The sequence below is a fragment of the Ictidomys tridecemlineatus genome, chromosome 7, assembly GCF_052094955.1.
Source record: "Ictidomys tridecemlineatus isolate mIctTri1 chromosome 7, mIctTri1.hap1, whole genome shotgun sequence".
NCBI lineage: Eukaryota > Metazoa > Chordata > Mammalia > Rodentia > Sciuridae > Ictidomys > Ictidomys tridecemlineatus.
The window spans coordinates 40,531,317-40,656,199 of NC_135483.1; the positions used below are offsets into that span (position 1 = coordinate 40,531,317).

General features: G+C 39.9%; 1 protein-coding gene, 1 non-coding gene and 2 pseudogenes across 3 annotated transcripts; 1 reads left to right on the forward strand and 3 right to left on the reverse strand.

The window, feature by feature from the left end:
* Nucleotides 1-12,915: 12,915 nt before the first annotated feature.
* On the reverse strand, nucleotides 12,916-13,024 carry LOC120883793 (U6 spliceosomal RNA). The gene has a single exon (XR_005725990.1). It is a non-coding gene; the product is annotated as a U6 spliceosomal RNA (small nuclear RNA).
* A 19,393-nt stretch (nucleotides 13,025-32,417) lies between these two features.
* Gem (GTP binding protein overexpressed in skeletal muscle) lies at nucleotides 32,418-99,881 on the forward strand. Of its 2 annotated transcripts, none has more exons than XM_078016912.1 (5): nucleotides 32,418-32,473; nucleotides 88,135-88,474; nucleotides 94,735-94,811; nucleotides 95,559-95,763; nucleotides 98,530-99,881. In XM_078016912.1, the coding sequence occupies exons 2-5, from the start codon at nucleotides 88,144-88,146 to the stop codon at nucleotides 98,805-98,807; spliced, it is 891 nt and encodes a 296-aa protein (XP_077873038.1). In that variant the 5' UTR covers nucleotides 32,418-32,473; nucleotides 88,135-88,143; the 3' UTR covers nucleotides 98,808-99,881. The 2 variants fall into 2 exon arrangements, with proteins under 2 accessions (XP_077873038.1, XP_005328712.1); XM_005328655.4 differs by lacking the exon at nucleotides 32,418-32,473 and adding an exon at nucleotides 86,548-86,760.
* Nucleotides 33,289-34,137, reverse strand: LOC101968739 (small ribosomal subunit protein eS1 pseudogene; annotated as a pseudogene).
* Nucleotides 34,335-41,355, reverse strand: LOC106144981 (eukaryotic translation initiation factor 1-like; annotated as a pseudogene).
* Nucleotides 99,882-124,883: the final 25,002 nt, after the last annotated feature.

A 124,883-nucleotide genomic window follows, 5' to 3' on the forward strand; every position in this document is an offset into this window, starting at 1 on the left:
TGTAGATTCCAACAGCAACTCTTTATTCCTGAACTCCCACCGGCACTCTACACGCACATTCTGGGAAAATCCATACCCTCCACCGGGCTCTGCATACCAAATACTCTCTGAATCCCGAGAGAACTCAACGGGAACTCAAGGAGTGGGCACCTGGGAGACAGCAGGATATGCCCTATTCCCAGCAGGATCCACCCCAAACCCGAAGCCGCCCAAATCCCTGAGCAAGGTCACCTTTCATGCAATGTCACTGCAAATGACCAGGGTCCAAGGCAAGCCCATTTCCACAATGGAGAGTCCTCCCTGTAAGCAACATTGGGTAGGCTGACAAGGAAATTGCCATGCATCATTCCTACTTGGCTATGGCTCTCAGCAAACAAGAAAGTACTAATTACCAATGCTGAATGAATTTTATGATTTCCAGGTAAGGCTTCCAAATGTCTCAGTCCCTGTCTACTTGAGGTACATGTAGTCATGTGAGACAGACTGGGTGTGAACAGCCTTAGTTAGTGGGAGCCATTAGCCCTTGGCTTCTTTTAGCTCTGTCTCATGCTAAGGTTGGGGAATAAACATGGAGGTCAAAATATCCCTTTTATAACAGCTTATCTGGTGGACCTGGCTTCATATCTGTTACCCAATAGTGTTTGTTAATACTAAACTCTGAGCTGGGCACAGTGGCACATGCTTGTAATCCCAGTGGCTGGGGAGGCTGAGGCAGGAGGATTGCAAGTTCAAAGCTAGCCTCAGTAAAAGCGAGGCACTAATCAACTCAGTGAGACCCTGTTTCTAAATAAAATACAAAATAGGGTTAGGGATGTGGCTCAGTGGTCAAGTGCCCCTGAGTTCAATCCCTGTGTACCTACCCACCAAAAAAAAAAAAAAAAAAAAAGAAAGAAAGAAAAAGCCAAAACCTAAATTCTGCCAATGAGGAAATATTACCTGGGTAACATAGGAGGCAGTGGGGAGATTCTGAACCTCCTATAAGAAGCCTAATTCCCAGGAAGAAGGAGGTGGAGATATTTCCTTTTTGTTTGTTTATTTGAAAATTTGCATAACATGAAATTTAATTTATTGAGATGAAATTCATATGATATAAAATTAATAATTTTAAAGTGAACAATTCAGTGGGATTTAGTCATTCACAGTGTTATAAATCCATCACCACTATTTTATTCCAGAATATTTTCATTGTCCCTAAAAAGAAATATACCTATAAGCATTTTGCTTCAAGAGCTCAGACGAATCATTATCATTGTGGTCGCTCTCATTTTCTGTGTAAAGCAGTCACAAGGGAAGGAGGATGACTGTGTAGGTGAGGGTCACTGGCATTATGGAGGGTAGCCTGATTTACCTCAGTGGTAGATATTAATCACATTTAAGAAATACCTTCATAGTGGGCTGGGATTTTAGCTCAGAGGTAGAGTGCTCACCTAGCATGCATGAGGCACTGGGTTTGATTCTCAGCACCACATAAAAATAAAATAAAGTTATTGTGTCCACCTACAACTAAGAAAAAAAAAGAAAAGAAATACCTTCATAGTAACCTCTAGACTGGTGTTTGAGCAAATAACTGGGTACCATAACTCAGCCAATTTGACACAAAATTAACATACACTGTTTATTTTGTTTACCATATTTATTTTATTTTTAGTTATTAGCCACTATGTAGTATTCACCATGTGCTAGGGACTTTCCTGAGTGATTTACAAGTATTAATGTGGGCCCTTTGTATGTGCATGAATACAAATCTTAGTATATAAATATAAATCATGACTTGTTAGATTGGTTCCCCAAATCTTTGTTTCTATTTGTTTACCTTCTATTAAAATTTTTTAAAAATTTTTCTTTTGTTGGTTTATTCTCTTTCACCCAGATCAGGCATATTTCTTTTTTTTTTTCGGCTCTGAGAATTGAACTCTGGGTCACTTAACCACTAAGCTACATCTACACTCTTTTTATTTTGAGACAGTCTCTTGGGATCCTCCTGCCTCAGCCTTCTGAGTCACCAGGATTATAGAGTACACGACCACCCCCAGCCTTCTGTTGATTTTTAACTTTATCACCTTATCCTTTTACTGGAACTTATTCCTCTGGGTATCCCTCCAGTGGATTTTTCCTGGCCTGAGCCCTTTGCCCCCAGTGTTTCTGGACTTCTTGCTTCTGTTCTCTGGCTATGATGGTAAGAGAATTCAAAATATAGGGGCTTAAAAATGAGATAGAAGTTGACTTCTCAGGTAAAAAACTCTTAGCTCATCTTTCTCAGTCCTTATTATGAGGCTTTCCACCTTGTTGCCCAGCACTTACGCCTGCATTTTAGTTAACAGAAAAGAGAACGACAAACCTTCCCCTTAAGGGCTCATCCTCAAAATTGCAAACCACACTTTTACTCTATGCCTGTTAGTTGTTTTGGATAACTTTACCAATTAGATATCACTTCTCCTAAGGGATGTGGTGAGTAAAGGAACAAAGGAGGCCAGGAGTTATACGAATGAAACTCTCTGCACTGGAAGAACCATATCCTCTCATAATGGATAGTGGGCAGAATCCTAATAAGTATCAATACATGTAGAATTATTCCCTAGGCAACTGGGGATGGTGGGGAGTATGGTCCACCATAACTTTTGGAAAAATTATTTACTAAAGAGCTTTGCAAAGGAGGCTGGTATACATGTAGATTGAAGTTTTTGTTCTTTCTTTTTGGCACTGTAGAATTTATTTTCAAGTTTTAGACTGAGTGTTATCATTTATATGACTTATTTAATCCCATAATGAGAGTAGCAGTAATGCTAATAGCCTGTGACTTACAGTAGCACTTTGGAAATGTTAACACGGTAATGATGTTTCCTACTGTAAGCAATAACCATCGCAATAGGGTGTCACATTAACCTTAATTCTCTGAATCCTGTTTGTATTTTAAAATTCAATCACTGGCAAAGCAGACACTGTCAACTTTATTAGATGGAGCCAGATGCTGTAATCTTGCTCCCTTTATTCATTCAGACCCTCTGCCATCAGAGGAAATTATCAAGAAGGAGCCTTGTATTTCATCAGGAGGTCTCGTTAAACACCATCAAGATGGAAATATAGCCAAATTTCCCTCCAGAGTTGGCCTGGGAAATCAGTTTCTAACTCAGGGGCCAGCAAACAAGGTGGTACTGAGGCCGCTATGAATGATGCTCTGTTCTTCATTCCTGAGCTTACTCCAAAGCCAAGCTAAGTTCAGTCAGCTTACAGGTTATACCATGGTCCAAAGGCCATGGGGAAGACCCATAGCTCTGGCAGCCAAGGGCATCCCAGCTGGCATGAGGAACTTAGTGTATCCCTTTGAGCAGCTACTGTCTTGCTCAGGCCCAACATTTCTGAAAGTATGCCAGTTTAAGAAAACAAGAAGGTGTTGAATGGTGTGGGACCAAAGCCCCTGTTCAGATCCTAGCTCATGCACTAATTCACAAGAACAAGCTATGGGCCACTCTCAAACTCTGGTTCAATCCTGAGACACCTAGGGGTGTCTGTAGAAAGCCATTTGACAAATGATCAGGGTGATGGACACATGGGACCTAATACTGGAGAATCTTTTAAGTACTTGTTACTTGTTAATTTTGCTTTTAACTACCAATAGAAAAAAAATATTAACTCCCCACCACTCAACCAAACTTCATTCTTCCCCCACTCAGAGTGTAAATTGAAGGTCCAATAATGGCTGTAGTCCTGACATGGTCTGACCTCATCTCCTTCTCATTCCATTCCCATTCTCCTCCTTGCTGTTCCTTAAATGCCAAACACACTTCTGCCTCAGTTTCTGTCCTGGTGTCCTGGGGCCTGGCACATAGGGAGTAGATGCTCAACAACTTGTAGGGGGAATTGAATTGGAATAAAGAGTGACCAGTGGTGTCTCACCTTTGATGAAAACAAGGAGGAATGTGGGATAGGGGAAGGCCATGCATGAGTACTCTTCCTAGGGAAGATATTAGAAGTAGCTTTTGGGGATGGTTACATAAATTGTCATGTTGTCTCTACAGACAAAATTCTTAGGTGTATAGTTATGTCCTTAAAAGGCAATCAGAAAGACTGGGGTTCAGGCTCAGTGGTAGAGCACTTGCCTCGCATGCATAAGGCACTGGGATCGATCCTCAGCACCACATAAAAATAAATAAAATAAAGATATTGTGTCAATCTACAACTGAAATAATATTTAAAAAAAAAAGGCATTCAGGAAAAAACTATGAGGCTCAGCAGTGGATCAGTGCTGACACCAAAGAGCACTGCTGTTCATTCATTTTCTCTTCACTTTGTCCTAACATTAACTGTGCAGAACTAGAGCCTTAAAAACATAATAAGCAATAAAGGAAACTCTGGTGTCTCTATACCAAGAGGTTATAGGTCAATTGAGGGGATTGAGGTCAATTGCCAGAACTTCTAACACTTGCGAATGACCTATGACCTTTTATAAAACTCTAGTCCCTATAATGAAGTTAGTTGGGTACACAAATCCTGTAAATTCCCTCTCTAGTCTTGGAAATCACTTGGTTCCTATATTTAGTTTCCATGTAATAATTTAATTTCTGAAACGTGGAAAAGTCTGTAGAGATGCTTGCATTGCAAACACAGGAACAATTAATGTGTGATTTAACATTTGATGAGACAGCAGGTCCAGAATGATAACTTGCTCAAATAGAAAGGGCAATCATGGGAGTGACCAATTAATGGAGTGAGAATCTATTATGGGATAATGTTTTCAAGGTACCTGTGTGAGATTATTATTGATGTACAAACACTTCACCCCCTCTCTCTGTAAGTAAAGTGGACTTTCTTTGCCATTGCTAGTCTTCCAAACTCCTGAATCTACAAATCTTTAGCAATAAGGCTAGATGAGAAATTCACAGTGTACTGTCTTACACTGCATGGATACTTGTCAGTGAGATATTAGAGAAATCAGTACCAATCAATCTCAAAGAGGATTTATGATTTTGGCCTAGACCTTAACCTAGACGAGGAATCATTCTTACTAATTGCACTGGGAGTGACCCTCTGGTTATTCTCCACCATGAACACATTCTGTGATGTCAATTGACAGAAACAAGTAATAGACAATTGCTTTATTTCCCTAAAGCTCAGCAAAAGTAGAATATTTCAGAACTGAGACAGAAATCTCTTGTACTTAACTTTTTATAAGAAATGGTACCGGGCTGGGGATGTGGCTCAAGCGGTAGCATGCTCGCCTGGCATGTGTGCGGCCCAGGTTCGATCCTCAGCACCACATACCAACAAAGATGTTGTATTTGCCGAGAACTAAAAAATAAATATTAAAAATTCTCTCTCTCTAAAATAAATAAATAAATAAAAAAGAAATGGTACCATGAAAACACCACTTTTGCCAGTCACACTTCAGCAAACTTGTAATCCCAGTGACTTGGGAGTCTGCGGCAGGAGTGTTGCAGGTTCAAGGCCAGACTCAGCAACTTAGTGAGGCCCTAAGCAACTAAGTAAGATGCTGTCTGAAAAGAAAAAAATTAAAAGGGCTGTGGTTGTTGCTCATTGGTAAAATTCCCTAAGTTGTTACTAATCCTAAGTGCCAAAAACAAAAACAAAAAAAAAAAAAAAAGGGAAAAAGAAAAATAAATACCACTTTTGTCATCCAATGGGAAGAAAATTGTTAGCTGTTGTAGGGACATCCAGTAGATCTGCTGATTTGTATAGTTCTGGGCTTATAAAGGACATCACTTTTTAACTAATTTGTTACTTTTTATTAGTGCATTACAGTTATACATAGTTGTGGGGCTCATTTTGACATATTCACAAATGTATATAAGTCCCAGTATGCTCCCTTCCCTCTTTTCCTCCTTTCCTCATCCCCTCCATATACGCTATTTGTCTTCCTTCTGATTATTTATTTATTTATTTTGATACTGGGGATTAAACCCCAGAGTGGTTTACTACTGAGCCACATTTTTTTAAATTAAAAAAATTTTTTTTTTTTTGGAGACAAGATTTGGCTAAGTCGCTTAGGGCCTCGTTAAACGGCTGAGGCTGATTTTGAACTTATGATCTTCTGCTTCAGCCATCTGAGTAGCTGGGATTACAGGTCTATGTCACTGTGCCTGCCTAATGATTTATTTTTAATTGGCGCATTATAGTTATGCATAAAAGTGTGATTCATGGTGATGTATTCCCACATGCACATAATATATTTTGGCCAATTTCATTGCACAGTTCCTCCCATTTTCTTTTCTTCCTCCCTCCCACTTGAGCCCTTTTTTCTACTCTTCTGTTCTCCCTTCCATATTCATAAGATCTTCTTTATTAAAAATAAATTCCTTATTTCTCTCTAGTTTTTACATATGAGAAGAAATGTTCAACCTTGAATTTCTGAGTCCGGTTTATTTCACTCAGAATGATGTTCTCCAGTTCCATTAATTTACACATTTCATTCTTTATGGCTGAGTAAAACTCTAGTGTGTGTGTGTGTACAGGATTGCCCTTATATACATACATATAAATCACATTTTCTTTATCCATTCTTCTATTGATGGACATCTAGGCTGGTTCCATAACTTGACTAATGTGAATTGTGCTGCTGTGAATATTATTGTGCATGTATCACTATAGTATGTTGTGAGTTCTTTTGGATAAATATCAAGGAGTGGGATAGTTGTTTATATGGAGGGTTCATTCCTAGTCTTTTGAGGAATCTTCATCCTGTTTTCCAAAGCTGTGCTAGTTTGCAGTTCCACCAACAATGCATGAGTTTACCTTCCTCCCAACATCCTCACCCATATTTATTATTTGTATTCTTGATGTCTGTCATTCTAACTGGAGTGAGATGAAATCTCAGTGTAATTTTGATTTGTATTTCCCTTATTGCTAAGGGTGTTGGACACGTTTTCATCTATCTGTTGGCCTTTTGCATTTCTACTTTTGAAAAATGTCTGTTTAGTTCATTTGCCCATTTATTGGTTGGGTTATTTGGTGTGTGTGTGTGTGTGTATGAATTTTTTTGGTTCCTTAAATATTCTGAATATTAATGTCAGAAGAGTAGCTGAAAAGTGATATTTGCAGCAATTTTGTATTCATCCCAAGGAAACCAGAGCTTTCATGTTAATGAGGTAAATAGAAAGTCAGCATCATTGAAATATGATGGTCCAAGTCTTTGGTTTTGAATCAGCATATCTGGAGGTTTTAGTCAAAACTATCCTGATGAATTATATGGAAGTCACTTAAATTTTGCACTTTTTTATAATTGTAATAATGAATCATTCATCAATTGCTTTCTGTGTGTCAGACATTTTATTAAACCTTTATATGCATTGTTTCATTATTCCTCTAGATAATCTCCAAACTTAGATGATATTGTTATTATTATTCCCATCTTGCAGGGGAAGATACTTTTTCAGGCTTGGAAAATTTGAATACTTCCAAGAGCACAGTGCTAATTCATGGTAGATGTTGCATCTAATTTCAGGTTGATGTGGCTTAAAAACTCTCTTTCATGCACCAGACTTAGATTCACATGCTGAATGAAAATTTAAGGAATATCTTGTCGCAATCATCAGTGTGATGGGCTGGGAGCCTCAGTTGTTTAATGCCAGGATCACTTATTCTCATATTAAGATATATTTACCAGGAACATGATCTCAAAAAAGCAAGGACTGAGGCCTTATTAATAAATATATTCAATAGAAAATATGGAAAAAGATGAGTCATTTTTCTAAAAGGAAAGAAAGGGTATGTATTGTAGATTTTGAAAAAGTGACCATTACTGAGGATACCTATGAGAAAGACATTTGTTATTTTATCTAATTAATTGTCCTGGCTAAATAATTTGGTGGTTGAGAAATATCTGTAGATAAGTTAGAAAAGAAACAAAAAGCAAAAGCAAAGGGGAAAATACCATCTTGTGAGAATAACCTGCTGGCGGCAGCAACAGATCACAGTTTTCTCTCATCTCATCAGGAATTCTAGGCATGTCGTAAGGCACAAAGCTTCCTGTTTTTGTAAGATTTCAAATCACAGGCTGCCATTATGAGAGCTATAAATATTGGCAAATCATTTGAGCTATCAATATGACCAAGAGTATTATTTTCTTATGTTGCCAGCGTTTTACACTCATTTTTTTTTCCATTTGGGTTGTATGGATAGGATGGATGGGTGGGTATTAAATTATAAATCAAATAAAAAGTGAACAAACATTTAAAAAATTAATGGATATTATCTATTGAATCAGACATCTTAATTACTAACTTCCAATTTTGTTGTGAGATGAATATAGGTTTAATAAACTGATTTTTACATAGAATGAATCATTCCTTATTTTATTGTGATTGTTTTGGGAGACCTCCAATACCAATTTTTCAATTCTCCTCCGTGAACTTTATTAAAGGATTTTTTTGACTGTCAAATGGCTTTGAAAACACAAAAACAATGTTTATTTAATAAGTAGGAGATGAAAATATATGTTTTGGTTGCTATTTTTATTCCTGTGAAAATGTCCATAAAGAGAAATTTCCAGCTGCTGCAGTATTTGATGAAAGCCAGCCTTGAGGCACCAGCAAGACCCATTTGACTCTCGAAGAAGTGCCCTTGGAGGCCCAGGTGGAGAGTTTCACATGGTCCACAGTCATACTTTGACCTGGATGTTGCTTTTCCTCTGAGTGCCTTAGTCTTATGGGCTTCCCTACCTCTGAGCCTGGTTTCTGATTCTAGGGTGGGAAAGGGCTTGTGCTCCTGAGGACGATGAGATAGAAAAGTCACACTTTTCTAATAATACTATACCAGCAGATGACATGTGGGCTCTGCTAATGCAGGGAACAAATAACTGAGACTTAGAGGATGTGGAATACCTTGTAAGTAAAAGAGGATCTACCCACAAGTTGCACCTGGATAGAGCTCTTACTGTGGAGAAACGTGATTGACATCTCAGGACACGCTGAGCCTTCCATCATTACCACACTTTGGGATGATACTGGCACCAAGCAAGTGCTCAATATAATTGGCTTAAATGGACAAATGATGAATCAAACAAATAGTAAAATACAAGAGAACTTCTTTCATTTCTTTTGTAATGAGCTCTATGTCTCATTAATTTATTGATCATTTGCTATATAGTTTTTGAGAACTGATGCTATTCTAGTTTTTTTAATATCTAGATTCCAAGATGCTTATTTTCTAATATTTGTAATTTTGGTGTGAAGCATGAGTTAGGAATCTAAGTTTTAGAAGATGATTGCCCAGGGCTCGGGTTGTGCCTCAGAGGTAGAGCGCTTGGCTAGCATGAATGAGGCACTGGGTTCAATCCTCAGCACCAAATAAAAATACAATAAAAGTATTGTGTCCACCTATAACTAAAAAAAAAAATGAAAAAGAAAATGATTGTCCAATTGTATCAACAACACTTAATGATCTATTTTTCCCCTCATTGATATGAAATATCACCTATTTTCTACAGGTATACTTCTGGATTTTTTTTCTATCAATTTGTCTATTCTTGAACAGTGGATTTTCCATGGATTTATAAAATTTGCTAACATTTAGTAGGTAATTCATCTGTAGTGCCATTCTTTTTCAATATATTATTGGTTATTCTTTCTTAATTATGTTTCAAATGTGCCTTAGGATTATTTTGTCAATTAATTTTGAGAAAAAATAATTTACTTACAGTGCTAATTTAGGAATATGGAATGTCTCTCTAGATATTCATGTCTTCTTTTATGTTTGTAGAAAATTTGTTGTTTTCTTCCTATAGAAGAAAATGTTTCTAATCATCATTGGATTCATGGACTGGTTTAGGTCTGCACTCAGTCATCACCTTCTCAGAGTGATCTTCTTGACCACTAACCATAGCACGTTGCTCATCTCCCTTAAGTTTTCTTTTCCAATTTTTTTTTGTTGTGTTGCAATGCACCCAACCTCTACAATCTTATGCTTTTTAAGTCTGTAGTTCAGTGGTATCAGATGAATTCATAGTCTGTGCAGCCATCACCATTACCCATCTCCATAACACTTTGCACCTTATCAAACAAATTCTATATCTGTTGAGCAATAACTGCTCCCTCCTCTCAACTTCTGGCAACCACCATTCAACTATTTGTCTCTATGGTTTTGACTTCTCTAAGTACCTTAGATAAGTGGGTTTATATTGTGTGTGTGTGTGTGTGTGTGTGTGTGTGTGTGTGTGTGAGAGAGAGAGAGAGAGAGAGAGAGAGAGAGAGAGAGAGAGAGAGAGAAACTGGCTTATTTCACTTAGCATAATGTTCTCAAGGTTCATTTATTCATATTGTAGCATGTGTCAAATTTTTCTTTCTTGTTAAAAGGCTAAATAATAATCCATTGTGTATATATGAGAATAAACTTGGACCCTTACCTAACACCATGTACTACATTTTGCTTATCAATTCATCTGTAGGTAGATATTTGTGTTGCTTTCATGTGTTAGCTATTGTAAATAATGTTGCTAATAAGCACAAGTGTACAAATGACTCTGTTTTTAAATTCTTTGGGGTATATACCAGAAGTGAAATTTCTTACTCATGTGGTAGTTTTATTTTTTAATTTCTTGAGGAACTATTATACTGTTTTCCACAGCAGCTGTGCCATTTTACATTCCTATGAATAACACATAAGTAGACCAGTTTCTCTGTATTCTTGCCAACACTTGTTGTTTTCTGGTGTTTTGATTTTTTTTTTTGTAGCAGTCATCCTAAAGGATGTGAAGTGGTATCTCTTTGTAGTTTTGATTTGCATTCCCTAATAATTAATGATGTTGAACATCTTTTCATGTGCTTATTGGCCACTTATTTATTGTCTTTGGAGAAATGTTTATACAAGTCCTTTGACTATTTTCTTAATTGGGTTTTTTGGTGTTGAGTTTTAGGAGTTCTCTGTATATTCTGAATCCTAATCCCTTATCAGTTATATGATTTGCAAATATTTTCTCCCACTCTGAGGGCTACCTTTTTTATTGTCACTATTATCTTTTAACACATAAAAGTTTAAAAATTTCCTGAAGTACAATTGTTCTATTTTCTTTCAACCTTTGGTGTCATTTTCAAGCAGTCATTGCCAAATTCAATGTTGTCAATATTTTTGTCCTGTTTATTCTTAGAGTTTTATGATTTGGGCCTTACTTATATTAGGTACCTTACATTTGATACCTTTCGTGTATTTTTTGTATATAGTGTTAGGTAAGTGTTCAACTTTATTCTCATGCATGTGGATATCCAGTGTCCCCAGCACCATTTTTTGAGGGGAGATTATTCTTTTCCCTGTGCTTTGACATCAGGGTAATACTGTAATCCTGTTTTAACATTTTGCCCATTTTTACAGGTCTTTAAAAAAGAAATCCTGTTTTTATTTTAAAATTTCATGGTAATTTTGTATGTAAAAATAAGCAAGTATGGATATATGTTTTCAAATGATTTTTTTTCACTTATTATTATGTTTTCAGGATTCACTCATCTGGACGGTACATCTCGAGTTCTTTCATTTTGACGGTGGGTTAATAAACCACAATTCATTCACTCATTCTCTTGTTGGTGGACACTTAGGTTGTTTCCAATTCTGCTATTACATACATTGCTGCACCAAAACTACTAGTGCATATTAGAAGCAGATTGACAAGGCATCTTCATCTTTATTAGATGTTGCCAAATTGTTCTGTAAAGTAGGTATATTCCAGCAAGATGTGAGAACTCTTGTTTCTCAATATGTTTGCCAACACTTAGCACTTACTTACCAGCTTTAAAATTTTCAATCTGGATGACAAAGGAAATATTATTTTTAAAATTTCCAGATTAATAAATAGGATAGGTATGTTTGAATATGTTTAATAAACCATGTGGATTTTCTCTTCTCTGAAGGATCTGCTTATTTGTGTTGTCTATCTTTTTGCTTTCCTCCCTTTTTCTTATTGACATATAAGATTTTAACTATTTAGTTGACTTTAAGTATTTAACATTTAATTTGGTTAATAATATAGGGATTGTATCTTCTTCCAGTCTGTTTTTTTATTTGTTGAAGTCTTAAATTTTAATATGGTCAAATTTATCTTTTTTTTGTATCTATTTTTCTTTGTATTTTTTATTTGAAGAAATTCTCTCTTGCTGTGAAATGATAAAGAGAGTCTATAATTTCTTCTACAAATTTTCTCCTTCATGTTTAGTTCTTCATTTATTTATATATTTTTAGTACTGATGATCGAACCCAGGGACTCTTTAACACGGAGCCTCATCTCTAGCCTTTTTTATTTTGAGACAGGGTTTCTTTAAGTTGCTTAGGGCCTTGACTTGTGATCCTCCTGCCTTAGCCTCCTAAATTGCTGGGATTACAGGCATGCACCACAATGCCCAGCTTACATAATTGACCTGGAATTTATTTTTGCAGGTGATGCGAGATAGAGAAGTCTATTATTTATTTATTTATTTAGTGGTGCTGGGGATTGAACCTAGGGCCTTGTGCGTGCAAGGCAAGCACTGTACCAACTGAGCTATCTTCCCAGCCCAAGAGCCTGTTTTTTAACGCTTTGGTAATTACTTGTTCTAATAATATTTGTTGAACAAATTCATCCTTTCCTCCAGATTGGAATGCAGTGCCACCATTGTATGTTTCAAGTTTCCACTGTTCCATGGACAAGGTTTGCATTTTGTATTTTCTTATATTCGTTTGTTAGCCTAACCTTCAAGAAATCTCACACTCTCTTTAACATAACTTTTAAATAAGTCTTGACAAATATGAGTGGAAAATTTACTTGTTTGACTTAAAATTTGTATTGACTTGTTCGTGGTCTTTTGCTCTTTTATATGGATTCTAGTTTCAGATTATAAAGCTACACAGAATTATTGACTTTTTTTGGTTACTCATTCTTTATTTAATATATTTTAATCACACTACAAAATTTGGTAACAGTGAATTTGAAGATTTTAAAAAGAATATATGGAATGCTTTTTTGAATTTACATATCATCCTTGCACAGAGACCATGCTAATCTTTTCTGTATCAACCAACACTGATCTGTACGGAAAATCCTGGAACACAAGAAAATTTTAGTACATGTGCTGCTGAAGTGAGCACAAAAAAGATCTTAATCACCTCCCAAAACCATTATATGCTTGGGTGTTTTCTTGGATGCTGTTTTCTACACCAGATTCCAATTTTTTGATGACAAGCCTGGCCAACTCTTCTTGGCTACGGCGGGTTCTTATCCATGTCCCTCTCTCTCCTGCTCTATTGTCCCTAATTCTCTTCCCTTGAATATCTTCTAAAAGCCCATCTCCAAAGGTTTTAAATCATATTGAGAAATCCAAGTTTTCAGTTATTTAATTATTGATTTTCTTAAAATGGCTCACATTAATCTCCCCTCCACCCAGATCTCAGAGGCTGAAACCATGTTGTAATGATTGATCCTTTGAGCTGATATTTTCTTTAGACTAAGGGTTGTGCCTAAATCTTTCCCAAATCTTGAGTAAAACAATGTTAATGATCCTGAAATTCATTATACCTTTGATGAATGGTCGTTTTCTCTGGATAGTGCAACATCTTTACTTACTTGAGATGCTATAATTCTTTTGTCTCTTTGGCTGTCATTGCCCTGCTAGCTGGACACACCCATAAGGCATTGCAAGAAAAGCTTAAAACTACTTTGCTGATGAGGTCATTCTGTGTTCCAGGATTTTCCGTACAGATCAGTGTTGGTATCTTCTACCCGAGTAAATAAGAAATGAATGCAATTTAAACTGATGTATGGGGGTACCATTTATAATGTATCTAAAATATTAGAAGCATAAACATGTCTTGGCAAGATGTTGCTAGGCCATACCAAATTCAGATTTTGAGGGGTGCTCTGCTGTAAAGGAGCTCTCCTGCTGGGTCTTGGAGCTACATTGGCCTCTGCTGAGAATGGCTGTGTTTGATGATTAGATTGGCTCAGATTCATTCCCTCTCAGAGAGGATTTCCGTGTCTCCCTTGGAATTAATCCACAAGAACAGAATCCAATTTCCTTTTGCTTGCAGCATTGCCACAGGATGTCCCTTAACCGCTGACTCAGGTTGGAAATATCAGGCTGCTGCGCCATCAACCGAGGTTTTAGAAGCACTGCCATGCCCCATGGCTATGAGCAAAATTCTTGTCAACAGAGATCTCTCTGTTTGGGTCTTGAGTGAGCAGAGTTGATTAACGCCTATGAAAAGAACTTTGACAATTAACTGGACTGGGGAAACATATAAATAATAATAAGAAAGAATGGTATTTAAATTTAAAGCTGAAACCAGGCCCCTCTGATAGCCCTCTTTGTTGCTGTCATCCATGCTTCTTGGTTGAAGGTATTCATTTATGCATCCTCATTTATTAAGGACTTGATCATTTGGGTCACTGTCCATATTCCTAACACTAATCCTGTCACCAGACAAATATTGAGTATCTACGTCTGCAATTTTTTTTCTCCTTTTAAGATTATGGAATCCTTTAAACATATAAAAAAGTGTATAGTGCCAGGTGCTGTGGTGCACACCTGTAATCTCAGCAGCTCAGGAGGCTAAGACAGGAGGATTGAAAGTTTAAGGCAGCCTCAGTAGCTTAGTGAGGCCCTAAGCAACTTAGTGAGACCCTGTCTCAGAATAAAAACAGCTGTGGATGAGGCTATTAAATCTCCAGTACCAAAAAAAAAAAAAAAAAAAAAAAGCATAAAGTATGGTATCACTGTAACTACTAATAAAATTAAGACCATACCATCTCAAAATATATTGCTGTAGCACATTGACCATTTTGAATTAAGGGCACATAAAAAATAGTAAGTGTAACAAGGTCTCTTTGACCTTCCTTTTGTTTCCTAAAAACCGAAGATAAAAATTCCCTTGTAAAAGATGTCCTCCCTATAACCAGAAGGAAAGTATTATTCTTGTCATTCAAGGACAGAAAGTTAAGATGAGAGAAGAAATCCGTGCAAACAAATCTTGTTTAACCCTTATCTACCTCGTCACTTCTCTACCCAATTAACCACATTAGCCCAAGCCCCTTTGCCTTGTCACCCCTCACCCACCCTCATCAAGTCAGGTACATCAGTGTTCAACTCTCACTGTGCCAGTGAGTTCTCATTTCCTTGTGAGGGCTCCTGTGTCGGGTAGAACTCCTACTAAATACACTTGTGTACTTTTCTCCCGTTGATCCTTCTCATGTCAGTTTAATTCTAAGGCCCAGTAGGAAATCTCTAAGAGAGTAGAGGTAAAACTCTCTCTCTCTCCTTTACAACCTGTGTACATACCACACAGCTTTACACGATCCTAATACCTTGCTGTGTTTGCTTCAGATAATTTTTCATTAAGAAAATCTGGGGCTGGGGTTGTGGCTCAGTGGGTAGAGCACCTGCATCGTAGCATCACTGGATTCCTTCACCAGCACCACATTAAAAAAAAAAAAAACAACTAAATAAACAAAATAAAGGTATTGTGTCCATCTATAACTAAAAATATTTTTAAAAAGAAATAAAATCTAACAAATACAATAAAACCTACCCTGATACCATTTCCAGAAAACATGACTATCCTGATCTGTACTTATCAAAGCTATGCATCTTTTTATCTTATCAATGCACATGTATTTATTCATAATTTTTTATACCAATTTTTGCAGGCTGTAGTGGTTTCACTAATCTATATGGGAGTGAAATTGTATTTCAGTGATACTTTATTATCTTAACTTCAAGAAGAATTGAATATACTGTTATATTTTTATTTTTTTTATTTTTTATTTATTTTTTTAAAAGAGAGAGTGAGAGAGGAGAGAGAGAGATAGAGAGAGAGAGAGAATTTTTAATATTTATTTTTTAGTTCTCGGCGGACACAACATCTTTGTTGGTATGTGGTGCTGAGGATCGAACCCGGGCCGCACGCATGCCAGGCGAGCGCGCTACCCCTTGAGCCACATCCCCAGCCCCATATTTTTATTTTTTAATTGGCTGTTCAGACTTTTATCTCAGAGAATTGTTTTACTTTAAACCTTAGACCTTCTCTTTTTTATTTTTTGGTATAAATTCTTTTTTTCCCCTTCCTTCCTTCCTCTCTCTCTTCCCTTCCTTTCTTTATGTCTTTCTTTCATGCTGGGAATTTAACCTAGTGGCAATGGTGCTTTATCTTGAGCTACATCCCTTTTTATTTTTTATTTTGAGGCAAGGTTTTGTAAAGTTGCCCAGGCTGGCCTTGAGTTTATGTTCCTCCTGCTTTATCCTCTCAAGTAGCTTGGATTGCAGGTGTGCACCACTATGCCAAGCTGCTATGAATTCTTTATATATTCTGAATACCAATCTTTTGCCAGTTGCAAGTCAAATACTTCTTTCAAGTGATTTGTATTTTCTTTTTGTTAAAAGTATCTTGATGTATGAAGGTTTTTAAATTCAGTTTTTCCTTTTGGTATATTTCAAAATCCTTCCCTAGGTATGGTCACAAATATAATTTTCTATATTTTTGTCTTAAGATTTTAATGTTTGCTTTTCTGATTTGTTTCATCTCAAATTTTTTATAGATGCTATTTAATAAGGATCTAATTTTTACTGTTTTCTAATAAGTACTTATCCAAGCCACTTATTGACTAGTTGCTTCTATCCCCATGATTTTTAGTACTAGCTCTGATATATTATTAAGTTTTTAAAAATTGTAAACCCTAACCCTTATTGTTATAGTGGGACCTCTGGTAACCAAGTCTCATTGACAGATTTGGTTAGCCCTCCACCAATTCTATTCTGTATTAATCACAGCTCAGGATCTAAATATGTTCTTATTCAGGCTTTGACTCTTTTTGGCTTTTTGGTTTTCCATATGAATTTTAGAATCAAGTTGTCAAGGTGCACAAAGAATATTTTTGCATTTTTATTGGATTTGCACTGCCTTTATGGATTCATTTTGGAAGATGATCTCTTGATGAGATTGAGGCTTCCTATCTATGAACAACGGACGCTTCTCTGCTTACTTATTCAGGGCTTCCATACTGTCCTTTGATACTGTACTATGAATTTTTCCACAATGTATTGCATATACATTGTAGATTTAGTTCTCAGTCACATCTAGTACTTATTATTTGTGAAAAAATATGATATTAAAATTTTACTATTGCTGCTTATTTTGTTCTGGTGTATAGAAAGTGATTGATTTTTGTATTTCAATCTAGTATCCCAATAACTTGCTGAACCTTAATGGTTTATAAATTCTCTTGGATTTTTGTATGTTGATAATCACATCATCTATCAATAATGACAGTTTGGAATTGATTTACAAACTTTATAATACTTTTTCTTGTTTCACTACACTAGCAAGGTCTTTCTTCCAGTATAACGCCTGATAGAATCAGGAATAGTGGGCATACTATACCTTTTCTACTCTAATGAGAATGTAACTAGAAATTACCATGAAATATGATGTTAGTTTTAGAAATGTTGCTGATTTTTATTGTTGTATTAAGAATATTTCTTTCTATTATTATTTTACTATGAATGGGTTTATATTATATCAAAAACATTTTCTGTAGCTATTGAAGGAATCACATAACTTTATTTGCCTTTCTTTTATGAGGTAAGTTACACTATTTTTTTCTAATATACTATATTTCTATTCCTAGGATAAAAATAGTTTGGTTGAAGGCTTTTCTTTTTTATTCAGTTAATCTTCAGACATTTATGAAGGCAGTGTGAAAGATGCTGAATGAGTCTCATTTAGTATCTATTTCAGTTTCCTTCTTCCTTATCTTTATAAATCATGACGGTTAAAAGTGAAATATTAGAATTCACAATCTCTCCTGTAGCCAGGTATGGAGTATGACACAATTCTGAGCAACAAGATTTTTGCCCTTTGCCCTGGCTAAAACTTGAGCTGACGCATGTTAGAGTGGCAGACACTCTGATAACATGAGGGGAAAGGAGGCTGGGAAGGGAGGCATGGGAGAAACATCTGGGACATTAAATAGACTATGAGGAAACTGATTCACCTGGAAGCAAATCACTTCCATGTCAAACAACAAGAAATTATTAGACAGTCATGTTATTTTGACCAGAATTATGCAGAGTTCTTCTCTTTGTCCTTCCCTCCATTCCTATCAACTTGGCATGGTCTTTCAGAAGTCTTTTAATTTTCCTTCTTAAATCCAGTTTCTTTCCTTCCTTGATGACTTCATGAAGCTACAGCTTCACTCTTGGTTTCTCAAGCAGTGTATTTTCAGTTATGTGAGAAAAAGAAAGCCCTTATTTAGTTAAACTGCTGTAACTGGGATTTTCTTACACCCACTAAAGATAATGATAACAATTCAGGTTCAGTGATAACTAATTAAGTGTTTCCTGGTCAGTTCATAAAATTCAGATTTACAGAATTCGGTTGGGGATTAGGAAATGCTATAATAACTAAATTAATTACATTATTAATTCCAAAGCTATTAGTTTTTATTCTATAAAACCTGACTTTAGTGTTATTCTGCCTGATACTCTAACATTCAGTGGGTAGTCCAGAAATATTTGATGGATAAAGAATCTTTTGATGTTAATAGCCTTCTTTGCAAGATACATTTTTTTTAACTTTTGCTTTTTTAAAAAAATATTTATTTATTCCAATTTATTATTCATGATGGCAGAATTCAATTCATTTTTTATTACACACACGAAGCACAATTTTTCAAGTCACTGATTGTACACAAAGTATTTTCACACCATTCGTGTCTTCATACATGTACTTGGGGTAATGATGTCCATTTCATTCCACCATCATTCCTACTCCCTTGGCCCCTCCCTTCCCTTTCGTTGAGGTTTTTAACACACTGAGATTTTAAGAAAGACTTCCTTTAGTTTTGATTTCACTGACACACTTTTTATGTTCAGAAGTGAGATTGGCCTATAATTTTCCTTTTTCATATCTTTATTTAATTGTGACATAATGGTTTTATTAGCTGCATTAATGAACTATTAGCTTCATTAAATAAGTAAGAATTTGTCCTATTTTTCTATATTGTGGAACATGAGATTGAGCTTTTCTTTGGGTATTTGCTGGAACTTGCCTGTGAAACCATTTAGATTTGGTGTCTGTGGCACATATGTGCCTACTTGTACATTGCCTGTGTGTGTGTTTATGTGTGTATGTGTAGAAAGAAGTAGTATTGTTTGTTTCTTTTATTTTTGATACCAGAGAGTGAACCTAGGGGCACTCTACCATTGAGCTACATTCCCATCTCCTTTTATTTTTTATTTTGAGATAGGGTCTTCCAAAGTTGCCCATGCTGGCCTCAAGCTTGTAATCCTCCTGCCTCAGCCTCCCGAGTATCCAGGATTACAGGTATGGGCAATTGCGCTGGCTAATTTTTAATAACCAAAACACTTGAGTGGTTTTGGGTTTATTAAGTTTTTTTTTTTTAAATTCTCTTTAATTAGTTTGGTAAGTAATATTTTTCTGAAGTTGTCATTTTCAAATGTATAGATGTATATAGTTTCCTTTTTTAATATGTGTATTTCCTTTGTATTTACGTCTCCTCTTTCATTTGTGTTTTTACAATTTCTTTTTTCTTGATAAATCTTGCTATCTGTCTGTCTCTTTTTTTAATTCAACATTTTGTTTTGGTCATTATGGTAGTAATTATTGTTTCTGGATTCATTAATTTCTGTTCTTATTTTATTTTTCATTCAGTACACTTCTTTCTCTGAGTTCTTTTGAAAAAATTTTACGTTGGAACAGCTTGCCCAATCATTTTCATTTTTTTCTTTTTAAGATAAACATTTAAAGAGCTTCCTAAAGGGAGAGATGACCCCAAATACCAGGTTTAGCTCTCTGAGGTTTCTTCTCCTTGTTCTTGATGTGTCATTCTTCACTGCCTTCCGGGGCTCTCTAATTCTTTCAAGTAAACTTATTATGTTGAGGTTTGGATTGAAGTTATTGTTGTAAACTTTGTTGAGGTAATTATTAAAGTGTAGTCCATATATGGTAAACTGTACATAATTAAGGTGTATAATTTGTTGAGCTTTTTAAAATTTTAATATTTATTTTTTTAGGTGTAGATGGACACAACACAATGCCTTTATTTTTATGTGGTGCTGAGGATCGAACCCGGGTCCCGCCACTGCAAGGCAAGCACTCTACCGCTAAGTCACAGTCCCAGCCCCAATTTGTTGAGTTTTGACACATATTTAACATGGATTTATTCTTGTTTTTACGTCTTTGTATACTAGTTTGGACTTTCTCTAAAAGTGGGAATTGCAATTGTATTGCACATGTATTTAGCCATGAAACCATTATCACAAATACAATAGTGAACATATCCATTACCCTCCAGAGTGTCTTCATGGGTCTTGGTAATCTCTTCTTTCCCTACTCTCTGAGTCATCCCAACTCCCCATCCTCAAGTATCCACAGATTTACTTTTCATTACAATGAACTGGTTTTCATTTTCTAGAAATTTATATAAATAAAAGCATATATAGCCTTTACTCTGTTTTGTGTGGCTTCTTTCATTCAAAGTAATTATCTTAAGATTCATCTATGTTGTTACATGCATAAATAATTCACTCCTGTTAAATAGTCGTATCACATTGTATAGATGTACCCTCAATTTGTTTATCTGTTCATCACAAGATGGGTATTTGGGTTTCCAGTTTTTGGCTCTTATAAATCAAATTACTATGAACATTTGTGAGTGGACATACATTTTAATTTCTCTTGGGTAAATAGCTAGGAGTTGAATAGTTGTAGTTGAATCCTATGGTAGGTGTATGTTTAAGAATATTTTGCCTTGTTTTCAGCAGAATAGTTGGTTGGATTATGTAATCTACTATTTTAAGAAGTAAAAGTCCCCTATATTATCTTTTTGTACTTTTGTAATTTTTTTTTCTCCCTTTTAAGTTTCAGATTCTGCTGGAGTTAATTTTGGTGTTAAGAGTAAGGCATCTTGGCTGGAGTTGTAGCTCCATGGTAGAGTGCTTACCTAGCATATGTGAGGCACTGGGTTCAATTCTCAGCACCACATATAAATAAATAAATAAAACAAATAAATGATAAAAGTCCATTGGCAACTAAAAAAAAAAAAGAGTAAGGCATCTAACATTTTTTTTTCTTCCCATTAGCTCCATATATTGACAATAATATAAATAAGTCAATACTGGAAATGTGCTCTTAAAACTCATCAGAGGGTTGAATGAAGATTTGGAAATCTTGTTAACCAAAATAAACAGAAACAGAGACTTGCTTCTCTGTTCTGAGAAGGATGCGTGGAGAGTCAACAGGGAAGTGAACCATCACCAAATGAAACATTAATTATAGTTATTTTGAGGATTTTTCTTTGCCATACTTAATAGAAGAAAAGAAAACAAAAGATATTTTAACCTCAAATATTTATCTCAGACAATAATTTTATGTAGTCTGTGTTTTCCCTCAATAACAATTATGTAACTTTAAGAAAACAAAGTTGTTATTTTGAATTTTAATCATGTTTGTTAAATGTGAAATGAGGATAAAAAAAATGAAATAGTCTTTCAAATAAACCAGTGTGGAAAATATAAAACAGAGTTAATGCAATTCTTTGATATGATTCATAGTCTAGAAAGAAACATTTCTCCTTTTTTGATTTCCCAATGATTTCTCAAGTTAAGATAAATTATCCATGTGGGGGAAAATTTACATTTATGAAAATGTAAAAATGAAGCAATCATTGGAAAAAAAAGCTACTGCTGTCTATGGATTCCTAAAGAATGTGTATTGTGACTTTTGGGTTACTATGTTATGAATATAATTATTCCTCTTCCTCCTCCTCCTCCTCCTCCTCCTCCTCCTCCTCCTCCTCCTCCTCCTCCTCCTCTTCTTCTTCTTCTTCTATCAAAGCAGAAGTAGCATTTATTATGTATTGATCAGTAGCCCAGGTATAGAGAGAGGCACACACTTAATAACAGTTCAGGTTTTTAAACATAATAAACTTTTAACATGGATCCATAGTCTGATGGCACTTCTCCACAAATCTCATTCTGTCTATGGCTGCATTAGTAGACCTATGGTATTTAAGGACAAAAAAGATCATTGTCCCTTTTCTTAGTGCTTATCGGTTCTGACCCTCATCCCTTTCCATTTGTTCTGAGTGAGCATAGAATTATATCTATAGAAGTCCCACACTTCTGAAAGCATGATCCTCATCTTCCCTAAACCTTTTTAATGAGCAATATAAGGATAGTTCTTGAATATTTTAGACCACAACTTTAGAAAAGGATAAGAACTCTTGTTTACATATTTACACTGACCTTTGGTGGAAGAAATGTATTGTTTTCTAACCTTTAAATCTATAATTAAATGCATTGCCTCCCCCAATAAATAAAAGAACTATAGATTAAATTTGGAGTGTGAAATATTGAATATTTTGGTAAAAGAACAAACTTAATATAATGTATGGGGGCTGGGGATGTGGCTCAAGCGGTAGTGCACTCGCCTGGCATGCGTGCGGCCCGGGTTCGATCCTCAGCACCACATACAAACAAATATGTTGTGTCCACCAAAAACTAAAAAATAAATATTAAAAAAAAAGCCATGAGCTACATTTAAAAAATATATATATAATGTATGATCTGTGCAAAATGTACATTTGTTTTTAAAATTATACAAGTTTGTTGTTCCAAACACTATAAACTTTAAAAATATATATAAATTCTCTAGGTTTTGATCTATCTTAAAAAATATTTTTAATTTATTTATTCAGCTAATATTTGTTACTTTATTGAATAGATATCCACTGATACTATGAACTAGCCCTGGGCACTATTCTGGATGTTGAGAGCACAGCGAGGATCAAAGATGGACATGATCCCTGGTCTCACAAAGTATATGTGCTAGTGGGGGAAGCAGACAATAAACACACGGACACACAGGTAAGATCTATAGGTCGGAGTAGATATTATGAAGAAAATTAACTGTGTGACCTCAGGGAGAGTGGATAAGGTGGGCAGTGTACAAGGGCATGGCTCACTGATGTGGGTTGAGCACTCTGCCAGGCCCCCTAAATGATAGGAACCCCATATGGCACCTGAGATATGGCTTTGGAGAAGACTCCACATGGCTTAAATCCCATTTCTGCCCAGGAGGTATATTTACTACCAGCTAATGCTGCTTCAGCCTCAGGGTCCCTCACTCGGGAATAAACTCTTTTTCTCCATGCAGTTTTGGGACATCTCCCTTTCCAGGTAACCTCCACACATGTAGAGTTTTCACACTGACCAGTTTCTCAGATATTGGCTTCAGAGGTCCAGGGAGAACAAAAGCAGAATCAGCTGGTCTTTTTAAAAGCTTAAGTCTTTTCTAAGTAAGCATTTTAAGAGAATTGTCCAAAGCCCTCTTAGAAGAAAGGGACTTGCATATATGAAGTTTAAGTAAGAAGTCCTGATTTTCTGAGTTCATTCTGAATATTCACTTTCTTACCTAATTTTGTATCTTAGGATTAAGAAATTTTTTTCAAGACAGCTTCCCTACCCCGGTTTGTATAAGCTTCAAGTCCCATGAAACTTGATTTTGCTCTTGGCTTAGCCATTGACTATCTGTATGATTCTGCAGAAGTTATTTAAACTTTTCATGCCTCAGTTTCCTCATTTGTAAAATGGAAATATTACTTTTGTCATCAGATTGTGTGGGCATTAAATGGAATTAAATATAGTATTTCAAACATTACTTACAATATTTGGCACACAGTAAATACTTCATAAGTGATGGCTAGTATGAATATTATAAATAATATCTTTTAAGCTCTTGAAAGGTTTATAATTTTGCTGGGGAAAGCAAAATCAATAAACATAACTCCATGGAAGCTACTACACTGAGCAGATAGAGATTGGGAATGTGAACTCTGGAGTCAGATAAACCTGTCTAAATCCTATTTCTGTAACTTGCTGTGTGACCTTTAGCCTGTGTTTCTCTTATACTCTTTAATTAATATGTATAATATTGGCTACCTAAAAATTTGTATATTACTGACTACCTCAAATTTGTTTTAGTGATACAGTGCTTGGTGCAGGAAAAATCTTTAGTAACATTAGGGTATGTAAACTTAGAGAAGCTTTCTCATAAAAGCTTATTAAAATCTACATTAGATTTTCCTTTACTTCTTGGTTTGCCATAGAGAAAACTTGGGAAACAAGCCAATTTTTAAAACAAGTTGAGTTACTTATGCAATGGATGATTATTTAGCCATTAAAATGAATGAGCTAAATATATGTTTTTGATATTAATAAAGCTAAAAAGAAGTTTCAGAATGTTATGTGCACTAATGCCACTCATTTTGAAGCAAAACCCCACATAAAATACTACCATGCCTTGTTTATGAGCCTATGTTTTGATGGTCTTTTCCTGCATAACAAACCACCCAAGAACTTAGTGACTTAAATGAACAAATATTTTATTTGCTACAATTCTACCATCCAAGCTCAATCCACTGGACAATTCTCCTGCTCTTGTTGTTTACTTGGTGGCTGGTAGTTCAGCTTGAACTGGGATCCACAGGGATTTGGGAATAAGTGCTTTTTCTCCATGCAGTTTTAGGGCATCTCCCTTTCCAGGTAGCCTCCACACATGTAGAATTTTCACACTGACCAGTTTCTCAGATATTGGCTTCAGGGGTCCAGGGAGTACAAAAGCAGAAGCAGCTGGTCTTTTTTAAAGCTTAAGCATGAAACTATTCCAGTGTCAATTCCACCAATCACAGATTAGCTCAGAATAAAGGGATAGATTTACTAAATGGTGTGAATTCTGGTAGATGTGCTTACTAATGTAAAAAATCACCATATTATGTGTATGTGTATATTTGTGTGTGTACTGGACAGAAAACAATACAGACAGTTCAAGTTCATATAGTAGTGACTAGTGGCTAGGGAGAGAAAGTAATAGGAGTGGGAGCACAGGGGATATTCAGTATAGCTGAAATGTATCTCTCAGAAAATTCAATCTGAAATAAATGCAACCAACATTATAACATGGTCATTTTTAGTTTTCTATCTTAACAATGTTCAATCAATGGTAGCGATTATTAATACATAGGAAGGTTTTGATTAATAAAACTGTTTTCCTTTTAGAAACATTGTGTTTCCTTCTTGTTAAGGTTCCTCCTGGCATGGTCGCATGTCTCTGATTAACACAAAACAGGCAACCTTAATGGCAAAGCTCCAGATGTGCTGATTGAGTATAACTTCATAAATACTTAGCATGATACAGAATGTGGGCTTTGGTGGAACGGTGAAAAGAAATGTGCTCATAATAATTCACCTCATCCAAGATTTCCCTGTATCATTGGAGAACAGCACAAAGTAGCACACATTGACTGAGTTTTTCATAGGCCTGTTACAAAGAAGGGGAGAGGGTTCAATATGAGCTACAAAAACCAGTGAAAGCTTTGGAGAAATAAATTAGAAATAAATTAGGGTAAGTTTGGATAGGTGGACCGGATGACTCAGGATTCAGGGTGTCAGAGGAGAGAAAAACATCCTGGAAGAGTGGAGCTCCATATGTAAGAGGCTGGAGAGGAGAAAATATGAAAGGTCCTTAAAAATAGCCATAATGAGGTGTTGAAGAATCATAAGAACCCCATGGTAATAGCAGACAATTTGAAATTTCATTTAAATCAAAAATTGAATTTGTATTGAAAAATATTTTAAATTTTGTTTCTATTACTGATTCATTTCATATTCCAGCTGGCTGAAACTTTGTCCCTAAAGCCACAGAGAAGAAAAACCATCTCCTTCACCTTGGCACTGAATCCTTGGGTCACAACTCTGAGAAGCTATTTAGCCAGTTATGACTTGCCCAAACAATTAAGTCTGGGCTGACTCATTAATGGCTTGTTTTACTAAGAATGGTTATTTAGCTAACAGAAAGCAAATACTTCCAGATGATTAGTGTGTCCAGAACCAGCTTTAATGGGTCTTGAGCACCCTGAATGTTAGAGCAAGAACTATCCATAGGAGTGAAGCTATCTGCCATAGTCTAGGTGATTGTAGACAGTAGACACTGCACTTAAATACGTCCCTGTATGGCTGGACAGGTGAATGAGAGGCGTCAATAATCAAGTAGAGGAAACTTTTAAAAATACCTAATGAAAAACATTCCACTAAGAAGAAGGTCTTGTGTAACTCATTGTTTAGGCAATTTGAATTAATCTTCTACTTCCTAACACAAGCCTGGGGCAGCCTTGAGGCTGTCTGTCATGACTTAACACCACTTTAAAGAATGGACAAGGAGAGGCCAGCAGGACAGATCAATTACAAACAGCCTCTGGGCAGATGGCCAAGGAACGTGAAGGGTCAAAGTCAAGAAGGCCAACAGGTGAAGACAGCCACACATCAGACACCTGGGCCCCAGTGAGATTTGTATTACTGCAGGGGAAACTGGTTTTGGTTAACTTAATTTCAGGGCAAGGTTTTTGTGTATTGTTCACATTGACTAACAAAAAATGGATGTTAGGTGTATTTCACACTTGATGTTTTTGTGGTTGAAATGTTAGGATACATGCCATGGTTAAATTATTATCTTGAGATTTTGGGAATTTTAATCCCTTGGTCTTGTCTTCTCTTCTTGTTCCTTCCATCTCTCCTCCCCCCACTTATCTAATAAGCTCAGTAATAGTATTGGGCCTTTAAAATCTACAAAATTGGATGTGGGTTATAGCTCAGTGGTGGAGTACTTGCCTAGCATGTGTGAGACACGAGTTTGACTCTCAGCACCACATATAAGTAAATAAAATAAAGGTCCATTGACAACTAAAACAAAATATAAAAAAATCTGTGTATGTGGTTTTTATATGGGTAACTCTATACATTCCAAGGAATAAAGTTTAAATTGTCATGATAATTTTTGGATATAAGAATAATGGAGCTGTGGGCAATGGCACACCCCTGTAATCCCAGTGACTCTGGAGGGTGGGGCAGGAGGATTGTAAATTCAGGGGCAGCCTCAGTAATTTAGTAAAGCTCTAAGCAACTGAGTGAAGCCCTGTTTCGATTAAAAAAAAAAAAAGGTTAGGCATGTAGCTTAGTGGTAAAGGTTCAATACCTAGTGCAAAAAAAAAAAAAAAAAAAGGCAAATTTTGACATTGAATACATGATTGAAGTTAATGATCTCCAAATACTTTTTTTGTGGTACTGAAAATTAAACCTGGGAATGCTTTACCACTAAGCTGCATCTCCAGCCTCCCCCGACTTTAAAAATTTTTTTTTGTAGTTGTAGATGGACAACATACCTTTATTTTATGTGTTTATTTTTATATGGTGCTGAGAATCGAATCCAGTGCCTCACATATGCTGGGCAAGCACTCTGCCACTGAGCTAAGCCCCAGCCCCTCCAGCCCTTTTTACTTTGAGACAGGTCTTGTTAAATTACTGAGGCTGGAAACTTAAGATCCTCTTGCTTCAGCCTCCTGAGTAGCTGGAATTACAGGTGTGTACTATAGAATCTGACCATTTTTTAAATTATGTAAGGTATAACCCTACCAAAGTTTTTACTCATGTACCCCTACTATATAGAGTTTATTTATAAACTATGTACATTTAATATTATATTAATTAAATTTCTAACACTTTTTTCCTATATATTGATTTGTGTTTCTGGAGTGCATGAACTCCCCTACCCCAAACTCTAATATTACATAATGGTTTAAATAGCTTCTTAACTAATTTAAAGAAAGAGGTTTTTTAATGTTCCCTTAATTCTAATCATTAAGAGATTAAGAAAGGACATGATCCATAATTTTTGGAATGTAATCTTTGTTGTCAATATTGTGCTTTCAAAAAATAAGATTCTCAAGAGACAGTATAAGGAGGGGAACAAGGCTGTTGAGGGGTAGGTAGAACAGGGCAGGTAGTTGGGAACAGAGGAGAATTTCTTTTAATTCAGTTTTGTCTATTGTGGGCCAGGCCTTGGGATATCAAGCTATATTGAGAAATAATCTCTCTCCTAAAGTTGCTTATAAAAATCTTAATAACTTAGAGAAATTTGTCTTTTTTGGAAGAAAATCCCAGATAAACCTAACTATCCGTGACGTGTTAGCTTAGTCTGCATGAAAGGGAACAATGGGTAGAAGTGCCCAAATTGTTCCCGCTAGTAAACGAATATGAATTGATATCCATTCTGTGCCAGACTCTTTTACATATATTATCTTATTTAATATTCTCGAGAATATTGTAAGATCCGTGTTCTTTCACTCTTGTACAGAGGAGGAAATGGAAGCTCAGGTGAAATAGTTTAGACAAGGTCAACAGGGGGTAAGTGGTAGAGTTAGGATTCCAACCTGACAAAAAATAGTTACTCTATGTTGAGGGTTTCTTGTGCCCCAGGCAGGGACTCGTGCTTATTTACAGTATCTCATCTCATTTCCAGGACAGCCCTATAAAGTGCTATTATTTTACCTTTTTCATAGGTAAGGAATCTGGGGTTTGGAGAGTTGCTTATGGCATACTACTACCTGGTGGCAGAACTGTCATTTGACTGTTTCGTGGATTGTGCTTCCTCTGATATTGCGGCAAGAAGGCGTCAGCACAGGGGAGAGACAGATCATGACTCCGGGGACTAACCTGTGGAGGGAAGACGGCAGATTCCAGTGGTCTACAGGTGAATTTTATGGGCTTATTTAAGTCATAGCAATATGGTATATCTGTAAGTAGTTGGGTATGTATTAGCTAAATGTTTAGAACATTTGCATTTGATCTTATCCATAAAGTATTGCATTCTTTCCAGGAAACTTCGAGGCATAAACTCCATTTCAGAACAATGGTAAGGCATTGTTTGTGTCTAACTTAGAATCTGCTGACTACGGATCATCTCAGACCTGTACTGGGAGCCAGGATGGCAGAGATGCTCAGATCTCTTCACAAGGATGATGTTAATAGGATTTATTTCCAGCCTGTTCTTGAAACTTGCTGCCCTCATTCATCCTCATTATCTCTCCTCCATCTTCTGAGTCATCTCACCTGAAGGTCCTAGAGTTCTGCTTCATTTCAGGAACTGTGGGCAACCACGTAGGTAAATAATGTTTTTATTCTTCCCTGATCTCATAAAAGTAGAACTGTGACTCAGTTACATTCTCCAGAGAGTCCAAGTTATACTCATATATGTCTAGGCCTGGAGTTAGTCACATAAACAGCGTGGGGTTGCTAAGCAATGAGGTACACATTTCATTAGTTGCAAGCAATGGCACTGTTTGCTCTCAGTGCCCAGGATACATGGGGGATTGCACGTTAAAGTTCTAAGAACACAGGTGCAGTAAAGTCCAGAGAGGCCATATGTGGTATCTTTTGACTCAATCCCATATTCTCTTTCCTCCTTCCCAAATCCCTTTGAATTAATTTTACACTTGGTGGTCAGGAGTGCAGTAATGGGGCTTGAAAATAGGAAAGAGGACTAATAGACAGTTCAGGGCTGAGCATGTCAGGCAGTGGAGGGGTTAACATGTAGGACTTTGTGTGTGTGCGCGTGCGCACACACGCGCGAATGATAAATAATTCAACTGTACAAACACCTATGGCTGGGTTCTATTTGCTTGGTAGGTTCTGATTTAAATAAGACAACTGGATTGACAGATGACCAGATAAGCTCAAAAGCCACCTAAGACTGGATTAGGAGTCTCCTGGTATGGGTCTTTGTTTTTTCTGGTTGTTAATAGTAAAACCTTATGGAATATGGGGCAGAATCCCCTTATGTGTAATAGTTGTGGAATCCCTCCTTCTCTTTCCCCAGAGGAAGCTGAAGTGGGGGGCATTCTTCCTCTTTCACCTCTAACAGTGTAAATCTTATTCCATCAGAATGTACTTTCTGGCATTTTGGATTGGAGATAGGAACACAAAGAAATAGAAATGGCAGGAATGCATTCCGTATTTCCAGTTGGGGTAGCTGCCCCCTGAAATCTTGTTCCTTCCATTCACATTTGGAGCTTTCTGGGGTTCTCTCCATTTTCTGAGCTTGCTCCTCTAACCCTTCCAGACTCTATTTACCCTCTATAGACATTCTTGTATCCCACCTTCCATGGAATTTTTTGTTTTGTTTCAGTCAGCCAGAATCAGTTCAGAAACCGGCCCCAAGGGTCCTGAATAAGCCACCCTTCCATGAGTTCTTTTTTCTTTTTTTTTTGGTACTGGGGATTGAACTCAGGGGCACTTGACCACTGAGCCACATCTCCAGCCCTATTTTGTGTTTTATTTAGAGACAGGGTCTCACTGAGCTGCTCAGTGCCTCGCTTTTGTTGAGGCTGGCTTTGAACTTGAGATCCTCCTGCCTCTGCCTCCTGAGCCATGAGTTCTTAATCACATCTGTAAAAATCTTCCTTCCTTCCTTCCTTTTTTTTCCATATAAAGTAACTTTCACAAGTTCCAAGGATTGAGCATGGATGTCTTTTAGGGACCACTTTTCAGCTACCCCTGTATCTTCAATGTATCCCTCAGTAGCTCTGGTGGTTGGTTTACTTCTCTGTCTCTCTTATCGGTCTAAACTCCTGGATCTCAGAAGGAAATTTTCTTACCCTCATTAATTCCTGGTTCTTTGTGTAGTCACACAAAACTATTCATTGAACAAATCAATAAAAAATTAAATCAAGATGAAGTTATTACTGCATTTTTTCCTCATCACAAGTTTTGAAGCTTAAAAATTCACAGGCAACTTTTAAAAATAAATAGCATGTTGATATGAAGGCTGTATCTCTGTTTAATAAAGTTGGTTTGCTTTTGAACTTCTCATGGTTCCCCGCTACTATAGGACTAAGTCAGCAGACCTGCAGCATGGGGACCTCTATTCACCTTGTAGGGCAGACATTGCTAATATTTTATCAAAAGCCCCCAAATCATCTTAGAATCCCTGACATAGGGTTGCAGGCAGCTGCTCCTTATTGTGTGAAGTGGAGCTGTGAGAAAAATATTCATGAAATTATGGTCAGAAGATAAAAAAAACATTCTCTTCAGTCTGGTCCCACCTTAGCCTCTTTCTCTCTGATTATTTTCAATGTTACGTCTACTTCAGGATCAAGCAGACTACATTTCTCCACTCTAGATTCATAATGTTCTTCTCTCCTAGCCAGGCAGTAACACTCCTACCGGTTGCAAAGCAAGTCTCCACTTCGAACAGAAGAGATTTTTCTTTAACCTTGACACACATATTCATTTCTTTTCATGCTGCCAAAAATGATTTGTTTTCTCCCCAGATCTCCAATCATAATCAGCATCTACTTACTGCAGTGAGGCTCCTTTTCTTACTCCATCATACTGACATTTAATTTATTATCTCTCCCCCAATACAATGTGGTAAACACTTCAAGTCTTTTTTGAGTTTTTCAGAGGAGACTCTCATGACCTGCCAAATGGCTCCATCAGTTGCCAAGTGATGCTTCTGAGCCCTCCTCCCGACATTGTGTCTGGTTATGGAGACTGTTCCCTGTGTGTCTGGTGTGGATCAGCTGTAGCCTGAACCCTGTCTCTGGGCTGAGTTGGAAGGACCCACAAGCTTCTGACCTTTACCTTCCCAACAGGGTGATTTCAATGGCAAAGTGAGTGATAACGCTTCCAAAACAAACAGCTTAGTCACCAATCAATGCACTCCTTCAGCAGGGAGAACACAGCAAATGTTTCCCCACAGCATTTTCTGCTGCATTGTAAGCCACCAAGCCCACTTAACCTTGGAGAAATTGTAGTGTGGAAATAAATTATCAAGATGTTGTCTTTCTTTAGTGTCATAATTGGCAGACTAACATCCTTTATACAAAAAGATAAGCCTGAAATTCATCTAAATCTCCTGAAACATGTATGTTTTGATCATTTATGTTTTTTTTTTCTTCTTGTGGTGCTGGGAATTGGACCCAGGGCTTTGTGCGTTCGAGGCAAGCATTCTACCAACTGAGCTATATTCCCAGCCCTCATTTGTGTGTAAACATTTTTTTTTTTTTATCACCCAATGCTGCTCTAGTGTGGATAGTTATTCTTCTCTTTTTGGTAATTGTTGAGATCTCTGGGATGGATTCTGATAGGGTAAGTATGGCTGTTCATAATAACTTGTCAATAGCTCTAATAGCTGATAATGGTAATACGGTCTATTCATTGAATGAATCAATAAAAAATTAAATTCAAGATGAAGTTATTACTGCATCTTTTCCTCACCACAAGTTTTGAAGCTTAAAAATTCACAGGCAATTTTTAAAAATAAATGGCATGTTGATATAAACACTGTTTATATCAAGAGCTCATTCATTCAACGTCGTAGTTCAAAGTGTGTATTTTTCATATCTTGGGAAGTAAAAATTAGGGCATGAGAAGCACACCATGTCCTTTGTGTGTGGAAGACATCACGAGGCCCTTAAATCATTGGGCTGCTCCCAGCTGCTGTAGTTGAAGCAAACTCATCTGGTATCCACAGACTATCAGCTGCCCAGCCTGTTCCAGCTCCAGATCCTTTTCTCTCTTTTTTTCCCCCCTTTCTAGGTTGTGACTCTGGAATCTTTGGTCTGAGATCCATTCTTCTCCCTCCTCCCACATTGACCGTAAGTAAAGTAACATGAAAATTTTTTTCACATTTTTTGCAGAGTTTGGAAAATCCTTTATACTTTCTACTGTTGGAAAGAGTGGATGAATATTCTTTTGTGATGATTTTTAGACGGTTTGATTTTATTTTAACTTGGCTCAAAATTTATCTGCCATCTTCAAATCCCCATGTGAGTTCAACTTCTGTGATAGAAGAAACATCATATAAAAATGAGAATTTTGTTCATCATTGTCCCTAGACCTCCAAAGGAACAGAGACAACTGGTCTACCTTTATCAATCTTTCCTTTTTTTCCTGCTGTTCTTTTAGAGGCAGTGTTTATGAGGAAAAATAAAAATAAAGATACACAGGGGATCCAAGAATGGTGAGTGGACCCTGGGCAGGATAGTCATCTTGAGTGACAGAGGATAGAACCTTGTCTAGTGGGAAGATGGCAGAAGAGAAGTACCCTTCACATGACTCTGTAAGTGAGAAGAGTCGGGGCAACAAAGCGGAAATTGTATTCCTAATAGAGAAAGAGGAGAACTCTGAAACCAACAGAGAAGTGACAGGAAACCATATCAGCATGGAGAAGGAGAAAGATAAATTAGAGAAAAGTACAAAGTGTTTGAAACTTCAGTCCCAGCTACCCTATTCATGGTGGGGTGGTGAACCATGGTGGGGAACTGACCCTGCAAGCATAAGGTAAGTGGGAGATGGCACAAAACCTCAATGACAACAGCAAACTGGCAGACCTAACTGTGAGGCAAACCTGTGGTTCTTACAAGCTTTCTCTCCCCATAAATAAGACTTTTTATTTGTCACTATTAAAATTCTAAATTTTAAATAGATTCTTGGACGGTGGTTCATGTCCATCAATGCGTTCAACTTAGTGCTTGTCGTCTTATCTCTAGTAGTTTTCCCAGAACTACTGTCTTCACCAAGAAGCTCCATGAGTTTTCCCATTTCCACCCTGGTCTTCTTCAGTATTTTTACTTTTCTAACAAAGACATCATAAAGAGGATAAATAGACTGGTGAACCTTTTCTATATCTTTCCCAAGCTGTCTGGAATCAATTTATTGATCACTTCTTTCAAGTCAGTTTGGCACTTCTGGGGTCATGATTTCTGTTATCTCTTTCTGGATTAGGCAGACCAGTTGGTGCTGAGTATAAGAGGGCTTCTGCATTTGATTGTTGCATTTTTAAAAGTAAAACCAACAAAGAACAGATGCAGAAAATAGCCATCCATAGTCTTGACATGAACTTGAGCTTCAATCATGGTCTGCCACTCTTTTGGCCATGAATCTCATTTTATCACTGGTAAGATCCATGCATTAGAAGTTAGGCAGTTTTGCCCTGCACATTCTCAGTAATTAGCTTGAATTTTCTAAATGCAATTTAATTATTCTGCAGATCAGCAAGACTTACTTCAAACACATGACCCTTGAGGCCATCAGATGCAATTTTGATTCCTTGAGTTCTTGTGGCTAATATTTTCCCAGTATTTCTCATATCGAACATAGCTAGTGTTTTAAAACATCATACCAAATGTTCTTAGAAAATTTTCTGCTTGGCTTCCTTCTTGCCACCTTTTATAAGGTGCTTGTTCTTGCCTACTGCCAAGGTGCTGCTTAGAGAGGTGCTCCTCCTGTATAACAAACCAGTTTTAGAGAAGGGATTCATTATATGACTCAGCAGACTCTAAGGGTGCTATAACCAGGAGCCATCTTGAGAAGGGTCTTCTGTTAGGGACTAAACTGCCCTAGGAATCAGAAAACAGAACAATCAATTAAAACTCCCTAGGGACACCCCACTGCAGTGACTGAGGTAAGAGAGCCACATGAAATGGTTGAGATAGTAGTGGTTAGAGAAAGTGTCTGTCACAACTCTGCAGAGGGGTTAGAGAAGTGGGGAATGTGGGCTGTGATTGGAAGGGGACTGGAGGGCTCAGGGGTCTGTGACCCGGACTTCTGTGATAAAGAGCAAGACCAATCATATGAGGTTTAGTGGGGATGGGGGGCAGGTCTAACAGCACTTAGACTGAACCTGGCAAATCAAAAATTAAAAAAAAAAAAAAAAGGAAACTGGCAAATCATTTAGCTTACCCCTACACCCTGACCCTGCCTGTGTCCCTGTTATCCAGTGCAGAACTTAGCAGTGTGATTGCTTACCCCACTGACAAATGCGTTCCAGTATACTCCTGACTTTAATGTTTGCCATTCACCGGGCTCACAGACTGAGGGCTTCTGAGGCAAGTGTGTACCCACCTGGCCGGTCCACACACTCCTGAAGCTCAGTCCATACACTAAGATTCTCAGTGCCTCTGACTTTTAGCAGGCTCCTGAGTGTGCATACAAAAGATGTCAGGAGTGAAAACAGTTGTTCTGTTGCCAATATTATCGTAATCTGCCTGGTGAGACACATGGGACAGGGTGTGCCTACATACCATCTGGATCCATTTGGTCGAAGTTGAGAGGAATCACAACCAGCTTCTTCTGTGACCCATTATCTTCCTGCTATGCCTGGAAGACTCCCAAATTAGAAGACTCAAGTATCTCAGGTAGGAGGAATTTTTGACCCATTTTTTTCTTATCTTATTCTTTCTGTCTTCCTTCCTTTTTCTATAAATTCTTTAACTGGATCCAAGCATTATTAATCCAGTAAACCATCAAAACTTTAAGATGAATAAAGGAAAAACAAGTGAATATAGATTATTCAAAGCAATCAGAAGAAAAACAACAAAATGACAGGTACTAGTTCATGTCTTTAAATAAAAATTCTGACTATAATGGTCTTAATTATCAAATTAAAAGATGCAGTCTAGCTGATTGGATTATAAAACAAGACCTAATTGTTTGTTGACTACAGGAAACTCACCTTATCAGCAAAGACATACACAGACTGCAAGTAAAAGGTTAGAAAATGTTATTCTAAGCAATTGGAATAATAACAGGAAATCCTCACAATTTCAGTGAGCCATTTAAACCCCACAAACCTTCAGCTGATCATCTGGAGTCAGTCCAGTCTTTACCAAGAACTGGCTTGTGTTTTTGTGCTGATCACCCAGTAGCTGAATTGCTTCTCAATATTCTGGATGCTTAATTATTCTACCATTGCAGGCAAATTTCTTCTTAAATGCCTTCATTAGTTTCTTTTTTATGGTAATCATCAGCAATCCCTTGGATAGTAGTAGGGGGTCTTCCTGATGTTTCTCTGTTGATTTCTCATATGGATACAATCCTCAGTATCAGCAGGAAGCAGGTTACCACCCTTACTTGAATCAGTAAAGAGGTAGAAAGAGTGGAGGTCCTGGATAGTGGACACACCATACGATTCCTTTGCTTGGGCGGAAATGGCCTATGGAAGGCAGTTGTGGAAGAAGGAGTGAGAAGGGAGTTCATCAGGAGGTTGCTGAGTCCTCATAGGCAGCTCCGTGACTTGGATCAAAATTCTTAATATAAGACTTGAAACTTTGAATCTACTAGAGGAAACGGAGGAACCCCTTCAAGATATTGGCACCAGGCAGTGATTTCCTTGACAGGCCTCCAATACCCCTGGAAATAAATGGAAGAATTGACAAATGGGATTGAATCAAATTGAAAAACTTCTGTAGAGTCCATCGACAGGATAGGAGAAAATTCTTGCTAGCTATTTTTCTGACAGAGGATTGATATCCAGGATATATAAAAAAGTCAAAAAATTTAACAGAAGAACCAATAACCCAATCAACAAACAGACAAAAGATCTGGACAGATATTTCTCAAAAGAAGTACAAATGACCAATACAAATATGAAGAAATACTCAACATTTTTAGCCATCAGGGAAATGCAAATCAAAAACTTCATTGAGACTCCAACTCAGCCTAGACAGAATGGCTGTCATCAAAACCAACAAAAACAAGACAAAATTAGAAAAAAATCCCCAACAATAACAAATGTTGGGGAGAATTTGGAGAGGAAGGAACACTTAGACACTGCTGATGGGAATGTAAATTGGTATAATCATTATGGAAAACAGTATGTGGAAGTTTCTTAAGAAACTAAAAATATAGTGTCCTAGGGATGTGGCTCAAGCGGTAGCGCGCTTGCCTGGCATGCATGCGGCCTGGGTTCGATCCTCAGCACCACATACAAACAAAGATGTTGTGTCCACCAAAAACTAAAAAATAAATATTAAAAATTCTCTCTGTCTCTCTCTCACTTCTCTCTTTAAAAAAAAAAAAGAAACTAAAAATATAGAGCTATCACATGATCTAGCTATACTACTCCTGGGTATATACCCAAAGTAAATGAAGTCAGCATATAAAATAGTTCTCTGCATACCTATGTTCATTGTGGCACTATTCACAATACCCAAATTGCGGAATTAGCCTCAGTGTCAGTCAACAGATGAATGGATAAAGAAAATGGAAAATGTGATATATAGACACAACAGAGTTTTATTCAGCTATAAAGAAAAATAAAGTCATGTCATTTGTAGGAAAATAGATTTGGAGGTCAGCATGTGAAGCAAAATAAGTTAGATAAGTATCATATGTTTTCTCTCATATGTGGAAACTAAAAATCAAAAACAAAACCTCAAAAACCCCAAAATGATGTCCTGAAAGTAGAAGAGGGGTTATTAGGGAAGGGAAAGGAACTGAGATGGAGGGAATAAGAGAAAGGAGAGGGAAAAGGAGGGAAAAAGAGAGTGTGGATATGATCAAAGCATGATATATGAGTATATGTCACAGTCAAACCCATTAATTCATACAATTAATATACATTAATAAAAATAAGCACCTTGCTTAATAAGATAAAATTATGCTAAAAGAGCATTTCCCCAAACACTTTGGTTTAGAGGTAATAAAAATCTCTAACATAATTGAAATGATGTTTCCCATATTTTAGAGTAAAAATTGCCAACATTGACCTAGGTACCTGAGGTCAATGTTCAGTGCTAGTATCTTTTGGGGGAAGGAAAGTCTTTAGGTTCTGCAGTTAATAGGTCCTCAAAGCAGTTAAAAACACAATTTTTGCTTTATTCTCCAGGCCAGAACCAGACCAATTAGAAATCAGGTCCCTTCTGTCTTATTTGCTTTGCAAGCATCAAAATATGAATGCTCATAAAATTGCTCATCTTTAGGTTGTTTTCCAGTGTGTTAAGTGCTAACCATCTGATATTTGAGCTACATGGGATTAGAAAGAGAAATATCAGTGGGGACAGCCTCCCAACACGACAGATTGTGGGGAGGCCTCTAAGCTACAGCAAATGGTCATTTGGATTCTCCCATGACCATCCAGAAAGGGAGGTGAGGGCTGCAGTCTTTGGATGCCTGGTATTTTACTCTTGGATGCAGCCTCACGGAAACATCTGGTCCAGTCTTTGCAGCAGGCAGGCAACACTGATTAGTGTTGTTTATAACAAATAACGAAGGACTTTAATTTGAAAAGAAGCTATTTGGTTTTTTTTTTCCCCAAATACTTGGTTTCAGGAAAACAAGAATGTTCTCTGGAAAAGGATGCCAATCAAATGTCGTATTCATAAAAGACGATGACATGACCAGAGAACAGACTTTGGGAGGGCATGGTTCTCATTGTTTGATGAATGTTCTAGAGCAGTGCTTCTTAAACTTGAATGTGCTCGTCAACTTGAAACCACAAATTAGTTCTGTGGTGGGGCCTCAGAGTCTGACTTCCCAGCAAGCTCCCTGAGGACGGCTGATGTTGCTGGCTGTTGACCACTCTTTGTGAAGCAAGGGTTTGTATTCATACTCATGTGTGGGCAGGGAGGGTATGTATAAGAACTAAATGGAGAAAATTCTTTCAGGTAACAAATTCTCCTTTTCCCCCAACAATACTGTCAAATTGAGGTTAATGAGGAACATATTTATTTTTTAGTTTTATTGAGATATAATTTACATACCATAAAATTACCCTTTAAAGTGTATAATTCAGTGATTATTAGTATCAGTTGTGCAACCATCACTGCAATCTTCCTTTAAATAATTTCTACCACCCAACCACCCTTTGTGCTTGTCTGCCATCATTCCTCATTTCCAACCAATGATCTATCTCCATAGATTTGCTTCTCTTGACTGTTCTTATAATTGTAATCATACCACCTATGGTGCTTGGGTTTGATTTCTTTCATTTATTATGATTTTTTCAGATTCATCCACTTTCAGTACTTTCTTCATTCTTATGAGCATAGGGTCTTTGGGAAAGTTTTTCAGGGTGGTTCAAGGGGCTCCTTGTTGAGGACTACCATACATTAGTTTAGAAATTATTGTCTTCTTTTCAGATTGAGGAAACAGAGGCTAAACTACTCCATGCAACTATGATTGAAATCAGTATGGTTTTACTTCAAACCAAAGGCCCTTCTTCACGATGCTCACTCTTCATAAACCCTGTGGATAACAGGTTGAGGTCAATTCAGGCATGAAGTGCTCTTTCAGAGCTCACCAGAATGCAACCAAGATGAGACTTTGTATCTGTCTTAGCAAGGGGTAGCAGTCAAAAAAAAAAAAAAACATGTTTCCAACTTCAAGAAAACCTTGTAAAGGGATTTTAATCTTGTTACAGTCTTAAAATTCCTACATGAGACACAGAAGGGGGGCATTACACAGTATGATTCATATATATCAAACTAACAATCCTCTTTGAGTGCCACATCTTCTCCAAATTACACTTAGTCCATCAACTGTCTCTTCCTCTGGGCCTCCCTCCTGTCTGTGCTCTCCCCTGCCTTCTCCCTCAAGCTCTAGCTTGTATTGCTGCCTTGTCTTCTGCTACCTCCTTCAGGGAGGTGTGATTTTTCTTTGGTTTGGGAGTTCCTTGCCCTTTTAATATGCATTGACTTAATCTCTCTCTGTCACCCCCCCACCCCGTATCTATGTGTTTTTATCCATTTCTGAGTGGCTTCCCAAGAATTTGTGAGGGTGGAGAAGGCTTTGTCTAATTTTTATTTTATTTTTCTATCCTGATCCACAGGCATTGGGGTGGGTTGTGTTCCAAGCAACCACAGCTTGCCATTTGAAGAGATGTCCAAGGGGTCAAGCATCAATGCAGGCTGGCCCATGTCCAAACTAAAGAGGGATAAAACCCATTCCTCTTCTTGCCTGATCTTCCTTAGCTCCTGCCATCCCTGTTTCAGTAAGCTTTTCATCACTAGAATCAAACTTAATTACCTTCAGTTAAAAGGTAATTAACTTAAAAAGAGAAAAGCCTTATTTTTGGCTCGCAGTTTTGGAGATTCCAGCCCAGGGTCAACTGGTCCCATTGCTTTGAGCTGTGGCGAGGCAGTAAGAGATGGGGAGGAAAAGATCAGGTCTCTCTTTCTCTTTCAAGGGCACAACCTCAATGACTTAAAGACCTTCCACCTCTTAAAGGTTCTACTATCTCCCAATAGCACCACCCTGAGGACCAAGTCTTTAACACACGGGCAATCACAGGACATTCAACTCCCAAACTATCACAACTCCTGTCCCCAAAGCCAGTCTAGAGTCCACCTTTTTGATTAGTACCCAGTAACAAAATAATTATTTAAGGAAACTTTGAACACTTAATAATTTCCATTCACCTCAATCTAACAGTTTGGCTCTTGTTCTGGACATAGAATCTGTTCACAGTGGGTCTTATAATCCGGGCTGTCTATTACATGCTGGGCATGAGCAGAGCAACTTGGCAATTCAACAGTTTTTTTTTTTTTTTTTTTAACTCTGATCTCTACTTTGTCCATGACCTGGGTGCTTCTCCCTTCCTTTCCTTATTTAAAAGTGAAGATCTGGCTACCCAGAACCCCAGGTCCCAGAAGAAGATTCAAAAGGTTTTTTGCAGCTTGTCTTCTTCAGTACTTTTATTTTCTAGGTGTGGAAACTAAGGTCCTCAGAGGTGAGGTGTCTTGCAATTATTGTCAGTAATTTAGCTCTCTCTCTGTTTTTCTCTGCTTTTGTGTGTGTGTGTGTGTGTGTGTGTGTGTGTGTGTGTGTGTTGTGTGTCCCGCTTATATGAGAAACAAAGGGGAAGAAGAAAAATAAAATAGATTCTATACATAGCCAAGAGCAAAAAAAATGATAGCAGAAGCTAGGAAAACAATAACATTTGAAATGGAAATAAATCCCCAGACACCTGTCTCTCTGGCAGCTGTCATTTGAGATAGAGGAGTGACACGAATATTAACATATGGTGTTGGAAGCAGCCAGGTGACACGTTAGTGCTTTCAGGGAGAAAAGGATTCTGGATAGCTTCTGGAAGTCACATGTTGAACACAGTCCTGCGTGCGGCACATCAGGGGCTTCATAAATATTTGTTGATGGTCTCAAGTAAGATTACAAAAGGTAGGCATGCTTCAAGGTGTGTGCAGAAGGAATAGGCTGCCGTTTCTGCATTTGCAAAGGCCAAATCTGGTTTGCTCTTCTCTCTGGGCTTGCAGGGCTCTTTGTGGTCTTGGGAGTGTGTCCTGCTCTACAGCAGATTTGGCTGTGTTCAAATCCGCGATGAAGACTTAGTGAGTGCTCCCTCCTTTTTAACCCTTCCTAGAAATCAGAATTCAGAAGGCATAGAAAGGAGAGGCAGGGAATATTATGTCTTGTACGTTTGACGTTGAATTTCTGTTTAGCCACAGCAGCTGGTGGTAATAGGGCTTTTCTGCTTGTAGAAGAATCTCACATAGGCTTTTCTCCTTGGTTCCCTCAGCAACCGTCAAGCCTGGACTCCTGAGAACACACGTCAGGCTGCCTGAGTCCAGCTCAGTGCCTAGTATTCTGTATGCTCTGAGTTCTTTCAGGCCTGGCCACCCATTGAGATTTCCATGGCACCCTACACACTTTATCCCAGCACCTCCGCAGGACCTTTCCTGGGTACTGCTTCTCCGTCAGTGTATCCTCTGGCAGAGCTTCCCTCAGAGTCTGGGGCCCCCATAGCCCTGGCTTCCCTCAGGAGATGTTCTGTGCTCAGGGCCAGGAGATCATGACTCATGAACTACAGGAAGTTCTTGGCATGCTCCCTGCAGGCCGAGAGAAAATTCAAGCCTCAGAAGTTGTGCTTGAGAAGGAGGACAGCACAGACAATGGCAGTGAAATCCACGGTGGGAACACACCTGCAGGTCCATAGGGAGACTGGCCTGGGCCGCACAGTTTGTGTGGGGATCTCAGGTGTCCCTTCACTTCCTATCTGAGCCAGATGCACTAGATTTCCATACACACACTGTCCATATTATGCATTTCCTCCTCCTCCTCCTTCTTCTATTAGGTACAGTGTCTCTGGTTTAATTCCTAGGTCCTTGATCATCCTCCTCCTCAGTCCCCTTTCCTCCATGAGCCTTTCTTCAGCTGGTACTGAGGAAAGTGGCTAAGGTTACACCATACCTCGTGTGGGCTTATAAGGACTTTTTTTTTTTTTTTTGTACTGGAGACTGAATCCAGGGATGCTTTACCACTGAGCCACATCTCCAGTCCTTTTTTATATTTTATTTAGAGATAGAGTCTTGCTGAGTTGTTAACACCTCACTCTTCTGCTGAGGCTGGCTTTGAACTCTCCATCCTCCTGCCTCAGTCTCCCGAGTTGCTGGGATTATAGGTGTACTACACTGTGCCCAGCATAAGGGCCATTCTTAAAGGTGATGTTAGTCATCCATCCGTCTAGCCATCCATCCATCCATTCATTCATTTTTTTAAAAACAGTAAATATAGAAGTTCCTCAGTATCCATGGAGGGATTGGTTCCAGGACCCTGGTGAATACCAAAATAGGCAAATACTCAAGTTCCTTATAAAAAAATGGCATGATATTTGCATATGACCTTGCATATCTGCCCATATTTTAAATTATCTCTACATTACTTATACACCTAACACATTGTAAATGCTATTGTTTTTATACTGTATTGTTTAGGGGATAATAACAAGAAAAAGGTCTATATATGTTCAGTATATTTTTTCCTTCTCTTCCTCTTTTTCTTTTTAGGAAAGGAAGAAGTGAAAGGGTCTTTATTTACAGTTGCCATAATTGTTCACTGAGAAAATCCCAAAGAAGACACAAAGTGAGTGAGTTTAGTAAATTTGAGATTCAGATTAATATACAAAAATCAATTATGTTTCTATATACTAGCAATGAACAAGTAAACATTATAATTAAAATAATAGCATCATTTACAATGAACATGGGATTCTTTTTCCATTGCATTTTTAAAATTATTTTTTATTTTTATTTATTCTAATTTGTTATATATGACAACAGATTGTATTACAATTCATATTACACTTATAAAGCAAAATTTTTCAACTCTGATTGTACACAGAGTCACACCATTCATGTCTTCATACATGTACTTAGGATACGTGTCTATCTCATTCCACTGTCTTTCCTATCCCCATGCTCTCTCCCCTCCCTTCCCACCCCTTTGCCCTATTTAGAGTTCATCTAATCCTCCAATGCTGCCCCCTCAACCCTATCATGAATCAACAACTTTATATCAGAGAAAACATTTGGCATTTGGTTTTTTGGGATTGGCTAACTTCTCTTAGCATTATATTCTCTAACTCCATATATTAACCTGCAAATGTCATAATTTTATTCTCTTTTATTGCTGAGTAATATTCCATTGTGTATATATACCACATTTTCTTTATCCATTCATCTACTGATGGGCATCTAGGTTGCTTCCACAGTTTAGCTATTGTGAACTGTGCTGTTACAAACATTGAAGTGGCTGTGTCCCTGTACTATGCTGTTTTTAAGTACTTTGGGTATGGACTGAGGAGTGGGATAGCTGGGTCAAATGGTTGTTCCATTCCCAGTTTTTCAAGGAATCTCCATACTGCTTTCCATATTGGCTACACCAATTTGCAGTCCCACCCAGCAATGAAAGAGTGTGCCTTTCCCCACACATCCTTGCCAACACTTATTGTCATTTGTGTTCTTATTAGCTGCCATTCTGACTGGAGTGAGATGAAATCTTAGAGTAGTCTTGATTTGCATTTCTCTGATTGATAGAGATGTTGAACATTTTTGTCATATATTTGTTGATTGATTGTATATCATCTTTGGAGAAGTGTCTGTTCAGTTCCTTGCCATTTATTGACTGGGTTATTTGTTTTTTTTTGTGTGTGTTAAGATTTTTTAGTTCTTTATATATTCTAGAGATTAGTGCTCTTTCTGATGTGTGGAGTGGTAAAAATTTCCTCCCAAAATGTAGGCTCTCTGTTCACTTCACTGATTCTTTCTTTTGCTGAGAAGAAGCTTTTTAGTTTGAGCCCATCCCATTTATGGATTCTTGATTTTAATTCTTGCACTATAGGAGTCTTACTAAGGAAGTCAGGGAGGGCCTAATCCGACATAATGGAGATTTAGGCCTACTTTTTCTTCTATTAGGTACAGTGTCTCTGGTTTAATTCCTAGGTCCTTGATCCACTTTGAGTTGAGTTTTGTGCATGGTGAGAGATAGGGGCTTAATTTCATTTTGTTACATGTGGATGTCCAGTTTTCCCAGTACCTTTTGTTGAAGAGGCTATCTTTTCTCCAATGTATGTTTTTGACTCCTTTGTCTAATATCAGGAGCCGTTCTGGAAGTAGCTATGTACACATCTTTAAGTCCTGAGTAAAGAGGTACTGAACATTGCAATCCAATTGGACCTTACCTCCACTAGGATAAGAGAGGTGCAGCTTCAGAAGTGGATGTCACCCGATGGGGTTTGATTATACCCACCTGTTTATTGTAACCCTACCCCTTGCCTCATTTGAATGGCTTCTCCCCAATAAAACCTAGGTTTGAGGTGTGCTATTTCTGCTTTTTCTATTTCTATGAGGAATGCCATTGGGATTTTGATTGGAATTGCATTAAATCTATATGGTGATTTTGGCAGTATGGTCATTTTGACAATATTAATTCTGCCTATCCAAGAACAAGGTAGGTCTTTCCATCTTCTAAGAACTTCTTCGATTTTTTCTTTAGCATTCTGTAGTTTTTGTTGTAGAGGTCTTTCATCTCTTTCATTAAATTGATTCCCAAGTATTTTTTTTTTGAGGCTATTGTAAATGGGGTAATTTTCCTCATTTTCCTTTCAGAGAATTTGTTACTGATATACAGAAATGCCTTTGATTTATGGGTGTTGATTTTGTATCCTGATACTTTGCTAAATTCATTTACTAGTTCTAGAAGTTTTCGGGTGGAATTTTTTTGTCTTCTAGGTATAGAATCATATCATCAGCAAATAGTGCTAATTTGAGTCCTTTTTTTTCTATCCATATCCCTTTAATTTCTTTCATCTGTCTAATTGCTCTGGCCAGCATTTCAAGAACTACAAAAATAGAAGAATATTAAATAGAAGTGGTGCAAGAGGGCATCATGAACATGGGATTCTTAATAATTAAATCTAACAAAATATGTGCAAGAGTTACTGAAAGCTACAAAGCACTAATGAAAGAACTCAAAGACATATATAAATAGGGAGAGAAAGACCCCGTGTTAATGAATTAGAATATTAAATATTGTCAGAAAGTTAATCTCCATAAACTGATCTATGAATTCAACACAATCCTAATCAAAATTCTAGAAAGATTTTCTTGTACAAATTTACAAATTAAAATACATTTTTTTTTCTAATCTTTGTTGGTTGGAGCCATGAACATGGACCCAAACCTGTGGATGTGGAGAGCTGACTGTCTTTATTATGAGCCCACCAGAGCAGGGCCTGGGAGACGATGCAAGGTCTATCCTGATGGAGTGTTGAAGAGGGTGCACTTGGAGGATAGGACAATAAAATAGGAGAAAACACTACAGCATGAAAGAGGAAGGACAGTGTGCCTTGGAGCATGTGGCAGGAACATCTAACTACTTATCAGTGCAGTCTGGATTCGTTAATTCAGAAGAGGAAATTCATATGGTAGAAAGTCAGGCAGTACAACTGACTGCCTCAGGAGAGGTTAGCGCTCTGAGCCCTGACATCCAGTTCCAGTCTTGTTCCTAACCATCCGTGGCTTTAGCAAGTTAGTTCACTTCTTGACCTTGTTTTCCTTCTCAGTACAATGAGGGCATAGGTCTTGATGGCCGCTGAGGTCCATCTGTGTGCTAAAGAGTTTGGTGGGAACCAGATGCATCTGATGTATTTCTTCAGGAGGTTGATTCTCTCTCTATTTTTGGATAATAGGTCGCTTGGAAAATTGTTGACTTTCTTCCAAGAAAAACATCCTGAAGCCATACATTTTGCATGTAATTTCAGGGGACTTTCTCTCTGTGTTGGACAAAAATCTGTTGAATCACCAGTGCCCTTGACACAAGGGTGTGAAACCCAGTGAATTTGACTTTGTTTGTGGAACATTGACTCCAACCCTTAAAGCAGAGGCTCTAGGGGTATAGGAGCCCTTTGGAAAATGAACCCCTGGGAAATGTTTGAGTGAACTCTTCCTACCCACTTTTGTGTCTGGGAAGCTGCTTTCCCAGAGCTTTTGTTTATCTCCAAGGAGTTGAGAGGCAGTGTACAACTGTTGAAGTATAGGCTCTGGTTTATACTGTGGGGAGGCTACATCTGTTTCTACCATGAATTGGTGAGTAATCTTGGGCAATTTACTTAACCTCTGTGTGCTTCAGTTTCCTCATCTTATAAACTATGGAGGATATTAACATTACAAAGAAAGTGAATAATAGCTCAACAAAAAAGAGCAACCATCAATATTAAAGCAGCTCTGTGTATTGATTATCTCCTACACGAAGGAAAGACTTTTTAACCTTGAATGAGACACCACCATGTTGATTCCATGTCACCTTATGTCAATTGGATTGCTACAAGTATTATCTTCAGCTGCAAGTATTGGGAGATAAGGACATGCATTCTGTCATAGAATTCCATGTCTGTAGTTGGTGGTGTAGCTTCCATGGCAGTGGCATTTATAGATCCCAATTTGAGAAACCCAGAGCTGGTGCTTAACAAATGTTGCAGCATTTGCTGAAAATCTTTTTTAAAACTAAAGGGACTCCAACAGAAGACTGTGAACCCCCAGATTTCAGGGTGCCATGTTCCTTGGATGGAGGAGGCTTCCCATGGAGTCTTCCATGTTGGAATAGCTACTGTGTGGTCTCTCCTGCTTTGGTTACTCACATACTAGGACAGCCTTTGGCATTATTCTGGTTCCATCATGCAAGGAAGAGGTCTTGTTCAAGGCCTTTCCTTTGTAGGAAGTGTGGGGAGAGGTACCAGGCTCCCCATCCCCCACCCCGACTTTCTGCTATCTCAGTTGCACATGCTATGGTTACACTTGGAGTTTCCCTCTTGCTGAACCTCAGAGGAAGGGAGGGGAGTGAGTGCCCCAACTCTGCAGCCCTTCCTATGCATATCCCAGGCAGCAGAGGCCCCCAATCTAGTTGATATATATCTCCTCCAGTTTTCAGTAGTTTGATTTTAAAAGAAAGAGTTGTGGCAGGTGAAGATTTGTTATAATTTTACAGTGAGCCAGCTCTTCTCAGAAATGCTTCTGACCAGGTGTGGGCTTTCTTTGCAACAGAATGAGAGCCCTGTGACACAGAGCCTTAGATCCTGCTGCAGCTTGAGTATGGCAGCTCTAAGACTGGCCCTGGGGTGGGGGTAGGGATGGCATGGCTGGGAAGTCCTGTTTGTTCTTTGCTGACCAGAGAAGGCACAGTGCTCATCTGGATTTAATCAGCTGTCAGCTGGTTACTAAACACTAACATGCCCACAGAAGATGACTTTGGATGGCCTGTTCATAGCTGGGTTAGAGGTGCATGTGTTCTGCCACCCTGGGGCATGGCATTTAATTGGAGGGGGTCTGTTTTTCATTATAGAGGTTGGCTAGAAGTTAACTCTCCAGGTGGTAGTATTTTTTTGACTTCAAACATGTTTCTCCCAGTGGCCAGAATTTCTCTCCCTTTGCCAAGGGAATTAGTCCTCCTGGGTTTTCTGACAAGCCCCTTCTGTAAGTGCTGGTAATGAGTCATGTGGATGGAGGGGAGCTGGGCTGGCAGATCTCAGGCAGCAGTCTTGGCTCTCCCTCTACTTTGCCCAGAAGGACCTCTATCCTGTTGTTTTCATGTATATTTTGTGCAACAGAGAGGGACCTAACTGCCCAAGAATGAACTTTCTCCATTGCCTTGGGCTGGGTAATCTCCCTGTCAATGATTTCTGTATATAGAGAGCAAAGACACAGAATCCCTCTAGAAGGGAATAATCCAATGGGAAGACAGGTCATGCACACCTATAGTGGAATGACAAGCTTACATCACAGGGAAGGAGTCATCCCCAGGCAGCAGAGGCCAGGGTAAGGAGGGGTGTGACAGCTGGATGAACCAGGCTGGGTTTGAAGACTTATGGAATTTGGACAGTGGAGTACTAACAGTAATATTGATGGGGACCATGTAGAGAGTACTTAGAGAGTACAAGAACTCTGCTAAGAACTATGCAAATACTAATTCAGTCTACAAAACTGTCTGGTGGCTGCTACCACATCTATTTTATAGAGGAGAGAACTAGGTCAGAGTAATTAAGAATTAAGTCAAATAGCTGGTAAGAGGGGATCTAGGATTTGAACATAAGTGAGTCCAGCTCTTTTATTTTCTGGTGGTTTTGCGGGGCATGAATTTTCAGGTGTCTCTTGTGTTTCTGTATGTTCCATGAGTGGGCACTGGCTGATTTTGATTTGCTTCTCTTTCCAAAGATGTTTGTGGAGTGAACAGTCTTGAAAGGCAGCACTGAGATCTCACTCTAGAACAAGGAACAGAAGTGATCACTGCTCATTATAAAGGATTCAAGTTTCCTAAGCATTGGATTTTTCTTCTGTCATGCAACCTCACTGCATAAGCACGTGTCAGCTGGCTCTCTTCATTTTGTTCTCTGGGAACTGGAGCTGGGGAAGCCAGTGTCCAAAATGTTGGTGCTTAGACTGCTTGCCATGTCAGGAGTAATAAAGTCCTTTGTCTCTGGCTCAGGAGTTTGTGTCTTCTGCCAGCATCCATGGCACTGTTGTAAAGTTTTAGTTTTTAAGTAAGGTTAAAAAAAATATCTCAGACCCTTCATAGTTCTTGACAGTGGTGTTTTGTTGTTGTTGTGTGTTTATGCACATGGAAGCTGGATCACATGGGAATAGGGAATGAAGTGGGAGAAGTGTAGAACCTTGAAGATCAAAATGGAGAAGTGTGGGCTGGGGATATAGCTCAGTTGGTAGAGTGCTTGCCTCGCATGCACAAGGCCTTGGGTTCAATCCCCAGCATCACACACACACACACACACACACACACACACACACACACACACGGAAGCAATCTGTAATGGTGGCCCATTCCTGTAATCCTGGGTACTTGGAAGGCTGAGGGAGGAAGATTGTAACTTTGAGTCTAGCCTGGGCAACTTAATGAGACCTTATCTCAAAATAAAAAATAAAAAGGGCTTGGAATGTAGCTCAGTGTACTGGGTCCCACCCCTAGTACCAAAGGTGAGGGAAAAATATGGAGGCAGGAATAGGAAGAAATCAGTATGTGAGTTTGTTCTGCGTGGAGAGCTTGTGTGAGGGAAAAAGTGAGAGATAAAGTTGAACAGACTAGAGCCTGGCAATGTCTCTTCAGTATGACACCTAGGGATAGATTATAATGTTCAGCAATGACAGCACACTCACTCTGAGCATTTGGCTGCAAGGACACCAACAGCCCACACTTCAGTCCTGCCATGCCCAGCTGCCTCATGATTTGGGGCCCTGCTCTTCTCACTTTGTGCCTGCCCATTTCTCTGTTTCCAGACATATATGGACTTCACTGGGAAGGTCTTAAGCAGCTCCAGCTCTCCCGTGCTGGGCACAGAGTTGGCTTTTGAAATGCTTTGCATTGTCTGGCCCCCTTTTTATCCTGAACTGTGGCTAAGGAATACAATGCTGGGTGTCATTTCTCTTGGCAGCCAGGCTGTATTTTTTCTACCTGACTCCTGCTTTTGGCCTTTCTCGCCCTGGATTATAGCTTCTGGCTGGTGTTTGCCTGCCCTGTTTGGGATGTAAACTGCCCAGCCTCACCAACCAATAGAAAGCTGGACAGTGACAAAGATGAAGATGGTCTCTGGTGGCTAACCATCTGGCAGGAGTGGAAGGAGGCTGGAAATGATTCTTCAGGCTCCCCATGGCCTAGAACACCCCTAGGAATGGGTCTTCTCTTCCCTTTTCTTTCTGGTTTGTGCTCTTTCTTTCCTGCTCCAATTCTCTAAGGATAAGACTCTTGACCCTGATATGGAGATACCCTTAAAATCTGAAAGTTGGTGTGGAAGGCATGGTGGGTCCTGCAATTGGGAAGGGCATCTGGTAGGACTCGGCCAATACTTCCTTGGCCTCACCATGTCCATGCAGGCCTGCCCCACTGCCACCTGCCAGTGCAGTGGGGCAGGCCTGCCAGAGAACCTGCTTTTGCTGCCAAGGCCCTCTTTCCCTGCATCCTGGGTAGATTAGAAATGTCAGAGCATCGATGACTTCCGGAAACACATACAGAAAAGAGATGAAAAGCAAATGGTGTGTTGGTGAATTATGGTACAACTCAAGTGGTCTGCAATGAATATCTAATTGGAGTCCTTGAATGGAGTAGGAGGTGGCAAAAGAAATATTTTGCAGGAATGGCTATATCTTTTTAAAAAGTTTTTAAATATATAGATATATTTTTAGTTATAGATGTACATAAAACCTTTATTTTATTTATTTATTTTATGTAGATTGAACCCAGTGACTCACAAGTGCTAGGCAAGTGCTCTACCACTGAGCTACAGCCCCAACCCCAGAAATGGCTACATCTTATTTTATTGTTTTAATGAATTATGATTTATTTAATCATTTCCTATTGTTGTACATTTATGTTATTTTTCATTTTATGACATTAGCTCTAACAAACATTTTTGTATCTTAAAAATATTTCTATATCTTTCTACTGGCCGAAAGGATGTAAACATCTTTAAAGCATTCAAGATTTATTTTCAAATGATCCTAAGACATATTGATCCAAGTTACACTCTCAAGAGCAATCTATGAGGTACCTTGTACCTACATGCACGTTGGTCACTCTTTGCCCTTTTATAGGTGTAGTGATATTTTTGTTGTTGTAAAGCTATATGTTCCTTTGATTATTGCTGTAAAGCTATATTCCTTTGATCATTGAAGTTAACTATAAATTTTACTTCTTCCAGAGCTGTGTACTCATATCCATTGTTCATTTAAACTTTGTATTATCCATCTTTTTCTTGCTGAAATTGATTATGGAGGCTGGAAAGTCCAAACCGCAGACCTAGGGAGAGCTGATGTTCTATTTTGAAGGCCATCAGGCAAGAAGAACTGATAGTGTAGATTTAGTCCAAAAGCAGAATGATGAAGAATTCTTTTTTACTTGGGGGGAGAGGAAGTCTTTTACTCATGTCAGGCCTTCAACTGAGGGGATAAGGCCCACCCACATTATGGATCCTCCTTTGCCCTGTAGATTAAAATGTTAATCTGGTATAAAACCTACCAATGTAAATACTAATTTCATCTAAAAATACCTTCACAGAGCACCAAGAATAATGTTTGACCAAATACCTGGGTACCTGATATCTCAGTCAAACTGATACATAAAATTGATTATCATGAGTACTTACAGGCCAGCATACCCCAGAGAGATAAGAGGATAAATTCAAACCTTGACCTCCAGCTAAATAACTTGTCTTTTAGAGCCTCCAAATGAAATTATTTTGATAGTGTTCTGTTTTTGCTAGAATGGGACACAGATTTGTTTCAAAGGAAGCCTCAATTATTATGAGGAAACTTACCCTAAGTGATGGGAAGAATATAGTACAGATATAAACATGAAATAAGAGTAGCGAATCTTTTTTGCTCTCATCTTTATTTCAAATTAATAAAGTTGTATCTGAGTTTTCTTTAGTATCTCTTATTTTTTTTAGTTGTAGTTGGACACAATACCTTTACTTCGTTTATTTATTTTTATGTGGTCTGAGGATTGAACCCAGGGCCTTGCACGTGCTAGGCGAACGCTCTACCGCTGAGCCACAACCCCAGCCCTCTTTAGTATCTCTTCTAAAAACTCATTAACTTTTTTTAATGTTTATTTTTTAGTTGTACACATACCTTTACTTTGTTTATTTATTTTTATGTGGTGCTGAGGATCGAACCCAGGGCCTCACATGTGCTAAGCGAATGCTCTACCACTGAGGAGCCACAACCCCAGCCCCCTCCCCCCCCCTTTTTTTAAAAAAAAGTTTATTAAAAACTCATTAACTTTTATTTTCACATTTAACTTTTACAATTGTATAAGGAAGATGGGAAGATACCACAATTCCTTACACTTGTGTCTCCTAAACTTCAGTTATTTGCTTATTATCTTTAATGTTGGGTTGTCTTAAGCTCCATTATACCTGCACTGTTATATGATTTAAATCCACTACAGTTTTTTATTTTAATCCACTTAATATATTTATATTATTTTGCAGTACTGGGGATTGAGCCCGGGGCACTCTACCACTGACTTCATCCCAGCCCATTTTAAAATTTTTTATTTGGAGACAGGGTCTCACCAACTTGCCCAGGCTGTCCTTGAACTTGCAATCCTCTTCCTTGACCATCTGAGTAGCTGAAGTGTGCCCGATTTATTTAATATATTTTAAAACCAAACTTTGCATCACTTATTTATTAATAATAAATATAATAAAACATTAAAAAATTTTAGCTATCGTTGTCTGCATAATACACTAAAACAATATTGAGTAAAACTTGTAAAACTTGTAGCTATTGTCTGTTTCTGAGCTGGAGGCCAGCTCTTTCTTAGTTAGGAAATGAGCAAATATTAGAGGCTTGTTTGAGGTTAGCACTGAATGGAACCCTTTTTCTTGATGTAATCAGAAGATTTGAAAAGCTCGAAGTTGTTTAATCATTAGTCATAAAACCTGAAACACCTGCCATGTTCTGAATGTTTTTTTGTGCGCTGAATCTTAACTCACAGTGTGATGGTACTAGGATGCGGGACTTTGGAAAGTGATTAGATCATGAAGGCCGAATACTCATGAATGGGATGAGTGTCCTTATAAAAGAAGCCGGAGAGAGACCTTCAGACCTTTCCTCATGTGAGGACACAGAAAGAAGGTGCTGTCTATGAACCAGGATGTTTTAGTCAGTTTTCATGCTACTGTGACAAAAGATCTGACAAGCATAATAGAGGAGGTAATTTATTTGGGGACTCATGGTTTCAGAGGTCTCAGTCCATAGATGGCTTGCTCTATTCCTCAGGGCTAGACGTGAGGCAGAGCATCATAGTGCAATAATGTGGCAAAGAAAAGCAGGTCAGGACATGGTCACCAAGAAGCAGAGAGAAAACTCTCCTCACCATGACAAAATATATACCTCAAGGACCCACCTCCTCTAGCCACACCCGGCCTGCCTACAGTTACCACTCAGTTAATCCCTACCAGGGGATTAATTCATGGATTGGGTTAAGGATCTCATAACCCAATCATTTCACCTCTAAACCATCTTGATTGTCTCACATGTGAGCTTTTGGGGGATACCTCATATCTAAATCACAACACAGGATATGGGTCCTCAACAGACATCAAATCTGCCAGTTCCTTGGTCTTGGACTTCTCAGACTTTAGGGCTGCAAGGAGTAAACCTCTGTGTATGAGCCACTCGGTCTATGCTATCTGGTTATAGCAGTTCCAACATGCTAAGAAAGTATTACTCCTATGTGGAGCATACTGTCATCTCTCCATATAACCACAGATAATTGTTTGTTTTTATTTGCATGGTTTGTGAACAACAGATATTGAAGGCATGAGTGATTTATTTATTGAAAATGTTCAGACACTTTGGGTGTTTGAATTAGGATAAAAATTTATATCCCCTGAATTTGAGTCCTATGTGTTCTCTTCTGGATTGGTCAACATCTGGGCTTACAGAGACAACCTTCTCTTCCAAGAGTTAAAATTTGGTTCTTCTGGGAGGCAAAGATTGACTGGTCAGACACAGAAATTTTCCTAGTCTTAAGGCTGAGTCCTTCTTTAACTGGCTTCTGACAGCAGCCAAACTCTGCTTCCACTTCTTTGGGACTGTTTACAAAGCCAAGAATTATCCCTTAAACAATCTCTTCTTTAAAAACCTCTGAATAATTAACAACAGAGTGGCTACTGCTGGGTTTCCTTTGGGGGAAAAACAGAAATCCTAGAGGGCTGTGCTTCAACTTGCTTGCCCTAAAGCCTCATGGAATTGAGAATGCCAGAAAGAGGTTGCCAAGACCTGGGACTAAAATCAAAGTAATTAAATAAAATCTTCCTAAGGAACAAAAAACTTTTCATAAGGGCCTGATTGTTGGGAAATCTTAGGTACTTTGCAAAGCTTCCAAGCTGCATCATATTAGCTGGGGCTATTTTCCTTAATTGCTTCCCTTGAAACATTTTGACTTTTTTTTTTAGGTCTCTCCCTAGTTGCTTCTCCTCTTTTTTTTCCTCTGCACTAGCTACAGCTAGGCCCTTAGAGGGACATGAAATCTAAGTTGTGGCCTCACCCTTAATGTATTGAGGACAATAACAGGTAACTTACAGTTTTCCTGGGGATGTGCTGAGCATTTTACAAACACTATTTAATTTCTTTCTCACAGTGACCCTGGGAAGCAGTACTCCATTGTTTCCACTTTACCCATGGAAAACTAAGAACAGAGGGCCAGCAAATTGTCTGCGTCATAAAGCTGGGATTCAAACCCACACTCGTGGGGCCTCTAAGATGGAAGCTCAGCTACTCCACTGTGCCCCCTTCTCACCATCCAGCTAGTGATTCATACAGTGGACCTCTTGGCTACCAAATCTTCAGAGCACAAAAAGGAACAGATGATAAAGTGTTAAAAATGAATTAATACCCAGGTGCACAGTGAAAGGGTAAACTTTTACAATCATGCATAGATATAAGAGTAGGTTTTCATTTTTGTTTCTAATGATCAATATTTTAAGAGGAATTCAGATACATTGTAATTCCTTCCCCAAGTATTCCTGAACGGTATAAAATGAAAAATGAAGAGTCTTCCACCTATATTTGTGGATGTGCTCTATAATTTGAGAATATTCAATTCTGCTATCAAAGAAAACAAGACAAATGAAAAGATAAAACTTGGAAGAAAGGTTAGGTAGACATAGTAAGTAAGCAAGTCAGTCTGAGACATAGGCACAAGTCATAAGATGTGTCTGGTAAATGTAAGTAACCTGTACAGTGTTATATAATAAAAACAATGAGACAAACAGGAGTGGAGTCCCTTGAAGGTCCCTACTATGTTCCCTTTCTGGCCCCACATGTGCTTCTCCTAAAAATGCCAATAAAATCCTGGTCAGTACGACAGTTAATTAAAAAAAAAACTCAAAAGACATCAAATTTTAGAAGTTATCCAGGCTCAACAATAATGTCTAGGGATATACACAGGTGGTGAACTGATAAAGTAGCTGAGGACAAGATTAGAATGAAATCCAGGAGGGCTGAGCCTGGAAGATTGAAAGTGGAGGGATTTGGGGGGTTGCAAAGTTCTATTCCTTGATATGAAGCCTGGGTCAATGGATCTCTGCCTGATAGTAATTAATTATGCCATGTTTTTGGATTTTAGGTTTCCTTACCTTTAAATTTTTATTTTAAATTCAATTATTTTCTGATACATAAAAACATTATACACATTAAAAGGGTACCATATGATATTTTGATACATGTATATGTCATGTTTAAATCAGGTTAAGCACATGGATCTTCTCAAACATTTATTATGTCTTTGTGGTGCAAACATTCAATCTCCTCCCTTCTAGATGTTTGAAACATGCATTACATTATTTTTATCTGAAGTCATCCTACTGTGCCATAGCACCAGAACTTCTTACTCTATCTCACTACAACTTAGTACCTGTTGATTAACCACTCCCTGCCCCACTCTCCCCAACCTCTGATAACCACCATTCTATTCATAACTTCTATGACATCTACTTTTTATATTTCACATGCATGAGATCATGAAGTACTTGTCTGTGCTTAGCTTATTTAACTTATCATTATCTCCAGTTCAATCCATGTTATTGCAATGACAGGATTTCATTCTTTTTTTATGGACAAATAGTAATCCCTGTGTATTGTACAACATTTCTTTTATCTGTTCATTAGTTGATGGGCACATAGGTTCCCCCCTCCCATTTCTTGGCTATTGTGAATAGTGCTCCAATGAGAATGGACATATCTCTTCAACATACTGATTTCATCTCCTTTGGGAATATACCAAGGAGTGGGGTTGTTGGATTATATGGTTGTTCTAGTATTAACTTTTTGAGGTACCTTCATAATGACTCTACTAATTTATATTGCCCCTGGTAGTATGCATGGGTTCCTTTTTCTCCACATCCTCCCCTGCACTTGTTATCTTTTGTGTTTTTGATAATAGACACTCTTACTGGGGTGAGGCAATAACTTGTTGTAGTTTTGATTTGCATTTCCATATGATCAGTGATGTTGGGTATTTTGTCCTGTACATGTGGGCCACTCACATGTCTTTTTTTTTGAGAAATGTTGCCCATTTTTGAATTAGGTTCTTTACTATTGAGTTTTTAGAGTTCTTTATGTATTCTGGATATTAAATCCATGTCAGATATATGGTTTGCAAATGTTTTCTCCTATTCTGTAGGTTGTCTCTTCAGTTTGATGAATTTTTTTCCTTCACTGTGTAGAAACTATTTAATTTGATGTAATCTCATATCCTGTGCTTTTGGGTCTTGTTGAAAATACCTATCCTTTGTCTTTTAGCATTAATCCCATGTTTTCTTCCAGTGGTTTCATTCAAATCTTTAATCTGATTTGAGTTAATTTTTTAAGAGTTGAGACAGAGGGGTCTAGCTTCATTCTTCTGCTTGTTGATTGACATTTTTTTTCCAGCACCATTTATTGAAAAGACTGTCCTTTCTCCTGTGTGTGTTCTTGGCACCTTTGTCAAAAATCTGTTGACTGTAGATGTGTGGGTCCACTTCTGGGTGCTTTATTCTTTCACTGGTCTGTGTGTTTTTTGTCATGTCACACTGTTTTGATCACTACAGCTTTGTACTATATATTTTTAAAAATATATTTTAGTTGTAGATGGACACAATACCTTTATTACTTTTATTTTATTTTTATGTGGTGCTGAGGATCGAACCCAGTTCCTTCTACATGTGAGGGGAGAACTCTACCACTGAACTACAACTCCAGCCATTGTATTATATTTTAAAGCCAGGTAGTGTAATGCCTCCCACTTTGTTTTTTCTTTGCTCTAGATTGCTTTGACTACTTTTTTGTGTTCTGTACAAATTTTAGGATTATTTGTTCTGGTTCTGTGAAAAATGTCATTGGTATTTTGACAGGGATTACATTGAATCTGTAATTTTCTTTGGATAGTATGGGCAATGTTGATTCTTCCAATTTATGAATGTGGTATATCTTTCCATTTTTCTGATGTCCTCTTCACTTTCTTTCACCCATGTTTTATAATTTTCATTGTAGAAATCTTTCCCCTCTGGCTAAATTATTCTTAGATATTTTTGGCAGCTATTGTAAATGGAATTGCTTTCTTGATTTCTATTTCTGATAATTTGTATCAGCATATAGCAACATTACTGACTTCTGTATGTTAATTTTGTATTCTGACATTTTACTGAATTCATTCATTAGTTCTAAAAGTCTTTTTGGAGAGTATTTGAGGTTTTCTATGTAAAAGATCATGTCATTTGCAAACATCGGCAATTTGACTTCCTCTTTTCTATTTTGGATAGCCTTTCTTTCTTTCCCTTGCCTGATTGTTCTGAGTAAGACTTCCAGTACTAAGTTAATAAAAGTGGAGCAAGTGGGCAGACTTACCTTATTCCAGTTTTTAAAAAAAATTTTTTCTTTTAATATTTTTTAGTTGTCAATGGATCTTTATTTTATTTATTTATATGTGGTGCTGAGAACCGAACCCAGGGCTCCATACATGCTAGGCAAGTGCTCTACCAGTGAGCTACAACCCCAGCCCTTATTCCAGCTTTTAGAGAAAAATTTTCATATTTCCCTCATTCAATATAATATTGCCTGTTGACAAATTATATATGGTGTTTATTTTGTTGAGGTATCTCTCTTCTATATTTAATTTGTTCAGCAATTTATCATGAAGGATTGTTGAATTCTATAATGCCTTTTCTGCATCTGTTAAGAAAATCCCATGGCTTTTTGCCTTTATTCTGTTGATATGATGTATCACATTTATTGATTTGTTTGTATTGAACTGTCTTTGCATCCCTTGGAGTCATCCCACTTGATTATAGTGAAAAATTTTTTTCATGTGCTAATGTGTTTGCTATCATTTTGTTGAGGGTTTTTGCATATATGTTCATCAAGGATGTTGATCTATAATTTTTCTTTTTTTTATTATGTCCTTGTCTGGTTTTGGTAACACTGGCCTTACAAAATGCATTTGGGAGAATTCCTTCTTCAATTTTTTGAAGAATTGATATTAGTTTTTTAAATGTTTGGTAGAACTTAGCAATGAAGCTGTCTGGCGTTGGGCTTTTGTTTTGATGGGAGACTTTTTATTACTGAATTAATTTCAGTATTCTGTATTTGTTCAGGTTTTCTTCATGATTCAGTCTTGGTAAGGTGCACGTGTTTAAGAATTTGTTTCTTCTAGGTTATTAAATTTGTTAGCATATAGTTGTTCATAATAATCTCTAATGTTTCTTTGTAATTCTGCAGTGTCTCCCCTTCTTACCTTTGATTTTATTTATTTGAGTCTTCACTTTTTCTTAGTCTGGCTAAGGGTTCATCAATTTGGCTTATCTCTTGAAGATAAGCATTTATCTTCATTTTGTTCATCTTTTGAATTTTTTTAAGGTCTCTATTTCATCTAGTTCTGCTCTGATTTTCATTATTTCTTTCCTTCTACTAATTTGAGTTTGATTTATTCTTATTTTTCTAGTTCCTTGAGACACAGCAATAGGATGTTTGAGAATTTTCTTTTTTTGGATACGTGTGTTGATCGCTATAAATTTCTCTTTATCCTACTTTCACTGTATCCCACAAGTTTCGGATGTTGTGTGTTCATCTTTAATTGTTTCAAGAAATTTTTATATTTTGCCGCAGTCTGGCTGGGCACAATTCAGGAGCCACTTGTCAAAAGAAACTAACTTTATTTTTAGAACTACAAACACCAAGCAAAACAGCTCCTCAGGAAAAAACCCTCAGAGACCAACTGCCACCACCGGCTTCCACAAGCCTCTCACCCACACAAGCCTTTCCACCTCCCACAATCCTCCTGCTCTTGAGGCCGATTGGCTGGGTTTCGTGGGCAGAGCCAAAGAAGTCCCCCAATGAGCAGCTCCGTGGAGGAGCCAATCAGCTAGATGTTGCTGGGGCTGCTGTTAGCCAATCATCAGCTGGCAGTCTGAAGGGCAGGGAAACAGCCCAGTGAACATCACCGCAGAGGAGCCAATCAGCTAGATGTTGCTGGGGCTGTTGTGAGCCAATCATCAGCTGGCAGCTGGAAGTTTGCTGGGGCCCCTTTGGCTGTGGATCTCAACAATATTTCCTTCTTGATTTATTCCCTGATCCATTGGTTTTTCAAGGATAAGTTATTTAATTTCCATGTATTTAGTTTCCAAAGTTTTTCTTATTGATTTCTACTTTTATTGCATTGAGGTTGGAAAAAACACTTGATATAATTTCAGTTTTTAAATATTTGTTGAGAATTGTTTGTGGCCTATCATATGATCTATTCTGAAGAATGTTCTATGTGTTGATGAGAAGAAGACTATATTCTGCAGTGGTTGGCTAGAATCTTCTGTAGATGTTGGTTGGGTCTATTTGGTCTAGGGTACAATTTAACCCTGCTATTTCTTTGTTGATTTTCTGTCTGGATGATCTGTCAACTGCTGACAGTGAAGTGTTAAAGTCTCTTGTTATTATGGTGTTGGAGTCTGCTGTCCCTTTAATTTTTATTAATATTTTCTTTATATATTCGAGTATTCTGATATCGGGTGCATATGTATTTAGAATTATTTCCTCTTGCTGAATTGATCACAGAATCATTATATAATAGTCTACTGTTACCATTTGGATCTGGAACGTTTCCGAGAGGCTCATGTATTAAAGACTTGGTTCCCAAGATAGCAATGTTCTGAGGTAGGACTTTTAGAAAATGATTGGATCATTGAAGCTCTAATCTCATCAGTGGATTAATCCATTAACTGATTCATAATTTGAATGGACGGTTGAGAGGTGGTAGAAACTGTAGGAGGTAGGAACTAATTAAAGGAAGTAGGTCCTTGGGGGCATGCCCCTGGGGACTATATCTTGTCCCCAGTCCCTTCTTCCCCCTTTATCTCTTTCTGGTTCTGACTCCTGGCCACCAGGAGGTGAGCAGTTCTGCTTGGCCACACCCTTCTGCCATAATGTTCTGCCTTAACTCAGGCTCAGAATCAATGGATCCCAGTGACCACAGATGAAACCTCTGAAGTGAGAGCCAAAATATATCTTTTTTCTTATATAAGTTGATTAGGTATTTTGTCACCATGATGAAAAGGTGACTAACACACCTACCTTGTCTCTTTTTACTGCTTTTTATTTAAAGACATTTTATCTGATGTAAGTATGGCTACTTCTGCTTTCTTCTGGATTCCATTTGCATTAACTATCTTATCCCATCCTTTCACTTTGGGTTTATTTGTATCCTTGGAGATGAAGTGAATTTCTTGTCAGCAACATATAGTTAGTTCTTATTTTTAAAAAACTTATTCAGTCACTATATGTATTTTAATTGGAGAATTTAATCCATTTATATTTAAGATAATTACCAATAAGTAAGGTCTTACTCTAGTCATTTTGTAATTTGTTTCCTAATTTTATTGTAGTTCCTTTCTTTCTCAATATCTTACTATCATTCTTTGTGCTTAACTGATTTGCTCTAGTAGTATTTTTATTCCTTGCATATTGTTTTTGATTTATCTATTGTAGATTTTTGATATGTGGTTGCCATAGGCTTGGAAAAAACATCTTTTGATTATAGCAAGCTATTTTGACATGATAGCGACTTAGATGATGGTAAAGATAAGAAACAAAAAAGAAACAGAAAATATACTATTAAAAGCTCTATACTTGTGGGCTGGGGTTATGGCTCAGCGGTAGAGCATTCGCCTTGCATGTGTAAGGCCTTGGGTTCGATCCTCAACACCACATAAAAATAAATAAATATAACAAAGATATTGTGTCTATTTACAAATAAATAATAATTATTTTATTAAAAAAGCTCTATACTTGCATTTCCCATCTTGATTTTTTGGTAGTCCATTTTATATCTTTCTATATTGCCTATTTCTTAACATATTAATAGACTTAAGATTATTTTTAATTACTTTATTTTTTAGTTTTAATATTAAAGATAAATGGTTTATGTATCATCTTTATAATATTGGAACATTCCACACTTTTCTGTCTAGTTACTTTTATATGAGTTTTACATTGTCTGGTGTTTTCTTCTTACTTGTATCTTTCGGTTTGAAGAACTTTAACTCTGTATGTGTGTCTGTGTGTGTGTGTACGAATGAACGTGTGCAAAAGAGGGAGAAAGATGGAGAGATAGGTCTGGTGGAGATACATTTTGGCTTTTGTTTGTCTTCTTTATTTCTAAAGGATAGTTTTCCTGGGTGTAATATTCTTGGTTGTCAGTTTTCCCCTTCAGTTCTGTGAAAATCTCATGCCACATTCTTCTGGCTTGTAAGATTTCTGCTACAAAGTCTGCTATCAGAATTGGGAAACCATTATGTTTTTATTCTCTCTCTCTCTTTTTGCCTTAAGAATATTCCCTTGGGCTGGGGATGTGGCTCAAGCAGTAGCGCGCTCACCTGGCATGCATGCGGCCTGGGTTCGATCCTCAACACCACATACAAACAAAGATGTTGTGTCTGCTGAAAAGAACTAAAAAAAAATTAAATAAATATTAAAGTTCTCTCTCTCTCTCTCTCTCTCTCTCTTAAAAAAAAAGAATATTCCCTTAATCTGAGGCTGGAGATATAGCTCAGTTGGTAGAGTGCTTGCCTCACATGCACAAGGCCCTGGCTTCAATCCTCAGCACCACAAAATAAAGAAGGAAAGAAATATTCTGTTAATCTTTCACCTTTGAGAACTTGATTATGTGTCTTGGTAGACTGTGTTGAATTACATCTGGTGACTTTTGACCTTCCTGTACATGGATATTTCATTCTCTAGGTTTGAGAAGTTTTCTGTTATTGTCTCTTTGATTAAACTTCCTGCCCCTTTGGCATTCTTAAGTCCCCCTTGAACTGCAACAATCCAAATATTTGCTTTTTCAAATTTTTATTTTAATGCTGTCCAAGTGTTCTCATAAACTTTCTTTATTCTTTTCCCTTTTTGCATCATGCTTCTCAGAGGTGGGTCTTGCTCTTCCTTCTGCTACCTGAGATTGGTGGAGGCAGTTGGTGCCCTACCTAATGTAGTAGTTTCATCTGCTGGCACTGACCTGGTGTTAGGGCTGTGGCTCTTCCCAGCACTCAGTTTCTCTGTGTCAGGCCTGGTACTGGGTTTCAAACTAAGGCCTGGATTTAATCCTCTCTCCATCCTCTAAGCAAGAGGTGTCTCTACACTGGATTTCTTTGAGTTGGAAGTTGGGGAAGGCAACTCTTTCCTTCCTGTCTTCTTCAAAGTATTTAAAAAATTATATATATATATTTATAAATAAATAAACATCCTGGCTTTCTTGACCCTAGTGAAGGAAGTTCAGTGTGTAAAGAGCTGTTTAAATTGGTGTGTCTCTGGGGAGATGACCACTGGAGGTTCTTACTCAGCCACCATCTTGTTCTGCCTCTTCTTATTTCCTGTATCTTTATTTTATTTAACAGTAAGAATGGGGCATTAATATGAAGTGTTTGCAATAATATGATTCATATAAATTTTATTTTGTATAGAACATCTATGTTCTATAGAAGGAAGGAAGGCAACATGGTCCTATGTTACAAACTGAATGACATGAAGTAGAATGTTCTAAGCACCAAGGTCAGATGAAATTCCTTTTCTTTTTATTCTCACAATGGCTCAAAAATCATCCTGAATTTTAGTTTCATATTTGGGTTGTGGTTTTCTTAATTTTATACTCTTTCCCCTGTGTGGGTTTTTATTTATCCTTTTTTTTTTCTGTGAACAAAAAAGCATTTTATATTACCACCTAGAACACTCAACTGCTTAAACTAACAATTCATGTGAATTTCCTTTTTGAAGTCTTACTCTCATCATAGCTGTCTTATTTATTGCTTTAATTTGGATTGGTTACTTCCTAATTTCCTGCATAACTGTTTTCCTGCGCTTTTTAAAAAGTTGAGATACTGGGTTGTCTCCTTTTTATTTAATCTCATGTTTTCCTTTTTCTCCCCCTTAGATTCCTTGTTTTCTTTTAATTTGTGGATTATGTGTGTATATGTGCACGTGTGTGTGTGTGTGTGTGTGTGTGTTACTAGAGTTCAAACCTAGGGTACTGGGTATGCCAGACAGGTACTATATCACTGAACTACCTTCCCAACCCTTTTACATTTTTAAAATTTTGAACAGAGTCTCACTAAGTTACCCCTGCTGGCCTCAGACTTGCGACCCTCCTATGTCAGCCTCCCAAGGAGCTGAAATGACAGGCATGTAAAATAATTTATTTTGCAGAAAGGTTATTATGGGAGGTAGTTTTTCTGAGTTCTGGTATGTGAGAAAATGTAAACCTTTTTACTTCTCACTTCCTTGAGAGCTTGGCTATGTACAGAATATTAGATTCAAAATAATTTTTCCCTTAGAGCATGGAGAATTATTTATTAACATCCATTGTTGCTGATGCGTGTGACACCAATCTATTTTGTTTTCTTTTGGCATTAACCTTGATTTTTTTTTTGACTCAGGAAAAATAGATCTTCCTTTTGTCCTTGGTGTTTAGAAATTTTATAACGATGTACCCTTGTGTGGGTCTTTTTGATTTAACTGCTCTGAATTTGCTGAGCCCTTATAATCTATGAAGCCATATATCTTGCTTCCTCTTTGGAAAAATTTATTATTTATTTCATTATTTTCCTCCTATATTTTCACTTTCTGAAATCCATATGGGGGAATGCTTTCAGATTAAGTTAAAATTTTGCTTAATTTACCATTTCTTTGGCTTTTGCTCGACTTTCCAGAAGATCTTCTTGTAGCCTTTCTAAAATTTAAATATATTTGTAATATCTTTTATTGTTCCTTTTTTCTTTTTGTGGTACTGAGGATTGAACCTAGGGCTGCTTTACCCGTGAGCTACATCCCTAACCCTTTTTTTAGTTGCACTGAGACAAGGTCTTGCTAAGTTGCTGAGGTGGCCTTGAACTTGTGACCCTCCTGCCTCAGCCTGAGCATTGTTGTCTCAAATCTCTCTAGATATTCTAATTAAAATTATTTTTAGATTGCCTTCTTGTCACTTTATTATCTGTTTCCTTTGAGGTCAGATATTTTGTTTGAGCATCTATGTCTTATTTTGTGTGATTTTTCCACTGTTGTATATATCTACAGCCCTTTGAAAAGAGGTTTTCATTATCTGCCTAAAACCAGTGGGTGTGCACTGGAAGCTTTTACTATACGGTATATAGTCTATTTTCTGTTTCTATAACAAAATACCTGAGGCAGAATACTTTATAAAGAGGTTTATTTAGCTCATAATTTGGGAAGCTGAAAGTAGAAGATTAGGTGGCCTTGTGAGTCTGATCTTTGGTGAGGGAACCCCCCTTGCCTCAACACAACTTGGTGAAGAAACAGAAATTGTCATGTGCAGAAGAGACTGAGCATGTGAGGTGTCCTTGCTTTATACCAACCTGCTCTTACTGCAAGAGACCAGCATCCATCCCTTATGAGGATGTCTCTCACTGCAAGAGACCAGCATCCATCCCTTCTGAGGGCAAAGTCCTGATGATCTGGTTACTTTGCACTCACTTCTTAAAGTTTCTTTGCCCACTTCTTAAAGTTTCTACCACTGTCAGCATCAGCACCATGGGGACCCAGTTTCCAGCACATGAACCCTTGGGGGACAAACATCCAAACCATAGTAGGGTAGATGGTGAGAGGTGAAGTGCTAAATAATGAGGGCTTCACTGGACTTTTATATGTCAGTTATTGGTTTTTACATGCAAGGAAAATTTACTGAAAAGATATGGGGGCAGCATATAAATTCTCAGGTAAAGAAGAGGGACCAGGTTGGAACAGGCCAGGGGCTAGGACCCACAGAAACCAGAACATCTCCAGGGATTTACCTCCAGGCAACAACCACAGTTAAGGAAAGCAACGGTTTATTCAGAGCATTGTTTGAGGGTGAGAGAACTTGATCCATTTTCAGTCTTTGTTTCAGTTAGAGAAATGATCTAGTTGGCCTCATTTGGGTCAGGTGTTCACCTCTCGGCTGAGAGAGGAAGGTACTTTGGCTTTCAGGTTTTTCATTAACTAGTCTGTAATCAATGCAAGATGTGTGCCTTCCAAAAGCAAAACTGGAGTTCTAAGAGAAACAGGAATGAATGCAAAGAAGACCAAGGGTTGGGTGCTTGTTGGAGGCTGTAGCACGTGAACTGCAGGCTTGGTTCTCCCTAAGGAAATTTTTTCACTCTCTCTGGGAGGTAGCTCAAGTTTTTTTCTCCTAGGAGTAATCCTCCAGCTAAGACTTGTTCTCCAAATGTGAGGGCAAGGACATGGCCTGACTCGCCATCTCTTCCAGACACAGGCCTTCAATTTGTCATCCTGATTTCAATTCCACTTCCCGCTCCCCCCTCTTCTTGTGACCTTGAGCTCAGAGCTTCCCCAAAATGGCTCCAGCCTTGGGTACCACTTTCTCTGGTGTACATTCTGAGAAATGTAAATTCAATATAAGTTCACCTGCTCCCCTTATGCCCAGAAATCTATCAGGTTTCTGACCTTCTGAAGGTTACCATTTATGATATACAGTGTTTTATTTTTTCTCTTCCTTACCATCATGCCCATTGATTTAATGAAGGAGGAGAGGTAAGAGCCTGTTTAGTCTGCCTTCTTGAATCCAAAGTCTCAGTAGATTCATCTCTTGATTTCTTTGAATATTTCCAAGGAAGGTTGATTTTTAAGAGCTTCCTTGTTCTGGGCAAATAATCCAGATTTGGTGAAAGTGAGATGGGAAGCCCTGGCATGTCTAGCTTTTCCTCACCTAGGATGGATGTCAGACTTTCTGTTTATGTAAAACTATATTCAGGTTCCATCAGTGGACACTCATAGTTTCAGGCCCAAGGCACCAGATTATCTCTGACACCCTCTGCCAACTGAACTGAGCTCATTGCTGACAGACTTCTCCTTGTTTACCTTCTCCCTTGAATTTTGTGCTTGTCTGGATGTGAAATTTTGAGGAACACTCCCTTCGCTCATCTTCCAAAAGAAATTAAAGTAAGGATCTGTTTTATTTTCAAAGGCTTAGGGTCTCTCTATTCTGATAGCCAAACCAGCTGAATAAGATTTTATCTTTAGGGAAAGGAAGGGACTTGGACTAGTTTTTAAAAGTAGAAATCAGGAGACCTAAGGTTTTATCCCTTGCCATGTCACTTGTGGGTGACCTTCAAGAGGTCTCTGAGTCTCAACTTCTGAGAGATGTGGCTAGAAAGACTGCCTCTGCTTCCTTTACCTGGATATCAAAAAGATAACACTTTGAAAAGCACATTGTAAACTATTGTACAAACAAAAGCCATTGTTCAGAAGGGTCAGCATCATTGAAGTAATCTGTATAATTGTCTTCAGCCCATGAGCATTAGAAAAAGTGAGAATCTGGGGCAGAAACTAGATTTCAGCTTGGGTCTGACCTGTGCTATAGCAGTGGGGCTATCAGGGCATGTTTGTTTGTTCAGTGACTATTCACTAAATACCTTCTCAGTATCTGTCAGAGTACAAGGTGCTGGGGATTTAATGGTGAATAAATATATCAGTATGGTGCCTGTCCACTGGGGCCTGTTGACTTGATGGGGATATAGACATTAGCCCAAATGACTGTCTAAGATAAAACAATAGAATGGAAACGTGTGACAGTGAATGACTCTATGACTGCTGTGTCTTTGGTGCTTAGAATGCCCAATAAATCCTCAGAAAATATTTGTTGTCCCTGTGGTCAACCCCTAGGAAGGAAAAGTACAGGAAACCTTAAGGACAAACCTTAGGGGCCCTAAATTAGCTTTGGGGGTTGAAGGCCTCTCTGAGGAAGAGATGCTTGAGCCAAGATTTGAAGGTTAATGAAGAATTAACTTGGTGTCATTGGAATCAATGCTCATATACTCCACGCCCCACCTCAAATTAACTTGGAGGAGGTGGGAGAGGAGTGTTTCAAGCTCAGAGATTGACGAAGGAAGAATTTGGCATGTTCTAGCAACTGAATGGAGGTCAGATGATTTGAAATAGCCAGAAAGAGAAGCAATAGGAACAGAAATAGGACTGGGGAGGAGTTATGGGAAATTATGGAACTTTAAAAATGAGGTGGACTTTGTCCTTAGAGCAAAGAAACCAGTGATGGTCACTGAGAAGGGGAAGACCAAGAAGAGATCTGTGGGTTTTTTTTTTTTTGATACTGAGGATTGAATCCAGAGGTGCTTTACCACTAAGCCACAACCCCAGTCCTTTTTTATTTTGAGATAGGTACTTAGTAAGTTGTTTAGGGTCTAAGTAGCTGAGGCTAACCTTGAACTTGTGATCCTTCTGCCTGAGCCTCTATAATCCCATGTTGCTGGGATTATAGATGTGTGCCACCAAGCCCGGTGTGGTCTGGGAATTCAGAGAGAAACACATTGGGAAGCAGTTGCTAAAATTAACACGGAGAGGTCAGAGATTTGATCTGGAGTGGTCATGGAGGAAACGGAGAGAAGTATATAAAATCATTTTTTTTTTTGCGGTATTATGTACAGGATTTGTGCTGGATGGGATGTGAGCAAGAAGAGAGATGGGAGAAACAAGTCTGACTCCCAGATTTCTGATTGTAGCTGTATGGGTAAAGATGCATCTGTTGAGGGAACTCAGAAAGGTATTGACCTAAGCCTAAAAGGCACCTTCTGACCATGTGTGAGTCCTTGGATGCTGTTAGGAATCTCTGTGTCTGAGGGTTATCCCTCATGGGTCCTCTGGTCCTGTTAATGTCATTTATCTACTAATTTTATTATTTCATGCAAGGGTTGTCTCCAAGAACCCTACCACATAAGCTATCCCAGATTCCAGAAAGGCTCAGAGAACAAATTAAGACCCAAATCATATGTTTAATAAAAAATTAATAAAAGCAAAAAGCAAAGGGAAAGAGAGTGGGTATAGTTGCATACTTGGGATAGGGTACAGGGTCCACCCTACTGAATCTTGGGCTATGCGATCTTCAGGTGTCCTACCTCTTTTGGCTACAATAGCATTCTCTGCCAATGGTGTGATGGCGTGGTTACAAGGACTAAGTTGAAGTTTGAATAACAATAAAATGGAGTGGACCTGGGGACAACACATACTTTTATTTTATCAGCAAGGCATAGAGGAAAGTACATCTTGCCACAGCTGTTACCAATTAGCTATTCAATCCATTAGCTTTTATCTTTATTTCTTGTAGAATATACATGGAGCCAGGAGAAGAGCATTATGGATGTCACTAACTTGGTGGTCAGCTCAGGAGGTCCATTGCTGTCAGCTCAATGGCTGTGTAACTAGACCTGTGACTTGGTCTTTCCACCCTTCTAGAGTCTATAAGTAACACTCTTGCTTGGTCTAGCATACATTCGATTCTAATTTTAACAGCTCTGACAGATTACTATTTCCTTACTCTTGATGTTTAAAAATATCTAAGAGTTCTGTCTTATTCTCACAGGCTACTCACTGACTCATCATGCATATTTAACACTTCCAAGGAGTTTAACTGACATCTCATGCTATTCACTTACATTTGTGGGTTTCTAGCCCACCCATTTCTCTTGTTTTTTTATGGGAGAGTTGAATATTCTCAAAAATAAAGCAAACATGCATTACCTGCTCTCTTCAGAAAAATCTTTTGAGTTTTGTAAAACACCTAGCACGAAGTCTAGTGCTAGGCATTCAAGGAGTAGCTGTGTGACATATTTATGTTTTATATGCAAGCATATTTGATTTTAGTCAAAATTATAAAAATCTTGACTAAAATGATATATAAGTTTATGCTTATTCACTTTATGTGGAGGTGAGGTGTTTCACATCACAAATAATTTTTCATCGTCAATTCTCCCTATTATTTAAGCTATGGTAATTTTGCACATGATCTCGGGTCACTCTTTTTTAAAAATATTTTCTTTTTTAGATGTTGATGGACCTTTATTTTATTCATTTACTTATATGTGGTGCTTGGAATCGAACCCAGGGCCTCACACATGCTAGGCAAGTGCTCTTGCCACTGAGCCACAACTCCAGCCCCTCGGGTCACTCTTATATAAAGTGAGGTACACTCAGATCACGTAGGGCATTGTTTATTATCTTTCCTCCTCAGTGCCTGTTACCTTGTCTTGAGTTATAGACATACTTTAAAAAGACAGGGTCTAATACCACTCAAGGACATGAAAGTGGACAGGAGGATATTAATTAGAACACCAGTTTGGTTCTAGTGCCCAAAACAAAATAATAGTAGCTTGGATAAGATAGAGACGTCTTTCTGTGGTAGCAGAGTAATGACCTTCCAAAGACATGCCCTAAACTCCAGAGCCTGTGACTCTTATCTGATACAGCAAAAAGGGGTTATGCAGATGTGACTAGGGTTGTGAGCCTTGAATTGAGGAGCTTGTTCTGAATTACGTGGTTGGGCTCCTTAAAGTGGAGAATATCCCCTGGGCTGTGACCCTGGGGACAGGTGACAATGGAAGAAGAGTCAGAGAGATGGTGCAGACTCCACCTGCTGTCACTGGCTTTAGAAGGTGGGGAAAGGGAACCACAGGCCAAGGAGTAACAGTGGCTTCCAGAAGCTCAAAAAGGCAAGTAAACAGAGTCTTCCCAAAAGCCTCCAGAAAGGAACCTAGTCCTCCATGTTTTAGCCTCGTGGGACCCATGTTAAGACTTCTAACCCGCAGAATCATAAGATAATAAACATGTGTTGTCTTAAGCCACTAAATTTGTGATAATTTGTTATAGCAGCAATAGAGAACTAGTATAGATTTTGGTACCTGGAAGTGGGGTGCTGCTGTAACCAATACCTTTAACTAAAAATGTTGAATGGCTTTGGACTTGAACCACAGGCAGGGCCTGGAAGAATGCTGAGGAGCCTCAATTGCTATGAACAGACTGAGAGTAAGGATATGAACTCTAAAGTCTTTGCTGGTGAAGGCCCAGGAGAATCATCTTTGAGCATACCCAAATGGTTGTGAAAGACTATGAATATAAATGTTAGATATTTAAGGACACTTCTGGTGAGGACTCAAAAAAGAGCAAGGAGAACATTATTGGAAACTGGAGGAAAGTGGATCCTTGTTATATAGCAGCAGGAGGGTTAGCAGCATTGTGTTTTGCACTTATATGGAAACAGAGCTTGTAAATAACAAACTTAGATATTTAGATGAGGAGTTTGCAAACAAAGCGTTCAAGTTGAGACCTGATTTCTACTTTCTGTTTATAATAAAATATGAGAGGAGCAAAATAAATGTTAAACAAAAAAGGAGCAGGGGTTGATGTTTTGGGAAATGTTCAGCCTATCAGCTTTGTAAAAGATGCTAAAATGGGGTTGTAGCTCAGTGGCAGAGTGCTTGCTTCACATGTAGAAAGCACTGGGTTTGATCCTCAGCACCACATAAAAATAAAATAAAGGTATTGTGTCCATCTACAACTAAAAAAAAAAAAAGATACCAAAATGGAGAGATTCATGGTAAGGAAAGAAGGCTCTCAAAAAATAGATAAAGCTCAGGGTGTGGTTGTATGGTCTTTTGCTAATACCTCAGAAACATCAAAAGGTCAGAATATTTTGCCACACAAAAGTCTCTCTGAAGGATATGACCCACAGATAGTTCATTCAAACCAGAGAGCATCTAAGAAGCTTAAGGGCATTATCTCTCAGCCATCTCAGCAAAACACACACACACACACACACACACACACACACACACACACAGAGAATGGAGATTCGTTTATCTAGCAAAGATCTGTATAAAAATTTTGTAGCAGTATAAACACTGCTAGTATGGATTGAAAGGGACAGAGTATGACATGAAGGAAGACTATCACTCTTCTTATCTATTATAGTTGGATATGAGGTGTCCCTCCAAAGCTCCTATGTTAATGTAATGCTCAGGGGTAAAGTGATTAGACCGTTAGAGCTATAACCTGATCAGTCCATCCTAGTTTGAATAGACTAGCTAGTAATCGTAGGCAGGTGGGGCATGGGTGGAGGAGGTGGGTCACTGAGGCTGTATCCTGGAAGGGTGCATCTTTCTCTCTCTCAGCTTCCTGACTCTCCCATGAGATGAACAGCTTCCTTTCGTCATACCCTTTCCCCATAATCTGTCTCACCTAAGACCTGGAGCAATGCAGTCAGCCATCAATGGACTCAGACCTCTGATACCATGAGCCAAAATAAACATTTACTCCTCTAAGTTGTTCTTATCAGGTATTTTGGTCATAGTGATGCAAAACCTGACTAATACACCACCCCACATAGTCTAGAGTCGGGAAATGGGCTGACAAAACTACTTAGCTGCAGACAGTGCTGCAGACCTTTCAAGAAAAGACTGCGTGGAGGAAAAGGAAAGAGGGAGAACTTAAAAGATGGGCACTTCTAGGTGCCCTTTCTATAACAGATGTTATAGAAAATGTATCATGCTAAGCGAAGCAAGCCAATCCCCCCAAACCAAAGGCTGAATGTTTTCTCTTTTAAGTGGATGCTGACCCATAATGGGGGTGGTCATGGGGAGAATGGAGGAACTTTGGTTGGGCAGGGAGTCGGGAGGGGGCATAGGGGTAGGAAAGATGGTGGAATGAGATGAACATCATTACCCTAGGTGCATGTATGACTGCACATGTGATGCAACTCTACATGTTGTACAACCAGAGAAATGAAAAGTTGTGCTCCATTTGTGTACAATGAATCGAAATGCATTCTGCTATCATGTATAACTAAATAAAACAAATAAAAAATAAAAAATTGGACCCACAGTTTTATTTGGATGAGCTACAAGTAACCCTCTGTTCCCATCATAATGGACAGTGATTGTATGTGCTATCAGATGTTGTGAGGCAGGGTTATGTTTATAATTCTGATGTTATATTTACATATTTATAACCCCAATTATATCTAGTGTGATCAGTGTTATTTTGAAAGCAATAGAAGCTAATATAGAGAACCAGCACACATTTTCAACAAGATGTCAAAATTTGTCTCATCCAAGCCAAACTCTTTGGAGAAAACAAGTTTTCATGCCAATGTAAGCAGAGAAAAGAGGATAGTGGCATAAGAGTGGAATTGACCAATATGTCAGTACCCGAGGTTTAAAAAAGCACTGGCAGCTTTAATTTTGAAATTCCTCTTTCATCTAGTTGGCAACTAATTGACTATATTTTCAAAGACTTGTGTATTCATTTAAAAACAGACTAGAAATATCTTCAATGTGTGCCAAGCCCTATATTAGGTTCTAGGGAGAATAGTGCTCATTAAGATGTGTTTTGCTGCTTGTGTAGTTTGTAATAAGTGGCCACAAATTCCTCCCTTTCCTGGATCCAATTCCCTTAGTCCTCTGACTTTGCCTCTCCTTCCTTCAGAAGATGAGGTGTATTTTACACCTGGAATGCGGGCTGACCTGCCACTCACCAATAGAATGTAGCAGGAGATGCTTTATGAGACTCACAGCTATGAGAATTCCAGGCTTTGTAGCCTATAGTCTTGCTCTCTTGGAACACTACTGTTGCCAATTGGAAAAACCAACTTAGCCTCATTGCTGATAAGCCATATAGAAAGACAGAAGCCCAGCGCAGCCAGCCACAGGAACAAGGCTATTTTGCAATACCAAGTCCCTACCGAATTGCTAGCCAGGAAGAGATCCACCCATCTGCATCTAGTCCACACTGATGCTCAGTGGCATAAAAAGCTAATACATTATGATTGTTTTAAGCCACTAAGTTTTGAGGTGGTTGTTATCATATTATAATATACAACTGCTATTGAATGGCCCACAGTCTAATGAGTATATATCTATGGCTTCCTCATTCTAGAATATTTACCAAGGAATTCTTTATTTAGATTCGTGGTAGTTCAAGTCATTGAGTTTCTCATATTGACATATTCTATTTTGCTTATTTATATTTGCAAATGATATGTGTGCACACATGTGCCAACTTCATAGGCTCTTTCCATAAGGGAAGAACACTGTCAGAATTTCTCTCATGGTCAGGCCCACACAAGGTATTCTCAAACACCCAGGCTCAGCAGTCAAGGGGACTTCACTACTTTGAACTTTGATAATAAGGTGTATTCAATTTTAGACCTTGTGTCTAAAGTTTCACTGAGTTCACTGGATGATCACTGGAGTCCTACCTGGTAATAGTGGCTTCATACCATAAGATGGGAAGGAAGGACCTGTGGCAGGGAGGGATTATCCAAACTGGATTTGGATTCATCACAAGAAGCAGGGTTCTTCATGGACACAATACGTCTCCCCTTGACTTCAGAGCCTGGGTGTTCAAGAGTACCTTGTTTGGGTCTGACCATGAGAACTAATTTTGATCAGTTTTCTTCTCTTATGGAAACAGTATATGAAGTTGAACTAAATTTATGTGCACTCCTACCATTTAAAATAGATTCTTACATTTCAGGGTTGCAATTGAGGGCCCAAAGTAAATCTTTAGTGAGTGACATGTGGGAAAGATTGTCTCTTATGGTTATCAGTCAGTTAAAACTCGCCACACTCCTAATTTTTTTTTTCCCTAGCTGAGATGTGCCATCTGGGCCAGCACCAAGGATCAGTTTGTTTCTGCTCATGGATCAAAGAACTTTCTAATGTTCAGAGGACCTGCGCCTTCAGTATAAGGATGTGCTCACTAGTGACTGTATGTTTTAGGCTATAAATTAATTGGAAGCTGGGGTTGTAGCTAGGAGATCAAAATATTTAGTATCTTCTGGGTAACATAATGTGTCTTTTTCTAAAATTCCCATTGGTTCTCAGTGATATTATCTTTTATTCTCAGGAATATATTCTTTCCTCTTACTTTGCATTTATGTGTTACATTTCACCTAAATTAATGTCAAGAATTGAGGCATGGCAACATTTAATATAGTTAGCTCATATTTCTCCATGAGGAGCAAGAGAGAAAGTAGATATTTGTATTCAGTTTGTCTCTAGTTGTTTACAGAGGATTTTATGAAAAGAATCACAATCTTATTGCTAGGATTATAAGCCCTTAGTTACCAAGAAGTTATGTAGCAGTCTTAATGATTGTGAGTTTTTTATTTTAATCTATCAATTATTGTCCTGTTGTATTTTTGGACTCTCAGAAGTAGGTATTTGAGGAGAATAAGGCTTGCTAAAATACCAGTTGAGGGTATAATAGTATACTGAATAGTACAATAAGAATTTTAGGAAATGTATATGAAATGCTAAGCTAGTTATTGCTTGAGAATTAAAAAAACTCATGGAGATCCCTAAGAAGCTCATTTTATGTCCAGAGAGTATGTGAAGACAGGACAGGTCTTTTATAACCTGAGTGCTAGAAACTCATGGTCCCTTTTGAGGAAAACTGTCAGACCTGTAGCTCTCTTCTGGGAAAAGCCAAAGCAGACAGCTCTTTACATTTAATTTCTATTCTGCAGCCAAAGGGAGCTATGTATCAGTTTTGGATGACAGATCTATCCAATCCAATCTGCTTCTGGGGAGAGTAGATTCTATTGACCCAGATATAAGAAGTAAAGTGGCAGAGAAGCCAAGAGGCATGGAGAAGGCAGTAAAGAGAAGGCATGAAACAAGAGAAGCCACAGTGTAGTAAGTGTAGGAGAGACTATTAGTATCAGCTCACCATAAAGCACAGTTCAGGACAGGGAGCAAGCGAAGCCTGTGGGGAGACCTCAGACTAGCCAAGGATGACCACTTGCCTTTTATGGCACTTGCTTTGTTCATTGCAGTCCCTTTATTTTGAACATCCTTCTTTCACACTCTTGATGCTCCTCTCTGGCAGCCATGTTTGTGCTCCATGGCTCCGCCTTCCAGGCTTCCCTTGATTGGACAGAAGAGTTTCATCCAACTTGAGCCAATAAGATGCTCTTTCCTGGGACTTTGGAAGTGGGATTGAGTCTGTTTTTGCCTGAGGCTGGAGCAAAGGGACTTGGAACTGTAGGGTGAAAAGACAAAGCTAGTGTGTGGAGAGAAAAGAAACAAAGCGTTACTGTAGCAAGAATCAGACATGGAGAGGCCTTGTGGCAGGTGGGAGAGGGAAAGTCTTGCATCTTTCATTCTGATAGTGTTCCATTTCCAGGTTCTGATTCCTCAGAGAAGTCTGTTGGGGACTCATGATACCTGCATTTTTATAGTAACTACTACCATTTTTTTTTTAAGTTAAGGTGGCTCAAGACAGTTTCCAATTTTTGCAAAGACAATCTCACATGAGATTGTATGGTAACCTGTATGAACTATGTGACCTCTGGAAGCCCAGCAGGGCAGCTGTCAATGGTTTCTTGTCTCTGTTACATTTAAGCTGGTAACTGAGTATGTCTCAGTGTTTTGCAACCTAGATAGAACTGACAAACAAATATCCCTGGAAGATCTGACAAACTAATGTTCCATTATGCCATAACAATGGAATAATGAAGTATAGAACGAATAGAATTAGATTTTCAAACTTCTGGTATTTTCTCTCTGGTTATCATTTTCTGTATATATGTGTTGGTGTCCTTGGAGGACCTAGTCTATCTTGGTTCAGCAGGATTGAGGGAACCCAATGCTGAGAAGAGTTCTTTAGCTCTGAGGTCCCAATCCCCCAATTGAAATCTCTATAATCCTACCTATCCGTACTGACAGGGATTGGCCTTTGAGGTGAACAGACCCTTCATGACTAAATATGGGCTTACTGATTATGACTTTATTAAGGGCAAGGATGATGTTGCTTATCATTTGCGTACTCCAGAGCCTAGCACATGGCCCAATACCTAATAGACCTTCCATCAAAATTTATCAAGTGAAAGACTGAATAGTTTTTCTCAATGGCAATTTAAAAGATACAGAAAACGGAACATAAAACCTGACACCAAACCACATATTAGATTATATAATCTAAGCATACAAATGATGGATGCCTTATAAGATTCTTCAGGGTAATAGCTATGATGATGATATCTTTTCTATGCGATTTCTTAACCCAAGGCATGAATTTTCCAGTGTGGGTAACATAGATAAGGATATTGGGTCTCTGTATCACTTGCAAAAGCTTATTTTTCCTTTACCCCAGATTGTGTTTTAATTTTGAAAAAAAAAAAAAATTGCAAGTCCTGTTGCCACTGGGTCATGCATCACTCTTGCTGTATTCCCCAGTGGGGGAATGACATCATGATTTCTCAGAGGCTTTTCCTTATCTCATTTGTCAGAGGAATGTTTATAGTTTTCATATAAATTTTAATGGCTGGAAACATCTGTTCCCCATCTGACCATGATATTTCAAATTGGGTCTAGATGGTGATCCCTTGGCTGAGCACAAACCATATTTGCTGTGTCTTAGATGCTCAGAAAAATAATGTGGATTAAACACAAAGGAGTGGAGAAGAGAGTGAGAGGAGAGATAGGGTTGGAGAAGAGAAAGTGGAAGGAGTGAATAGAAAGAGAGTGTTTGTACAGGAAACTTCCCCCTAACATGTATGTGGGCCCATCTGTGGCTGGGCTGGTCCTAGTGGATTCCAGCCTCCCTTGCAATCTTCCTTCCCAGCAGTGCAATCACTGGGTCTCATGAGCTTTTTAGCTTCATTTTATGGAGCTGCTTCCTCATAAAAATTGTGGGCACTTTCTGGTCTGTAGATGGGAAAGGGTGAATGTGTACCTATATGTAATGAACCTCAAGGCTGATGGAGCTGGCTTCCCCTTTTTTGCTTCTGCGCCTTGGGAGATTGCTCTCTACCTCTGTCACCTTAGCTCATGCTAGAACTTTGAGTCATCATTAATACTATCCCTGTGAGACTGAACAGGGCATTGGGCTCTTTTATAGCTAAGTATTTATTAAGGACTCTGACCCACCTTTCTGCCTGCCTCCCCCCACCCTCTCTCTCTCTAATTTCCCTCACAGTTACCTGTTTCACAGCCATTCCAAATGGTCTTTATGTGTGCTGTTTTTTTTTGTATATACATATCCTGTCCTCCTAGTGGGATATGCAGATGCCTAGAACATACACATAAATACGTATACAACCCCAATGTGCAAACACACAAATACACTCCCCTGTCATTTTCTCTCCATACATAAAACACATGAAGAACTGAATTTTTCTCTGTGGACTTTTCTCTGACCCATTCAAGCATAGTTTATCATGTCTTTCTCATTGCCTTCACTATTCTGAACATGTACCTCTGTGATAGTATCTTTCATGTCACTTTGTAATGTTGGTTAATGATCATTTTGGATATAATGGCTCCCATTCAGAAGTCAAATTGCTTGAGTATAAACCACAGCTCTATAACTGAGTAGTGTGATCCTGGGTAAGATATTTTAATGTCTCTATGCCTTGGTTTCCTTATTTGTAAAACAGGGATAGTATTAATGATGACAACATAGGGCTGTTGAGAAAATTAAATGAGATAATAAAAGCACATCACTTAGTAAAACACCAGGATCTATAAAAAACAGCTATTTTTTTTATTTTATTGGTGCATTACAGTTATACATATTGATGGAATTTGTTGTTATATATTTGAAGGACAGCTATAAATGTTACTAATTGAGCAGGTTTTCTTCCCAACCATCTGTACATAGACTCTCTCTTTGTATCCATGTATTCCTAGAGGCCAGCATGTAAAAGGTATTTCATGTGATGCTGGGGATGGAATTCACACTGAGTTAAATTGTTGAATGGGTGGTTTATAATGACCTACTGGGTTAAGTCCATGGTCTCTGGAGTCAGAAGTTTTCTAGCTGTCTGACCTTGGGCAAGTTAAACACATTTTCTGTTTTAGTTTATTCATGAGTGAAAGTACCTTGCTCATAGGGTACTCATGAGGATTAAAAGAGATAATTCATTTTCACAGTACCTAGAATATGGAAAGAAGATCTCAATGCTTTCCCTCCCTCCCCCTCCCTCCCCCCCCCTCTCTCTTTTTTTTTTGGCTCTAGGGATTGAACCCAGGGCATCATACTTGCTAAGCAAGAACTCTGCCACTATCTACATCCTCAGCCACTTTTTTTCAAATTTTATTTTGAGACAGGGTCTTGCTAAATAGCCCAAGCTGGTCTTGAAGTTGTGACCCTCCTGCCTTGGCCTTCTAAGCAGCTGGGATTATTCATATGTGCCACCTCTCATTCTTTATTATTCAAAAATAATTATTAAATATCAGCTATGAGCCAGGCACTATGTTAGACACTGACTGAGCAGTGATAAGTGAGTCAGGTATGATCCCCACCTTCATGTAAGTTGGAGTTTGAGTGAGTGACAAACCCCAAGGTTCTCAAGTCATAGATTGGGAGTCAGAAAGAGGTGGGATGGCAAAGGAGGTTTTCTCTTATTAGTTAGGAGGTCCCTTCCCAGGAGCTTTCAAAGAGATACCTTTGCATGTTATTGGCCAAAGCAGGATCATGTGCCCATATTTACAACAATTTTTGGCAAAGGAGATGATGTTTCTTGGCTGGTTTAGACCAATCATGACCCATCTTCTGATGCCATAGGCTCTCCATCTAGTACCTAAACAGACCTCTTAAAGGGAAGAAGGGCAGAAAGTGCTGCTGAAAGGCCACCCACAGAGATTGCCTCACTGTTCACACAGAACACAGCTACATACCTCTCCCCTCACAGCTGTGTGCTGCTGGAAGGACAGCAAGAGGAAAATAAATCATCCCTCCAAGAGGCACTCTGCCAATGAGCAAGAAGTAAGAAGGCCTATTTCACATGCTCAGTTTCTTCTCTGATCTCTCCAATCAGGAAGGTCACCCTCTCCATTGGAAGGGACATGTACCAGGAGAGGAGCAGGCCAGGAGGTTCTCAATGCTGTTCTCCCAAGAGAGATGACAACAGTGTGCTGCAGGGGCCCAGGTAGGCATGCTGGAGGGAAGAGAAGGCCCTCCTGCAGGAGATACCATGTGGCATTACTTGTGTCACGTCTAACATAGCATTTCACATTCTGCTTGGGAACACATTCTATATGTGCACATCTCTATGTCCTCTGGTCCTGAGCTCCTTCAGTAATCAGGCCTTGTTATACCCTGGGTTGTGGACCTTGCATAGCATCTCACATGTGTCCTTGCTCACAGCAGGGGCCCAGCACATAGTTGTGGAGCCACTCAGCTCCTCTGTGTGGAAGCCCATTGCATTCAGACCTCTTGAAAGAGATCTGTCCTGCTGAAAGGTCATTGTGTGATGTTGGAATGAGGGAGTTTTAAACAGCTGACTGGATAAGGTGGCTGGAGCATGCTGTTCATTTATTTGATTTTCAAAAGACACATATTAAGAACCTACCATGGGCCAGGTTCACTTTCAAGATTTGAGATCTAGAGATGGACATGATATAGTCTTGCCTTCCTGTAACTCCCTGTCTTATGCAGGAGGCTGACCTGTGTGTGCATGTGTCCCCTCTGTACTCATTGATGTAACATTGTTTAATTTTTTTAGCTGGGAAATTTCAGATGGTTGCTATTGTCAACAGTGCTTTCATCAGTATCCTTGCGTTTATTTCTTTGTGTAATTTATATTAGAAATGGAATTGCTGGGTGGCAAAGGATATAAACATCTTGGTTGTTGATATTTGACCTTCTAAGTGGCCATATGAACTTGTACTCCCACCCGCTGGGCATGGGAACTTCCCCTGTTCACATTTTCACTTGTCCAAGCATCTTTGGACTTCTTACTGGGCATGCTCCCAGTGCTACTTTATACTCCCTCTCCGGTATTTTCACCCCCTCTTTGCAGATTATAAAACTGAGGCTCAGAGTGCCATGCTCAAAGAATGACTGACTGAATGAATTAAAGTGGTGATACTTTATTAGTTAACTAATGAATCAACTACTTCTCCTACCAGAACAGAAGTTTCGTGAGTGTAAGGACTTTATTCCCAGACCTTAAAAGAGATCCTTACAGAGAGTAGATGCTCTATGGTTTTTTGGATGTTAAATGAATGAATGCAGGAATTTGGGAAGAGAATGCCTGCTTTCTCCCAAGGCGCTTCTCACCCTCACCCTCTCTGTACTCACCCTGCACTCTGAAGCTGGGCTCTGACTATCTCTGCCTCTTTAGCTGTCTAGATCTGCAGCAGGTTGAGCTAATGGAGTAGTGGAGGGGTGCTCTCTAAGATTTTTTTCTATGGGAAATCAAATCTGCTCAGCAGGAGTCTGATGAGAAGCTGGGGGACTGGTCTGAAGGAGGGTGCAGCTGGAGGGACTGTCCATCTGGAACTTGCAGGCCTCTGGATGTTGAGAGGTTATTCTTAGCCATCTTTTCTTCCATCTTTATTTTCTCTTAATCAGGGCTCTCTTGATTTTGCAACTGGAACCCCCACCCCTTCCTTCTGTAAAGCAATGATTTTCCATATAGTAATTCTTTCCTTCTTTAGAATTCCCCCAGTGGGTGGGTGATTCCTTTTGTGCTCAGACACTTTGCACACTGCCTCCCACCCAGCTCCTCCCCTGAGTGTTTTTGTGGCTGCTGGAGGCCTAGTTTGTTTACAAAGGACTTAACCATGCCACTCTCCTTGCTAATTATTTTTTCCTAGTAGCATTGACTGTGAGTTCATCTCTTGACCTTCCCCCCTCCACCTCATGTGTCCTGAATTCTGCTGGATTCATTTAACTTGAGCTTGAAGAGGCAGCAAAACCAAGGGAAGGTGGCAGAGCTCCAATCCTTGGCTCCTGCGTCATGGTTGTAATCACTTGCATTGATGCTGTCTGTGCTCCACGGTTAAGAAGCACTTCCACATTCAGGGGGTCTTTAGTCCTCAGAACAACAGAGTCTCTGGGGTTCATGACATCCCCAGCATCATTAGGCTAAAAAGAGGCAGGGCCTAGGTTTGAATTTGCTTTTCTGTCAAATCCCCTACATTTTCATTGAGCCCATGCAGGGATTACAAAGTCAAATAACCTTTAAGGGCCAGGTAGATTATATAAACCACAGAGGCTGGTTGGAGTAGAATGTTAGGGATTAGTAAGGACTGTGGGGAACTGGAGAGCATGCTTGCTTAAAGGCATTAAATGCAAAATATTTGCTATGCAGATTCCTTGTGGAATGGCTCCCACAAGTTCTTGTGTTAAAGGCTTGGTCCTCTGGATGATGCCTTTGGGAGGTGGTGTAGACCATTGGGAGGTAGAACTTAGTGGGAGGTTCTTAGATCATTGGGGCTGTGCCTTGAAGAGGATTGTGGACCCTGGTCTCTTAGTATTTCTTTCTGCATCATGGCTTATGATTTTAGCAGTTTTTGCTCTGTCCCATGCTCCCGCCATTATGTGCTTCCTTGATAGAGTGCCAAAGCTAATGGGGCCATCCATTCCTGGACTAAAATCCTTCAGAAACCATGAGCTGTTGATGTTTAAAAGTTAATGGGTTGTGCTGGGTTGTGGCTCAGCAGTAGAGCACTTGCCTAGCACCTGTGAGGCCCAGGGTTTGATCCTCAGCACACATAAAAAAAAATAAAAAAATAAAGGTATTGTGTCCAACTATAAAAAAAATAAAATATTAAAAAATAAAATGAAATAAAAGTTAATGGCCTCAGGTATTTGTTATAGTAATGGAAGGCTAACCAATAAATATTTAAAAAGAGATGGGGAAAAGGAAACCCATTTATTTTATCACCTACTCTGTGCTGTTTCTATAATCTACCTTTGTTAGTAGACAATGGAGAGAAGATTTGCTTGGTGTCACCTCTACCATTGAGTAGCCTTTACTTGATGGCACAGGTAAGCACCACTTTGGTTGTTGTAAGTCTTATGGTGTGGGGCAGCATAGCATGTTAAAGATAAGTGAATGCTCCTGTTGTTTTTAGAATAGAATTATAATTTTTAGAACAGTGTCATAGATCTTGGCATGTAGAGATCCTGGGCCTATCCATCATCTCTCCTCCTCTAGAGTTTTCAAGAGATGGTATTCAAAGTAATAATATATTGGTGATTATGCAAGCTCCCGATGCCCTTATTCACAACCCTAGTTGAAGGTTCTCTTTCTCCTTGTGCAGTCTTTCCTCCATCTCTCATCCTACTGGAGATCACAGAATCTGGTTGCTAAAGCTACACAATGAGAAAGTAGCAAGGGGACAGTAAGATGGGCAGGTTCCTAAGGGACCACAAATTCACCTTCTCACCCAGGGCCTGGGGCCCAGAGGAGAGAGAGAGAAAAAAAGTGTGGCTCATACCTTTGAGAAGAGTAACTCCGACCCTCAGGAAAATGTGGCCCAGTAAATGTGATGGACTTTCACCAACATATAAAAATTCTCTTTTGAGGCTATTGGGAAGGGACTAGGCACCCTTTTACTAATGGGGCTAGGGTGTGTATAGGGGCTGAAGCATGCCCTATTTAAAATAGAACAGTGGTTGAGACTGTAGTCCCAGAGAGCATAGCTCTACCACCCATCAGCTGTTATTCAATGTGATTCCTCAGGATTTCCATCATAAAATATGAGTAACGGCAGTGGTGATGAGGATTAACTGAGATAAGGCCTGTATATTGCTCAGTAAATGTGAGTTATTTTTGTTGCTGAAAAGTTCTGCCTCCTTGCTTTACTCTTGAGGGCTCATTTTAGCTAGAACTTGAGGAAGCCTTCAAATTCTGGCAGAGAAAATACAGAAAGAATAATTCATAGACAAGAATTGACAGTGTTTTGCCAATTTCTCCTCTTCGCCACCTGCCCAAATTTCACTTTTTTTTTTTTTTGTCAGCTAGCTCCATACCCTCAGATGGTTCTAGTGAGTTGAAATCCTGGACAAGGTAGCTTGGCTCTCAAATGTGCTTTTGGTAAGGTGCAACTCTGACTTTTCTCTAAATATTCAACAGTTGCAGTTCAGTTGAAATCTTTCCTAAGTAGTTGTTTTCTCATTTGTGCTTCTTGTGAGACAGAAAATTAAAAGTGCAGATCCTTTTATTCAAACACACTATTCCTGTGGCACCTTCCAATCCCAATCTTTGTAGTTGATTTTCTTTAGTGTGTTTTACATATACCGTTGGAAAATAGTCCATAGTGAAACCAGAGTTTTGAGATGAAACTTGGTTCCCCACTTCTGCTGGTGGGTGAGACTGGAGTTTCTCTGCTTCTGCTGGCAGGTGAGGTCTGCAGAAGGTTGCAGGGCTCTGTAACTGACATGTGTTGCAGCTCTTCGTGGTGGGCCATGCCCTCTAGTGTTGCAGGAGATCCCAGCAGCTCACTATCAATTTCTTTTTTTTCTGGGTTCTTTTTTCGTGATTTTGAAGAATGAAATCCACAGACCAGGATGAGGGAGTAGGATTTACTAAAGACTAGAAATAGGAACAGAACTCTTATGGGTAAGAAGGGCCCAATAGAATGTTTTCTCCATGGGAGTGCTAGTCTAGGGGTTTATATAGCATGTGGATCACTACTATTGTTCCAAATTTATGCTAATTAGGGTTTGAAAAAGTATTAATGCTATGGGTCACCTCTTGAGTCCCAACTTCCATTCAGATCTGCCCCACTTCCATTTTCTCACTATAGGTCAGGAAGCAGGAAGTGAGGTCATGGGATGGCCTATGCTTGCAGGTTTGGGGTTGTAGCACTGCATGGAGTGGTCTTCTACAGCAGGTGTTCCTACCGTGGTCTGGCCATGAAGGGCGGCCGCTAAAGGGTGACAAGTCATTGTGCCTTGGTTCACAGTGCCTCAGGCCCACCACACCTGCATGGCGGGTTCCACACTGCCCAAGCTCCATAGATCTTTTTGTTTGTGTGTGGGGGTATGGTACCTGGGATTGGACCCAGGGGCACTCAACCACTGAGCTATATCCCCAATCCTATTTTGTATTTTATTTAGAGACAGAGACTCACTGAGTTGCTTAGCCCCTCACTGTTTTTTTAAATTTTAATTTGTTATATATGACAGAAGAATGCATTATAATTTATACTATACATATAGAGCACAATTTTTTATATCTCTGGTTGTACACAAAGTAGAGTCACACCATTCATGTCTTCATACATGTACTTAGGGTAATGATGCCTATCTCACTTCACCATCTTTCCTACCCCCATGTCCTCTCCTTTTCCCTCCCTCCTCTTTGCCCTAATCCTCCCATATCCTACTCCCCAACCACATTATAAATTAGCATCTTTAAATCAGAGAAAATGTTCGGCATTAAGTTTTTTGGGATGGGCTAACTTCACTTAGCATTATATTCTCCAATTCCATCCACTTACCTGCAAATACCATGACTTTATTCTCTTTTAATGCTGAATAATATTCCTTTGTGTATATATATCCATTCATCTACTGATAGGCATCTAGGTTGCTTCCACAGTTTAGCTATTGTGATTGTGCTGCTATAAACATTGATGTGGCTGGTCCCTGTAGTATGCTGTTTTTAAGTCCTTTGGGTATAGACCAAGGAGAGGGATAGCTGGGTCAAATGGTTGTTCCATTCCCAGTTTTCCAAGGAATCTCCATACTGTGTTCCATATTGGCTGTACCAATCTGCAGTCCCACCAGCAATGTATGAGTGTACCTTTTGCCCCACATCCTCGCCAACACTTATTGTTGTTTGTATTCTTAATAGCTGCCATTTTGACTGGAGTGAGATGAAATCTTAGAATAGTTTTGATTTTAATTTCTCTAGTTGCTAGAGATATACAATCAATCATATATTTGTTGATTGATTGTATATCTTCTTCTGAGAAGTGTCTGTTCAGGTCTTTGCCCATTTATTTATTGGGATATTTGTTTTTTTTTTTGGTGTTAAGAGTTTTTAGTTCTTTATATATCCTAGAGATTAGGATATATAAAGAACTAATCTACCTATATACATCTATCTGATATGTGTGTGGTAAAAATTTGCTCCCAAGATGTAGGCTTTCTATTCACCCCACTGATTCTTTCTTTTGCTGAGAAGAAGCTTTTTAGTTCAAGTCCATCCCATTTATTGATTCTTGATTTTAATTCTTGCACTATAGGAGGTTTATTAAGGAAATTGAGACCTAATCCAACATGATGGAGATTTGTAGCCCCTCCCTTTTGCTGAGTCTGGCTTTAAACTTGTGATCCTCCTGCCTCAGCCTCCTGAGCTGCTGGAATTACAGGCGTGCTCCACTGTGCCCAGCTCCATAGATTCTTATTAATGTGAGGCTCTTATCAGTGTGCTAAGAATTGAGAGACTATATGATATAAACTCTGATTAATTCTTAGTTTTTACCCCCCCCCCAATATTTCAGCTTACAGAACAAGAGGTTTAGCAAGGAAAAAGCATGGATAATTCTGAAATGCAGATAGTGCACAAATTGTATGTATTTTAATGATATACCCTTGGGAATGATCTCTCTGTTTCTGTCTGTCTCTCTTTTGTCTCCTTCCCCTCTCCCCCCACCCCACAGCTGTAGCTATTCTCTTTTGGCTAAGCCCAGAAGAAAAATTTGACAGAAGTGAAGGGCCTAGTTCAGAAAATTATAATACCCAGATTCTAGTTCTGACTCTACCATATCCTAACTGAATGATTATCAGTCCTCCAAGCCAGAGCTTCCTTATGTAGAGAATAAGCAGGAGATTGGGGCTAGACCCCTGAGACTATGGGGCTCTAAGTCTTCATTACTGTGCAAATTCCAACTTGGCCAGTTTGGGGACTGGCAGGTCTTAGCAGCTGGTCACTTAGATAATCCCCAAAGCCGATAAATGTCCGCAGGATAGGAATTGACTAACACAGCAGAGTCTAGCCTCTCTAATAGGCACTGGTGCCTTTGGCTGCTCCTGGAGCCACCAGCCAACCCAGAGATGAAGCTGGCTGAAAAAGTGATGGATATGTTGGAAGGGATCTGGGAAATTCCTATGTCCTGGGGAAGAGGTCACAGAATCCCTTCCTTAGTGGTGCAGTGCAAGTCAGGCATACCAAGTTTTGAATGCTGACCCTGCCATTTATAGGAACTCTCTGACCTTGGAAAATTTCTCTTGCAGTGCCTCGCTTTCCTCCTTCATATGGTGGATACAGCCATCTAGTCACATTGCAGAATTTTAGTAAGGAGTAAAGGTCCCTGGAGGCCAAACAGTACCAAATATAGGTCCTTGGAAGTACTTAGTAAATGGCAGTAGTAGTTGTTATTATCCTTTGCCCTTTATTCACAGGAGTCCCTCCTGGGCTTGAGCTCCTCCCCATGGCTGGGAAGTATTGGCTCCAAGCCTCAGACCCAGCAATACCAGGGAGCCTGGTTCAGAGATGGTGCTGACTGGGATGTGATTAAATTCCCCTATTGAGGAACCTCAGCATTCTGGCCCAGGGCAGGAGGGCCGGCAATCTATAGCACTATCTGCTTGGGTCCCTAATTCAGTTATTTTCCAAACGTTCCCTTTATAAGCTCTCCTCCCCTTTCCTCACCTCTCTCTGGGTCCCAGCCAGAAAAGGAAAACAAAGCAGTGTGGGGCTCCCCACAATCCAGGGAGAAGGTTACAGAAGGGAGGAAGAGGCTGTTTGCCGTGGTGCAAAAGACCATTCGAGGTGGCTGCAGCCCCATCCTGAAAGGCTGAAGTCCCCCGCGCACACCGGCTGATTCTTGTTTTCTTGGCAAAGCTGGGCTCGCTACTCAAAAGTGTCTCTTCCTCCATCCTTTATCCCGACAGCTGGCAAGTGCTCTGCTGGGAAGGGCGATTAAGTAGCGCTAAGTGTATTTTTCCACCTAGTAAAAATAAAATAAAACAAAATAAAGCAAACCCAGGATTGAACTGTCATTATTATTTATTTTTTTTCTAAAGGGGAGGTGGGGGTCACATGACTGCGAGTAACTGATTTAGCCAAGTGGCTGCAACTCCGAGTTTGCTGCAGAGCCGCCCCCTCCCGGCGGGAGCGCTGACGTCACGGAAAAGCCCCGTCGCGGGTCGGCGGGGCTCGTATAAATCGCGGGGCCGCGGCGGCTGCAGGCTGCAGGCTCGGACGGCGGGCACAGCGGAGTCTCCCCGTGCTCAGCGGCCCCGGCATCCCAACGCGGACCCACTCACGGACGCCCACCCTGCCGGCCCCGCGGAGCCAAGTAAGGGGGCGTCCCGAGGCGCTCTTCCAGCGGCGCGGGGAGCGGGAGGGCAGGGAGTGGGCGTTCCCAGCCCGTAGAACTTTCTAAGTTTAAGGGAACCCCTGGAACTTGCTGTCTGCGCTGTGGTTTTCTGATAGGGGAAAGAACTTCAGATGCAAAGGATGCATTTCTCTTTAGCGGGTTCCTTAGTTCAGTTCAGGAGGAGGGTCACCTCTTCCTGCAGATTGTGTGATCATCGGGTAACCCTCAATGACACTTTCGTTGTTTGAAAGCAAGTCGACCCACTAAGGGGCTGCCCTTAAGGTGTCAAAAACTCCCCCATCGATCGGTGGTCCTGATGCGTGGATAAGGATGGTGGTGTGGAGTGTGGGGTGTGAGGTTTGTGCATCCGTCACTCTCCCGTGGATCTTGCTGATTCAAATGTGAATGCTTCTACTTGATCTCAAGCAGCCTGGGAGAACAGCCCTCCGTGCCTGGTCTTGCAAAGGGAAAGTTGTAGGAAGTTGGTGGATGTGGTTTAGAAAAGTCTTTGGCCTTCCGATTTGTTTCAAGAAGGTGGAAATCTGAAATGGGATTAAATAAATCTTGGAGTGGATGTGGTTTGATGGGGGTGAAGCACTTTGCAAATTTGATACATCTGAATGTGACCTGCTGGAATGACTAGGCTTGGGGCTGGAATGCTTTAAAGGTGGTGTCTGTGGGCAAGAGGGCAGAACTGAGGCATAAACCCCAAACAGAAATTGCCCCCACTCCTCAAATAACGGTCTCTTCAGGCAGCTGGAGAGCATCAGGGCAACTTTACTAAACATGGAAGTTCCCATAAGTGCCTGTCCAGTCCAGCCAGGGGGAGTGATGTCATTGCCACGTGTTTCCCACTGAGGCACACAAGCCTGCAGAACGCTGGTGCAATTAAGAGCCATGTTTAGAAAAGAGCAGCTAACCTGGCCAGCTGGTCCCCAGCAGCCCTGACTTGTTGCTCTTCAAGCCATCTCTGGAGGCTGTGATTTCCTTCCAACTGCCTCTGGGCCAGCTTAGAGTGGAGATCCCAAGTCTTCTTTGAGGATGGAGGAAGCTTATGGGCAGTGGGCGATGTTAATGGTACTTTTTTTTTTTCCTGTGCAATTGACAGTCTGCCTGAGGACATGGTTACTAATTGTGTGTGTGTGTGTGTGTGTGTGTGTGTGTCTCCCTATTTGAAAGCCTGGCTTGTTGGGGTTTGGAGGCTGTTTCTTTGATGTTCCTTAATGATACTTGATTTTGTACCCATTTCATAGAATATCACTAATGACTGACCATGTGTTTAAGTCCCCTGAGTTCACTCATAAGTTCACTCATCTTCACCAATGTTGGCATCTTGGCTGTTTTGCTCCCTAGGACCCCACGATGACTCTGAATAATGTCACCATGCGCCAGGGCACTGTGGGCATGCAGCCACAGCAGCAGCGCTGGAGCATCCCAGCCGATGGCAGGCATCTGATGGTCCAGAAAGAGCCCCACCCATACAACCATCGCAACCACCACTCTGCCAACCCTGAGGACCACTGCCGGCGGAGCTGGTCCTCTGACTCTACAGACTCTGTCATCTCCTCTGAGTCAGGGAACACCTACTACCGCGTGGTGCTCATAGGGGAGCAGGGGGTAGGCAAGTCCACCCTGGCCAACATCTTTGCAGGCGTGCACGACAGCCTGGACAGCGACTGCGAGGTGCTGGGAGGTAGGTGTCTCAGGCTTGGTGGGCTTCTGTCTCTTAGCAGTGGTCCAGGCAGAAAGAGAGTCAGAGGGTCATTTATCTGCAGACTTGGGAGCTGAAGTTATGCCTTCTTGGTACTGGATGGGAAGCTGAGTCCCCAGAAGGGTCCTGGCATAGGCCCTCATGACAAGAAAATGACAATGCTTATAGATAAGACCAAAGTCTATTGAACCTGAGCCATAAGGGAGTTTCTGAGATTCCTAATCAGAAGGGTCTGAGGGAGGCTGATTAAAGAGGACAGAGCCAGAGTTCAGGATCCCACTTCTTGCTCTTGCTGACTCTGTCCTGGATCAGATTCCAAGAGCTCAGTACAGGTATAGCCTTTTCCCATGGTTATACCTACAACAAAACTGATTAAAACAATAAAAACAACAACAACAACAAACTGTTTGAGTATATTTACCAGCCTGTTTCCACCAATATTAAAGACTTACTGGTGTAAAATAGTTCAAAATCTGAATAATACAATATTTTTGAAAAAAAATTGAAATAATGACAATGATGATGAATACTTTGTATGGAGTCTTATAGTTTTTCCAAGATAATTTTCCCTGTACAATATAATTTCAAATATTTACTTGTTGAAGCCCTATTTCTAAAATTGTTTTGTGACAATATTATCTCATAAATGCATGTATTCCTTAATAACAGGAAAAGGAGAGCCTTATATTCTGCGATGGAATATGAGGATCCTAACAGCCAGTGGTATCCATACAGTGTCCTCCAACTACAGCGCTGATCTTAGCACATGTAACCGGGTAGCTGTGTGTCCCTATTTACTACTATTAGAAATGAAGGAAGAACTGTCCAGTGTACCCAAGTCACATGGTTTGTCCATATTTCCAGCTGTAACACACAACTGAATCACAGACTTCCGGGGTAGGAAGATGGCTTAGTGGTGACTCACATTTCCTCCCCATCTGATGCATATGAATCCTACTCCTCAATACATCAGCCCATTCTGTCTAAAGGTTTTATTCTTCTGGACTGTGTCAGTGTCAGGGAGTTCACTGCTTCAAGAGGCAGCTCAGGAACTGGGCTATAAATGACTCACTGATGTAATATCAATTTCTCTCTTACTTTGGGCTTTGCCTATCCCAGAGTCACAGGACTGGTGCTATATTGCTGATTCTCTTTTCCTTGTAAAGGCTGGTAGGTATCTGTGTCTAGAAGACAGCCCTGGGGTACCCCAAGATGGGCAAACCACACTGTACCCTCTCAGGAGCTCTGTGTCAGTGGCTATAATTTAGAATGGGGTGAAATTAATTTAAAATTATTAGGTTATTTAAGAAGTAGCAATAGTGTGTTTTGAGGATTGAAGGAATTAAGGATTGACAACTCTCTCATTCACTGACAGGGTTTGTTTGTTTTTAAGAGGGAGGGACTGAAGGAGTGAATAATATACTTTCAAAAATGTTTGTTCATTAGAATGGGGTGGTATATTTCCAGAGGATAGTACCCCATAAGCATAAAGTATTGAGAAGAGTGATTCATACCTGGAATTTGGGAGGCAGCCTTCTACATTTGGGAAACCTCTTTATTAAATAAGAGGGAGATAAGGAGAGAGAGAATCTTTTTTCTTACGTCCTTAAACTGAGAATCTTTGACAAGTGCTTCCTATCTTACATATCCTATTTGAGTAACTTAATTTATACCATCTAGGATTATATTCCTTATATATAAGCCCTGTTGGAATCACTAGTTGGCTTTGTGTTTCCCACGAGGGAGGTTTTTCAAGGCACACTCCTATATTGTTTTTGTCTTTTCCCCCCACAGCATTAACCATAAGAAAAAGTATATACAATTTTCTCATCCTTATTTTTCCCAATAAAGATGGATGCTGTTACAGTTATATTGTGATAATGTTATGACTCTCTGTGTACATTTAATGCCATTCATTCATTTATAAACAGTTACTGAACATATACTATAGAACTTGAGTCACTCTGGGGACATGCAAATGTCCTGGGGGCTCCCTCCATAGAGGGTCTCACAGTGTGCCATGGAGGTCAGACATACATCAACTGTAGATGAAACTAGGATGTGATAAGTGTTGTGGAAAAATTGCAAGGAGAACAGGTGTGAGGAAGTGGAATTCAGAGAAAAGACTGTGAAAATCAGAAGAGGCGTCAGGGAAGAGGTGCTGTCTGAGCTGCACCTTAAAGACCCCTAGGATTTGGAAGCGCTGTGCTAGGTGTGAAGGCACTGTACATGCAGGGGAGTACAGGAAAGAGCACTGGGTGTGGAGTCTGATGAGTGGGCTTAGACCTGACGTGACACAGACTTAGCTGGGTACTCTTGGACAAATGCCTTAACCTCCTGAAACCTCCTCATTAATATCATCGGGATAGTACTTCCTAGGGCATTATACGAATTAAAAGAGCAGACATTAAGCAGGTAGTGTAAGCAGGTAGTGTAGTGCTGGCACATAGGAAATATGGAATAAACATACTTACCATAGATTCTGGATCTGCCATTTCCTTCCATGTGTTTATCCTCCAGAACTTCGGTTTTATCACTTCGAAGTTCCTGTTCCCTTTCTACCTACCCTCTTGTCATTTTTGCCTGGGGCCCTTTCAGATGTGCAGAGGAGACATGAGCCAATGGAGGAGAGGACCGTGCATTAGAGCAAGTGTTTCTTTCGAGATTCCTTGGTACCTCTTGGTCTCTGAAAGCTGAATGTAGTTGAAAGTTTTTGGGTGGGAGAGATGCTGGAGCCTCAGAGCCTTTGAGAAGCTATAGGAGCCTCTTCTGGAGTGTGAGACAACAGCTCTGCAGGTTCCACCTGCAGGCCTCCAGCCAGTCTTGGGCAGGAGAGACCTGGGGCGGGGGGAAGGATGTTAAAGAAAAATGTACATAATGGGGAGACTATTCAGGACTATAGCAGTAAGGGAGAGAGATTGGACTCAAGTCCAAATATAACAAGAACAAGTGGTGATTTATAACAAAGGAGTAGGTTGGGAGGGTCTGTGGATGGAAAATCACCAAGAAGAAATATTGAAACGAGGGGAATTCTTACTGGAGCCAGGCCAATGACTTAGATATCAAAGGTGGGGGAAATGAGGAATTTGATCAGATACTGAGGCTGGGGAAGTGTCACTAATCTGACTCAGCAAGATTCTGATTGAAACTGGATTCTGCAAGAGACAGATATGGAAACTCCAGCCAAGAAGAGGGTTCATGATGCATGTTTGGTCAGGGACAGAGTTTTTGTTAGTGGGAACAGATTGGAAAAGATAAGCTGAGGTGCACTGCTCCCGGGAAAATGGCCACTGAGCACAGTGGCCCCCTCTAGAATCTCCTGGGCTCCACTAGGACGACGTCTCTTGCTATGCAGTGTGCCAGGACACCCCCAGCATTCACACAGAGCATGAAAGAAATGAGGACATCCCAGACAAGCCCTTGCAAATTTCCAAGAGCTCTTCTAGAATTTCCTGTTCTTTTATTCAGTTTGTTCAATCAGCACTTGGAGAGGTTAAAAGATTGCTTGAGGACTAAGGGAGGAAGAGAAACCTAGAGCTTTGGTTATAGGCACTTAGTTAGTGGAAGGCTCTTGAGCAGGACTCTGAGTGTCAGGAGAGTCCCCAGTGCACCCGGCCAGAGGGATATAAACCCAAACTGGAAGGAGGGGATGTACTGTTTTAGGCTCTCAGGTCTCCAAAACTGTGATTTTCAGGCAGAGGTCAGGCCAGATAGAATGATCCTGTCAGGAAACTTCCAGAACAGCAAAATATCTCATTTCCACTTTCACAGCTATAATTCTTAGCCCACTGTTTCTCTACACATGTTCTGACGTCTCTCAGTCCAAGAGAAGTGTGGAGTTTGCTTTGGCCTTCAGCTGTTGGAACATGCTATGTTTCTATAACGACTTGGACAATCAGGCAAATCTCCCTGTACCTGCTTTTGGTGGTGACTGAAGGCAGAGAAAGTGCCTTCCTGGGAGTTTTCTGAGTGCAGGGAGAGTATTTAGAGAAAAGATAAACACTCTGTGGTAGTAGGGGACAGTCAGATCTCCCCTCCCACTCATCTGAGCTGGGCAGGTGCTATAGTTTCCTTTGGCTTGTAGGAGTCTGCGCCCTGGGGTCATGAGGCCCTGCCCTCCAGTAAGCCAAACTGCATCCTGCTGTGAGCTCCTCCACGGGGCACAGGATGGATGCAGCAAATAGGAGGGCACAACAGATTTGTAAACCCCCAGTGGGAAACTGTTACTCCTGCTAATGACACTGGTTAACTTCCCCCTGTCTGAGTTTTCTTTCCTTTCCCTTTCCTGGTTCCAGTTCTTAGGTAAAGAAACACTAAACCAACAAACCTCTGTTGTAAAACAAGAGGCTCCCTGGATCCCTGACCACAGCACTCTTAGGCTAGGATTTATCTGTAGTAGAAAAATTCTGGTTGTGGCAGAAACCAGCTGCTTGCATGTGAGAAAGTGATGATAAGAGCTAACACTTATTAAGTTTCTATTTTGTGTTCAGGCTTAATATATGTGACTGTCACACAGTCGTAAGGGGTAGATATGGTTATCAATCTCATTTTGTAAATGAAGAAAACAGAGCCTCAGAGGATTTATGTAAGTGGTCCAGAGCCACATACTTAATTAGGGATGAAACCAGATTCTGATTCAGGTTGGCTTGTGTTCATAACCACAATGCTGTGTATATCATTCATTCATCCATTGGACACATTTTTACGGAGCTCCTGCAATGTGCTAGGCACTGTCCTGGGTGCTCCGGGCAGAGTAAACATCACAGATGCAAATCTCTGCCCTAACATTCTGGGGAGTTGGAAGCAACAAATGCTAAAATTTAAGAAAGATACATGTGTTGCATGTAATAATGCAAATAAGAAACAAAGCAGGAGATAGAATAGGGAATTTTAGAATAGGTAAAGAGAGATTTCAAATGGATGGTTAGGGATACCTCCCCAGAAGGTTAAGGTAAGGGACAAGCCTTTCTGGTATCTGAGGGAAGAGACTCTAGGCAAAAGGATGAATGAGAGTAATGGTAAATCATTAGAAAAGTCATAATTCTCAAATGATGAAATTCAAAACAGGAAATCACATTGTGAAAACAGAGTAGGATGGGATCAACTGGGGTTGATGGGGAATCCTTCTTGCAAAAATCCAAGCAGACCCCATGGTGCCACCCCAATGGATTTTTCCAGACTGGAGCTACTTTGGCCCGTTGTACTGTGTTCACCTTTCACCTATACTCAATCTGGGCTCTAGTGCAGGGAGGAAGTTTCCATTACCAAGTAGAACTGGAGGCTGTACTTCTGCTGTACTCAAGATAGAAAGTAAGCTCATCTATTCCTAGAGAACTGAGTTACTCTTGTTGTTGTTGTTGTTATTATTTTTAATTAATTTTTTTTCTTAATTTTTTTTTTAGTTGTTGACGGACCATTATTTTTATTTATTTATATGTGGTGCTGAGACTCAAACCCAGTGCCTCACATATGTCAGGCAAATGTGCTATCACTGAGCCCCAGCCCCAGCCCTTGTTGTTATTATTTCAAGGAATGAAAAAACTAAAGGGGCTGGGGATGTGGCTCAAGCGGTAGCGCGTTTGCCTGGCATGCATGCGGCCCGGGTTCAATCCTCAGCACCACATACAAACAAAGATGTTGTGTCCGCCAAAAAAGTAAAAAATAAATATTAAAAAAAACCCAACCAACCAAACAAACAAACAAAAAAACTATAGGCCAAACAGGATAGTCTCAAGATTTTTTCCCCCCCACTTCTCCAAGGAGGAGAAATATCTCTGAGCTCAAATTCATGAAATTGCCAGTGAATGTTCTGGAGCCATCCACTGGTAGGTACAGTGGATTTCCATGTAAGGCTTATGAAAAATGGGGCTTACAGTTAATACTTTTTCATAGCCTCATCCATTAAACCTGAGTCAAAGGCTCTTATGTGAGTTTATTTTCATAAGTGGTTTTCCTTTATAGAGTTTGAGGAACAATGAAAATGAAGATGTTTTAATTCAACTGATTTAGTGGTGTGGTACACATTTGAAAGATACAGGCGATCTGCTTACTAAATACGAGAGGAATAGCCACCGTATATTGTTGAAGATGACAAAAAGCAATTTGTCTTTGCAAATATCTGCGTATCTACTTAGTTAGTGGCTTATTTAGTGTGTTTTTTAGCATAACTTTAAGCATGGCCCCCTTAGGTCAAAGTGTTGCATATTCATCTGACTTTAATATCAATCTTCTTTCTTTTCTAGAAGATACATATGAGCGCACCCTGATTGTTGATGGGGAAAGTGCCACAATTATACTGCTGGACATGTGGGAAAATAAGGTATGCCGAACTTGTTCAAGCTCTCAGAGAGTTCTTGGGCTTGCCCTTGAACAGGCTGTTTGGTGTGAGGGTGACCTTGTTCTACACAGATGAGGTGGGCTCATTTCCTTGATTAAAAGCATTTACTTCTGAAGAACAGAACTGATCTAAGGAACAGGTCATTCACAGATGAGCTCTGAATAACAAGCAAGTGGCAGTGTTCCACCCTTAGTTCTATTAAAAAAACACAAAAAGTGTATTTGTTTTAGGGAAAGTTCAAACAAGCATGGGAGTTACTTTCCAACCACATAAAACCATCTTGTATGAAGTTGACATTCTCAAGACTAGTCTTCAACATTTACTTTTCAGAGGTTTTGTGCTGCTGAGCATATATGCGAGACCTTCTGTTTACTGAGAACCCTCCTCACCAAAGGTTTCTTAATTTTATTCCTTGGAAAAGGAAAAGGAATTTGAGGGGAAGTTAGAAATACCGTATGGCAGAGCAATTATGTAATTTATCAACTCAAGCTGTAAAAGAAATAGGAGAGTAAACACTTTTGGGCACAAATATCATACAGGCTAGCAATCTTCACAGCCCCAACATCTCACAGGCATGGAAGTTCAAAGGATTTTGAGGAGTTTGAAGCAGTTTTCTTCCCTTCTGTTATCAGCAAAGGTACTTTAGGATACACATATGATTTCTTTGCAAAATGACACTTTCTTTCCCAAGCCACCCTGAGCTCATAGAAAATCTTTTCATTTCTTTAGGGAGAGAATGAATGGCTCCAAGACCACTGCATGCAAGTCGGGGACGCCTACCTGATTGTCTACTCCATCACAGATCGAGCGAGCTTTGAGAAGGCATCTGAGTTGCGAATACAGCTCCGCAGGGCCCGGCAGACAGAGGACATTCCTATCATTTTAGTTGGCAACAAAAGTGACCTAGTCCGGTGCCGGGAGGTGTCTGTATCAGGTAAGAGGGGTGGTACCAGTGCCTTGGAAACAGCCTCTGCCTAGAAGTTCTTCCCTTCCTCTTTCATGAGGCTGGGACCAGGGACTCATTAAAATGCTCCATAAAAATACTCCTGTACTTTCCAAGACTGCTCCAGTCCCCAACAGTTACCTCCTGCTGGTTGCTCTACCTTGTCCATCTGGTTTTCCTACAGGAGTCCAATCTCCTCACCCCAAGAGGTTTCCTGGAATTCCTTTAGGGAAGAGATCATGCTCAGGGACTTTTAATTTTTTCTTTCTTTTCATTCCTTCTATATTTTTTAGAGCATTTTTCTTCTTATTCAGATTAGTTTGACCTCTCTGTACAAGACAACTACATATTACTTTTCACAGCAAACTTGAATGTCACCTGGGTCATGTTGGTGGTTTTCCATGAATGCATTATGATAATCCTCCTAAGCCACTCTAGAAACTTCTTATTCTTACTCTGATAAAATACCTGGTTGGCCCTATTAGGATGTCTTTTATTTTTAAACTAGCTGAAAATGGGAGCATTATAGAACTTAGAAACACTAACGAGAAAATTCTCCTATTTTCCTTGCAATGGACTGAATACTTCACCTCAACAGAGACATGAACTGAGGCTTTCAAGCTAGGATTTAATGAAACACATGACACACACATATACAAAATGGAAATGCCCTGGTGTATAAAATTAACCTCCTCTTATCACACTGTAGCTCTAAAATTATAAAAGGAATTGCTAAATAATGTACACCCTCTGGTGATTTGGCAGTCTCCAAACTTTTCTCTTTGTCCTCCCAGGGTTCAAGGAAGGGGAAAAAAACATCTTATTTTTTGTTGGGGGGTGATGGTACCGTTAGAAGCAGTCAACCACTGAGCCACATCCCCAGCCCAATTTTGTATTTTATTAGAGACAGGGTCTCACTGAGTTGCTTAGCACCTCACCATTGCTGAGGCTGGCTTTGAATTTGGGAACCTCCTGCCTCAGTTTCCGGAGCCACTGAGATTACAGGCATATGCCACTGTGCCCAGCTGGGAAAAGAACATTTTTATGCAAGAAGGATGGGGAACTCTGATTTAGGGCAATTATGGGAAAGAGTTTCATTGAGAAAAAGAATTCTACTCTGGCTTTTACTGCTCCCTCCAAGCCCTAGAAATAACTTCCTCATCCTATTCCCTGCTTCTAAATTTCAGCTGAGACAATAATCTGATGGTTTTGCATACTTTTTCACACTTATGTTTGAGAATACTTCCTCTTTGTTGAGTGGACACCCAAGTGCTTATAGTACTCTTAAGATATTGCCCTAATACAGGTTGTCACTTGTACAATGTAAAAGTAAAATACAGTATTGCTAGACCCTGCTCTGGAGAAGAGAAACCCAACTCAGTCAAGACAGTGTACCCAACTTGTTGGGAATGTCTTACTATTATGACATGATTGTCCACAAAAATCATTACTTTCCAAACTGGAATTGGGACATGTGATCATTGAACACAATGAAATATTTGAAACTGAGTTTGTTTCAGAGAAGCTTGAATAGTTTTATGTAATTGAAAAACCTCATTTAAAAAAAATATCACAGGACTGGGGTTGTGGCTCAGTGGTAGAGTGCTTGCCTAGCATGTGTGAGGCACTGGGTTTGATTCTCAGTACTGCATATAAATAGGTAAAATAAAAAAAAATTAAAAAAACCCCTACAGTTTTTTTTTTTTTTTTTTGGAGAGGAAAGTCAAGTGGTAAAATCCTAATTCTCAATTTAGGTATATATACACAATGGAATATTATTCAGCATTAAAAGAGAATAAAATCATGGCATTTGCAGATAAATGGATGGAGGAGTATATAATGCTAAGTGAAGTTAGCCAATCCCCAAAACCCAAATGTTTTCTCTGATTTAAGGATGCTGATTCATAATGTGGTTGGGGGGGTAGGGTATGGGAGGATTAGATGAATTCTAGATAGGGCAAAGGGGAGGGAGAGGAAGGGAGGAGGCATGGGGGTAGGAAAGACGGTGGAGTGAGATGAACATCATTACCTTAAGTACATGTATGAAGACACGAATGGGGTGACTCTACTTTGTGTACAACCAGAGATATGAAAAATTGTGCTCTATTTGTGTAATATGAATTGCAAAACATTCTGCTGTCATATATAACAAATTAGAATAAATAAGAATAAAAAAAGAGGGGAAAGTCAAATGGTAGCATTCTAACTCTCAGTTCAGGAAACTGAGTCAAGAGAAAGCGTGTGGATTAGAGATTTAAGTTGACCTGAATTCACAGCCACTTGCAGGCAGTGTGAACTCTGACAAGTTTTAAAAAGAGCCCTGCCTCCAATTTCTTCACCAGCCTGATGGGGGATAATAATGTATTTTTCCAAGATTGTTATGATCATTGAAAAAGTGTTTGTAAAGAACTTAGCCTACTTCTTGGCATTTAGTGAGTCTATAATAAATTCAGGCTATGGCTTTATGTTCTAATTAGTATGCTATATTTGATGCAATTGGACCTCACACAGTCAATTCCTGGTGAACAGATCTGAAGATAATCTCCCCTGCTTTCAGGGATCCTCTTGTGGGACTCTGTCCTTCTATTTGTGCCCTGGGAGGGCATGTGTTATAGTGGCCCCCTCTATTCATTGCTTATGGCACTGACCTAGAGTTACCCTGAGGACAGTTTTGCGGGAATCATCCAGCTTCGCTGCATGCTGGGTGCAATCACACTCTACAGACCCCTGACACTGTCCTCTGCCTTTCCTTACCAGAAGGGAGAGCATGTGCTGTGGTGTTCGACTGCAAGTTCATTGAGACCTCAGCGGCTGTCCAGCACAACGTGAAGGAGCTGTTCGAGGGCATCGTGCGGCAGGTCCGCCTACGTCGGGACAGCAAGGAGAAAAATGAGCGGCGGCTGGCTTACCAGAAACGGAGAGAGAGCATCCCCAGGAAAGCTCGGCGCTTCTGGGGCAAGATCGTGGCCAAAAACAACAAGAACATGGCCTTCAAGCTCAAGTCCAAATCTTGCCATGACCTCTCTGTGCTCTAGACACCAAGCATCACCCAGATGTCCTCCTGATGGACATCGTCAAAGGCCACTGGGACCAATAATCTATATTAGATTGAATACTTAAGTATTGTTAGATGTGGCTTCCCTCAATGCAGCTGGGAATGAATATGTTAGCCTCATGGGCAACAAAATGCATGGGAAATGAAAGATCTTTATAAACAATTAGTATTTATTTATGGAAAAAGGCTGACTTTGCTAAGTGGACACTTAATGCTCTTTATGGGACATGTTTGGTGTTCACATGAGTTTTTTTTTTTTTTTTTGCTCCTTTGGATAGTAGAGACTCAAAGCTTACAAAAGAATGCCTAGAACAAGAGCTTTACATCACTAAAATTTTGCCCAGTGTTCTTGTGAATTCGAGGCCATTGGGTGATAAACGAACATGGGAACACTGAAAGGATTTATTCAAAGGGGGAGAACTGTCCATGTACCTTATCTCCATGGAGCTAGAATTGTAAGAACTGGGCTCATCATGGTCATGACTATCAGTGCTCCATCAAACTGTGAAAAGAAATGATGGATCTTGCTGGAAACTAAAGCTTAAGCTAACAATTTTTGTGTAATGCTTACAGAGATTTGTGGTATTGGGAACTAATGTGTGTACCATTTATAGGTTCAAAACATGTATCTTATGTGTCTTACAATTTTTTATTTAGGGGAAGGTTATTTTCAACAAATTCTACTTAGTAAAATCACCTTTTGTGTTTCATTGTTTTTGAAATCATGGAGCTAACATAAAAATATTTTTAAAATCTGAATTATTGATAACCTGGAGTATAAAATGCCAAATTTTTAAATAGAAGCAAAGGCTAAATTTTTATAAAATATATAAAAACTTCCAGTATATTGAGTTAGCCCTTGTATGCTACAGCTCTGCTCTATTTATTATTATTTTGCAAAATAACCATTTTAACATTTGATAAAGCATATTTATGAACATATTTCTTAATAAGAAAAATGTCCATTTTATTACCATTTTCTATCTTTTTCAAAATATACAAGTTTTTACCTTATATGTCTTATAATAAAAGAAATAAAATCTTTGAAAACAAAGACATTCTGTTTTCTTCCCCAAACAAGATGATCATGATTATTTTTATATGGTTTTTTAAAAAAGCATATTCCAGAGAGGAAAAAAAAATAAACCATTCTGTTGTTTCATTTTCTCATTAGCAATAGCCCAGTAAATATCTGTTTTAAAAAGACATCTCTCTTTTGGAATTGTGATTCACAATTATTTCAATTTAGTTTTGGATGATTCAGTGGGTAAGTATATGGGGTCCTCTAAATGCTAAGATATCGTCAAAGCCGATTGATTTTTTATTTTGGTCTGGCAAATTCCTGACTGAACAGATGGTCTTTACTCGGTTCCCTGTGGGATCATAGTTTTCAGCTTTACTGAAGCATTAAGAAAAGTTAAAAAATATCAGGGGAGAGGTAACTAGTGATTTTCAGCTGTTGATCAGTCAGGCAAAGCTGGAACCAGAGTCTTCCCTCTGACGTTAATATGGTTGATGTTAATCGTGTGGCATTTTTCTGAGGGTGTGTGCAACTCTTATGCTGGAAGGGAACTTCCTAGGGTCCCCCTACCACATCTTCTTTGTCCCCTGTACATTCTCTTTTACTCTCCTACCTCCCTATCTTTATGAGTTTGTAGCCAGATGCACAGATGGTGACAATCATGGGAACTTTCACATTGTCTGAAGTGACACAGTTCTAAAAAGGTTTGCTCTTTGGTTGACTGCTTCTTTCTCAAGCTAAGGGCAGAGGTTCCATCTCTCTGCACTTTGCTTGTTGAGTTGCTAAAGGAAACACTACAGAGAGGTAATAAAAGAGAAAATTTGGGTTACATGGGCCAAGTGTGAATCTGGACTGTGCCATTTAACATTAGTGTATCTTTGGAGAGTATTTAGTCATCAGTTTTCTCATCTACAAAATGGGCTTGCTAATGACACCTACTTGTAAGCTTGTTGTGAGATTAGCATCTTTTAATCTGTTGTGCAGCAAAAAGCTCAAGAAATGCTAAACTCATGGTTCATCATGCACATCTTTCACCCTGCATAAATGAGAGCTGGTTTCATGTGTCTGATTCTTTCAATTCAAGTGGGAACTCCTTCAATTCAGTGACCACAGATTCTTTTCCTTTTGATCCCCCTGCATGTATTGAGACTTTCATAACTTTCTTTTGAATTTTACAGATCCTTTTAGTGTTTCCTTGAGGGTGACAGAACCTCATTTCTTAGCGAACTAGTTCAGGGGGATAGTGACTGGTCTAAGTTTATGGAGATGTTGAGTCTGGGACAGGATCCGAGTCAAAATGTGACTCCTGGTTATTTGCCTACTCTAGTCTCCAAAACTGTTTCCTATAACTCATTCCTCTTGTCTCCATGTGTCACACTACAGCACATATGCACCACATATATGTAGCAAACACATAGCACACATGCAGCATACACATACCACAGATGTACACAGCAAATATACAGCATACATGCAGACATACATACACACCCTGCATATCAACCTTCCTCAGATCTTTTTCAGACCTCCCCAGCCAAATGGCCAACATATCATAGGCCTCCTAGGCAGGATTGACCCACTAGGGCTCCCCAGCTTGAGCCAGGGTGGGACAATGCAGGCAGCACAACAATCTGAGGAGCTTTTTAGTTAAGAGCTACAACTCTGCAGCCAGATGGACCTGGGTTTCAATGTTTATTGGAAGTGTGGCCAAGTAAAGTTCCTTACTCTCCTGGCCTCTGTTTCCCATCTGTAATGTGTCAGGATGGCAGCATTGCCTGCCTCATGGGCATGGGGTGAGAATGATCTCTGACCTGCAAAAGCAAAAGTTCTCTTCCAGGGAGAACTGACACTTCTATTCTAACGCAGCGTCCAAACCTTGGTTCACTCACGCTTTCTTCAGACTTTTTTGGATATTCAGACGCTGATGGGTGCTGGGAATGTCATGATGACTAAGATGTTGTTCTTGTCCTCGGAAACCTTGAGGGCAGTAAATCTGACTGTCCCCAAAAGCCAACGAAGGTGGCATTGGAAATAGGAAGAAAATGAAAAGACTTGTGGGATTATTATACTTGGAAGGGCCTGGATTTGTTCCTATTAGATAAAATTTGAATGAAGAAAAAAGTTATTAAAATGATTGAATTAGATGTGGAAAAGTAAATTGGCCTTTAAAAAGATTCCATTTGGGCAAGGTAGGAGCACTGGAAATAGCTGGATTTTATACATTCCACATTTTTGCTTACTAATACACAAGGTATTAATGCAGGGAAAGAGGTGATTAAGAATTCACTTGGCCAGATTTAAGAAGCTGCTTATGCAAGGTGCTATGCAGAATACACGGAAGAAAAGGCATCTTTGCCTTTAAGAAACTTAACTATGGTTTACATTGGCAGGAAGTGGGGCTGGTGGCCAGTGAAAACAACTGCACAAAAATCTAGAATGTGAGGTCAAAGACAATAATGACCATCAGAGATGTGAGGTAAGGCAGTGGGCGTGCAGGTGGGAGGAAGAGTTTCCTGGCTGGCCCATGCAGTTCTAGGTGTTTTCTTGGGGAAAATGGCTTTGAGTTTCATTTTGAAGATTTCTAGGAGTATGGTAGGAAAGAAAAAAGGAAAGATTGGTCTCTATAAAGAAAATAGCAGGAACAAAGACAGAGCAGCAGGGAAGGAAGATATCGGTTTAGAAAAGTGAGAGAAATTCAATTTGGCCAAGAGCCTTCTTGGCAGGCATGAAGCACAGAGTTAAATATTGAGGCTGGGAATCAGATAAACCCAGTGTCAATTTTTTACATGAGTAGAGTGGGTGAAATAGAGTTCCCCTCAAGTCCAAATTCCACTTGAATCTCAAAATGTGACCTAATTGGGAAACAGGGTCTTTGAACAGATGTAACTAGTTAAGGATCTCAAAAGGAAGCCAGCCCGGTTTTACAATGGGTCCCAAATCCAATGTGTGGAGTGCAGAGGAGACGCATGGCCCATGTCAAGATGCGGGTGGTGCAGTTACCTGCAGCGAACATGTGGGACCACCAGAGCTGGAAGAGCCAAGGAAGGACTCTCCCCTAGAGACTCCCTAGGATGATGGCTCTGCAGACACCAGCCTCCAGAACTTCAAGAGTCAATTTCTGTCCATTCAAGCCACCAGGTTTATGGGAATGTCAGCAGCCCTAGGAACCTGAACACACTGGGTTATGTAGGATAAGTTAATAGCCTGGATTAGCCTCAATTTCTTCATCTGAAAACCAAGAATAAATAGTAGCTGTCTCACAAGAATACCATGAGGACTAATTGTGAGGCACTTAACTTGTTAACTTATTAACTTGCCGCCTACTTCAGAGGCGGAGAGTGGGTTAGCTGGAATGATAAGTTGGAGAGCGATCATAGGATGAGGCTGAGTTCCAGGTAGAGAAATTTGGACTTGGCTCGCAAGGCAATACAGGTGCTTCATATTTCAAAAAAGGGTGTGACCCATTAAGATGGTGCTGCTTAGGACATCACCCAGGAATGCTGAGGCCGGCTGAAACCAGAAGGCCGGAGCCCCACCGGGGAAGATTGATCAGAATACCCCCTTTGCCCCTGCACCGGAGGGTGGAGTGAGGTGTTTCAGGCAGAGGAAGGGAGGTCTGTCGTGGGAGAGGCCTCACCTCAGAACATTCTTGAGATGTGTTTCTTGGGCCTAGAGAGTGCACCTATCTGGTGGGACTGAAGGTTTTGCAGGAGAAGGGCTCACAAAGCACTGAAGCCTGAGGACTGCAGTGGCCAGAGTAGGGCAGAACATGGCAGCGTGGAAAAAAGTCCAAGTGGGACCAGAGCGCATGCACGCCAGGTATAGATTTCCCTGGAGTAAGGAAGAGGATTCCAGGGTTGAAACTGCCTAGAAAACAGCCACCGAGCTGCAAGACCCCCTAAACCAGCAATTATTGGTCCAGTCTAATCCACAGCAGAAGGAGGAAGTAAAAACCAGATACCTGCTTTTCTTGTCATGTGGCTACAAACAAATATATGCAAATCAAGGACGTAAGTTCTCACTGCACAGGTGATCCCCCCACCACACCCATGGGTGCTGGAGAACAGAGTAGACGTAGGAAAGAGAGCTCCCAGTTAAATCTGAATATAGCAGTTAGAATAATTTCGCATATCAACTAGACTCTCATCTCCCTCCACATCTCAATTTTTATGTTCCCCAACTGCGGGTGCTGTCAACATCTTAATTATTTCAGAATCTGCCAAGGACAGTGAGCATTCAAGAGGTGTGTGCTCTTTCTGAAGCTTAAGACGAGTCATTGTTATTTAGGTTCGCCGGGACTGTAGTCAAAAAAAACAAGGACAAGAGTGTCCCTGCATCTTCTATTGCACTGAAGTGTTCAGGCTCTTGATTTAAAGTGGAGAAGATTCCTTTTTAATGTCAGACTTTAAGAAAAATCAAAATGCAGGCCAACTGAGAAATACTCTTGCTAGTCTCACCCAGAGGCCTGAAGGCAGTCCTTTGATTTGGAGAATTGTGGCTGCCCTGTGGGTAACTGAAACAGTTTTGGAGGGCACTTTCTTAAAACGTATTTTCAATTTTACACACACATATGTATAGACACATCCCCATATATATGTACGTGAATATACACAAGTATATACTTACACATTTAAACCAGTCTAATTTAAAAGCTGCAGATGTAGCTGGCAGATGTTTTAAAATAAACACCTGATGGGGAAATCTAGCCCTCCTGTGAATGCTGGCAAAAGCTCCCTTCTGGGAAGGGGAGACCCACAGATGCAAAGGAAGGGCACCTGAGTGAGTATCCTAAAACAGGCCCAGCACATGAGGAGTTCTGAGGAGTGCGCCTCAAGCAGTCAGCCAGCTTTTATTTGACAAAATACCATGATGAGATATATTTGAAAGTAGTCATTTCTTGTTCTGTAAACATCAGGCCAGACAAGGCAATGAGGTAGGAGTGGAAATCCTATTAAAAAAAAAAATCCGAAGGAAATTGCCTTGTGATTCATCTATTTGATTATAAGATGGAGCTGGTGGCCGGCCATAATGTGTTTCAATATTTGGAAACAGCTTGCGAGGAGCTTGGATTATTTGAGGAATGATTGGGCAAAAGTAGTTCTGAGTTGGAGTGGAAAAATAAAAAAATGAAAGAAGTCAGGGCCTCCAGATGTCTTTTGGACAAGAACTACTACAGCTATGAATATGCAGCCCAAGGAGGCAGGTGGGTGCCTCAGACACCTCCACCTAGCTCTGTGGGAAGGGCACATTTTAATTGCCATGTGTGCGTTATCTGAGTCACTGCCAAGATGACAACGTGGATAGAGGATGGAGATGACTAATGTTTACTTCACTTTCTTTGTCTCCTGGCAGCACATGTAGACCAACTCAAAGATGACTCAAGTTTAGAGCTGAAGAGGACCTCAGATACCAAGTCCTCCTCCTCCTTTTTTACATACAGAATATTGAAACCCAAAATGGAATGTGATTTGCTGCAGGAGACTTGGTAGACCAGTTGGCCTGGAACCTGGGGCTCCAGATGCCAGCTCACTGCTCTTCCCACCAGAGCATGCTGCATGTCACCTGGGTCCATACCATGGCAGGCACAGAGGAGCTCTTTGCTCGTTTTTGCTTGGACCTTCCTTATTGAGCTGTAGGCTCTTCTCCAAACTTCTTTCTTCTTGGCACAGCTGTCCAAACTCACTTGTCCCAGGCTTTAGGCTCCTGCCAGGTGAAAGAAGGGTGTCTGAGATGTTGATAAAAGCTAAGAGCTTACGTGCAGAGAACAGAACACTAGTCTTGGAGTGGAAAGCTTTAGATACCAGTCTTGGCTTTTGCTAATTATGAGTGAGTTTTAAAACCTTCATATATAAATAAGAATAACGATCCCAACCTCAGGGTTTTAAAGATGACAGACTGGACTAAGTAAAAGTGATCTTTAATCTAAAGGGTATTCACATCGCTACAGGGTCATTACAGTGCTGCACACATATGAGTTGGTATAAGGGCTTGCTTTCATTTCAAGTGCTTCAACAATATTTGAGGGAGAATTACAGGCATTACAGTGTCTGACTGGCATGGGGAAAAGACTTTGGGTTGTAGGTGGGTCTCTCAGTGTCCAACCTCTAGCTCACTCTGTGGTGTAGACAGAGATAGATATTCATCTACTTTGCTCTCAGGTTGGACTTAAGCATTTTCCCTTGGAATATATAAAGCCAGTTCAAAAACATTAGCAACTGGGGAGAAGCCAACATTACCTCTTCTGGGACTGAAACAAGGGAACTCTTAATTTAACTTCCTTTATGTGTCTCCGTATAGACTGGGCAATGAGAATGGATATCTTGGAAGCTGATGATGAGGACATTTGACTGATTAAAACTCAGTTGGAGGGCAAAATGGTTCATTTTCCTGCTATTAAGCAGAACAATACTGCATCCAAAAGATAAATGGGCATCTAGGGTCTCAAAAGTGCTTCTGGGTATGATTGTAAATATGGCAACAAAGAGAAAAGTAGACCCAAAGAATCCACCCGATTTGTGCCTGAGAAGGAAGATGCCAGTGTGCAGCTGTGTGAGAGGGTGGCTGAAGAGACAACATGAAGTGACTGAGAAGGGGGTGGCACAGGAATCCAGTTTTCAGGCTTTGAATCCTGGGTCTGCAGGTTCCCAGCTGAGTAATTAGGGCAAGTAACTCCACTTTCTAAGGCTCCACGTTTTTTTCATCTGAATGAAGAAATTGAGTAAATGAATTTAAAAAGCCATCTGCCTCTTAGGGGTTTTACAGGCGAATAGTTTCCCTAGCTAAAGGAGTTCCCTCTTAGCAGCTGAGAACAGCCTGAGAATTTCAAAAAGCCTTTAAGCAGGTCGGAGGAGGCTAAGCAACCTGAATGTCAACAGTATAATCTTCCCTGGTCAAATATGTTCAGGTTAAAGGAAGTGAAATTGGCTTTTTATTTATATTGTGGCAAAATATACCTAACATATAATTTACTATTTTAATTGTTTTTAAGTGTACAGTTCTTTGGCATGAAGTGTACTCACCCTCTTGTGCAACCATAACCACCGTCTGTATCCAGAAAATTTTCATCAACTGAAACTGAATTCTGTACCCCTTAAATGGTAACACCCCACTCCCCTCTCTCTTTAGCTCCTGGCTATCACTATTCTACTTCCTATCTCTGTGAATCGAATACTGCAGGTTCTTCATACATGTGGATTCATATGGTATTTGTCCTTTTGTAATTAGTTCCTTTCACAGAGCATAATGTCCTCAGGGTTTGTTCAAGTTAGAAAACATGTCAGAATTTATTTCCTGAATAATATTCCATTGTCCATCTTCTTTACATTCTATTTATACATTCACTGGCAATGGATCCTTGGGTTGCTTCCAACTTTTAGCTCTTGTGTATTATACTGCTATGAACATGGGCATAGAAATACCCATGTTCGAGTCCTTACTTTCATGTCTTTGGGGCATATACCCCAAAGTGGAAATGATGGATCATATGATTTAATTCCTTTTAATTTTTTGAGAAACTGCCATACTGTTTTTCACAATGGCTGCATCATTTTATATTACAAGAGTTCCATTTTCTCCCTATCCTCACCGACACTTCCTATTTTCTTTCTTTCTTTCTTTTTATTGTATAATAACAATTCACATTGGGTATGACCAGGTACCTCATTGTGATTTTGATTTGCATTTCCCTAGTGATTAGTGATGGTGGACATTTTTTGTGTTCCTGTTGGTCTTTTGTGTATTGTCTCTGGAGAAATATCTATTCAAGTCCTTTGCCCATTAAATTTTTTTTTGGTTTGTTTAGTTGTTGTGGTTCTTTATATGTTCTAAATATTAATCCCTTCTTAGACATATGAATTTCAAGTATTTTCTCTCATTCTGTGGGTTGCCTTTTTACTCTGTTGATAGTGTCCTTTGATGCACAAAAGTGTTTAATTTTGATGGAGCCCAACTTATCTTTTTATTTTGTTGTTTGTCCCTCTTGTGTCACATCCAAGGAATCATTGCCAAATCCAATGTCATAAAGCTTTTGTTCTCTGTCTTCTTAGAGTTCTGATTCTAGGTTTTACATTTATGTCCTTGACCCATTTTGAGTTAATTTTTATAAATAGTATTTGGTAAGGGTCCATCTTAATTTTTTTCTCATATGGGAAATACATTTCTTTTTTTTCACCTTTTTTTTTTTAAATTGGCGCATTACAGTTGTACATCTTGATGGGATTTGTTGTTACATATTCAGACATGCACATCACAGAACAATATAATTTGGCTAATACCACTTCCCTGAACTTCCTCCCTCCTATTACTTGGTTCTGGATATACAAGATCTTGGGAAATTTAGAAATCTTAGAAACAGAAACTCAAGGACAATTTCTAGGGCTGTTGTGATTTGAGAGGCTCAACTCTAATAATCTTTTGCATGTGTGTAGTTCTGTGCTAGGGGCCTGTAAGTGGGAGTGTGTGTGTTTGTGTGTGTGTGTGTGTGTGTGTGTGTGTGTGTGTGTGTGTGTGAAGCAGCACTAAATGGTCTCAAGAAACAGGACCACATAAAATGTAGGGTCAGGGTGAATGGGAGGAAGGGTGTTGTTTCCCAGAAGGAAACCTACATGCCTTTGCAGAAGAAGCGCAGGTGGGCAGAACCGAAAATGCCCGCTACATTTTACCACAGCAAACTTTCTCAGAGTGGTTGACGTGGCTTCGTAAGTCTCAGGTTGGAAGGAGTAGAGTATGTACCTGTTTCCATACCTATTTGTCCAAGAAACTTTAGGAGGGTCTCACTGGTTGACTGTTCCACAGAACATGTTTTAGGAAATACTCTCACATGCTAATAACAGGAATTAGGTACTTGCACAAACTTCCTGGGAGATTCTGGTAGAGCAGGTCTCCTAACCACACTTCCATGAGCGCTGGCCTAACCCTTTGGGATAAACGCCTGATAAGGTTCTCAGAGGTGGAAGAGCCCAGCCTTTCAAAATGCAAAAGCTAGTCTCCTGGCTTCTGAAAATGGACAGCAGACTTCTTCTACAACAGCAATAGCATCCAGCCAACATGGCTTAGTATCTACATCCCGAGACACTAAATTTGACCCCGTACAGATGTGTTTTGGAGGTCCTGGTAAACTCAGAAGAGAGGGCCTGTGGTTGTGGCCAGGTTCCTGGTTTGTGAGGTCTTGAGTGTTTGACAGGCTGAAGGCTCTCAGTGACTGGAATAAAGAGCTGGGGCCTGTGCTTCTGGTCACAACTGTGTGTTTCTGTGTTACTGACTTGTGGATTGTCCCCGACTTTCAGAGTTGGTGACTTTTTTTTTTCCAGTTAATAGTATCTTTTATTTATGTGATTTCGTGTCTCAGCACATTTGACATGTAACATAGCATGTAAGAATATGTTAGTATTAGGATTCTAGAGATTGTGACAATTTTGGAGACTAATTATAAAGTTCTTAGACTAGTTATACATGATCTTCAGGAAGTTGGAGTTATATGTGTGTCATTAAAATACTTGTAAAACATGTTTCCTATTCCATCCTGGATAGATGGTATAAATAGGTTCACAATATCCCTGCTGCCACCTGTGATTTCCAGCCGCCTTCCCATTTCTCTTAATTAGTCCTGAGTATCCCTGTCAGGTGGGATACTCAGGGGTGGTCTCAGGTGTGGCCTCTGATTGTCCTCATATGTCTCCCCTCATCATTCTTTTTTTAAAAAATTTGTATCTGATAGCAGAATGCATTACAATTCTTATTATACATAAAGAGTATGGTTTTTCATATTTCTGTTGTATACAATGTATATTCACACTAATTTGTGGCTTTATACATGTACTTTGGATAATAATGTCCATCACATTCCACCATCATTTCTAACCCCCTGCCCTTCCTTTCCCCCTCCCACCCCTCTGCCCTATCTAGAGTTCATCTATTCCTCTCATGCTTCTTCCGCCTACCCCACTATGAATCAGCCTCCTTATATCAGAGAAAACATTCAGCATTTGGTTTTTTGGCTAACTTCACTTAGCATTATCTTCTCTAACTTCATTCATTTACCTGTAAATGCCATGATTTTATTCTCTTTTACTGATGAGTAATATTCCATTGTGTATATATGTGACATTTTTTAATCCATTCATCTACTGAAGGGCATCTAGGTTGGTTCTATAGTTTAGCTATAGTGAATTGTGCTACTATAAACATTGATGTGGCTGTGTCTCTGTAGTATGCTGTTTTTAAGTCCTTTGGGTATAAACTGAGGAGAGGAATAGCTGGGTCAAATGGTGGTTCTATTCCCAATTTTCCAAGAAATCTCCATACTGCTTTCCAGATTGATTGCACCAATTTACAGTCCCACCAGCAGTTTATGAGTGTATCTTTTCCCCCACATCCTCATCAACACTTATTGTTGTTTTTGTTTGTAATAGCTACCATTCTGACTGGAGATGATATCTTAGAGTGGTTTTGATTTGCATTTCTCTAATTGCTAGAGATGATGATCGTTATTTTTTCATATATTTATTTATTGATTTTTCTTCTGAGAAGTGTCTCTTCAGGTCCTTGGCCCATTTATTGACTGGGTTATTTGTTTTTTGGTGCTTAGCTTTCTGAGTTCTTTACATACCCTAGAGATTAGTGCTCTATCAGAGTTGGTGACATTTTATTGGCTGTTGCCAGCACTTCCCCTTTCAGCTTCTTCCAATTGCAGGCAGACAGCAGTATTTCTACCATTTCATAAGTTCTGGTGTGTGTGTGCGAGGAACAAATGGCCAACCACCAGGACAGCGCCTCCCCTATCAGCTGTAAGGGAAGATTCTGGGCTTAACTAATAGTCAGGCCCTTCGGACCCTCTGGAGATGGGTTTCCAGCAGCCATGTGGAGACCTTGCTGGCAGCCCCTCAGGGTTTGGAAACAGCTTCCTAAATCCTCTGACTCCTTGCTTCCCAGACAGAGGGGTCTGGGGGCTGAAGTCCTGGGTGGGAAGAGCTGGGTCAATGGAAATGAACAGAGGGTGGTATTTTCTAGAATGTGAACCAGAAGGTGGGAACCGGGGGTCTGGGCCTCAGCCTGGGCTCCTCCACAGATGCCTGGTGGTCTCTGTGCTTCACGATGGTTTTTCTCTCGAAAGCCAAGAGAGTGAAGCCAAATCAATTAATTCAAAACCAAACATTTATGGACTTTGGTTATACTCCGGGCTCTGCGCTAGAGGGAGGTGACATTAAATAAGACTGCTGCATGCCCTTGTAAAGATGGTTTCCAAGGGCTCTTGCTGCTCTTATGTGCTGTGAGTCTATGACATCATGCCTGACTGGTGGCAGCCCGTGATGGGTGTGCTCCCACATGCCCTGGCACAACCACCGGAGAGACGTGCTGTTCTTCCCACCGGACGGAGTCAAGGGACCCGTCTAAGGACACATGGCCATTAAGTGGCCGCACTGGGGTCTATCCAGACCCTTTGCCTCTCAGTCCTCTGTTCTCTGCTCTGTCGCTTGCTGACTATGACTTTGCCCCTCCTCCTAGATTTTTCCACCCTGTGAAATAATAGCTATCATTTGCCAAGCACTTACTTTGGGTCCCACCATATGCACTATCTCTAGATCTCCCAGCAACCTCATTAGGTATTACAATATTGGTATTTTACAGAGGAAAGACAGGCTCAGAGAGGTTGAGGACTTTGCCAGAGACACCCAGCTTGTCAACAGCATTTGATCCCAGGTCTGAGTGGGGCTGCTATGTTACATTGCTGTCCAGAATCACTGAGAGAGATGATGGGGAGGACAAGGAAGGGGAGCAGTCCAGAGGAGTCCAGGGAGCTGGCCTTGCCTGGGTTGAAGACCCTGGGGGTGAAGCCCTCATGGGTAACTATTATGGACTTCAAAGCCCAAAGGATATTCCGGGTCCCACAGACCCAATAAAAGCTACCTTAGAGGCAGAAGCAGCCCTGATGTTGAGAACGATATATGAGCTGCTTGGGAAAGCCATTGCTAAGGGTGAGACCTACCACTGCCTCTGTGCCTGCTCCCCTAGGGTCCTGTGCTCCCTACTGTCAGCTAAAGGGTGTCTGAGTCCCCCACCAGGTCTCCCTCCGCTATGTCACACTGTCCCCTTCCCCTGCATCCACGCCCTGAAATTTTCCAGACTTGTAGGTTTCAAAGGAAGGTTGACAGTCCCCTGGCTGCAGGAAGCTCAGAGGTCCCTCATAGTAGTTGGTGGCTGGTAATTGGGGTCCTATTTGCCTGCTGAAAGCTGACCCTGCAGGCCCTGGTTTTTAATGACCTTGCACACAGACTTGATAAGCCTACCCTCATTTGTTAGCCACAGGAAGTGTGTGGGATGTGTGGAGACTCAGAGGGGACCTTTTAAGGTAGCCCAGCAGCTCGGGAACAGTTATGGGTGGAGTATACAGAGCTGCCTGGAGATGAATCTGTAAGCTGTGGGGGGAATGATCCAAGTCCTGGAGGTGGCTTTGATGGCTGTGGAGGCACCCACGGTGACAGCTGCTAACTGACGAGGTCACGGCTTCCACAGAGATGGGCACGGGGCCTGCCTCTGTGTGTCACCACGGGAGGGACTCACTCAGGCCCTGAAACCCAGGGACCAGGATCAAGGTGTCCCCATAGCTGCCCTCTCACAAAATACAAGATGAATTATCATGAAATTCCTCACACATGAGAGGCTCCGCCCGGGGCTTGCAGCCAGCCTGGGGAGAAGGCTTCACATTCAGTTAATTTTTACCTGACCTGCCTGGTGTCTCTGGGGAAGGGTTCTGTTCTTGCTGTAGGATGAGACTCTCAGGGCTGCAGGGAGTTTATTTAGCCCACAGCTCCTCTTCTCTCAGGCTCCCAAACGCTGGGGAGGGATTTCCAAGCTGTGCACAACACGGCTGACAAAAACCCAGCAGATGGAGGGCTAATGAACTTAATTGTCCTCTTTCCCACCCCCTGGAGATCTGGGGAGCAAAAATCAAGTCTGTTCTCTTGGAATTTGAAAGAGAAACCAGGTGGCAGTTGTTTTATTTCTCCTCAAGAGACATAATATTCGATGGGGGAAATTCTCAGCACACACAGACAATTTTGACCCTGGCTGGCAGGAGAGAGGGGCAGGAGGAGGAGCTGTGGGTGGGCTCTTCTCGGTTTCTGGTGTTGGCTGGGATCTCGGCTGGCCTTGGTTTCCTTCCTGACCGACACAGAAGGTCAGCAGCTCGGTGTGAGGCTCCTCTGGCTCTGGGGCCAAGCACAAGCCCTGGGGAGAAGGAATTTGATCGCTGGGGTGATCTGGAGTGTTCCCGAGTTCCCATTGGTTCTCAACTCCTGATCTGAGGACCAGAAGTGCCAGGTGGGGGCTGGACAGGGTGGTCACAGGAACCCAGAAGCTCTGGCTCTCGTGAAAACAGCATAAAGGGGACCTGGGAGGCCACTGGGATTGTTGGTTGGAATGAAAAGTTTCAGAGGGCTGGCTGGGATCTGAGGTTTGGAGCCACTTGACTCAGGTCTCCGATAAGGCCAGGGTGCAGGGGAGGCCTGGGAGTTTGGGGAATAAATGTTCAGAACTCTGACCACCTAATTAAATGCAGAGAGCCTCAGTCAGACACACCTGGTTCCACCTGTTGAGTCATCTTGAGGAGGCAGGTTGATCCTTTTGTTTCTCATTTATAAGACGAGGCTAATAAATATCTGCCTATTGGGGTGGGTGGAATCACACCAGCATCCTGGAGGGGCTACTCCAGGTACATTTCTGAGCCTGAGATCCCACAGACCTCTCCTGTGCCTATTCCACACATACCAGCTCCCATCATCCTAGCTCCCAAAATTCTCTGGGGGATTCTGTGTTCTTCCAGATGGATTCACTGATTCCTGATTGAGGACTGATTCTGCAGTCCTCAATCCTCCTCTATGCCTGTTGAATGGCCTCTATTTCTTTCTTTCTTTTGTGGTGCATGGGGATTGAACCCAGGGCCTTGTGCCTTCTTATTTCTTTACTCCCACTCTTCTCTGCTTTCTTCACCAGTAACCGGAGGTTGTGTGTTCACTGAAGGTTGGGCTCTAGTTGGGCGTGGTTCGAGAAGGTTCAGAGCATAGACCCAAGACAACCTAAAACAGCATTAGGCTTCACCCTTCTTATGCCAGCTCACTCTACACCGTGAATCATCCTCAACCTTCATGGTTAGAATTCTGTTAGCAACTTAGAGCCAACCGGTAGGTGGCTCTTCTAGTTTCAGCTGCCTACTCACATGGGCATTCGTGTTAATTGTGGGCTAATGTGCTGATCTTGCTGGGACTCTCACAGGTCTGGGGTCCTGACTGGGACACTTGGGATCTGGTCTTTGCCATCTGCTAACTTGCTGCAGAGACACGTAGGATGGCTGACAAGTGAGGGAGTGGGGTGTGCGAGGTCCCTGAGGCCTGGGTTGGAATTGGCAGTCCACCACATGCGCTTGGTCAAAGTGAGTCACCTGACCAGTGCACATTCAAGGGTAGAGGAGACAGACTCCAGGTTGAGTGTGAGAAGCTGCAAAGCCTCAATCTGAAGCAAAGGTGTGGATACAAGCAGTGAAGTATTGTATCTATGTTTGCAGTCTCCCTGCTATCTTCCCCTCAGGGTCTAGCTATTGTTGGAGCTTCAGTATCTCCTTTTGAGTCTAGAACTCTCCCAAATATTCTCTTCTCCCTGTTCTATGAACCCAAACTTTTCTTCCTATTTGAGGAAGCCTCTAAATTCTTTTTTTAAAATATTTTTAAAATTGTAGATGGACACAATATCTTTGTTTTATTTACTTATTTATTTTTTATGTGGTGCTGAGAATCGCCCCCAGTTCCTCACACATACAAGGCAAGTGCTCAACCACTGAGCTACAACCCCAGCCCGGAAGCCTTTAAATTCTTGTAACTTTATTATACTGAATATTTTTATTCAATGATATCTGTTTCTGTTTCCAGATATGTTTACCACTAAAAATGGTCCTTTGTTGGATATTATTATTTTCTTATTTTTTAAAACTTAGTTTATTTTTTGGCTGATACCTAAAACCACAAAAATCATTCATATTAATGGGGAACCATGTAATTTTTGATACTTGTGTATCTTGTGTAATCAGTTTATAAGTATCTTCCTCCTCAAACATTGACCACTTCTTTATGGTGAAACATTCAAACTCTTCTTCCAGCTTTCTGAGAGGTACCACACACATTTGCTATCTGTGGTCACCTAACTGTGCAATAGCACACTGGAACTTGTTCTCCTTTCTAACTGAACTTTGTAGCTACTGAAGAACCTCTTCCCTCCTTGCCCCAACCTGTGGTAATTACTCTCAACTTCTGGGAGATCAACTTTTTAAAATTTTCACATGAGTGAGATCATTCCACACTTGTCTTTCTATGCCTGGCTTATTTTAGTTAATGTAATGATCTCTAGTTCTGTCCATGTTGTCACAAATGACAGGATTTCATTTTTTTTTTTATGACTGAGTAGGACTCCATTGTACTTTATCTACTAACTTTGAGGAACACTTAGGTTGTTGAGGGACACTTAGGTTGTTCAATTTCATGGCTATTGTGAAGAGCGCTGAAATAAACATGGTGTGTAGATGTTCTTTCAACATACTTATTTCTTTTGGACGTATGCACAGTAGCAGGATTGCTGGATCATGTGCTAATTCTATTTTTTAATCTTCTATTGTGTTTGATTAAAGTAAACTACAGTTTCTAACCTGCCTGGGTCTCAGAGTTGCTTGCAAAATTTTTAAAAATTACTGATGCCCAGGTTGGGGTAGGTTTTGGATAGTGTTTTTTTTTTTTTTTTTTTTTTTGTACCAGGGATTGAACCAGCAGTGCTTAACCACTGAGCCACATTCCCTGGGGAGTAGTATTTTTAAAAAGACCACAGGTGGTTCTTGTATGTAGCTAGGGTTGAAAACAACTGGAATAAATAAAAGCACTCTGTATCTCTGAGATGAATATTACTTCTCTAAAACATGAACATCTGGAAGCTGTACTCTTTTTCTTGAAATGATCAGCTTCCTCCTTCCTCTTACATTGGTACAAGTCCATGCATTTCAGGTACAAGAGTTGCCATCATTGCTACTTTTGCCATCATGGGCAATATAATGCAGTGGGGAAGAAGGGCGCTGCAGACAGGCCACATCACCTCTCTGTGTCTCAGTTTCCCACTCTGTACAAGGAGGATGATTAAAATTCCTACTTTATAAATCACTCTCTACATCATAGGATGGTTGTGAGGATTAGATGTCTACATGGCTGTCCTTAGAGTCACAGTAAGTGTCCATCAGTTGTGGCTGGAGTGTTGTGAATACTAAGCTCACCTTCACTTTGCTTCTGCTGTGCTCCAGTTCTCAAAACAAAGGTGAGGATAGCAACAGAGAGAGTGAGGTGGTTTCCATCATCTGGGCTGGAGCATGCTAGTGTCGGGAGAATGTATAGGTGAGACACTTCCATTGCTTGCTTAGCTCTGCCAACTCTAGATTATTCAGAGCATTAAGAAAACTCTAGCAAACTTGGATCTCCTCTGTTTCTTCCAAGTCGAGTTTTCTTTAGTCCAGCGTTTATTTTAACAAAGGCAGCCTCAAGTTTGTGCAATTATTTGAGTAGCTGGCACATCCAGCTAGGGTCAGATGTCCCGGAGAGAGCTGTTTGTGAAGATGCCCCAGTCTGCTGGCTGCACCCTGTTCCAGTTTGAGGAGCAGCCCAGGGGGCACTGAGAGGGCAACAGAGGACAACCTGGAGTCACCCAGAGTCAGAGTCAGCAGTTCCCTTTGACATCTGACGCACACACAAGGAATGAGAATCTAGAAGAATAAACACACCCCAAGCTGTGGAACTGGTAGAGCTCCAATTAGGGAATCATGGGAATTATAACTGTCATTTGTGTCCTTTGGGTCAGGCTTTGTGTGAGGGCTTCTTCTTCTTCTTTTTTTTTTTTTTTTTTTTTTTGGTACCAGGAATTGAACCCAGATTCACTTCACCACAGAGCCAGTCCTTTTTATTTTAATTTTTTATTTTGAGATAGGGTCTTACTAAGTTGCTTAGCATCTCACTAAGTTGCTGAGGCTGGAGCCAAAGTTGCAATCCTCCTGCCTCAGCCTCCAGAACTGCTTGATTACACCATCATGTCCAGCTTGTGGGTTTTATCTCTGCCATTTGAATGATGTCTCGAGATGCCAAGAGGCAAGCCAGATGGGCTCCACCTCGTAGCTGAGAGAATGAGACTTAGCAGTGTTATGATGTCACAGCAAGTACATGAAGTGTCAGGTCCCAGTGCTGCCTGCAATACCATAAGGACTGTCTCAGGCACTGGATGGACACTTTAAAAACTCCTACAAAATTTCCATTCTCCTTGGAACAGGCTGCTCACCTACCACAAATGTAGATTGAGATTATCTCTGTGGTATGATTGTAGGAAGGTCCTGAGTTAAAAAAAAAAGAAAAAAGAAAAGAAAAACAAACTTTTCCCCAAATGTGAAAACCAGAAAACTCAAACCTTACTCCAGTTTTCTTTCATTTCATGCACTGGTACAAGAAAACTAGTGCTTAATTTAAGGTTTTAGTTTCTGATAAAATGGAAACATTCTTCAAAGAAGCTAAAACTGAATGTGAACTAAAAGCAGCAACATATTGGGGTGAGCATTGGTTTGAGAGTCTAGTGTGTGACCTCATACTTGAAATAACTTCCTTGGGCTAAAATTGACTAGTCTAGGGCTAGGGATGTGGCTCAAGCGGTAGCGTGCTCGCCTGGCATGCGCGGGGCGCTGGGTTCAATCCTCAGCACCATGTACAAACAAAGATGTTGTGTCTGCCGAAAACTAAAAAATAAATATTAAAAAATTCTCTCTCTCTCTCTCTCTCTCTCTCTCTCTCTCTCTCTCTCTCTCTCTCCTCTCTATCTTTAAAATAAAAAAATTGACTAGTAAAGGTCACATAATTGGAACATTATGAAGACAAGGCAGGGATAATATCTTATTTGGAGTGAAAACAATCTAAATTCTAAAATATTGAGAAACCTTAAATTTTAGTATGGACATTATTATAAACAAATGTATGTGATACTATTATGCAAAATAATATAGAATAAATCTGACAAATTATAATAATGTTTCATAAGCACAAATACACATTTGATTATATATATTTGAGTAATAGAGTAATACATATATTATATATATATATGTTTTTAGACTTGAGAGTCAGACTTCCTGGTGGTACCACTTAACTAGTTGAGTTCTTTTGTACAAGTTTACTTAAGCTCAATAAGTCTGCGTCTTCTTATCTAGAAGATAGTAGACTCATAGTCCACACCTAGACTGGAGTGAGTGAATACATTGTATTAATAATACATTGTTATTTTTTTTCCTAGTGCAGGATACTTTTGACATGAATCCTTGCATGGTTATTGTTTTATTGCTGGTAATAGGGTTTGGGAAATAAAGCAGCTACTTTCCTGGTTTCTGATCATTGAAGTGCCTGGGATTACTTCTTGGCAACTGTAATTTAGGGACTTGAACGCAGCTGTCTTGGCAGAGAGGGACTGATCTGGCTTTGCTTTATAGCTTCGCTATGATTTTCAGAGCTTTGGTAAATGTGCACTGGCCAATTCTTTGCAGCAAGAGACTCTAGGGAGGGAAGGAAGGGCCTCCTGTGATGCTGTCACAGAAGGTGTTCATTGCAAGACTGGCTGGTCCTGGGGGTGAGATTTTCCTCATGTCTGCATCTCAGAGCTCTGCTACGCACTCAGATCCACCCCTCCTCTCAGGGCTCCTGGTCCTCCTTCAGGTCAGAAAGGGAACAAAAGCAGGACGACGACTCTCCTCACCTTCCCAGGTATAAAGCTGTTGGGAGGTGGGCACACAGGGAGAAGAAAGGACATAGACCTCTTTTCCTGCCCCAATCCCACATGAACTTTAAGGACAAACAGCACAAGGGCTTCATAGGAATCATCTCCTTGATGTTTCTACCCTCTGAAGAGCCAGCCAGGAGCAAGGACAGTTCTGAACCTGAGCCAAGGACATGGTCTCCCTAGGGGAGGCCTGGAGTGGGTCACCTAGGATGCTATCAGGGGTCAGCTAGAGACCCAAGAGCAGCTGCGCCATTAGCTAGCATGTGTCCGCTGCTCTTTGGAAACCTGTACTATCAAGTACTAGCAATCACTAGCCCAAGCTTGGTGTTGGCAAAGCCAAGAGCCCACAGATGGCCTGTGTGATTGCCTTGCCAGGGCCTCAGTGAGCTTCCCTGACAAATGATGATGGTTAAGAGAGTGTGGTAGGTTGGCACCTGTGGTGTGTCTTGCTATGAAAAGCATAAAAAGCATCCCCAAATCTCTTTGGAAGGGGAAGTTCCAGGTTGCAGTCCCCAGGCTTAGATGAGCATCTGAGAGTGGTACTTCCCACAGTTTTCACCAGAGGAGAAACCACCAACACTGTGGAAGATAAGATGCTCCCCAGGGCTTCTCTTCCTCCTCCTCCTCCTCCTCCTTCTTTCTCTCTCTTTTTGGTATAGGGGTGTTTTTCTACTGAGCTAACATCCCCAGTTTGTTTTCCTTATTTTTATTTTTATTTATTTATTTTTTGAGACAGGGTCTCACTAAGTTGCTGAGCTGGTCTTGAACTTGGGATCCTCCTGCCTCAGCCTCCTGAGTTGGTGGAATTACAGGTGTGCACCACTGTGCCCTGCTAAGGGATCCTTTTCTTACACACATTTTCTGATCTTCTTTCTTCCCTTCCCTGTGGGGCCTGTGAAGAAAGATAGCAGGGATGTTTGAGGATCTGTGTTCAAATGTAGATTCTTCTATCAGCTTATGGATGTTGGGGTGTCACTTAACCAAAAAGAGTTTCTTCATCTATGAGATGGGGATTCCATACTTTTATTTGAGAGGTTTAGGAAATATCACATATGAATAATGTCTGTGTTCAGAACCAATGGATTATTTTTATCATTAAAGAAGAAGAAGAGAGAAAATCTTCCCAGGGAATTGATGCAATGGTTCTTGGGGTTGCTGTCCTCGGTCATGGGCAGTGTCTGTAGAGGGTCCCATGATGGTCTTGGTGTGATGCCTTGATGCTTTCTTCCCCTCTTGGTGACAAACTTCACTCAAGTGCATGTCAGGGAGACAGAGATTGTGATAGTTAATTTTGCTTCAACATGGCTGGGCCATGATGTCCAGAGAGATAGTCACATGTCATTCTGGATATTTCCTGGAAGATGTTTTGGGAAGAAATTAACATTTAAATCAGTGGAAGAGCAGACTGTCCTTCCCAGGCCTCATCCCATTAGCCAAAGGCCTGAATCAGCACAAGGTGGACCTCACCCAGGCAGGAGGGAGTTCTCAGCAGATGGCCTTCCTACTTGACAGGTGACATATCCCCACCCTGCAGATTTTGGACTTGTTGGCCTCCATAATCACATCAACCGATTCCTTAAACTAAATCTTTTTCTATATAGATCCATATCCTATTAGTTCTTTTTCCCTGGAGAATCTAACCGATTTGCGTGAGCATCGGCATCCTCAGCGGCCTTCTTGAGGCTGAGGGATTGGACTGGACACTCAGGCTCCCACCCCTTTTTCCAGAAATAGCTTTTTAGTCTCAGGCCTGCTTTCCATTGATTTGCTTATTTGGGATAAATTGAAAGCACAAAATGGGGGAATAGTATGCTAATAATTAGATTGCACCATGTTGAAGTGAATCTTGACTCAAATGAAGACCAAAGACCCAGATCCACTCCTCTTTTGATGACAAAGATAACACAAGCCACCAAACCTATTCTAAATATAGTTCCTACAGGGCAGCATCATAATTCAATAATTGTAATATGATCATAGTAACAATGGCTGCCACTTAAAGCCCTTGCCAGTTCCTGGGCATACAGAGCCTAAATATATATTATCTCTTCTTTTAAAAGATTATTTTGAGTTGCAGATGGATACAATGCCTTTATTTATATTTATTTATTTATTTTTATGTGCTCTGAGGACCGAACCCTGTGCCTCGCTTGCTCTAAGTGAGAGCGCTACCACTGAGCCACAACCCCAGCCCTCTTTGTTTTTTAAATATATATATTTTAGTAGCAAGTGGACACAGTACCTTTATTTATTTATTTTTATGTGGTGCTGAGGATGGAATCCACTGTCTCACACATGCTAGGCAAGTGCTCTACCATTAAGCTTCAACCCCAGTCCCCATATATTATTTCTTAAATAAAGTAATAGATGCTGGGGGCCTCACCCAAATGCACTGGGGCATACTCACAGGCTGCCAAGTTGTAGTGCTAAATTTCTCCCTAGAAATGACTCAGTATTATGAAAGGGCTATCCTCAGGTCATTTTCTAGTATACTCTTTCCAGTTCATTCTGAGTCTAACCTCACCACAATCTTCAAGGGATTGGAGTAAGTAGGTATGACACTGGGGATCACATTTATGTAGATCCATGGCAGAAAAGACAGTGTGGCTAGGAATGTGAGGGGTGATCAGGTATTCTGGTTCTCCAGCCTTTACATAACCACATGTGGCTGAACAGTCATCAGATAAATTTAACTCAATAAGTTACCGGTAGTACCCTGTCTCTGTGCAATATGATTGTGTTTTGATGATGCATCATAAACCTCCTTAGAAGAGCTTGCTGCCTCCAGGTTGTGTTTGTGGTCATCAATTCCCATTGGACTGCATCGTTACTTTCTAATCAATAGGGTGCTAAACGGAATTAGCTTTTATTGTATGACTTGCCAAAAGGGAGAAAGGGCTGCATTTGTTTAAGATATTGTTATGATCTATTTAAAAGTGATATAAGAAGACAGGTCAAGGGAGCTGGAATACGCCTCCTTCTTTCACACTGTCCACTAGCATCTGCCAGGCTTTGAGGGCTCTTGTCTAGATTTGCAGCCTAAATAGGTAACTGAACCTACTGGCTTTCCCAGATGATGCTGTTGCCTTTATTTCAAGGTATGGAATCTTTACCCAGGAAATTCTCTGGGTATGACCCCTGTAGTGTCTCTAAGGTGCTGTCCTGTTGCTTACCAAACTCAGAGAGTGGAGAGAGTTTTCCAGGCAGACTCTCCTAGTTAGAGGATTAGCCAGGCCACCTACCATCTGTGTTATCCCAAGCAAGTTACTCAACTTCTCTGAATGCCCTTATTATTTGTCAAATTGGTGCTAATACACACATCACATGGGGGTGGAGTGTAAAGATTCAATGAGGTAATTATTATAAAATGCTTACTTTGGGACTGGGGTTGTGGCTCAGTGGTAACGCGCTTGAGTAGCATGCGTGAGGCACTGGGTTCGATCGATTCTCAGCACCACATACAAAATAAAGAAAGTAAAGGTCCATCAACAACGAAAAAATATTAAAGAAAAATAAAATGCTTAATTCATGGCCTGGGATGATAATTCACAAATGATTGTATAGTTGCTCTCAATTCAGATTTCCCTGACTGTTGGAGGTTCAGACAACATTCTCTACAACCTCAAATCATGCTGACAAAAATTCCAGCCATCCCCACGGCTCCTGCAAATCCCGAGTTTCAGTCTCAAGTGGACAATTTGCCCTGTTCCCGCACCGGCTCTGGCTACCATGCCATCTCCTTGGGTGTTTCACACTGCATCCACCTGGGCAGGTCCTAGCACAGGTGAGGGGTTGACATTATCAGAGACTAACATTGAACAGTCTCATGCTTCAATAATTGTATTCTAGTAGTTTAACATCCAAATTTTCCTTCTAACTCTGAAGTCTTACCTTCCAGCTCGGAAGTCTCCATTCAACTTTTCTGTAAGGCCAGATCCAGAATGTGAAATAACAGTTCAGCACAGGACATCATGGTCTCTCCTCAGGGCTGCTTTTCCAGTTAGAATATGATCATTACTATCCACAGAAGTCAATGCCTCAATTAAGGAGAGGAAGAATCACCACTCACCCATTACAAACCCAATCAGGATGTGTGTGTAATCTGTATTTCTTATATCAATTTTTTTTTAAAAATAGAAAATCTAAAACACAAATAAAAGTGGAGAGAAAAATCAAATGGATCCTCATGTACCTCCCAGCTTGGAGAGTCACCAGTGCGTGCCTAATCTCATTGCATCTATATTTTCCCCACCCCAACAGCCCAGAGAGATTCTCTTGAGGCAAACCTGAGCTGGCAAGCTATTTCCTCCATATGGGTTTGTCAGTGATCAGAATCTGTATATAAGTGACCAGAATTCTCTTTAAGAGCTGAAACCACATAACGGTTATCACACCTAAAAAGGGTTAACATTCAAATTTCCCTAATTGTATCATTCTCCCTTTTTCTTTCATTTTAAAAAAGAGTTGGCTTGTTTTCATCAGGTTCAAGTTTCTTAAATTTCTTTTAATATGTAGGCTTCTTCTCTCTTCTTTTTTTTTTTTTCCTTTTCAGTTTATAGATGGAAGAAACAGCGTTATTTGTCCTGCAGTTTCTCACGGTTTGTATTTTGCTGGTTGCAGCCCTGAGGGGTCATTTTTTCCATAACCTGTTTCTTTAACCAGCCCTTTTTTTTTTTTTTTTAAATTCTAGACCCCATAATTGGAGGTTTGATCTGATTCTCTCAGGAAGCACCTAGTGACCAGTAGTCTGTCTGAGATGTAACAGACATTGACGGTCTTTGCTTAGATCCATGCTCTGGTCTGTCCCCCCAGGATTCATGTGCTAGAATTTTGGTCCTGAGTGTGGTAGTGTTAAGGTGGCTTTAAGATGTAGAGCCTAGGGCTGGGGTTGTGGCTCAGAGATAGAGTGCTCGCCTAGCACGCATGAGGCACTGGGTTCAATCCTCAGCACCACATAAAAATAAAAGGTATTGTGTCCACCTATAACTAAAATTAAAAAAAAAAAGGTGTGGAGCCTAGTGAAAGGTGGCTATGTAGTTGGGTCATCTATGCCCTCAGAAAGGATAATTCGTCTGGTGGAGTGAGTTCTTCCAAGAGCAGGTTGTTATAATGTGTGGTCACCCCATGAGCTTAGCTCCGTCTACAAGTAATAGTTCCTAATGAGAAGTTATTGTTCAGTAGAGTTATGATCACATGGATTTTCACATTTGGTGCACTTAAATTCATTGACATCATTACTCTTACTGGTTCTTAATTTTTTCCATTTTTACTGGTGAAACTTTTTCCTGTTGTCTTCTGATGTTTGATAACTCCCTTGCTGTCTCTTGTGACAGATGTTCGAGGCACATCTCATACATTTCCTGCACCAGACCTAGAGTCAGCAATTCTCCAAGGAGGCTTGGTTCCTTTAAAGCGCACTTTTAGATGATGCTGAAAAATCACAAGCTGGCTCAAGAGTTGGTCATAATTTCTAGCCTTTTTCAGTGGACAGAATTAAGAACAATACTTAAGAGAAAACACATCATGAGTTCATACTAATATTTTGAATTTGAATTTGGTATGCAGGGTTTTATTTCTTTAATTTTCATTTGTATATTTTCTCCGCCTAAAATCTTGGTTCTAAACAATATTAGTATGATTGCTTATTTGCTTTACTGTACATGTTTCAGAATAAGAATATTGGTTTCATTGTTAATGCAAGATTTCTGAAAACAGTTTAAGATTTTTTTAAAGTGTTTTTTGTCCTTAGGCTCTATCCCAATAGGGATATATAGTCAAATAACTGTTCTTAAATTATTTAGATTAATTCTTCAGTGATTATGCTGCCAACTCAATACACAGTGAAGTTCATTTATTTCATTTTACTTTCAACTTTTAGGAATTGCTCTCTTTTCATTTTGATTTAATGTGGTTTTATAATTATGTAAGTAATTTACATTTTTCCAATGTCAAATCTATACAGTAAGTTCCAGCCTCTGTGCTTGCTCTCTCCACTTGATCTCTTTCTTGCCTGTAGTAACCAAAGTGGTTTATTCTTCTAATTTCTTAAGTATAATCAAATCCATATATATATATATATATATATATATATATATATATATATTTGCATCAGTGTATAATTTTATATATACACATGTATAAACTATATACTATTATACACATGTATGTATAAATCTGTATCTTCTTTTTAGATATTGATAAATGTAT

What these genes read in the sequence shown, in the direction of transcription:
- Gem (XM_078016912.1), top strand. Translation starts at nt 88,144, where the DNA reads ATGACTCTGAATAATGTCACCATGCGCCAGGGCACTGTGGGCATGCAG. An exon ending in CGACTGCGAGGTGCTGGGAG is followed by an intron (nt 88,475 to 94,734) that starts GTAGGTGTCTCA and finishes TTTCTTTTCTAG; the next exon opens with AAGATACATATGAGCGCACC. An exon ending in TGGACATGTGGGAAAATAAG is followed by an intron (nt 94,812 to 95,558) that starts GTATGCCGAACT and finishes TCATTTCTTTAG; the next exon opens with GGAGAGAATGAATGGCTCCA.